At 45.9% G+C, this 135196-nt stretch overlaps 2 protein-coding genes across 5 annotated transcripts; one reads left to right on the forward strand and one right to left on the reverse strand.

Annotated features, from left to right (window-relative positions):
• The first annotated feature begins 3114 nt into the window (after window positions 1-3114).
• PDE7A (phosphodiesterase 7A) lies at window positions 3115-89786 on the forward strand. 4 transcript variants are annotated; one of them, XM_029069905.2, is made up of 13 exons: window positions 3115-3385; window positions 47838-47898; window positions 55235-55318; window positions 72256-72407; window positions 73592-73655; window positions 78685-78780; window positions 81051-81151; window positions 84631-84762; window positions 84984-85075; window positions 85860-86004; window positions 87728-87824; window positions 88747-88827; window positions 89202-89786. In XM_029069905.2, the coding sequence occupies exons 1-13, from the start codon at window positions 3248-3250 to the stop codon at window positions 89408-89410; spliced, it is 1452 nt and encodes a 483-aa protein (XP_028925738.1). In that variant the 5' UTR covers window positions 3115-3247; the 3' UTR covers window positions 89411-89786. The 4 variants fall into 4 exon arrangements, with proteins under 4 accessions (XP_028925738.1, XP_007665219.2, XP_028925740.1 ...); XM_029069907.2 differs by lacking the exon at window positions 3115-3385 and adding an exon at window positions 39278-39378; XM_007667029.3 differs by lacking the exon at window positions 55235-55318.
• Window positions 89787-94861: 5075 nt separating this feature from the next.
• On the reverse strand, window positions 94862-128593 carry MTFR1 (mitochondrial fission regulator 1). The gene is made up of 8 exons (XM_001512000.4): window positions 128506-128593; window positions 114818-114955; window positions 109078-109176; window positions 103630-103745; window positions 100810-101057; window positions 96859-97114; window positions 96384-96552; window positions 94862-96134 (listed from the first exon to the last, which is right to left on the reverse strand). The coding sequence occupies exons 2-8, from the start codon at window positions 114881-114883 to the stop codon at window positions 96066-96068; spliced, it is 1023 nt and encodes a 340-aa protein (XP_001512050.3). The 5' UTR covers window positions 114884-114955; window positions 128506-128593; the 3' UTR covers window positions 94862-96065.
• Window positions 128594-135196: the final 6603 nt, after the last annotated feature.

Raw genomic sequence — 135196 nt, forward strand, 5'->3', positions numbered from 1 at the left:
AGAGCACCGTCTTAAGCTCGTGGGAGAGTGCAGCGTAACAGAGTTGGTAGAAACGTTCCTGCCCACAATGAGCTTACAGCCTAGATGGGGAAACAGACGTTATTTATCAGTAAATAAATTACCGACATGGGTATAAGTCCTGTGGGCCGAGGGAGGGGAGAATAAAGGGTGCAGGGGCGATGCAGAAGGGAGTGTGCCAGGCAATCAGTTAATCGTATTTACTGAGCGCTTGCTGTGTGCATAACACTTTACTAAACTCTTGAGAGAGTACAGTATAACAGGCACAATCCTTTCCCACAGTGAACTTGCAGTCTAGGGATGGAGACAGACGTTAATATAAGTAAATTACAGATATGTACATAAGTGCTGTGGGGCTGGTAGAGGGGATGAATAAAGGGAGCAAGACAGGGTGACACAGAAGGGAGTGGAAGAAAAGGAAAAGAGGGCATAGTCAGGGAAGGCCTCTTGGAGGAGTGGGGCTTCCATAAGGCTTTGAAAGGGGGAAAGAGTAATCGTCTGTTGGATATGAAGAGGGAGCATTTTTTGAGCACTGGACTAATCCCTGGGGTAGATACAAGATAATCAGGATAGACACAACATTCAGAGTATTCAGAGATTCGTAGTTTCAGAGGTCAGAATAATCACGATCTTAGCATAACCATCCTTCATTCTTGACATGGGCACTATTCCAAGTGAGCCCGCTCTGGAGCTGAAAAGACTATTGTAAGATCAACAGGCCCTTTTGCACTGCCTGCAAGTAATTTTTGGGTTTCAGTGTTTTAACTGGTGTAGACTGTGGCATAGTTAGGTGCATGAGGAGGCCGGTGCATTGTACGGAGATACTTGTTTGTTAAAAACATCAAAGGGGTAGGTTAGGATGAGAGTTCTTAATCTTCACATTCCTGTAGGCACAATTTAATGGCAAAGGTTGTGATATCTTCACACCAGTTTTTGAGGAAGGTTGCAAATATCACATTTTAAGTATGTTCTAATGAGGAGATGTGACCCTAAAAATTTGACAGTAATAAATTTCATTGATCTGTTCGTCCAGTATTTGTCTTGAACCACGAGTCGTTGACCTTAATTCCTGACCAGGGAAAATATTTCAATATACTTTGATTCATTCAATCATATTTATTGAGCACTTAACTATGTGCAGAGTACTGTACTAAGGGCTTGGGAAAGTACACAGTGACATTTCTTCCCTGCCCACATTGAGCTTACAGTCTATCGTAGTATGTTTTGAAGAAGGGGCCATGTATTCACTCGCAGTGCACCATGAAAGGTATCCCCCATTTCAGCATATGAAATAGATCCCGAGATGAAAGTGAAACTTCCCCAGCGGAGATCTGGTTATGCTTCTGTTCCTTAATAATAATAATAATGCTGGTATTTTTCAAGCACTCTTCTAAGCACTGGGGTAGATACAAGGTTGTCCCAGGTGGGGCTCACAGTCTTAATCCCCATTTTACAGATGAGGGAACTGAAGTCCGGAGAAGTGAATTGACTTGTCCAAAGTCACACAGCTGACAAGCGGCAGAGCCGGGATTAGAACCCACGACCTGTGCCTCCCAAGCCCGGGCTCTTGCCACTAAACCACGCTGCTTCTCAACTTCTCAACTGTTTTTTCCCTTCTGTCGAAAGCCAGTGTCTTGGATCCCAAAGCCACCAGTCCAATTGGACCCGGAATAGGCTTAAAGCATGCATCACCCCCATTCCCAAGGTGGACAGCTTAGATGCGCATTGCACTCTGCCAACCGCTAGTTGTTGCCATTGAAGGGTGGAGCCCTGTTAAGGTTTTTTTCCACAGTGGGTTGGGCCGGCCCAAATCTGACACAACTGGGGCTGGTGGGTGTTGGGGGAAGGAGGAGGAACTGGGGAATTCCTAGGCCCGGCCTTTAAATGAGTAACATGCAAATCCCAAGGGAGTCAGGGTTTCTCTCTCGTTTTATTTATTAAAGCAACTGAGGCAGTGATGGCCTTAGGTTTCAGGGTATGGTTTTAGGGCTGGCTTCTCGAAATTCAGTAGGTTTTTCCCATCCTCTCATTTGCCTCCCTTTCTTGCTCTTTTCTCAGATTTCCTTTTTTGAGCGGCTCTCCCCCACCACACCCACTGGGCACTGAGGACCCCCCCCCCCCCCCCGTGCTCCTCCCCTCAGCCCAGTGCTCATTTGTCTATATTGAGTATTTATTTTGCTAATGAGGTGTGGCTCAATGGAAAGAGTCCAGGCTTGGGAGTCAGAGATCATGGGTTCGAATCCCGACTCTGCCATTTGTCAGCTGTGTGACGGTGGGCAAGTTACTTCACTTCTGTGCCTCAGTGACCTCATCTGTAAAATGGGGATCAACTGAGAGCCCCACGGGTGACAACCTGATTCCCCTGTATCTTCCCCAGCGCTTAGAACAGTGCTCTGCACATAGTAAGCGCTTAACAAATACCAACATTATTATTATTAATCTTGATGATGTCTCGTTTTTATTACTAATTTATTAATAATATTATTATTATTGTTTTCGTTTTGTTCTCTTTTGCTCTGCTGCCTGTCTCCCCCGTTTAGACGGTGAGCCCATTGTTGGGCAGGGATGGACTCTATCTGTTGCCGAATTGTCCATTCCAAGCGCTTAGTCCAGTGCTCTGCACATAGTCAGCGCTCAATAAATACTATTGAATGAATGAATGAATTCATTCATTCATGGGGCGACCGTCCTGCCCCTCCTCGGTGACGTCACTCCAGCGGTGGGCTCCCGCTTCGAGGCCGGCCTGTACCACCGCAGAACCCGGGGGGGGGGTGTCGCCGACATTCGATCCCGTCGGTCGTGGGGGTTTTAGCGGGGGGACACCGAGAGTCGAATAATGCTGCTAAGTCGAGGGGGGAGGGAGTGTCCCTCCGCTCTCAGGACACCAGCGTGGGAGGTGGAAGTTTGGGGTGTCCCCCATGTGGGGGGAAAGGAAGGGTCCCGCGCATGCGCCTGGGGCGGTGTGGAGACGGGAGGGGGGGGGTTGGCCGGGGCGTGGGGCCGGCGGCGTCGCGACGTCTGACGTCACGGCGGCGTCCACTGCACGGGGCTGGCGCCGGCGGCCCGGGGCAGGCGGGCGGGCGGGCGCGCGCGCGCGGAGAGCGGAGCGTGTCGCAGCCCCTTTGCGGTGCGGTCCGCCCCTTCCCGCCTCTGTCTCCTGCGGCCGGCGGATCCCGGGGTCCCCGTGTCGGCGGCGGGGGCGAAGGGGGCGAAGGGGCGGCCGTCTTCGATGGAAGTATGTTACCAGCTGCCCGTGCTGCCCCTGGACAGGCCGGTCCCGCAGCACGTCCTCAGCCGCCGCGGGGCCATCAGCTTCAGCTCCAGCTCGGCGCTCTTCGGATGCCCCAACCCCCGACAGCTCTCGCAGGTGACCCGCCCCCCCCACCCCCAATCCTCCCGCCCCCTCTTCGTTCAGTCGGGTTGATTGAGCTCGGACTCTGCACGGAGCGCCGGGGAGGTGCAGTTGGGCCCCAGGGACCAGCCCTGTCCGATCCATTCAATAGGATTGATTGAGCGCTGACTCTGTGCGGAGCCCTGCGCGAAGCGCTGGGGAGGTCCAGTTGGGCCCCAGAGAGACCCTCCCGGCTCAATTCGTTCATTCAGTCGAATTGATGGGGCGCTGACTCTGTGCAGAACACTGTTCTAAGCGCTGGGGAGGTCCAGTTCGGCCCCAGAAAGACCATCCCGGCCCAATTCACTCATCCGATCGACTTGATCGAGCGCTGACTCTGTGCGGAGCACTGCACGAAGCGCTGGGGAGGTGCAGTTGGGCCCCAGGGACCATCCCTGTCCGATTCATTCAATAGTATCGATTGAGCGCTGTGTGCGGAGCACTGCACAAAGCGCTGGGGAGTTCGACCACAGAGAGACCATCCCGGCTCAGTTCATTCAGTCGAATTGTTTGGGCGCTGACTCTGTGCGGAACACTGTTCTAAGCGCTGGGGAGGTCCAATTCGGCCCCAGAGAGACCATCCCGGCCCAATTCATTCATCCGATCGTATCGATTGAGCGCTGACTCTGTGCGGAGCACTGTTTTAAGCGCTTGGGAGGTCCAGTTCGGCCCCAGAGAGACCATCCCTGCCCAGTTCACTCACTCAATCATATTGAGCGCTGACTCTGTGCGGAGCACTGTTCTAAGCACTTGGGAGGTCCAGTTCGGCCCCAGAGAGACCATCCCGGCCCAATTCATTCATCCGTATTGATTGAGCGCTGACTCTGTGCGGAGCACTGCACGAAGCGCTGGGGAGGTACAGTTCGACCACAGAGAGAGACCATCCCGGCCCAATTTATTCATTCAGTACTACTTATTGAGCGCTATGGGCGGAGCACTGGACTGAGCGCTTGGGAGGTACAGTTCGACCACAGAGGGAGACCATCCCGGCCCATTTTATTCATTCAATACTACTTATTGAGCGCTGAGTGCGGAGCACTGGACTCTAAGCGCTTGGGAGGTACAATTCGGCAACAGGAATCATCCCTGTCCAATTCATTCAATAGTATTTATTGAGCACTGACTATGTGCAGAGCACTGGACTAAGCGCTTGACAGGTACAGTTGGGCAACAGAGGGAGACCACCCCAACCCAATACATTCATTCAATCGGATTGATTGAGCGCTGACTCTGCGCTGAGCACTGTGGGAGGTACAATTCGGCAACAGAGATCATCCCTGTCCAGTTCATTCAATAGTATTTATTGAGCGCTGACTCTGTGCGGAGCACTGGACTAAGCGCTTGGGAGGTACAGTTCGGTAAGAGAGGGAGACCATACCGGTCCAATGCATTCATTCAATACTATTGATTGAGCGCTATGTGCGGAGCACTGTGGGAGGTACAATTCGGCAACAGAGATCATCCCTGTCCAGTTCAGTCAATAGTATTTATTGAGCGCTGACTCTGTGCGGAGCACTGGACTAAGCGCTTGGGAGGTACAGTTCGGTAAGAGAGGGAGACCATCCCGGTCCAATTCATTCATTCAATACTATTGATTGAGCGCTATGTGCGGAGCACTGGACTAAGCGCTTGGGAGGTACAATTCGTTAACAGAGGGAGACCGTCCCAAACCATTCATTCAGTCGGATTGATTGAGCACTGACTCTGTGCGGAGCACTGGACTAAGCGCTTGGGAGGTACACTTCGGCAACAGAGACCACCCCGGCCCAATTCATTCATCCGATCGTATTGATGGAACGCTGACTATGTGCGGAGCGCTGGATTAAGCGCTTGGGAGGTATAATTCGGCAACAGAAAGAGACCATCCCGACCCGGTGACGTGCTCACAGTCCAAACGGGGGAGACAGACAGCAGAGCAAGACAGAACAAAACAAAACCAACATCATCAAGATAAATAGAATCAAGGGGATGTACACCTCATTAACAAAATAAATAGGGCAGTAAATAATATATGTAATAATGATGGCGTTTGTTAAGTGCTTACTTTATTTTGATGATGATGTCTTGTTTTTTGTTTCGTTTTGTCTTGCTTTGCTGTCTGCCTCCCCCGTTTAGACCGTGAGCCTGTTGTTGGGCTGGGATGGTTTCTATCTGTTGGCGAATTGTACATTCCAAACGCTTAGTACAGTGCTCTAGACAGAGTCAGCACTCAATAAATGCTATTGAATGAATGAATAAATACTATGTGCTGAGCGCTGGGGGAGATAGAAGGTAATCAGCATGGGGCTCGGGGTCTTAATCCCATTTCTCCAGTCCCTTTAATAATAATAATGGATAATAATTATGGTATTTGTTAAGCGCCTACTAGGTGTCAAGCACTGTTCTGAGCATGGGTGTTGGTAATAGGTAATCAGGTTGTCCCACGTGGGGCTCACAGTCTTAATCCCCATTTTACAGATGAGGGAACTGAGGCCCAGAGAAGTGAATTGACTTGCCCAAAGTCACACAGCTAAGTGGCAAAGCAAGGATTAGAACCCATGGCCTCTGACTTCCAAGCCCATGCTCTTTCCACTAAGCCCCTTACCACTGTTTAGACTGTGAGTCCGTCATTGGACAGGGATCGTCTCTGTCTGTTGCCAAATTGTACATTCCAATCGCTTAGTACAGTGCTCTACACATAGTAAGCGCTCAATAAATACTATTGAATGAACTAAACCATGCTGCTTCTCAACTGTGAACCTGTCATTTGGCAGGGATTTAGACTGGGGGCCCGTCACTGGGAAGGGATTGTCTCTAACTGTGGCCGAATTGTACCTCCCAAGTGCTTAGTATGGTGCTCTGCACATAGTCAGGGCTCGATAAATACGATGGAATGAATGAATGAATTTCTGGGGTGCTCCCTGGGGGTGGACCACCGGACCTAGCGCTTGGCATAGTACAGTAGAGCAGGAGTCTCCTCTCCTCCCGCCCCGGAGACCTCTCCTTCCTCTCCCGTCCATCAACCGGTGAATGGATTTAGCGAGGGTTGATGGTGGGCAGCGCCCTGTGCTGTGCGCCTCAGAGAGGACAGCACACCGGAATTCATCCATTTGTTCAGTCATTCATTCAGTCCTACATTTAGTCATGCCGAATTGTACATTCCAAGCGCGTAGTCCGGTGCTCTTGCACGTAGTAAGCGCTCGATAAATTCGATTGAATGAATGAATTTATTGAGGGCTTACTGGGTGTTGAGTACTGGACTAAGCGCTTGGAAAGTACAATTGGCAACAGAGAGACAATCCTCACCCAACAACTGGCTCCCAGTCTGGAGGAATGAGCAGTCACGTTCCCTGCCCCTGGTGACCTTAGTGTCTACAGTCTTTAGCGCCCTTCTTAATCGCCCAAAGCCGGGGGAACCCCCCCCTTACATACACAGACCCCGCTTTTTCCTTCCCTGTCACTCCATTATTTCCAGTGAGGTACATCATTTTCCCTAAATTCCCTTTTATCTTCCTCCCATTCCCTTTCTCCACCTCCATCCTCCTTTCTCTTCTCTGTCCCTGACCCTCCGTGTTACTGGAGGAATTCCTTGATCTCTTCTCAAGCCTCCCTTTAATAATAGTAATAATTATGGTATTTGCTAAGTACTGTACATACTAAGCGCCGGGGTAGAGAAGCAGCTCGGCTCAGTGGAAAAAGCATGGGCTTGGGAGTCAAAGGTCTGGGTTCTAATGGTGGCTCTGCCTCTTGTCAGCTGTGTGACTTTGGGCAAGTCACTTTACTTCTCTGGGCCTCAGTTACCTCTTCTGTAAAATGGGGATTAAGACTGTGAGCCCCGTGGGACAACCTGATCACCTTGTATTCTCCCCAGCGCATAGAACAGTGCTTTACACATAGTAAGCGCTTAACAAGTAGTTATTGTTCCCTTGTTCCTTGGGGGTGAACTCTGGTCTGCCAGGGGAACTCCTCAAACTGCATTTATAGCATGTCCTTCTCTTTGCGACCCCTTCCTGACCCCCCTCCTAGTTCCCCTTCTGGCTCTCTCTCAGGATGAGGCCCATAATATTTGACTGTTTTCTTTCCTATTTACCTTTCTTTCCCTCCCTGGCTCACCCCTCACTTTCCTTTTGATCCTCACTGTCTCTACCAAGCTTCCCTTTTTGTGACAGTTGGTTGCAAAGTGTTGAGTTGAGGGTGGTGGAAGAGAAGAAAAGAAAAGTTACGGATTCCTAAATATATTTTGCCCCAGAGACCTAATTGCGTTATGGTCCGTTAACTTATATTGCAAATAGCCTGGCAGATTTCCATAAGATCTGATAGAAAAATACAAGCTTTGCTAGTGAAGCAAAGGAGAACTTTATTTCCTATTTTACATCTTATCTGAGTGGCCTCCTAGATGACCTTTTGTCCCCTAAAGGAGCAGTATACATGCTCAGAAAGTGGAACTTTAGAGCAGATTGTTGCTTTCTGTGGTCACTTTTCATTTGCTTCCTTTGGTCAAAGCATCTGCCGAAAGAGGACAATTTCAATTTTCCGCCCCATCTTTTAAAATGTAAATCATACTTTTTTTTAACCAGTGCAAATAGAGCCCCATTTGGACTAATTGGTAAAGGGCAAGCTCTAAAATAATTACTGTGCTATTGGATGCATTTTTCTCTGTGTGTTTCATTACAGCTTCATTCTTAACATTTAATACCTACAGAGAAATCAATGGTTTTACTTTCCTGTTTATTAAATTGAGTTGGTTTTAGAAGTATTCTCAGTTTTTCAGAATAAATGATGAAATCAGTTTGTGGGTGTGAAAAGTTTGGATGATGGGCATTAGTGGCCAGTGGCTTTGGTGTCCTCCTTTCTAAATGGAAGGTCGTCTCCAAAAACCCGTTGGCTCACTGCTTCAGCAGTAGGATCTTCTGAGCTCCAGAACAGCTGGAGAGACCAATTCTGAGACCTTGGAGCCACTATTCATCTCTTCTACAGGCAGTTTAAATGTGCCGTGGAATTGTGCCGTGGAATTCTTTGAACTGTTTTTGGATCGTCTCTGGGCAAAAAAACCCAAACAGGTTACACTTTTATGTTAATTTGCAGGACTGCATTTCCTATTTGAGGGAAATGGATCAGACCTTAAAAAAAATTAATTTTGGAAAGACTGTGGTACCTTTAATGTTGAATAAAATGGTGGAAATGGCTAATAATGCCACCTTTGCTAATGCTGTTTATTGTGCTACTTTGCATATAATGTTTTGTCTTCAATAGCAGACTGTAGTCAGATGTAAAAAAACTATGACAGAATAGATACTTTTCTGTATTTGCCTTGGGCTGCAGATTGTGAACTTGTATTGGCTAAACTGAATTAAGTACACCTCAGAATTTTCTGTTCAGTTTTGTAGATAATGTTGGCAAGAGAGCTTTTGAGTAGAATCCCCAGCAAATAGTTCAGAAGGTAGAGATAATTTAAAGGAACCCAATTATGATCAGGCTTCCTTCGAATATCAGAAAGTTTGGGGATACAAAACATTATAAGCGTACTGCATATCACAGCAGGGTTGTGTTCCCAGAAAATGTGGTTGTAATGTGAATAGCATTATTGTGGGGTACCCTTACCCAAAGCTTTTTACATGGTAACAATTAGGATCCAATCCAAAACTCAGCAGAAAGAGCAGGAAACATCACTAAGCTAATTAATATTTGTACAGGTAATTCAAAGCATAGTATTACAACATTGACACTTTAACCCAAACTCCAAAAAGAAATCCTCTGAAATAATAAAGTGTATAACACGTAATGCAGTGGAGCTTCAGTGCCCGAATCCTAGAGCTACGCAGTTACCCCACAGCCCTGGGACCTTACCTGTGCTGTTCTTCACCATGTGCTCTCATGGGTTCTAATCCCATCTCTGCCACTTGTCAGCTATGTGACTTTAGGCAAGGCACTTAACTTCTCGGTGCCTCAGTTACCTCATCTGTAAAATGGGGATTAAGACTGTGAGCCCCATGTGGGACAACCTGATCACCCTGTATTCCTCCAGCGCTTAAAACAGTGCTTTGCACTTAACAAATACCATTATTATGATTATTATTATTACTAGGTGAAGAGTACCGGCCTCCCCTCCTTCCTGCTGCTTTTCTGCCCCTCCCACCTCCTGTGATGCCTCTGTGCTGAAGTAGGGCTGTTGTTTCATTCTTCCACCTTCAATTTTAAACGTGGGAGCAGCCCCGAGAACTGATTCTGCCCCTTCTCCCCCAACCTGCCACTTGCCAATTCTCCAGCTTGCATCCATATATCCTCCCCCCCCCCCCACTAGGGTTGCCGGGAGCTAGGGGCAGGATAGTGGCTTAGGAGGTGGTTGCTGCTCCCTCTCATCCTGCCCCTCCCCATGTTGACTCTGTCCCTGCAGCCCAGGGACAGGACTGCAAGCTGGCCAGGGATGGGGGGCCGGGAGGAGGAGGCTAGGCCTTTGATGAGGGCTGTTAAGGTTAGAATGAATGGTGAAAGAACAAAAAAAACCCTTATCACCCAGCTCTTTTGGGTTCAAAGGGGAGAGAGGCAGGTGCAGAAAAGAGGCTGGGAATGGGGGAGGCTTTTGCAGGGGCAGGGAGAAGATCTTAACTGCAGGGATTGAATCCATAGATGGTATTTATTGAGTGCTTATCGCCTACAGAGCACTTTACCTGGAGAGTACAATACAATAGAGTTGATAGACGACACTATCCCTGCCCCCCAAGTTGCTTATCTAGTGGGAGAGGTGGACATAAAAATAAATTACAGAGGTGCTCTGTTGAAGTGTACTCTCCCAAGCGTTTAGTATAGTGCACTGACCATAGTAACTGCTCAGGAAGTACCATCGATTGAGATGTATTATATATTAAACAGTTATATGTAAATGTATATAATTCCTTCTACTCTGCCTCTTCCCCCCATCTGCAATTTATATTTATACAGATAATATGCTCTGGGTTTGGAGGTGAGGTACCAAGTGCTTAAGGGTTTCAGTCCCAAGTACATAGGTGAGCCAGAAGGGAGGGCAAATAAGGTGGAGAATACAGGTGGAGATGACATTCTGGGGGGCATCAGCGAAGGCTTCTGGGCTGGGACTGTGTCTATTGTTTATCGCACTCTCCCAAGTGCTTAGTACAGTGCTCCGCACACAGTAAGCGCTCAGTAAATATGATTGAATGAAAATGGCATAGCATATATCCTGGGGTTTTGCATACTGTGGGGTGATCAACCTAGGTAACCCTGTATTTTTCCTCAGAGGAACTGAAACGTTGCCTTGCGGTGTGTAACTCCCATCCGTTTTCTATCGTCATTCCATTTGGGGTGATGAATAAGATTTTGCTGTAAAGATGTCCCTGTCATCTGGGAACAACTTGTGCCTTTACAAAGGAACTAGGTTTTTATGAACCTGAGTCTTGTTTTTTCCAGATGATCTATCTTAACTCATTTGAGCAATAGGATCAATACGAAGAAGCACCTCCTTCAGAAGTAAATGCCTACTATTCAATCAGTCCCATAAATTGAAGGCTTACTGTGTGCAGAGCATTTTACTAGGAGCTTGGGGGAGTACACTGTAGCACTGTACACATTCCCTGCCCACAAGGAGATTACAGCCCGGAGGGGGAGGCAGACATTAATATAAATAAATTACAGGTGTGCACGTAAGTGCCGTGGGGCTGACAAAATCTAAGTGCGAGGGTGATGCAAAAGGGAGAGGGAGTGGAGGAAATGAAGGAGAGGGAGTATTGTGTTAAATGTGCCACTCTGGTGGAGGAAAAAGGTTAGGCAATTCTTAAGAGCTGAAAAGTTAGCCTTATTGTATAGGTGAGGCTTTCAAAAAAACCCAGCTAGTTTCAACAGAGATCTTTCTGGTGGGATCAGCGGTGGAACCTTTCAATTTATTTCTAAAAGATTTAGCTTAAGTTTAATATTTGAAAAATATTTATCCTACACTGGGGAACGGAGATGAGAACTTTGAAGGTGGAATAGGCAGGGACCATGAAGGTTTAAAGGAGAGAGACTGAGGGGAGGCTGGTTTTACCGGACTCCAGCTGCCCTGCTGTTTCTTGTTGAAGTTCCTCAGGCCAGTTTTTCCCCTTACCCCTCTTGTTCCTTGGGAAGCAGAACCAGGAGGAATACTGACTTGTCAGAAACTCTCGACAAGCGCATGGGATCCCAATGTCTAGGTTTCTGGCAGCTCTTATATTGAAGGTACAAATATTTATTTCCAAAATGCTGGGAAACTGAGCTGGCAAACTGGAAGTTAGACTACATGGTTTAGCACTCCTTGTAATTCAGGTCTTTTTTTCACCACACAACTTCCTGTGCGTTCATTCCTTCTGTTTGCACGGTGTCTCACACTGAGAATGTGAGTTGTTGGTTTCAGATTTGAATCAAGGCTTGAAGAGATTCTGTGGGGTTTTATTTTTAAATATTTTATTATGAAGTAATCAATAATAATATTAATTATGGTATTTGTTAAGCACTTACTATGTGCCAAGCACTGTTCTAAGTGCTGGGGTAGGTTATAAGGTAATCAGGTTGTCCCACATGGGGATCATAGTCTTAATCCCCATTTTACAGATGAGGTAACTGGGGCACAGAGAAGTTAAGTGGCTTGCCCAAGCCCACACAGCAGGCAAATGGCAGAGCTGAGTTTAGAACCCACGTCCTCTGACTCCCAAGCCTGTACTCTTTCCAATAAGCCATCCTGCTTCAATGTGATGGTGTGGGCAGAGCAGTTGATAAAAGGAGGTGAGAAACATGGAGTGGGTGCTCTCATCATCCCTCCTGAGTCCCTCTGACACCTCCCCTCCCCCCCCCCCCACCAACCGTCTGTCTTCCATCATTCTCCATACACACAACCCCCCAAATCCCAAGGTTTCAAAGGAAAATACTGATCATGTTTGGAAAATTACTTGAATTTGAAACAGCACTTTTCAGGAACCTGATTTTGAGCCAATTTCCATTTCTAAATTCCGGGTGACTAGACTTTCCATTACTCTTAAGTGTGAATTTATGGCTTAGATTGCAATTCTACTGTTTTTTCAATTCTTGAATTGTTTATGGGCTACTTGCCTAGTTACTGTCTTTTAAAAATCAACTAATAGAGGGAATCCAGGGGGTTTGGGAAGTGAGAAACACAGTGGTATTAATTGTATTTATCAAGCACTTAGCTGTGTGCAGGGCACAGTACTAAAAAGTGCTGGGAGAGAATACACAGGTAGAGATTAGACACATCCCTGTCTGATTTAATTGTACATACGATCACTCGTACATATTTCTCATCCTATTGTAAGATCATTGAGGGAAGCAGCCATCTAGGTTTGGTTTTTTTTTTTTTTTACATGAACCTGATTAAATACTTGTGAATTGGTTGCAGTGAAAGCTTTTGTACCCTTCAAATGGTTCAACAAGTACCTGGCCACATTGATGTTTTTATTCAATGATATTGGAGTGCTTTCTGTGTGCAGAGAACTGTTCTAAACACTTGGGAGAATACAGTAAAGTAGAGTTGATAGGTATGTTCCCTCCCCACTAGGAGCTCACAGTCTACAGGGAAATAATAGAGTATAAGGAAGGATGTGTATGTCAGTGCTGTGGGGCTGGGGTGAGTATCAGTGTTTAAAGAGTACAGAGCCATGTGCATAGTCAACACAGAGGGGAGGGTAGATAGGGGATATGAGTAGTTAGTGAGGGAAGGCCTCTTGGAGAAGATGTGATTTTTAGGAGGGTATTGAAGGTGGGGATGGGGGTGGACTAACAGATATTGAGGAGGGAGTTCCAGGCCCAAGGGAGGATGGGGGCAAGGGGTTGGCGGTGAGATAGACAAGGTTGAGGTATCAGAGAGTAGGTTGGTATCCCAGGAGCAGAAGGTGCAGATTGAGTTGTATTAGGAGATCAATGAGGTAAGGTAGAAGGGGGTGAGTGGATTTGAGTGCATTGAAGCCGATGGTGAGGAGTTTGTTTATTACAGAGGTGGATGAGAAACCATGGGAAGTTTAGAGGTGTTGAGATGTGGACTGAATGGATTTTTTTCAGAAAAATGATCCGGGCTGCAGAGTTAAGTATGGACCAGAGTCAGGAGGCAGGAAGGTCAATCATTTAATCATATTTATTGAGCACTTACTGTGTGCAGAGCACTGTAGTAAGCACTTGGGAGAGTACAATATAACAATGAGTAAACACATTCTCTGTCCACAATGAACTTACAGTCTAGAGGGTTAGCAAGGAGACTGATGCAGGAGTCAAGATGGAAAATAAGTGCTTGGGCCAGTTTTGTAGGAGTTTGGATGGAGAGGAAGGGGAGGACTCTAGAGGAGTAAGGTGGCAGGGGGTGAATAAAGGGAGCAAATCAGGGAGACACAGAAGGGAATGGGAGAAAAGGAAATGAGGGCTTAGGGAAAACCTCTTGAAGGAGATGTTCCTTCAGTGAGGCTTTGAAGTTGGGGAGAGTAATTGTCAGATATAAAGAGGGAGGGCATTCCAAGCCAGAGGCAGAACATGGGCGAGAAGTTGGCAGCAGTATAGAAGAGATTGAGGTACAGTGAGTAGGTTGCCATTAGAGGAGCAAAATGTGCCGGCTGGCTTGCAGGAGAGCAGCGAGGTGAGGTAGGAGGGGTCAAGGTGATTAAGTGCTTCAAAGCCAATGGTAGAGGCATTTCTTTGTGATGTGGAGGTGGATGGGCCACCACTGGAGACTTTTGAGGAGTGGGGAAACATGGACTGAATGGTTTTGTAGAAGGTTGATCTGGGCAGCAGAGCAAAGTATGGACCGGATGGGGGAGAGACGAGATACAGTGATCAAGGCAGGATAGTGTAAGTGACTGGATTGTGGTAGCAGTTTGGATGGAGAGGAAAGGGTGGATTTTAGTGATGTTGTGAAGATTGAACTGACAGGATTGAATGAAAGGTTGAATATGTGGGTTGAACGAGAGAGAGGAGTCAAGGATAATGCCAAGGTTATGGGCTTGTGAGACAGGAAGGATGGTGGTGCTGTCTACAGTCATGGGAGAGTCGGGGAGGGCAGGATTTGGGAGGGAAGATAAGGAGTTCGGTTTGGGACATTAAGCTTGAGGTAATGGCAAGACATCCAAGAAGAGATGGCTTGAAGGCAGGAAGAAATGCGAGGCTGCAGAGAGGGAGAGTGATAAAGGCTGGAGATAAAGATTTGGGAATCATCCGCATAGAGGTAAAAGTTGAAGCCATGGGGTTCTCCAAGAGAGTGGATGTAGATGGAGAATAGAGGGGGACCCATAACTGAACCTCCAGGGACTCCCAAACTTAGGGGGGTGGGAGGCAGAGGAAGATCCCATTCAAGTGACGTAGAGAGATAGGAGAAGAACCAAGAGAGGACAGGGTCAGCGAAGCTGAGGTTGGATAGTATTTCCAGGAGAAGGGAGTGGTCGACAGCAGCTGAACAGTCAAGGGGGAGTAGGGTAGAGTAGAAGCTGTTGGGTTTGGCGAGAAGGAGACATTTGTGATCCTTGAGAGGGCAGTTTCTATGGAATGAAGAGGACGGAAGTCAGTTTTGAGGAAGTCAAGCAGAGAATTGGATGAGAGGAACTTGAAACAGCGGATTTAGACTCCTCGCTCAAGTTCAGAGAGGAATGGTAGGAGGGAGGTGGGGTGATAACAGGAGGGTGTTTTTAGGAGAGAGGAGGCATGAGTGGGTTTGAAAGCATTGGGTAAGAAGCCATTGGAGAGCGAACGGTTGAAGATGGTAGCTGAGGAGGGAAGAAGGAAGGGGACAAGTGTAAGGTGCAAAGGGATGGGGTCAGATGTGCAGGTGAAGAGCGTGGATTTTGAGAGGACAGGAGATCTCTTGAGATACTGCTGGGGTAGATGGGAGAGTTGAGGGACTGGAGAGAAGCAGGGGAGATTTTAGGAAGATTACCCCCGATAATTTCAGTTTTCTCAATGAAATACATAGCCAGGTCATTAGGGGCAAGAGATAGGGGGACAGGGGCTTTGAAGAGGGAGTTAAATGTCTGGACCAGTGGACGTGGGTGTCAGTAAGGATGAAGAAATAATTTTGCTGGGCAGAGAAGAAGGCAGAGTTACAGCATGCAAGGATGAACTTGAGGTGGATGAGGTCAACCTGATATCTAGATTTCTGCCAGCAGCGCTTACCCAGGAGATAAGGAAGCTGACTGTGGAGGTGATCCAAGGCTGTGGCTTTAGTGGTAGGAGATCGATGAAGGGATTGGGGGTGAGAGAGTTGAGTTCAGTGGAGAGGATGGGGTTGATGGTGTCAGTTTGGTCATCAGGGAAGGTAATTTGGATATGGAGTCTAAATGGGGCATGATGCTGAGAAAATTGGATTGGGTCAAAAGATTGGAGGTTTCAGTGGGGGAACAGGACAGATTTGCAGGGAGGTGATGTGTGGGAAAGAAGGCTGGTGAGAAAATTATGGTCAGATAGGAGCATGTGGGACTTTTGGGCCATTGGTGAGGTAAATGATACTAAGGAAAACAACAAAGCCCCAAATATGTAGATGAGCAGACTTAAAATGTTCTGTGAAACGATCCCATGGAAAGCATAAGTAGACCACGAAGCAGCATGGTCTAGCAGATAGAGCACAGACTTGGGAGTCAGAAGGTCAAGGGTTCTAGCCCTGACTTCATCACTCGTCTGCTGTGTGACCTTGGGCAAGTCGCTTCACTTCTCTGGGCCTCAGTTACCTTATCTGTAAATGGGGATTAAGACTGTGAGCCCCACATGGGACAACCTGATACCTTTGTATCTACGTCAGTGCTTAGAACGGTGCTTGGCACAGAGTAAGCGCTTAACAAATACCATAATTGTGATTATGAGTTTGGGAAACAGGCATAGGGAATAACTTCATTTTAAAAAATTGTACTTATTAAGAACTGGAGAACTAAATACGCCATCGAAGCGGATAAGCAGCATTTTAGACACTTTCTCTCTGTCCCTGCATCATTTCCTTAGTCTCAGCTTATTGTTACCACAGGACATGAATAGAACTCAGTTTGGATTTGCCTTTTCCCAAGTTGGGGTAGTATTTTTGTCCAGAATCATTTGAGGTTTCACTCTAGAATTCTTGTGGTGGTTTTCAGAAGGAACTACTTTGTAATAGAGAATTTTTTTTAAGACTGGGTTCTCGAGTGGACTGGGATCAGCAGAACCATTGTGGCCCTGTGTGACTGACCCCTGACTTGATTCTGAGCTTTGAGAGTTACCTCCCCTCCACCCCTCTCCTCTTTCCTTAACCATTCATTCTAAGGAGCACAGGCCTGGTAATCAGAAGGCTTGGGTTCTAATTCCGGCTCTGCCACTTATCTGCTCTGTGACCGTGGGCAAGTCACTTAACTTCTCTGTGCCTGTTACCTCATCTGTAAAACGGGGGTTGAGACTGAGCCCCACGTGGGACAAGGGATGGTGCCCAGCCCGATGTGCTTGTGTACACTCCAGCGCTTAGTATAGTTCCCGGCACGTAGTAAGCGCTTAAATACCAAAATTAATATTATTATTATTGCTCACGCTTAAATACCAAAATTAATATTATTATTATTGCTCCCGTAACCCGGCCTGGCTTCACCCCAGGGAATTGTCCCTGGTGTTGAAGTATGAGCCCTGATTGTTCTGTAGCTGCTCTGTCACCTGTCCCCAAATGGATCTCTGCTTTGAATTTTATTCTGCTAGGTTTGCCTGGTGCTGCCTATGGCTTCCATCTAGTGGTGGGACTGGCTTCTGGCAGAGTTGGAAAGGACTCCCCCTGTGTGATCTCGCCTCATCTTGCTGCGTAGGGCTTCTTTTGTTTAAGGGGTGGATTTTCAGCCATCAGCCTAAATTTCTCTCTCTCCCTTCCCTCCTTATTCCCTTTGGCTTTCCTTACCAGTGACAGCCTGGACATTTGTTTTTGATAGCTTGCAGAATTACTCTTTAATATTGGATGCTTGATTAAATTAAAATGCCATCAGCGGCATAATATAAATTGTGATGGAGACAAACAGTAAAATTCAGAATTCAGTTAGGTTTGCTAATGCTGAAATTGAGAGTTGACTTTAAGGTTAAATGATGATGAATTGGGTGGCTTATGTATCTTAGAACAGATACAGTAGCTTTGGTAATTCAGTACCTTTTTGCTGATGGAGCATTTCCTTTGTTCAGTCGTCGCAATCCCTGGCTCCTTGTAATTTTTTTCTTAAATTGCATTTGACGATAACTTGCCAAATAAACAAAGCCTATTTTACCATTTTTTATAGATGACTATAGTACACACTCGTAAGAAGAGCCTTTTGTGTTTGTGTGATTCAAGAAAATGCTAGTTGGAACTAAGTATTGAATGGAAATTTTCTTTCTTTCAAAATGACCTTTGGATAAATTGCAAGTTTCTGGTTTTAAAGGTATTCCTCTGCTAACAGTCTTGAAGCTTGATCTGCGATGGTGACATCTGGAAAACACACAGCCTTAGTTTTCACATTCACAATACCTCAGACTGCTGTGGAGCATTGTTAATGATTATCGTCCATAGAGCTCTTAAACCGTATTGCGGCCCCAAATGCAGACACGATCCATTTTCACTCAGTCCCCTTTTATTCCCCAAAATGAAGGAAAATAAAAAATCGTAACTAAAGTTTCAAACTACAAACAAAGAGCGTAATGAAAATAATCCATCATGTTCTTCCAGCTACAAAGGTGCTGCTCACCATGTTAACGGTGTAAATCTGAGGTTGCAGCTGAAAAGACTCGTGTAACCAGCAATCTTTGGCACACAGCGTATGTGTGAACATTACTGCCCCTTAGATCGAGGTTGTGGTCACATTGGCAAGGCACAACCCTTTTCGAGGTCTTTTTTCGCAGGCTTCCTGAGGCTTTGGTTGAAGGGGTTCTCGCCATTTTTGACTACAGCATTTCAGGCTCGTTGGATCTCTGTCTTTCAGCTGCATTTTTTTTTTTAAGTTGCACTTTTGTGAGTTCCTAGGTTCCTTTTGCTTGTAATCATCTCACTTAGGCTCCCCGTTCAGCAGTTGCCCCAGTAATCTTTTCTGTGGGTATTGTTAGACCCCTAGGGTTTGGAGAGATGAGAGATGGGCTGCATCCTAGGGCCACGTGGTTGATAAATAAATGTTGCTTTTTAATGATTCCCTCATAGTTGACTGGGGAAGTGATACAAGTTGGCTGTGATGGATTTTGCCACCCTTCTAGAAGTTCTTGATTTGGGGTGGAGCTTTATGCTGTGATCTACAGTCAGTCATTCAGTGGCATTTATTGAGCGCTTACTTTGGGCAGGACACTGTACTAAGCTCTTAGGAAAATACAATAGAGTTGGTAGAAAAAGTTCTTACCCACAGTGAGTTTACAGTCCACAGGGGAGACAGACTTTAAAATAAATTACAGCTAGGTAAGCGGCAGCATGTAAGGAATTGTACACAAGTGCTTTGGGGTGTTGGGGGTGATGGTGAATATCAAGTGCTTAAGCGGTACGGATCAAGGCAGTGCAGAGGGAAGGGTGGGTGGAGGAATAAATGGTTGGCTTGGGAGTGTTGGGAGCCAAGTAATTAGCCTCAAGTGCATGTAAGCCTTCATGATTAGTGCATATTGTCAGTCTTTGGAACTAGCCTAGGCTGTAAACTCGTCGTGGGCAGGGAATATATTTACCAACTCTGTACTCGAAGTGCCGTTACTTCCCCAGAGGCACTCAGCAGACAAGTGGTGGAGCTGGGATTAGAACCCAGGTTTTCTGACTCCCAATCTCGGGCTCTTTCCATTGGACCATGCTGCTTTTTTTTCCAGGCAAGTTCCCCCTCTTCCCTTGTCTGTTTTCTGCCTCTTGAAAAAGGGGAAACTTATATCTATGAGTCAAAAATAAAATAAAAAAAATCGAAAGAGCCCTCCCAAAGTAAGGATATACCGAGAATCTGCATTAATAATGGTGGTATTTGTTAAGCGCTTACTATGTGCCAAGCAATGAATTGCTGCTCCGGTACAGGATGAGTGAATGAAGGAAACCCAGGAGGGGGCACCCTTAGCCTCTCACAGGCAAGGTAGATAAGGGCACCACTAGCACTGGTGGCTAGCCCCTTTCCAACCTGGCTAAGCCCAGAGGGCTCGTTGGCTTGGTGAAAGGTGTTTTTTGTTTTGTTTTTTTACATAGGTGAACGTTAAGTTGTGCAGTTCCTCGATGAATCTAATTTCATACACAGAGGCATAACTGTGGTGGTGGCTTTTCACTGTAGTAGGAAGCCTAGGGCAGAAACCACTTGAAAATATCTCGATTTCTTGTAACGACGGCAGGAATCGCAGAGGTCTTCTTTAGCCGGAGAGGACCATATTCTCATTTGAGGTGCTTGTTTTATTAACGGTGGATGGACGGTGGTTGCCTGTGCATTTGTCAGAGCTTTGTTTCCTTCAGCATCTATCCTGCTGCTCCCTTGGGGAGCAAACAGAAGTGTTACCGTGGTGAGTTTTGGAGAGGAGTGTTGGGTGTATTGGGGCAGTGAAAAAGAGTGTGAGGAAAAACCCAGCCGGAGAGTAACAGGTTGAGCTGGGCCCCTGGTGAAACAGGCCCCTCTCTGGCCTCCCTAGGTTTATCGTGAATACCTTGGCTTCGTTGACGGCCGGGTTTGTTTTCCCCTCATTTTATGTATTGTCTAAAAATCTATGAACTAGCATTCTGAATGGTAAATTCTTTTAGAAGCAGCTAAGTGGAGTGTAATGTGTGCCGAAATCTCTAGAGAAAGCTACTTAATCCTACCGGAAGGATGCTAATAAACTATCCACTAAATAGTTGAAGGAAGCACTGCGTTCCTGGAGTGCTGTGAAGTGATGCATTTGATTTGGCCAGGGTAGAAATGGCATCCTCTTGAGTTCCTCTTCAAGTGTTTATCCTGATGGTTAGAGGAATCTGATTAAAAGGGCATGTTTTGAGGGGTTAATTTTCCCTGGGCCTTGGGGCTCTTCTTCAGATTTTGTCCCAGAGGTAAAAGGGCAGGCCCAGGAGAGTACTGTAGGCATTTGTAGATCTTCACACTTACCTGTAAATAAAATTTCAAAGGAAGATGGGGGGAGACCAGAGTTTTTTTTAAAATCTAATTTTATTTGGTTACAGAAACCTGTGAAAGATCTGTCACTAGATTCTGAAAGAATATCAAGTTTAAGGGCAATCTTATCTTTGAAGCAGTTGCTTATAAAAATTTTCCCTAGAGCACTGCTTTCAAGACTGTGAGCCCATCATTGGGCAGGAATTGTCTCTGTCTGTTGCCGAATTGTACATTCCAAGCGCTTAGTACAGTGTTCTGCACATAGTAAGCACTGAGTAAATACTATTAAATCAGCATCAGCTACAGGTCAAACCAGAACCCCAATTTCTAGCCTACAGTGGTTGGATTACCCTCTCCCCCTCCCTCCACAATCAGATGAGTAATTACCCCATATTATCCACCTAGATTGGGTTTTGAGGTGTGAATGTCTTGTTTGGACTACACATGTAGAACAAGTCAACACTTCTCAATACCTTATTTAGAGTGCGCAGACCTAGCCGATTATGCATTTTTCAGTATCAACAGTGAATACAGCAGCCCAGTTTCCAAAATAATATTAAGAAGTGTACTTGAAGTATGGGGTGGAGCAAGATATCCTAGTTTTTTTACCGTTTTTTTTCCTTCCAGGAGAGAGTAGATTAATTAGAAGCAGTATTGCCTAGTGGATAGAGCATGGGACTGGGAGTGGAAGGACCTGGTTTCTAATCCTGGCTCCACCACTTGTCTGCTACGTGACCTTAGCCAAGTTACTTTTACCTCATCATTCAATTACTCATATTCATTGAACGCTTACTGTGTGCAAAACAGTGTACTAAGTGCTTGGGAGAGTACAATATAACATCAACAGATGCATTCTCTGCCCATAAGCTTACAGACTAGTGAGGGAGACAGACTTTAATATACATAAACAAATTACGAATATGAACATTAAGTGCTGTGGGGCTGGGAGTGAGGATGAATAAAGGGAGCAAATCAGGCCTGCGCAGAAGAGAGTGGAAGTAAAAGGATAAGAGGGTTTAGTTAAGGAAGCCCTCTTGGAGGAGATGACTTCAGTAAGACTTTGAAGATAGGGAGAGTAATTATCTGTTGGTTATGAAGAGGGAGGACATTGCAGGCCAGAGGCAGGAGGTGGGCGAGAAGTCAGCGGTGAGATAGATGAGATCGAGGTACAGTGAGTAGGTTATCATTAGAAGAGCGATGCGTGCAAGCTGGGTTGTAGTAGGAGAGAAATGTGGTGAGGTAGGAGGGGGCAAGGTGATTGAGTGCTATATATATATGTGTGTGTGTATATATATGTGTGTGTGTGTATATATATATACATATATATGTATGTAGTTGGTGGGAGGACAGTTATCAAGTGATGTATTCAAATGCCAGCTGAATTTTGTTGCCGCCACCTACAAATTAAATCAAATGCTAAAAATAACAGTATTCTCACTGAAAAAACAAATGTTCTTGTTCATTCTATCACAGTTGCATCTAAACTGCAAGGGCAAGCATTTCCCCGCTAAGATAAAGCTTTTCCTAGTTCTGTATTAAGGATCTGTTCACCTCAACTCACAATCTTGGCGCTAACCAAGCTAATGTTCTATTCGTGCCCTGCTCTCAACTCTCTTTTTGCCAACCTATTATGCGTTCCTTTCCCTCTACGTGGAACTCATGGCAATCAACTACACCAAACCATAATTCCTCCATCTTCAACACTCTCCGAAAAAGCTACCTTTTCCAAGAAGCATTCCCGACCAACCCCTCAGTAGGTGGTGAGGCTATCCCTGCAGTCATCTTTAGCACTCAAATAATAATAATATGGTATTTAAGTGCCAACTCTATGCTAAACACTGTACTAAGTGCTGGGACAGATACAAGATAATCAGGTCCCTGTTCCAAATGATGCTCACAGTTTAATTAGGAGGGAGAAAAGGGATTGAACTTTAATTTATAGCTCTCATTGTATTTACTGGCCTATTTAAAAAAAAATTGGTTCAATATTCTTCCTCATGTTGCCATTGCATTTGCCTTTCTTATCCTTTCGACTTTAAGCTCCTTGAAGGCAGGGACTTTGTCTGATAGTGTAGGTTCTTATTCAACAAATATTTATTATGATGCTTCAGAAAAAAACCCCTCTCTATCTCCGCTCTCGTCAGGCAGTGTCATAGCACTGATTTAGCATAGACAATATATGATCCCTGAATTGGAACATCTGCAAGTCTTTCTGGAATGTAGCTATAATAGAGCACCTAGAGGGCTGCTGTTTATATCTCAGTAATAGAGGTAGTCAGGGATTTGGGGTAGGAGATGAGCTAAAAATAGTATTGGTGCACAGAGAGCTGCTTGGGGCTGAGAGGACACCTGGATCCTTTTTGTGATGTTGCTGGGGTTTAAAACATTAAAGGAACTGTAGTTCCAATCTACAATCCAATCTAAAGAAGCAGCTTGGAGAAAGTGGATAGAGCATGGGCCCAGGAGTCAGAAGTTCACGCGTTCTGATACTGGCTCTGCCACTTGTCTTCTCGGTGACCTTGGGTAAGTCACTTCACTTTTCTCCGTGCCTATTACCTCATCTGTATAATGGGGATTGAAATGTGAGCCCCATGTGGGACAGAGACTCTGTCCAACCTGATAAACTTGTATCTACCCCCTGTGTTCAGTAGAGTGCCCGGCATGTGGTAAATGCCTAGCAAATACCACAATTATTATTATCTTGACCCCATGCAAAAAATGGTTTGGAGACATTTTGGCTGCTAACCAGGACATCTCAAAGCATGATTTTGAAGAGGGTGTATGGGTTGTGTGCAAGGATAAAAATTTGTCTTCTTATGGGATAGAATCCTATCAATGTCAGGAAGCCACGGAGTAAAGCTTGGGAATACATGTAAATCATGTATTTGCCTTCCTGGTGAGGCCTTGCTGTTTCTGGAGCCATTGACTCTCCTTTCCACTGATCAGCGCCTCTAGTTCCACGTGGACTTTCAGGAGTTTTCCACTCTTAATAATTGTGGTATTTGTCAAGCGCTGTACGAAGTGCCAGGGTGAGTGCAAGAGAATCACAGTGGACAATGTCCCTGTTCCACATGGTCCTCATTACTGACAGCTTACTGTATGCAGAGCACTGTACTAAGCATTTGGGAGTGTACAGTATAACAGAGTGGGTGGACACATTCCCTGCCTACAGGTATTGATTTTCCCTATCTTACAGTTGAGGAAACTGAGGCACAGAGAGGTTGTGACATGCCCAACCAGAGTCACACAGCAGGCGAGTGGCAGAGCCAGGATCAGAACCCAGATCTTCCGACTCCCAGTCCTGTTCCCTTCCCACGGGCCATGTTGTGCATGGACTTGGGAGTCCTAAGGATTTGCGGTTTTTAGTATGCTGTGTCCCGGCTGCAGGAACTGAGAGCGGGACGTGGAGTGCAGCCGACTTTGCTACATATCTCGAAAACATAGTATGGTGGCATTGAAACAACTGACAAATTGAACATTGCCTTTTTTCTAGACGTCAGTTATTTGTATTCTCATTCTTCCCAGTGGTCATAAAATAATATTGGCCATAGATTGCAAACCAACAAGTGTTCAGGGTATCCTTATGTAAATGGTACAGAGCCTTTACCTTTTTTTTTCTGATTGCCTCATTTAAGCACCGTAATGCAGGCTGGAGTGACTGTAGGGATGTTTTTAATAACTGTACCATTATATTTAGTGTTGATTACAAATGTACCTCTGATGAACAAGGAGGAATATGGTGTGCGTCAATGCAAATTTAGAAATTATTTTTATCTCCTCCCCCCTTTGTTTAAACAAAGCATCATAGTTACAGCTGTTGAAAACAAACTTCTTTGTACCCTGCCTTTTATTGAATGTACATAATATAAGAGGAGAGCTGCTTTTGTCTGCACAATGTCAAACTTTCTTAGTTGCTAACATCACCCAAAATAGTATTGCAGTCAGATCTAAGTTATGGTCAAATTCAGCTCACCATAGAACAACCTCACAGATAGCAGCTGACAATCTATTGAGCAATTGCCCATATTTACATCAGCTGTTCCCACCCATTTGAGCCTGTGAAACTACTGTTGCCTATGCAAAAAGTACATTAGTCAACTCTTTTCCTAAAATACCAAAATCCAAGCTTAGTCTCCAAGAATGTGTTAAAAAATGAGGCAGTTTTGGAATAACACTTTCAGACTAATAAACCCAATTCCAGGGGCTCCTGAGAGGTTTGTTAAAATTAGTTTTTTTTAGAATTGTGGGTTTATATTTTTCAGTTTTGAGATTCCTGCAAGCATTCTCATTTAGACTCGTTCTGAATTATTTTAAGATCTGGCCTGGTCTTCTGAAGTTGGTGAAATTCAAATATGTAATATTGGGGCTCCTCCCACCCCCATTTTATAATCAAGAGTAGACAGTAATGAAGAAATGAAGTATATAGAGGACAGATGGTTTGGTTTGTTATTGTGCTTGTGGGCAAGGACCATATCTGCCAACTTTACTGTATTTTACTCTCCCAAGCACTTAGTACAGTGCTCTGCACACAGTAAGCGCTCAAGGAATACCCTTGATTGATCTGCACACAGAAAGTGCTCAAATCCATTGTTTACATAAGATCACAAAAATGAGGTAAGTAGGAGGTATATGCTTATTAAAGTTGTGCTTTAATTCCAGTAGAGATGAGATTGTCGTTATTGTTGCACACTGTGCTAATAGATCTAATAAAAGAAAACTGTTGCCAAAGGCCACTTTCTGTGTAAACTATTTTGAATGAATCATATTTATTGAACACTTTGTGCAGTGTACTGTACTAAGCATTGGGGAAAATACAAAGTAACGGTTCTTAGACATGCTCCCTGCACACTAGAAGCTTACAGTCTAGAGGGAGTTTACAGTCTAGAAAGACTAATCTCTAGCCTCTAAATTTATCTTCAAGGTCGGGGTGGGGTTAGGGGTATGGAGAGGAGGAAGAAAGAGAGAAGCCCAAATGAACTAAACTACGAGTTAAAACTCAAAAGAATATTGGTTCTATTCGTTGAACTTTGCTAAAGTTAGAATCCCCACTCCTCCACTTGTCTGCTGTATGAGTGAACAAGTGTCTTGACTTTTCTGTGCCTCAGTTTCTTCATCTGTAAAACGGAGATTCAATCCCTGTCCTCTACTCAGATTGTGAGCCCCAGGTGCGGCATGTACTGTGACTGAGATGATGAGTGGTATCTACCCCAGTGCTTAGAACAGTGCTTGACACATAGTAAGTGCTTAACAGATACCACTGTCGTCATTATGGCTATTGTAGTCCCTCTCCTTAAGGAATGTTTTATACTTTCTAAAATAAAATGCTGGAAGAATAATAGGTCAGTTTTTCAGGTAAGACACGAGCAGCATAAGTAGATTTGTCCACATCTTGTTGAATTCTATTGAATTCTTCCCGAATGAAGGTAGCCGAAGCTTTTTCAGGAGAATGATCCCTCTGTTCTATGAAATGCCCAGTACAAAGCCACACATTAGTGTTTGTCAGTGTCATCTGCTGTGGTGATGGCCACCAATGTCGAAGTTGCCATCTGCACTGAGTGGAGTCCTGGAACCCAAGTGGATGGGGTTCTGGCTTGGCCTCGCTGAGTCCCAAGGATTCCCATATTCTGCTGTAATTATCATCCCTCACCTCCAGAGATGTTGCAAAATCCATGCTTGCTTGTGAAGCATTAAAACTTAAAGGGGATTGAAGTCAGTGACTTGAGAACTCAGGAGGAATGGAAGGATGGTACACATTCTTGCCCTCCCCCCTCCCAGCTACCTTCGAAGGGCAGTATGAGGGGACAGAGGTGGCAGACAGGATTAAAGGACTCGTGATGTTCCAGAGTCCGGAAGATGATCCACAATGTGGCAAAATCTGCTCATTAGTGGTGGAATGGGTGGGGAAATGTATCAGGCACCCATAGGCTCTCTACAGTTCATCGGAAGGGCCAGGTATGGGTGGTTTTCTCTCTTCGAAACATCACTCAGACGGGACCACCAAAGGACTCTTTGAATCCATCTCTATGTGGTCTCACAGGGTCTTGAAGATCTGAAGATTGCTATTATAATTGTGGAGTGCTTACTGTGTGCCAAGCACTGTACTATGTGCTCGGACAGATACAAGATAATCAGATAGGACGTAGTCTCTGGCCCGCAGGGGGCTCACAGACTAAGTAGGAGGGAGAACAGATATCGAATCCCCGTTTTGCAGATGAGGAAACAAACCCAGAGAAGTTAAGTGACTTGCCCAAGGTCCCAGAGCAGGCAGGTGTCAGAGCCTGACTGATGTGTAGTATGTACCCTGGCTGGTAGAACTACAAGTGATCTCTGCCTTAAACTGCCATTGAGTTAATCTGACAAAATGTGGTTCTCGCTTCTAACACTCAACTGCACTCTCCCAAGCACTTAGTACAGGGCTCCGCCCCCGGTAAGTGTTAAATAAATACCCTTGATTGATTGTTTGATTCACCAAACTCAAGATGTCATGCATCCTATTATGAGGCCAATAGACTCTCAAAGCTTTTGTATCCACAATGGCTCCTCTAATGCCAGGCCTGAGTCCTGATTGATACTGAATTTTTTTTAGGCTGTTAGAAACTTGCAGATCATGCCACCCCTCTAATCCATGTCTTTCTGTATTTAATCTTGGCAGAGGATCTAAATCCCTTGACAACTCCCGTTTCTTTCAACAGTGGTTTGCAACAGAAGGGTTGAGGCCCCCAGACATCTACTGTGCTAATAAAGGCACAAACCGATGCCGGTTTACTTCCCCACATCAGGCACCTGTCTGTTGAAGGAGCAGGGAAATGATAAAGGTTAAGAACAGGTCTGACCACAACCCATGAGTTAAATTTCATTTTTCTGGCCACTCTTTGTCTTGGTATTACTAGTTGGAAACGTGACGACTCCATAAAATAGGTCCTGTTAGAATGGACATTTTGCACGCGGTAGGGACAATAAATAAAAATGACAGCGAAGCGTGTGGGATTCTTTGATAATGACAACATTCACTTAACCGTGGCTACACACGCTCCATATCGTCTGTTCCGCACCCGCGCGCACCCACCCCCCCATGAAGGTGTCCTCATGCAGGCATGGGGTGGGATGGGGAAGCTGATGAAAAGCTCCTTGAGGGCAGAAATACTCTTCCAAGTGCTCAGCTGACCAGAGTAAGCACTCAACAGTTGAGATGTAGTTGTTCTAAACAAAGCCGTAAACTACCGAATAAGGTGACACAATCATGAAACAGAGCTGTTGAAGTTGGGGAGAAATAAAAATAATAAAACATTCAATAGTATTTATTGAGCGCTTACTATGTGCAGGGTACTGTACTAAGCGCTTGGAATGTACAAATCGGTAACAGAGACAGTCCCTGCCCATTGACGGGCTTACAGTCTAATTGGGGGAGATGGACAAAAGCGATAGCAATAAATAGAATCAAGGGGATGAACATCTCATTAAGACAATAGCAATAAGTAGAATCAAGGTGATGTACATCTCATTTACCAAATAAATATGGTAATAAAAATATATACAATAAAAATATATACAATATCTGTTATATCTATTTGTATAATAGATATATAAAATATCTATTTTAAAAAGGGTGACTGAGGTGGAGATAACTTCCTTTTCCCTGTGTGCACTCCCCTCCCCTCCCACCGGCCCCACCACACATCCCAGCCACACATCCCAGCCATAGTTGTACAAAGTATCTCCCTATCAGAATGAACATATGTTTATCAATAATGAACATAATTTCCCTTTACACACACATCAGGGAATGAGTCAAGGGGGCACACACAGGTTACCTAACTCTAAGTACTTCCCTGAAGCTGTGCTACAGTGAGACTTGGTTAGAGATGAGGAGCTGCCTCAATACAAATTTTGGGGAGGTTTCCCTGCTTTTCCAAAAAAAAAGAATCATGTTTATCAACCACCGCTGATGATAATGCCTGTTAAAGCACTTGCTAAGTGCCAAGCATTGTACTAAGCACTGGGGTTAGATACAAGATAATGAGGTCAGACACAGTTCCTGTCCCAGGTGGGGCTCACAGTCTAAAGAGGAAAGAGATTTTAGTGCCCATTTTACGGACGAGGAACCTGAGGCCCAGAGTCACATAGGTTAATGGCAGAGCTGGGATTAGAACCCAGGTCCTCTGAGTCCCAGGTCAGTGCTCTATCAGGTCACACTGCTTCCCATGCTGGTAAGGTTCAGAGAGGTAGAGCTCTTCAGTGACCTGCCAGGGTAGAAAGAAGAGGAGGATCAGAACAGACAAAATGCAGAAACAGGCTCATGCAGGGGAATTTCTTCACTGATGCGTGGGGACTCTGGAGTAGGAAGAGAAGCAAGGGTGGGTTAATTCATTCAATGCCTATTATATGCTGCACTTGGAAGAATGTACTGGAAATGGTACTCATAGTGTTAAGCATGTAACTCTGTGCAGAGCACTGTACTAAGTGCTGGAAGAGAAGCAGTGTGGTCTAGTAGGGAGAGCAGTGACCTGGGTGCTAATCCCGGCTCCGCCAGTTGCCTCCCAGGTGACTGTGGGCAAATCACTTCCCTTCTCTGTGCCTATCCCATCTGAAAAATGGAGACTAATATTGCAAGCCCCATGTGGGTTAGGGACTGTGTCCAACCTGATTATCTTGTATCTACCCCAGGGCTTAGAACAGTCCCTGGCACATAAGTGCCTAACAAATACCATTTTTTAAAAAAACAGGTGGGAATTAGAGTCTTGAGCATCAGGGAGATCACCATCTAAGAAGGCAGTCTCAAATACATTCTTCCTTTGTCCCTCCTTTCTTTGTTTCTTTTCTTTTTCATCCTACTTCCCTTATTGCTAAACTTATTCCCCATGCAATAGCCTATCCCTTGTTATTGGGTTATAGAACTTTTGCAAACAGTGGGGCACTTATGGGAGTAAATGAGGTATTTGTGGGCCCTGAAAAGGAAAAAAAAAAAAGCTCTCCACAGAGATTGAGATGCCTCCTTAAAGGATGGAGAACCGGAGGAAAAGACAAGGAGCTTCCTTTATAGCACTTGTCCTGTCTCCTATTGACCCTCCCAACATTTGAGCCTTTTGACCTGCCAGCGGGGCAGGGTGATAAAATGGCACAGCTCTTGCCCATCTTTGCGTATTCTAAGATTTCAACTTTACACCCTAACATTACAGATAATCCAAATGGTCTTCCATAAGTGGAAACTGTTGAGAGTCTTAGAGGAGTGTTTTTTCTCCCTTTTTGGAAGTGATCTATTGTATAATAGGGACTGGATATGGAAACTTGCTCTGTAGACGTCTTTTTGGGTTACGATAATAGCAGGATTCATTATTTGCTTACCATGTGCCAAGTTCTGAGTCCCATAGGGCTCCCAGTCTAAGGGGGATGAGGAAGAGGTGAAGAGGTATTTTATCCCCATTTTACCAGATGAGGAAACCACGGCTCGGAGAAGTGAATCGATTTGCCCAAGTTTACACAGCAAAGATGTGCAAAGCTGGACTGACTCCCTCCCCCCTCCCCCCCCCCATTGCTGTTTCCTCTAGGCCACGCTTTCTCCCCTCAAAATCTTAATGGGTAGACTTGAGGGAGATGATCACCTCTTTCTAATTCTAACTTCTAATTCCATTTCTGTACCGTAATTAATAGAAATTATTTCTTTAAGCTCTCTATCTCTTCATAAGGTTTATGTATTATGTGGTCTATTAAGCACATTGTGGGCAGGGAACGTGTCTACTAACTGTTATATTGTACTCTCCCAAGCGCTTAGTACAGTGCTCTGCACACAGTATACGCTTAGTAAATACCACTGATTGATCGATTGTGCTAAGTAGGGTGTAGGTACAATGTTATTGGAAGGGACATAGTTCCGTTGTGTCCCACCGTTACCTTTAGCTTGTCAGGAAGAAACTGTTTTGTAATGAATAAAAATAGAAGACTTCTTGACTTTGATCAAAGCTTGAAGTTGGTAAAATTGTAAGACCAAAAGAAGCAGCTTTAACTATGTGTAAAGCAGTCATAAGTTAAAATTGAGGGTAGAAAAGAGCCATTAGCATGAAACATATGATTTTAGAGCTAAGTTGAGAGGTCTAAAGTAGAATAACATTTCCTTCCAATGAAAGGTTAACTCCTGCACTCTAGTTTTAGACTTTAAAAACATTCGCAGAAGCCCTAATATGTTCTTTTTCTTAACTTTGCTCTGCCTTGACATTTTAATGTTTTCCATTAACACCGCTTTGAGAGAGGAGGTACACTCTAAACACCATCTTTAACAAAATCTGTTAGTATATTTTAAGCCTGCTTGGCTGAAGTTCAATGGCTTGTTAAAGATGTGATAATAATAATAAGAATGATAATAACTGTGGTATTTAAGTGCTTACTATGTGCCAATTACTGTACTAAGGATTGGGATAGGTACAAGATTATCGTGTCAGGCAACATCTCTGTCCCACTTGGGGCTTGCAGTCTAAGTGAGAGAGAGAACAGGCATTGAACCCCCATTTTATAGATGAAGGAAAGTGAGGCACAGTGAGCTGTGTCTTGTCCAAGGTCACCCGGCAGGCAAGTGGCAGAGCCAGGATCTTCTGACCCCCAGGCCCGTGCTCCTTCCACTCCAGGCTTCCTCACAAGCAAATGCCAGAAGAGCTATGCCAGAAGAACTCTGAGATGCCAGGTCTTTCTTGTGAATCAAGGATTCCCTGGGATTGGAAGTACAGCTCCCCATTGGGAACCTGGCCCCAAGGTTGTGCTGACAAAGGAACTTTGAGGGGTGCTGGAACCAGCCCCACATTCCTCAGGTTGTATACTGGGGATGACCCAAGATCCAGTAGCACTGATTGACATTTGTGGCAGGCCGTGTGCACGCCCCCCCCCCCCCCCCAAGTTGCTGCTTCTTTCACTGCAATGAAAGCAACCCTTGGGGGCTTTTGAGGGGGTCAACCCTTACTTGTGAGAATGCAGTTGGAGAATTTCTACTGTAGTATTTTGCATCACTGTTCCCTAAACTCAACACCATCCTCCACGGACATTTCATTTGTTGTTCTGGGTCCTGCGATGGGCTATTTCAGATGCTGGGGTTCCAAAATTATAGGCACTGATGTCAATGCAGATGAGGTTGGCCTAATTTGGTCAAGAGAGGGACATGCTATGTTAAGTCTTCTCTACATGGACAGATAGATAGAGGCCAGTGCCAAGACTGACAGGTGTCCTGTGGGTGGCATGGAGCCTCAGGGATAAAATTTACTGCTGGCATTGCTTCAGTTCTTGCTTCATTAAGAAACAGTATGACCAAGGGTAAAATCTTGCCCCCTCGCTCCCCCAGTTTTTGAATAAAATGAAGTACCATATTTAAATTAGATTTTTGAAATAAGCTTTATTAGGCAAAGTACTAATACTTAGTTCTTTTCAAAACCCCCTGCTGGCTCCCTGTGTCTCTTCACATCAAACAAAAGCTCCTCACAGTTGGCTTTAAGGCTCTCCACCATCTGGCTCCACCTTACCCATCTGCTCTCTTCTCCCGCTATTCCCCAACTCTTGGGCTTCATTCCTTCAAAGCCGACCTTCTAACTGTACCTCACTTTCGACTCTTCCACCTCTGTTCCCTTGCTTAAGCAGTCTGCCCAGAATTCCTTCCCTCCACACATCAGACTCCCAGCTCTCCTCAAATCCCACCTTCTCCAACAAGCTTTCCCCAATTAATATCAGCGTCCAGAGCCATATCACCTCTTCAGCCAACTCTGGCCCATATAAACTATTTCCCGCCCTCCATAATCCTCATATATACATGTCTGTCTTATTTTTGACTTTTCTAGTTTAAATGCTTTTATGCATATATCTGTCATTGAGTGTTAGCTCCTTATGGTAGGGAACATGCGACTTGGTTATTTTGTACTTCCCAGGTGCCTAGTGGAGAGCAGAGCACCAAGTGGATCGTCAATAAATTCGAATACTGCTGCTCAGTTTCAGATTCCGTCCTCCAAACTTGAAAAGAAAATCCTTCCAAAGCATATTTAAAGATGAATCTATTGTATTTGATAATGAACTTTTATTTTGGTTTTAAGTTTAAAAGTGATTATTTTAATGAACAGCTTCTTTGCTGGAATTCTGGAATACATGTTTAGGAAATCAGAAGCATAGTAAAGTGAATTTGCTTTCATTTCCGTGGAAAAATGAAAAACTAACAAGAAACTGGCTGAATGAAAAGCCTCTAAATGGGATAGCACCAATAAATTATTTTCGATTTTTTTTAAAAAGTCGTCTTTACAGACTAAATAATTTCTGTAAAATTTCTGTAGACAGTGTTAATGTAAAGAAGTTTCAAGCCTTTGGCCTGGATCCATATTTTAAAAAAGAAAGAAGCCCCAGCAGAGTCACATTTTTCCTTTTCAAGTGCTGTTCATCTTGTTTGTCTTGAGGTTTACACTTATTATTTGGAATTGTCTGTCGTTCCACAAACTTCTTCAGTTCATAAAGAGAAAGCTTCTCAGACTATTAGAAGATGATGCAGAGCTCAAATTAGAGGGAAACGAATATTATATGAAAGCTAGGGTTTAGTAAACAAGGCATCTTGATAACCAAGTTTGGGGAACTTCATGTCAACAAAAGAATCAGTCTTTGTTGGCCTTAACTTTATTACATTGGGACTGAAGTTGTCTTAATTGGATACTGACCAAATCAACTAAGGTGGGCTTGCCTTTTTACCCTTGCCAAAGCCTGCTATTAATGGGAGTGAAGACATTTTGCCAATTGAAATATTAGTTGATACAAATGACTATCATCCTTTCACAGTTTTGCACGCAAGAGTCCTTTCTATTCCAAGAGTGCAGTTAAAGCAGGCTTTATGGGACAAGTGAGCATTACTGGGGTACTAGTTAAGTGCTTACTTTGTGCCAAGCACTGTGCTCAGTGAATCAGAATAGACCCAAGCTCTGCCATATGGGGCCCATAGCCTATGAGGGGAGAATAATATCTATTCCCCATTTTGTAGATGAGGAAACTGAGGTACAGAGAACTTGTGACTTGTCTGAGAACACGCAACATACTAGTAGCGGAGCCAAGTTTAGAACCCACATCTCCTGACCTGTAGTCTGGTGATAACCCCGTGGCAAGGCAAAAACATCTGGGACCAATGAGCTTGGGGATTAAGGGTATTTGATCATTTTGAATACACTCAATGCCCCTGAAACCGCACTTGAAGGAACACTAGCACCTCAGGGCTGACCGCTTAGTGCAGTTCAATGGAAAGAGTGAGGTTCGTGATCCCAGTCCTGCCAAATGGCTTGATGGAAGTCACTTAGCCTCATCTGGAAAGTAAGGAGCTCCTCCTCACCTCACGGGGATGTTATGAGGACAGAATGAGATCATAGATGTCAAAGTGTTTTGGGCGGGGGGTGGGGAGGGAAGCACTTATACTATTATTATTAACAATGAGTCACCTGAGGAAATGGGAAAATATTACTCCAGTACAGGCACTTCTCTAGGAAAAAGGAGAATTGGCATCTTTCCCATTTAAGGAGCCTCACTCCCATTTTTAAAAAATATTTTACAAAATTATAGCCAGTTAAGTCCCCCAAATACTCAACAGCAAATAATAAAGCATTAGAAGGTAAAATAATATGGTCACAGCAACTGCCTTATCCAAAATAGGACAGGTAAGATTTTAGTCACCAAAGTGGGCTTGTGTGGGAAGAGAAGAAAAGAAAAAATTTTATCTAAAACCACTGTCACGGTAGTTTCCATACTTCTACAGGGTGTCTGCTTATGAAATGATTCCAATTTTCTGAATTTTTAAACCCATGGAACACGTCAATACTTTAGAGTTTCATTTGTTTGAATTACACTTTTTGGCTTCCTGGATTTTGGTGCTTTTTTGAAGCTAAGATGATGTGAGGTTTTTTTTCCCTGTGAGTATTGAATAAGGCCACATTAGAATGTCTGGGGACTGTACCCTCATGCCTCTCTGTTCTCAGTGAAATCAAGACAGCACTAAAATAGGAATGGTCCTGTATGCAAGCCCCCTTTCCCCTCCTTCATTCCCACAAGCTCCTGGCATGTGAAGTCTGCATGGTCACAGAACCTCCCTCTTGCTAGGTGGACTCCCAATCCAAACAGATTGCGAATCTAGGGGATGGCTCGCCAACCCCAAGTTACGATGTTGACTTCATCTAAGCCAGTGGCAGTAATGATGCATGTAATCCCTAAAAAGCATCTTGAACCTTTCAATACTTCATTTTTCTTCAAAGTCGAAAAGGAGTATGTTGGAAGATGCAAAATGCAGACGTCACTTTGATGCCTAACCTTTGAGAATCTCAAGATGGTGGTAAAATAATCCATCACTTACTTTTGAAGTTTAAAGTGATAATGGGTTGTTGAGGTAGTGTTTTAAATTTCATTTACTTTTGAATGGGGGAGCTTAATTTGGTTTAGAGAGTGCATTAATTGAACTAAACCAGATAGCTTATTTTTAAAGAGATGTGACAACATCTAAGAAGGATCGGGGGAAGCAAATACTGCCTTTATTAATTGTAATTATTTGCTTCGGCAATAAGTGAAAAACATATAGACCGGTGGATACTGTCTGTGGAACTAAAAGGATCTGAAGATGTAAGCTTAGGTCACTAGAATAGGTTTCCTGGGGTAAATGAGCCTAGGGATTTGGAGATAGGGAAAATGATTTGTTTTCTAGTTAAGATTAGTGCTGAGAGATGACTGAAAAGATCACTGCTCAGGCCTTTGATCATGATGACTCTCAAAGCTACTACGGCATGTGCAGGGCTGCACCATTAATCATTTTGAACCATCACCCGGTGGAAGAAAAATATGCATCAGAACTGATTGTGCTGTCAAGACTCTGTATTTGACATGGGACCTGAACACAAAATGAAGGAAAAAAAGCCTTTCACATGTCCAAAGTGCCACATCAAAGTCCAGGCTGAACCCTATCACAGGATCCCATGGCTAAAAATAGTCCCTGAAACTTGGAGCAAGGGACAGGGTAGAATTTGAGTGCCAGAGGAGAGTCCCTGGATGGGCATATAAATAAGCCAGTTATCGGAATTTATTGAGCACCTCCTGGGAGCAGACTACTGCACTAGGCATGTGGTAGCATCCATTATTCATTCAATATTCATTCAATAGTATTTATTGAGCGCTTACTATGTGCAGAGCACTGTACTAAGCGCTTGGGATGAACAAGTCGGCAACAGATAGAGACGGTCCCTGCCGTTTGACGGGCTTACGGTCTAATCGGGGGAGACGGACAGACGAGAACGATGGCGATAAACAGAGTCGAGGGGAAGAACATCTCGTAAAAACAATGGCGACTAAATAGAATCGAGGTGATGTACAATTCATTAACAAAATAAATAGGGTAACGAAAGTATATACAGTTGAGCGGACGAGTACAGTGCCGTGGGGATGGGAAGGGAGAGGTGGAGGAGCAGAGGGAAAAGGGGAAAATGAGGGTTTAGCTGCGGAGAGGTAAAGGGGGGATGGCAGAGGGAGTAGAGGGAGAAGAGGAGCTCAGTCTGGGAACGCCTCTTGGAGGAGGTGAGTTTTAAGTAGGGTTTTGAAGAGGGAAAGAGAATCAGTTTGGCGGAGGTGAGGAGGGAGGGCGTTCCAGGACCGCGGGAGGACGTGACCCGGGGGTCGACGGCGGGATAGGCGAGACCGAGGGACGGTGAGGAGGTGGGCGGCAGAGGAGCGGAGCGTGCAGGGTGGGCGGTAGAGAGAAGGGAGGAGAGTTAGGAAGGGGCAAGGTGATGGAGAGCCTCGAAGCCTAGAGTGAGGAGTTTTTGTTTGGAGCGGAGGTCGATAGGCAACCACTGGAGTTGTTTAAGAAGGGGAGTGACATGCCCAGATCGTTTCTGCGGGAAGATGAGCCGGGCAGCGGAGTGAAGAATAGACCGGAGCGGGGCGAGAGAGGAGGAAGGGAGGTCAGAGAGAAGGCTGACACAGTAGTCTAGCCGGGATATAACGAGAGCCCGTAATAGTAAGGTAGCCGTTTGGGTGGAGAGGAAAGGGCGGATCTTGGCGATATTGTAGAGGTGAAACCGGCAGGTCTCGGTAACGGATAGGATGTGTGGGGTGAACGCGAGAGACGAGTCAAGGATGACACCGAGATCGCGGGCCTGAGAGACGGGAAGGACGGTCGTGCCATCCACGGTGATAGAGAAGTCTGGGAGAGGACCGGGTTTGGGAGGGAAGATGAGGAGCTCAGTCTTGCTCACGTTGAGTTTTAGGTGGCGGGCCGACATCCAGGTGGAGACGTCCCGGAGGCAGGAGGAGATGCGAGCCTGAAGGGAGAGGGAGAGGACAGGGGCGGAGATGTAGATCTGCGTGTCATCTGCGTAGAGATGGTAGTCAAAGCCGTGAGAGCGGATGAGTTCACCGAGGGAGTGAGTGTAAATGGAGAACAGAAGAGGGCCAAGAACTGACCCTTGAGGAATTCCAACAGTTAAAGGATGGGAGGGGGAGGAGGCTCCAGCGAAGGAGACCGAGAATGACCGGCCAGAGAGGTAAGAGGAGAACCAGGAAAGGACAGAGTCCGTGAAGCCAAGGTGAGATAAGGTATGGAGGAGGAGGGGATGGTCGACAGTGTCAAAGGCAGCAGAGAGGTCGAGGAGGATCAGAATGGAGTAGGAGCCATTGGATTTGGCAAGAAGGAGGTCACGGGTGACCTTAGAGAGAGCAGTCTCGGTAGAGTGGAGGGGACGGAAGCCAGATTGGAGGGGGTCTAGGAGAGAATGGGAGTTAAGGAATTCTAAGCATCGATTGTAGACGACTCGTTCTAGGATTTTGGAAAGGAAGGGTAGTAGGGAGATAGGGCGATAACTGGAGGGGGAAGTGGGGTCAAGAGCGGGTTTTTTTTAGGATGGGGGAGACGTGGGCGTGTTTGAAGGCAGAGGGGAAGGAGCCCTTGGAGATTGAGTGGTTAAAAATAGAAGTTAAGGAAGGTAGGAGGGCAGGGGCGATGGTTTTAAGAAGGTGAGAGGGAATGGGGTCCGAGGCGCAGGTGGAGGGGGTGGCGCTTGCGAGGAGGGAGAAGATCTCCTCTGAGGATACTGCAGGGAAGGATGGGAAAGTAGGGGAGGGGGTTGGTGGGGGGGAGGGGAGAGGCGGAGGGGTGACTTTGGGGAGCTCAGACCTGATCGTGTTGATTTTCGTGAGGAAATAGGTGGCCAGATCATTGGGGGTGAGAGATGGGGGAGGTTAAAAGTCAAGGTCACCGCCTCTGCCCTTGGAGTTTACAATCTAACTGAGTAGATGGGCAGACCCTGATTGTGCCTATAGTGAGAATAAAAAGGAAGATGATTCAATTAAGAACAGTAAGCAAAAATGAATAAATATGTGGAAGAAAATGGATACACACTTAAATGCCAAGGATGGCTGGGGGAATAACTTGACTAATCAGCACAGAAAATATTGAAAAGCACAGGAACTTTTTACCACTTTAGTACTTCCCTGTCACCCAAGCACTTGGGTGTACTCTGCCCCTTCTCTCCCTAAGCATCTATCTATGTATCTTTTAAGCTCCGTTGCTTCCCTTACCTGTAATTTATTTTAATGTCTATCTCCCTTGCTAGAATGTAAAGTCCTTGAGGGCAGGGACCGTGTCATTAACTATTGTATTCTTCTGCTTAGTTTAGTGCTCTACATAGGGTAAATACTGTTGATTGTGGTGGTTATGCAAAATGGTTAGGATGCTGATGCAAAATATGAAGCAGCAGCCATAGCCTACTGGAAAGAACATAGGTATGGGAGCCAGAGGTACTTGGTTCTAATCCTGGCTCCGCTATTTGCCCACCTTGTGACCTTGGACAACTAACTTTTCCTAGCCTTAGTTTCCTCTTCTGTAAAATGGGAATTCAGTACTTCTTCTCCCCGTTATTTAGACTGTAAGCCCCATGAGGGAACGGTGACCATGGCCGATGTGATTATCATGTATCCATCCAAGTGGGATACATTGCTTGGCACTTAGTAAGCATTTAAATTCTATATGCTCCAAGTGGGGCTTTAGTATGGCTAGCAAATAGGGCTGTACCTGCTAGAATTAATTCAGCAGGAACAGTGGAGGACTTGCGGAGTAGTGATAGAAAATATGGGGGTTAGACAACTGGTGAAAAAATAAACCAAATGTGAGAGTTGGGAACGAATAAGTAATTGGTCAGATTTGGCGTGTAAGTCCATTTTTGTTTATGTGTTAATGCGGGCTGTTTGAAATTTTAGCCAAACAATGACAGACACAGTTTATGCAGTCCTCTAACTCAGCCGTACACATTAGCACAGATCCAGAATTTAAGAGCTTCAAAGAAATGATCCCATTCCTAAAGAAAACACCATTCATTTTACTGTACTTCAGACTACTGATTGAGTCTCTCGGCAACAACATCCCTCCACCCCATTCTCTGTATAGAAAGGTTCTGGGGAAAGTTTTCAAGTCTGTTGACATTTTTTGGAGGCACAGAGTTTTTCTGCGGTTGTTTAACAAGTTTTGTTGTTTGGGATTCTAAGCAGAAAGCCCATCAAGGGGTTTAAAAGTCTCCGTTGCTCGAGTAAACTGAGTGAGGTAGATGCTGTCTGTTATCTGGGATGCCTACAGTTGAGGTAGACCGTCTGTCCAGCTTCTTCCTAACACTGGTAAACTTAATCTTTTTCTCCCCCCACCCCCTACCCCGTCCAGTAATATGGTGGCTAGTAAGCACTGTGTAATGAGACCTCCAGGCAGGACATTCCTGGGCAGACTATGTTCCCAAAGAGGTCAGGTGATTGTTGTGTTAAGGCAGCTGCTTGAGGTTCAAGTCGGCCAGTGCCCCTCTGTCTTGTATCACAGGATTGCTGCTGGTTGTTTATCAAGCTCTTAAATACCCAGACAGCTTTCAGCACCGGCCGGGTTTAGGAAAGAAATTATGCTTCGGCCTTTTGGGTGATCCAATGGGAATTACACTGATTTGGTGTTTGGCCTTAGTTCTTATCAAGTGGATCACCTCTAAGGTAGGCTCATGGTTCATAAATATACACATAACTATATAGATACACATATTTGGCTTGAACTGTCACCAGTGGTGTGTAAACTGGTGGGATGCAATAGCTAAATGCATTGCAAGCTATTTCTTCTCTTTTTTATTTTAATAAATCAGGATTGATTTTAAACTAAAGGAAATAGAAATTTGAGTACTTTTTTACCTTTTTAATAGTTTTCTTAGGCTTGGCTAGGAGCTAACGCAAAGCGAACTCATTTTAAAAAATACTGTTGGATAAATTAGGTGTTTTCATACAGGTGAAATCCCACTATCATAATTTTGTAAAATTGTTAAAAGAAGTGTTCTTACATCCAAGGAGAATCATCTGGCCAAATATTCTAATAGCATCTTTGCTTTCCCTGAAGATCATACTTGCTGCAGAAATTGCACTACTAGATTCCGTGAAAGTCGACAGCTTGGCTGCAAGTGTTTTTACTTTGAGTTTTATGGGGGTTGGGGAGGGGATTTCAGCAATAAAGACCTAAATTTATTTTCATTATAAACAGGAGTGTTTAATATAAACAAAGGTAGTCTCCTTGAATTTTCTTTAAAAGGACATTTTTCATGTTGCTACCCCTCACCTCTCCCATGAATGCTTGTATTCTCTGAGTTGCTTTCTCCCAAATGTCAGTCTCTCTGCTGACTGTGAGACTCTGGCATGTTTGCCAATTGCTGTTAGACCTGTACAAGTTGTACAAGACAAACTACTTGTATAAATTGATGGTTTTGTTTAATCGTGAACTAACATTAGTGACCATAATACCAAACTAATACAATCTTCGAACAGGATTTCAGGCTTCTGCAATTAATGTCCCTTTTAGTTTTGGTTTTGTACTATCTTTGCTAAATCCCGGCCACATTCAGAATAAGAAATTTGATGAACTGCGAGGTCAGTATTCAGTAAAGTGAGTTTTTTTTTATTTGGACATTTAGGCCCAGATATTGCCATTTGGAGGCAGATCCCTATTTTAGTGATGAGGAAATAGATCTCAATAATTATGCTATTAAAATTATTGTGGTGAGTGACTCTTCCCAAAATGTTTCGTATGAGTCCTTTTCCCTTATGGTGTTGACTAATTAGGCTAAGAATGACAAAATTTGATCATGCAGTGAATACTTTTAGAATATCAGAAAATAAAATGCTGTTGTGAAAAGCAGCTCAGCCTGCAACCTTAAAAGTTAATGAGAAATAGCTTCAAGAATATCTATTTTAAAGGTAGATTTTATCACTGAAGGTAGATTTTATCACTGAAGTGTTTGCATTTAAGACAATAATCTTGTATCACCATGTTGTGAAAGAAAGTTAATGCATTAGAATGAAGGATATGCAGTTCTAAAATTTCATTTTGTTGGCTTGGTAGCTAATATTGCTTACTTTTCTGGAAGTACATTTTTTAAGGGACTTTCTAAGTGACCAGTGTATGAAGGTCAAGGTAATGTTAATAGAAAGTTAGTTGTCTAAATGGCAACTTGTAGAGTGTGTATGTATTTCCTTGTAGATAAAAGATGCTTGTGTGCGTATGTTTACTTAAAAAAATTAAGCGCTTAATTTGTGCCAGGCACTGTGTTAAGTACTGGGGTAGAAACAAGATAATCAGGTTGGGTACAAACCTGTCTCATAGGGGGCTCACAGTCATAATCCCCATTTTGCAGATGGGTATTCGAGGCGTGGAGTAGTGAAGTGACTTGCCCAAGGTCACACATCAGACAAGTGGCAGAGCCGGGATCAAAGCCTAGGTCCTTCTGGCTCCCCTCCTGCGCTCTATCCACTAGACGACGTGTGTATGCTTACCTTTATAGCTCACTTGCTTGGCCTCAAAAAGGGAAAAATTTCACCTCTGAGATTTAATTGGCAGGATTTCATTTATTTTTTAGAAACCATTTACTTTTATGTGGGGTGTTGTGAAAGATAAATTTTGTGTGTTTGTGTATGTGTGCTTAGCGATCAAGTTTTCTTTGTTAATTTAGGAAAGATTTTTACGTTTAAAATGTCTAGTTTGGTTTAAATTTTCAATCCGCTTTCATATGTGGCCCCATTTTTCAAGGAATTTTTTAATTGCGGTATTAATTTATTGCAGCGTGAATTTAATAAAGTGCAGCGGTGTCCGAACTTTGGCAAAGATCCCAGTTTTGCTGTGGTTAAACTTTGTTTCCATTTCAGTCCCACAGCCAGGACTTCTTTGTTCTTTCTTCAGACCTACAAACTGTATTTCCCTTTGTGCCCCCCTCCTTTCTTTTTTAATATTGTATCCCCACTCTCTGCACTCTTCCCTTTCAGCGTAGCTCATTTTACTACATTGCACCCTTAGATAGCATTCTCTGATCTTTAGCCCCCAGAATCCAAAATGAGCTCGAGAATCTGCTTAATGCTTCCTTGGACTGGGTTTTGGGGCCCTGCTTAAGTAAAACATTCATGTAAGACTACTTGAAGAAGCATATGTGAAATTACTTGAAGTAGCCTGGCTTCAAGAACAATCATTATTCACAATTTCTCTTTCAGTACTCCCAGGGACTTTATTTTAGCAGTGTCTGGAGTCTAGACGATTTGTTCCGTGGCTCAGGTCTTCGGTTTCTGGTGTTAGGTGAGGCGATTTGTATTTCCAGAGGAGCTCTTTGGACTGATTTCTGAAGTAAAATCTACTTAAGAAGAGGATGATTCATGTGGTTTCGAAGGGGCAGAGGAAAGCACCACTTCCACTTTGCCTGAAGTAGCTACTGTAGGGTTCAAGTCCTTGTTAAATTTGGGGCGGGGTCCTACGGGAACCTCTAGTTTAGTTTGTTCAGTAGCTGCAAGTAATTTTTGATTAGCTTATCCCTGCCTACATCTGACCTAGACTAATTTACTTTACGAGCTGTTCCTGGTATGGAAAGTCAGGGGTAAGGAAATCATTCAGTAGTGTGCCTTCATTGGAGAGCAGAGAATGTGGCTAAAACAACTAAGGGTGTGTTTTTTCACTGTAGCTGTGACTGAGAGTTTCATTAAAATCCTGCTTTGCCAACAAAAATAGAGATGACCAATTATTTTTCTTTATGTGTAGACCATTTAATAGCAATAGTTTTTTTTCCCCAAGTCAAGCATTTTTAAAAATCTGCCAATAGGTACATATATTATAGCCCACTATAATTTTGGAGCACTCTTTCTGCAATCTGGATTGTGATTTAAACAGAGACATCATTTCCACAGTTATTACAGTGAGGGATGGTCGTTTTTATAAAATGAGGGGCCTTTTGTGATTTTTCTGTCGAGACTGAACTTGAGGTGTGTTTTATATATCCATCTCAGTTTGATGTCATGCATGATTTACTGTTGTTTGGGGAGGTCCTAGTAGACAAGTTGAAATTAATTTATGAAGCCACTGTCAGGTTTTTAATTTCAGTACTAGTTGACTTGATAAAAATGTGGCTTTTTGCAATGAATAGACTCAAAGTGGAATAATATGCAACTGTAGTACTCCATTTAAAACAGGTCAGCCTTAATATTAATCATTCACTTTATAAATGTATTTCAGGGTAGAAAGTTGAACATTCTTACAGGATAGAACCAAAAGGAACTTTAAATATAGATTAACCGTATTTGGTTCAAAGGAATACTTTCCATACATGCTTTGTCTTGTAGTATTGGATCTTTCCTGTTATTAATAAGCATGAGGCTGAAACCTAATAATCTTGACCACATTGTGGTAGGGAATGGGAGCAGCAGATACAATTTATTGCTTTTAGCACCAACTGACAAAAGTGGTTTACCCCAGAATAACTGACACGTTTAAAATGAAGTCTGGCATTGGATTACCCGGTCCATTTTGTTTAGTTGAAGTTAATAATAATGATAATAATAATATTACTATGGTATTTGTTAAGCACTTACTCTGTGCCAGGCTCTGTACTAACCTCTGGAGTGGGTGCAACTAAATCAGTGTGGCCACTGTCCCTGTCCAACATAATAATAATAACAATACTTATTAGTATTAAGCACTTACAAGATGCACTGTTCTAAGCTCTGGGGTAGATACAAGATAATCAGGTTGTCCCACATGGGGTTTATGGTCTTAATCCCCATTTTACAGATGAGGTAACTAAGTCGCAAAGAAGTTAAGTAATTTGCTCAAGGTCACACAACAGGCAAGTGCAAGTGGCGGAGGTAGGATTAGAACCCAGGTCCTTCTGTCCTGTGCTCTATCCACTTAGTCCATGCTGCTTCTCAAAAAGTTTATTCATAAAAAGTTGAAACACTTGAAGCAAGATCACAGTATCACAATGTAATAGTATTTGGAATATTGTGTATTTCAGAAGTTGTCGTGGTGCCTTTCTCTTTGTATTTCTGTATCCTGACTTAATTTGACCTTGAAAGAATTCCATTGTTCACAGATGTGAAAATACAAGTCTAAGAAATTCACTTTTGTTTGGGATTTGGAATTGGATAGGTTAGTCATGGAAAGTTCAGGAAGCAAACAGTCTAAATCCTGTTGATACATAACATATCCCCAGACCTTTGGCCTTTATGTGTTTGTAATAAATAAGACCTTTAAACACAAATAAATGCAAGCACAGATGGGTAGATACATTGTAATGAAAGGAATGACTCTCACTTTCGAGTGAATTCTGTTATTGCCAAGCAAAGGAAGGTAACACTTCATAGCAGGTGGAAGGCAAATAATTTTGGTCATCTTCTGAGATAACCATCAAACACTCTTACTCGAGAAGCAGTGTGACCTAGTGCTTAGAGCACAGGCCTGCAAATCAGAAGGACCTGGGTTCTAATGGCAGCTCTGCCTCATGTCTGCTGTGTGACCCGGGGTAAGTCACTTAACTTCTCTGACCCTCAGTTGCCTCATCTGTGAAAGGGGGATTAAGAGTGTGAACTCCATGTGTGACGGGGCCATGTCCAATGCTTAACAGATACTGTAATTATTACACACAGATATATGCACACCAAGAATGGAGGCACAGAAAATAGATGGAACTCTTTCCCAAAAGACCCATTCTCCATTTGGTGTGAGTGGATGAAGAGGAGGAGACAGAGGAAAACAATCTAGGAGGCCCTGGGGCCCTGGGGAGTAGAACAGGCAACCTCTCAGGCATCCAGTGTCCCTTCACTGAGGTTGACGAACTTTTCCACGCAAGGCTTTCTGTGCGGAGTGGCCTGGAGCAGTAGTAGGTACAGAAAACAAATACAATAACAGCTTCCCAACCTCCCCCCGAGGGGTCCGGTAAGAACTGGCCTGCGGTGGGGAGGGGCAGCCACGTCTCGATTGCGGCTTCCCACCTCTGACTCTCTGGTTTTACTGGCACCTACACGATTGATGTCTGTATGATCGGGCCCGGTCAGGCCCTTGGGTTGGATCGCTGTCAAAGTGATAGGGCAGGCGAAGTCTGGAGAGCATGACATCTTCCAGCCTCTAAGTTGAAAGCTCCCTATCGTTATCTGCCAACCCTGTCGTACTCTCCTAAAGGCTTAGTACAGTGCTCTCTGTATCTGCAAGATACAGGTTGGACACAGTCCCTGCCCCCAGGGAGCTCACGGTCTAGGAGGAAGGGACAGCTGGTATTGTATCTCCATTTTAAAGATGAGGAAAACAAGGCACAACAAAGATAAGGTGGATTGCCCATAATCACATCATAGCATTTATTTACAAGTCCTTATGCTCTCCCATTCCCCTATCTGAAATTGACTTTAGTGTCTGCTTCCCTCCAGACTGAATAAGCCCCTTGCGGGCAGGGATCATATTTACCAACTCTGTTGTATTGAATTCTCCCAAGTGCTTAGTACAGAACTCTGCACACAGTAAGTGCTCAGTAAACATCAATGCTTGCTTCTAGACCTCTTGTTCTGGAGCCTAAGAACCACTGTGCCGCTGCACCTCATTAGACTCACTAGCTTTCTTCATATGATTTCCTGTTTTTGCATTTTTTTTAGTCATTGTGCTGCCCAAGACTATATGTAACGCAGTGCTGGCGATATAGATGTTTGGTTTTTCTTTAGACTCATCGCTGGCCTGTGAGGCCTGGCTGATTGGGGGAAGTGATTTACAATCCTATGGGCCTCTAGGGCGCAGTCATCTGCAAACAGTAATTCTTGGAATAGTCATTCAGTCATGAAAAGGCTTCAAGTTTATTGAGTTGAGGGGTAAAGGGGGCAAAGTGTATTCTGTCACCTGCATTCAGTTCTCCATGCAACTTGTAGCTCCCTTGAATTGAATTCCTGCCCAATTGAGGTGGGGGGGAGGGGGGGGATTGGAATGGCAAAGAACCCCCCAGCTCTGAAACAGCCAGCTGGGCCATTGTGAAGTAGTCTCCTATTTTTAATGACCTTTTAGGGCAGCTCAATGTATATATCAATGATTGATTTTTTAAATAACCATAATAATAGTAGTAGTAGTAACATAGCAATATTGGTATTGTTAAGTGCTTACAAGGTGCCAAGCATTGTACTTAATGCTGGGGTAGGTACGAGTTAATCGGTTTTCAGTTCTGGTAACGGTGTCGAGAGGTTTCTTCAGGGCCGATTGGAAGTCTTGGTTTGCTGCCCTGCACTTCTTCTGTATCTGAAATGCTGCAAAGATAATGTCCTCTCTGCCAAACTGTGATCTCAAATCACATTGTAATTCCTGGGTCATTCGATTGGCAACGTTCTCTAGTAGCCTTTCAGATGTGCTCTGAGATCTTGTTGACAGTTGGAAGCTATGAGATGCCTCTGCTGCAATCTAGTCCTTTGTATTTCTTTTTGAATAACAAAAATAAGTTTTGGTACTAAAGTGCTTTCTATGTGCTAAGCGCTGAACCAGGTGCTGGGGTAGATAGAAGGTATTTGGGCAAACACAGTCCCTGCCCCAGACAGAGTTCAAATTCTAAGGAGGAGAGAAACTAGGTCTTGAATCCTCATTTTATAGATGAGGAAACTGGGCACAGAAATGTGAAATGACTTGCCCAGGGTCACACAGCAGGTAAGTGGGAGAGCCAGGATTAAAATCCATGTCCTCTGACTCCCAGGCCAGTGCTCTTTCCACTAGGCCACACTTCTTTTGAAGATGGTAAAAGAGGGCGGTCTCTCTCAGAGCCTGCGGCATCTCCTCTGTGTTTATGTGGAGGAGGAGCTGGGGTTTCGGGAATGTGAGGATGAACATTACCATGGTCCTCTTGGTTTGTCGAGAAGATGCAAAATGAAAATAATTGAGAGCCATTGCTGTAGGAGATCAGCTGCCAATCCTTATTTTCTTGAATTTGAAAAAGGCTTGAGATTGAGTTAAACCTCAAAAGCGGGAGGCAGCGTGGCTTGGTAGAAATTGCTTGGGACTGGAAGTCTGGAGACTTCGAGTGAGTTCCATCTCTGCCACTGGCTTGATGTCTGCCTTTGTCACTTAACCTGTCTGGATCACAGTTTCCTTATTTGGCAAGATGGGGATAAGATGCCTCCTGTCACTCCTTCTAAGATTGTGAGTCCTGTGTGGGTCAGGGAGTATGTCTGATGTAAATCTCTTATATGACACATTTCTTGATAAATGCCATATACTTAACAAATGACATTAAAAACTTAACCTTGAAAACCTAGTCAAACGAAAGAGCACGGGCTTGGGAGTCAGAGGTCGTGGGTTCTAATCCTGGCTCCGCCACTTGTCAGCTGTGTGACTTTGGATAAGTCAGTTGACTTCTCTGTGCCTCGGTTGCCTCATCTGTTAAATGGGGATGAAGACTGTGAGCCCCACGTGGGAGGATTGGATTACCTTGTATCTACCCCAGCGTTTAGAACAGTACTTGGCACATAGTAAGTGCTTAACAAATACCAACATTATTATTCTTGATTCTATTTATCCTTGATTCTATTTTTCCTTGATTCTATTTATCGTGATTATGTTGTCTTGTTTTCTTGATTCTATTTATCGTGATTATGTTGTCTTGTTTTTGTCCATCTGTCTCCCCCGATTAGACTGTAAGCCCGTTATCGGGCAGGAATTGTCTCTGTTGCCAAATTGTACATTCCAAGCGCTGAGTACAGTGCTCTGCACATAGTAAGTGCTCAATAAATACTACTGAATGAAATTTCAAATCCTCCCAACGGCCGAAAAATGGCTCGTCGAGAGGAATGCGTCCGATGACCAAATTTCACTTTTCCTCTCAACAGAAAAGAAAGATGGCTCTACAACAGCCCTATTTTGGTTCATTTTCCTCTTTAGTGTATTGTCAGAATGTTTTGTTTCACATTATAGTAATCACATGTTACTGCACGGTTGTTAGCCTGAAAGAGGAAATGGGTATACTGAAGCTATTGAAGCAGTGGAAGAATTGAAAAACTACTCATTTGTCACTTTAGAGTTAATTGCTTCTCATTGCACAATGAGTAGTGCTCAGATTTTCAAAACTTGTTTTAAAGCATTAATATTGAAGCAGATGAAGTTCTGACCCGTTTGAATAAAATTTTTCTTCTTGTTTTGGCAGCGACGTGGGGCGATTTCTTATGACAGTTCGGATCAGACCGCGCTGTACATTCGTATGCTAGGTAAGCATCACAATTCTTGGTTCTTACTTCCTTAGTTCTTTGGTGGATATTTGCTGGGGTTTGGTTTGAAATTTGGAAACAACCCAACAACTTATTAAATGTATTCAACTATCATGTTATAAGGTCTGTTTTGATTGGGTTTGCTTTGTAAAGCTTTATTTCCAGAATGACTGTTTATTTAAGCAGGGAGAGAGGATGCCAGAGGTGAAGCCCTATATGAAATGATACAGATTTGTCCTTTTTGGGGAAAGTCATTTGTAAGAAATGTCCAGTCTTTCTTGAGTGCTTTTGTAGCATACAGCATGCGAAGTAAGAGGCAAAGAATTTCAGAACTACTAAAATCTGCTAGCTATCAACAAATTTTAGAGAAACTTATCTCAAGCTGTGAATTTCCCAGTTTGTGGTTCCTAACTGTCATTTGAGGAAGTTGTTTTGTGAACGGTAATTGTTATCACTTGGAACTTTAACGCCTTTTCTCCCAGCAATTCTAGAAATAAGTATGCAGGCTGAAGGCTATTATTAAGCATCATTGGCTCCAATCAGGGTGCTAGACAGGCTCAGAAGTAAGCGATTGCTTATAAAAACAGGAATATGTAGTAGCTTTTTTAAAGGAACCAAATAAATAAGAGACTTTTGTCATTGCTGAAGAGTTTTCAGCTGGAGAATGCTTGACTTTCTTCAAAACCTTTTGGTTTCCACCCCAGGATCATACTAGTGATTCAGGCACTTTGGGCAACTGAGTCAATCATGGGCCAGGAGGAACTGTGAAAGAATCAATGAGAGAAAGGAGAAGGAGGGAGAGGGTGACCAGAAGTGAGGTGGTTTACAGGAATAGGTTCCCTGTTCCTCCCTCAGTCCCCTATGGGCACAGTTTCTGTCTCCCTTGAGGGCCCAAGTATACACAGCTAGGTCCTGACAACAGAGATGGATGCCTCTCTTCCTTTTTTGCCTGGCCAAAGGCCCCCACGTCAATTTTCTGATTAGATCTGACTGCCTTGCAATTCTGTCAGCATCTGTAATGTATACTTAAAACAGTAAACTTCACCTGCCCCCTTGAGACTGGTCCAGAGAATATCACTGATATAGGGTGGAGGCCTGCAGTGGCCGGAAACTGTTGGGAGCCTGGTTTGATCTGGTCCATCCTGTGCTCAGAGCGTGGCTCTCTACCCTCCGAGCCTAAGCCCAGGAAGCAAGCCTGGGCTAATTCCCAGCGGCTAGTTGGACATCTGTCTGTATGCAGGAGCCTGGCCCATGTGCTCTAAGAACCACCGCGATGTGCTAGGACTGCCCTCTCATCTGAAGCCCCCAAAGGTAGGGGGGAAATGGGTGAAGGAGAAATCTGACCCGTAATCAAGCCTTGGAACTGCGACAGTCAGACGTAGCCTTCAGCCTCACAGGTCAAACCTTACGGTCTAAACCTCTGCGGAAGGTTGGGGTGAAGGGGCCTCCAGCCACAAGGCTCAAACATTTCCTTGTTGAGGACCCTGAGTGGGCCAGGGTAGGAAGAGTATTCATTGGGTAATTAACTGTGAGTGTGTTTAGGTAGCAGTTTTACTTTCTCAATATTTTTTGATAACTGGTGATCAAACTCTTCCAGGGTTTAAGGTGATTAACAGAACCCTTGCTCAAGAGTCTGGGCTTCTAAAAATGATCAGATTCCAAGATGAAAGATCCTTGCCTTAAACTTCACCTGCCCTGGTCACCAAACTTGATTGTTACATACCCTTATTGACAAGATAATTTTTTTGCTTTCTTTTAGTGGTATTTGTAAAGTGTTTACTATGTGCCAGGCACTGTACTAAACACTGGGGTAGATGCAAGCTAATCAGGTTGGACACAGGCCCTTTCCCATATAGGGCTCACAGACTTAATCCCCGTTTTACAAGTAAGGTAACTGAGGCACAGAGAAGTGAAGTGACTAGCCCAAGGTCACACAGCAGACATGCGCAGAGCCGGGATTAGAACCCGGTCCTTCTTCCTCCCAGGTCCATGCTCTATCCACTAGGCCATACTGCTTCTTGAATTCATGGCAACCTTTTATGAGCATCTAGTTCTAATGAGAGAGTGTAGAAATGCCAAGATCAAATTTTCTGGCAATAAAATTGATTGCCCTTCATGTTTTAAAGCAAATCAGATTTATTAAGTTTTGTTAGACAATGTAATGCTTTTTTCATAAGTAATAGGTCAGAAATGCAGTCACTTATTCTGACTTTGCAAAAAGTCATCTTTTCATTCCTGTAGTAAAGAGAGCCTTCCTCACCAAGTGGAATCAATTATTACATTTCTTTCAATGCCTTCCTTAGAATATGATCCCCACATGGGACAGGGACTGTCTTACCTGATTATTGTGTATCTTCCCCAGTGCTTAGTTCATTGCTTGGCATAGTAAACAGTGTGGCCTAGTGGAAGAAGTATGGGACTAGGGAGTCAGAGGACCTGGGTTCTAATCTCAGCTCCACCACTTTCCTGCTCTGTGCCCTCGGGCAAATCACTTAACTTTTCTGTGCCTCAGTTCCCTCATCTGCAAAACGGGGATTCAGTGCCTCTTTGCCGTCTGACTTGAGTCCCATTTGGAACCTGATTATCTTGACTATACCCCAGCACATATAGTATAGTGCTTGGCACAAGGAAAGTGTTTAATAAATACTGCAATTACTAAGTGCTTAAAAATATCATCATCATCATCACCCTATGGCTGTGTGAAAATAAAGGAGCTTCTGCCTTCCTTCAGCTGTCACAAAAGTGAAAAACATGATTTTTTTCTAACTGAAGAAAACCAATCTCTTGAGAAGGGGTAAAATGCCAGTTAAATTTAGAATTTGAACTTCTAAGGAATTCGGTTCTAATTTTGCACCGGGAGATGTCAGTTTTTGATTGCATTGTCTGCTTGATGAGTGAGTGTGGGTTTTATATTCTTCATCAGAAATAAAGGTCAGTTTGTCTCCTCCCTCTTTTTGAAGGGCTACGTAATGGCCGAAGTCTGTAAGGACCAAAGACCTGGGGGCTGGGTGGGAGATGGTGGGGAATGGAGGATGACCATTGGGGTGCCATTTTCCTGCTAAGTGTACCCCCACAATCCTGTGGGAGACCAAGAGACCCGAACTGGAGGGGTTTTGAGAAGCCCCATGTGTTCAGAAATTTCAGGGCTCACATGATTTCCAGGGCCCACAGTATGTAGTTCTGGTCCCCCGGAGTAGCAGAGTTTATATTCCCGGGATCCAGTTCATCACTGTGTTGTTCTGGGCATTTACCTACCTCTGAAAAAAAGAAATGCAAGAGTAGTATGAGCTTAGTGCACACAGTATGTGCTCAGTAACTATATTTGATTGCAGTACACTGAGGTGTTTACAATTAAGAGGCTGTACAGGTTTAAGGGGAAGGTCAAGAAGTCTTTGCTTGAGCCAGAAATTTAAGTGTTTCAGATGGGCCTTGGTGTGCAGGAGGTGAGGAGGTGGGTGGGAAAGGAGGCTTCTGGGACATGTTGGCCAACAAGAACGCAGTATTACTGACTTGGGTTTCCATCCTGCAGGTTCTTGACCTGAGGCTTCATAGCTGCACAGACCCAAGTGGCCATGCAGTAGTGGGTAAATTGATTGCAGCAGCAGCAGGTCCCGGGCCTGGGTCAAAGGAATTGGTTAAAGTGTTTTTACAGTGGCCGCACCACCAAGATTTAATACAGAAAAGGTGAAAGTAGATACACGCCCCGAAGGCTGGGAGGAGCTGTTTGAGAGAGATGAGCAATGGATCCCCAGTCAGAAGGCTCTAGAAGATTGTCAAGTTTCCAAGCCACGGTGGCATTTGAATAAAAGGAAGAGGGAGAAAGGTCATGAAACTGGAGGTTATCACACTCCTGCAGGAAGCAGTGGGAAGTCCCATGCAGGAAGAGGTGGTTGGTGGGTTTTGATACATTTATTTGGTGAGCCAAGTGAAAGCGGAACAAAGAGGCAAAACCACGATTATTTTGCAGGACCTTCACTGAGGGAGGAAAATTCTGGCAGTGTTTTAGATGGCTAATTACTAAAGCTAATTGGGACTGAGAAAAGTCAAATAAATGATATTTGACTAGGTAAAACCAATTTTATCCAGCTTTGTCTCTTAAGGTGTCCGTCTGATTTTATGTTTATCCATCAGAACCTTTGCTCCGCTGGCCAACTGAAATAGCTGATAGTCAGTTGACATACTAGATGGTTGGTTGCTTGCTTAATTAGCTTGCTATCTTAATCAGAGAAGCAGTATGGTCTCGTGGATAGAGCACAGGCCTGGGAGTCAGGAGGACCTGGGCTCTAATCCTGGCTATGTCTCTTGTCAGCAGTGTGACTTTGGGCAAGTCACTTAACTTGTCTCTGCCTCAATTACCTCATCTGTCAAATGGGAATTAAAACTGTGAGCCCCATGTGGGGCAGGGACTGTGTCCAACCTGATCAGCTTGTATCTATCTACCCCAGTGTTTAGGACAGTGCCTGGCTTACTGTAAGTGCTTAACAGATACCATAAAAAAAAAACTTGGGCCAATCAGTGGTATTCAATGGTATTTATTGAGTGTCCCGCCTCCTGTGTGCAAAGCACTGAACTAAACCCTGGGAAAGAATACAGAAAAGGATAAATGAGGCTCAGTTCCTCACACTTAGAGGGCTTACAGTCCGAAGAGGTCACTAGGAGGGTGCCTGCAGCACACGAAGACAAAATAGCATAAGACGAGAACAATGATAAACACAATAAGAGCTCCAGAACACTGAGATGAAAAGAGTTGTTTTCAGATTCCTTTCTGGTTAGGGGGCTGAGTGCTCTGTTGACTACAAGTACCCACCCTAACAGTGTGCAGTCGGACTATTCTTTTAACATCTCCAACACCACCTCCCTTCTGTTCTGGAGACCTTCAAGGCCATGTCTTCCTATAACATCCCAAATTATTGCATGCTAATGTCAACATTAACCTTTTTCATCCACCCATGTCACAGTTATCTCTTGCCTGGATTGTGTGGTGTGAATTTCAAGTTGGTCTGTTGGTACTTTAAACAAGTGCCAATCAGAACTGCAGTTTGAGATCCAATTGAAATCACTGAGTCTTTTGCAGATAATCCCAGGATGTGTGTAAACAGTTCTTCCCAAGCAGTCTCATGGTTTGTCCTAGGAGAGCTTAAAGCATGATGTACTTTTTGGTTTCTTTACCTTAATTCCTTATGGCGGTGGATCAGTGTGTGGTGCTTTCTGGAGACCTGGCTGCACACAGAGTAACTGCATTCTAGCAGAATCACTCTGCAGAGTGTCCTAGCCTATGTCCCACAAGTAAGGGGTGAAGGAGGCTTCTTGGAGATCACAGATGACCTTGGGCCAGGACTTGGGTGGGACTCAGGGAAGCTGCTCTGGCTGGAGCCTCTTGGGATGGGCCTGAAGGCCCTGAACAGTGGAGGTGCCTAACCCGCCTGTGGATGTTTCATGTGGCTCGCCAACTGATGGCCCACTGACAATTAAAGAAGGAGACTGGCCACCCTGGGGAGGGGCTGGTAATTCATCTTCCCAGCCTTGGTTTACTCTGGTTCTGGTCTTCCAGAGTTGTTTCCTAGTTTACTCTGTTTTATTACTTTTATGTTCTATTGCATATGGATAATCACAGTTCTGCTAGAACGCGTCTTTACATGACACATTTTGGATAGAAGGCAGCGGCAGAATTGGGGGATGTTCTCACAACATGAGCCCGTCTAGACGTGGTGAGATGTGATGTTAGAAGAAGAAAGTCTGTGAGTGTGTAGCATCAGATGTGGATTGAGCACGACAAAATGACTCGTCCTTTATGTGGGGCTCTGCAAGCACTTAACCCCCATGGAGTAGGAAGGCCTAGGCTCATTTTTCATTCTTGGATTAATCTTAGAATTGCTTTGTGGGGAGATTCTATTAAATGGAGGGTTAAGCAACTAACAGCTGATGGATCTTGGATCAGGTAACAGGAGGAGAAGCGTGTCCTTCTATTTGAGTTCAGGTTTTGTAATTAGACCAGCGTTTTAAGTCGCATCATTCAGCTGATTTCTTCCCAGGACAATATTTCGCATTTTAGCAGCTATGATAATAGTTGACACCTGTTTGCTTTGGAGGAGAATATCATATTTTTATTTCACTTTCTTCTTTTAACTGTCACTGTTAATTTCTAACAGTTGACTGAATGCATAGTGAGATTTAGCACATTTTGTGACTATTGGAACTCATCTTTATACCATTCTGAAAGTTTGCAGTAGGTCATTTAACATGTAACTTAGCAGTAGTCTTATTTTTTAAATAGAAATTGGAGAGTCCTGAAATGTATTTCTCTAACCTACTGAAAATAAGTTCCCTGTTCTTACAGGGCACAAATGATGTTCTTTTCTGTGGCTTGTACCATATTTTATCAGTAAGTGTTTAATCTGCTTTAAAAAAAATAGTTACACTTTTTCTCTCTGACACAAATCACAAATGGGGCAGTATTTCTTAATAATGCATACCTCTTCTGAATATTGGAAATCAAATAAAGAAATTTAGTCTCTTAAGAATTTTTCAGTCATTTATCAGGTTTTGGAGTAGCTGCGGTTCTATACCCTGAAGTTACTTATTACATTTTTGTGTGTTACGCTCATTAAAATGCCAAGTGATAAAAAAAACAGGCAGAATTGGGTGAAATACTGTTTATTGCAAAGTTACAGCTAGTTTAAGCTTCAAGCCAGAATATTTTGAAAATGAATTTTCTATGCTATTCACTGTTTTATAACTTGTTCAAAGAAAATTTGATTGAATTTTTTTGGTTTTCTGACAGAACGCATGTAGAAATAGATAAATGGTGTCAGCTTCACTTTCGGGTGTTGACTATGATTCTGTTAATGTCCTCATTTTCTTAACATACCAGATATAAATTAGTCATGTGAGTCTTAACTCTTCCAACTTGCAGGTTTAATGTTAGTTTCAGACAAGGAGTAGTAGATTGAGTAAGTTCAAAAAGATTCCCCCATACAGCCTTACAATAAGTAGAAAACATTTTTCCAGTCACAACAGTTTTCATTTCTCTTGACTTTCTCTCATGGGCATCTAGCTAGTGAATTAATTGAAATACACATTTGCTTGACAATAATCGGTCTTTGGATCTTATGGCAACTGATCAAATGATAAACTAAAATTAATTCATTTGAAAACATTTCACTGTGGGAGGTTCCTTAACACTTGATTGCCACCTGCCTGGGCAAATGGACAGGTGGAGATTTTCAAAGCTTTAGTGGCATGGTAGGCATTTACACCTTAAAGCAGTTTCTTTTCAATTGCATTTTATCTCTGCAGCTCTTCCAAGCTTGTATTTCATTCTTGACCCTATTTCTAGGAGATGTACGAGTAAGAAGTCGGGCAGGATTTGAATCAGAAAGAAGAGGTTCTCACCCATACATTGATTTTCGTATTTTTCACTGTAAGTATTTCTTAGCAGAAGGAAACACAGATACTTCTGTTTTAGCTTTTGAATTCTTAAATCACTGATATTTTGCCACTCGATAATTCAGTTCAACAAATTGTAAGTTCATTCTTTAAGCATATTTTTACCTTTATGTTTGGGGATTTTTTTTTATAAACTCTGTCAGTAAGCCTGATTTTGTTGGAAAGACATCCACTTCTTAGATCTGGGAATATGAGGACCAATTGTTTTTATTAAATGCACATGATCCACCTTTGTATTGTCATCTGCCATCTTGCCCTATACAACACCCTGGATCTGATCTAAACCCAACAAAATAAGGGGGAATTGAGCTTAATCAGACCTTGGGTTAAAAGCAGCAGTTGACCTCTTCTGATGGCGGTAAAGAGTTCAGAGGGGTTGATTCCAGGCAACGACAAGCATAATTTAGTAAGGGGGTCGGGGGACTTCATTATTTCAGCACAAAGCAGCCAGGATTCAAACTTTTGTAATATAATTGGAAAAGAAGCCCTCAGACGTCTTCAGTTGGCCAAACAAATTATTTGGGGACAAACATATGTTTGAAAACATAAGCGGGGTTTTCCCCTTTTTACCTGTGTGAAAACCTGACTGTTTCAAACGTTTTAAGACCCACAACCCCACTTTCCTTCCTTCTCCCTCCCCCTCCCCAAACCAAACAAGCAGTTAATGTTGTTGGGAATATGAGTGGGGAAAAGAAAAGGCTCTTGAATTTGAGAGATTGCTGCTAGACACCAAAACAAATCTAGCTTTAGAATTTTCGAACCATATCTTCTCAATGGCCATAGCGAAGCAACGTGGCCTAGTGGGTAGAGCACAGGCCTGGGCATCAGAAGGATCTGGATTCTAATCCTAGCTCCTCTGCTTGTCTGCTGAATGACCCCAAGGTCATTTCGCTTCTCTGTGTCTCAGTTTCCTAATCTGTCAAATGGGGATTAAGACTGTGAGCCCCATGTGGGATGTGGACTGTGTCCAACCTGATTACTTTGAATCTACCCAAGGGCTTAGAACAGTGTCTGGCACATAGTAAGCGCTTAACAAATACCCTCAAAAAAGCAATTAAGCTGGCATTTGCAAAGTAAAACTTTGAGAGAATGGGGTGGATGTTAGGCTAAATAATTGCCTTGTACTGTCTTTTATTTAGCTCAAAATGGCAGTGTATCCAATAGTCAAGGCATTTTGAATTCTAAGAGGTAAGGTGATGCAGTCATGTGAAGGGACTGGCAGTTTAATGGCCTTCACTCTTTCCAGATTCACTGGGGAATCCAAGAATATGGTAGTGTAGGCCACTTTTCCATAGATTCACACTTATTTGTAGTTGTATGTGAGATGGCTATGTTGATATGGCCAAATCATTCAAACCAAAGAGACCTATCTTCACACAGTGGAATTTGTTACCCCAGGAAGAGGTGCAATCAGAAAATGGTAGGTTCAGAATGAGTTGGGAGAAATTCATGTTTGAGTGTCCCATTATGGGTTACTCTAAAGAAAGTTTGGGATATTAGGAGTTTTGTCTCCAGACATTAAAGTGGATGTCACCACAGTGTTGCCCTTGTCTTCCTCGGAGGCAGAATATTGGCTCAGTGATCTGACCCCATAATAGCATTCTTATCCTCTTTATATCTTGCCAAGAATGATTTCAACTCTCCCCCCAGTCAGTTCCAACTGAGGGCAACCATTTTGCTTAGGGTTAAAATGAAGTGTGTTGTTTTGAAGTTACTCTTTTGTCAAAATGATCTTCTGCTATCTCTGGTGTTGACATGGGAGGTGTGTGTTGAAGAGCCAGAACCAAAAGTGAGAAGTTATTGCACCATTCGCTCTTCTAGGGGAGTGTGTGTATGAGTGTGTGGGGCGGGGGGAGGCGATTGGGCCTGGTGGTCAGGCTGCCAATAAGGAGGGGCAACTTTTGCGGCCTCATCCTTTCAGGATCTACCGGTGAGGGGAGTAGAGTTGGAGGAGGACATTCCTGGAACCACACTATATTGCACTGGCTTAAATTAGGTGGAAATTAAAAAATAAAAGGAGTTGAGGTAAAAACACATTAAAGCAAAACAAAAAAATTGAAATCTTAACCCAAGTGACTCAACGCCTTCACTCAAGCACATCCAAGTCCTACTCACTTATACCTAGGAAATGGCCAAGCAGTTTTCAGGCTTCCATTCCATACCCAGTACTACTGGGAAAGGTCCGGCCACTGTTTAAGCTCTTGCCTTAAGAGAATGCCAACAGAAATCCCCATTCATTCATTCATTCATTCATTCATTCATTCATTCATTCATTCATTCGTATTTATTGAGCGCTTACTGTGTGCAGAACACTGTACTAAGCGGTTGGAAGGTACAATTCAACAATGAAGAGAGACAATCCCTGCCCACATCAGGCTTACAGTCTAGGTGGACAGGATACTCTTTCTTAATCCCTTCCCTTTGGTTTCCCCTTCCTCCCTCTCCCTCTTCTGGCCCTGTAACGCTGCTGTGTGCAAGGTCACTCACTGTCTGCTTGGCTGCCTCTTTGTGAGTGTTTTTCTACCCCTAAGGGGAACAGAGAGCAGATAAAAAACTTCAGCTCCCCTCTGCCCAGCCCGGCCATCCAGGCCAGAGTTCTGGTCGTAATATGGAGGCTGTGGCTAGCTGTGGCACGGGAGTGGGGCTTCACACACCAAAGCAAAACTAATCAAAGCAGGCAGGGGGTGAGTGGGGAATATTTGGAGGCCTCAGACCTGACTTGCGTCGTCCAATTTTGGTGTCTGGAGGCCCTGCTTGCTCCCACTTCCAGTACAGAGTGGGGGCTCCAGAACCCCTAAGTCAGATGACAGGAAAGCTCTCTCACCTCTCCTGGCAGGATGGGTCATTTGCTGGGGGTCTCGGTCTTTTCTTTCAGGTAGCAGCGTGGCCTAGTGGAAAGAACATGGGCTTGGGAATCAGAGCACCTAGGTTCTAATCCTAGCTCAGCCACTTGTCTTCTGTGTGACTGTGGGCAAGCCACTTGACTTCTCCATGCCTCAGATCCCTCAGCTGCAAAATGGGGACTCAGTTCCTGTTCTCCCTCCTATTAGGACTGGGAGCTCCACTTGAGGCCTGATTATCTCGTATCAACCCCAGTGTTTAGTACAGTGCTTGGCACATAGTAAGCGCTTAACAAATATCATTATTATTATTATTTCCTGGTTGAAAGGCTTTATGGGAGGTGGTTGACCCACAGCTCAGCTCTGAGACGAGGGGCTGTGGACTTGAATTTTGGTCTCATGCCATCTAAGCATCATTCATTCACTCATTCAGTTTTATTTATTGAGAGCTTACTGTGTGCAGAGCTCTGTACTAAACATTTGGAAGAGAACAGTATAACAATAGACATATTCCCTGTCCACAGCGAGCTTGCAGATCTATGCGAGACCTATGTTTATCAGAGCACAAGGCTTTTTCTCTCCCCATTGCTGTTCCCCACCATCCCAGTGTCACAACTGAGAAATTGAAGTTCCCTGGGTTTTGTGGAGTCATCTTACACAACTTTGCTTTAGTTCCCTTTCATCACATTCCCTGTCCTCCCCTTTCTACAATTTCCTTCTGCTTCCCCCCAGCCCTGGCAGACTTCTTTCTAATCCCCTCTTTAGAGACCTACTGCTAATGGGGCACACTCAGCTCTCCTAAAGCATGGGAGTTGGGTGCTTGCAAAACACTACGTTAAGGAAAACTCAGGCTGTAATACTCACCCCACATCCAATTTCGCAAGAACAGCCATTTCTTTCGTTCCTGTGGCATCCTGGCCCAAAACAGGCTCGTGACGTCAGATTCCCAAACAGCGCTTCGTCCGAAGTGTCTAGCGAAAACATGCCCTGTGGTAGAGCTGAGTGTGCTTTGGTCAGGCTCTTGCTGACTCCTATTTTTAAATCTTTTGTTAGGGTATTTGTTAAGTACTTACTGTGTGCCAGGCACTGTTCTAAGTGTTGGGGATAGATACAGAGCAATCAGGTCGGAATGGTCCATGTCCCCCATCGGGCTCACAGTCTTAATCCCCATTTTACAGATGAGGTAACTGAGGCACTGAGAAGTGAAGTGAGTTGGCCCAAGGTTACACACCGACAAACGATGGAGCTGGGATTAGAACTCAGATCCTCTGACTCCCAGGCCTGTGCTCTATCCACTAGGCCACTCTGCTCTTTGGCTCCTTGCTGCACAGTAGAAATTCGCAGATGAGGAAAATCCCAATTTTGAAAATATTCCGTCATCTGTAACTGGCTTTTTAAGCTGTAAAACATGTAAGGTTTATAATGGAAACAGCTTGTAGCAACTCTCAGTAGCCTTTATTATATACCCGATTTTGGACAAAAAAGTATTGTGATCTGTTTACTCTCAACCCATCCCCAAATCTCTAGAGGGCTTGTCTCTAGCTGTTTTCATCTTGATGTGATTCTAAAAAAGATAGTTGTGTTGAATAGTTCCCACTGAGTACTCATGTAGTTCACCATCCCTTTTTTGTTATCCTCACTCAATCTGACGTAAGTAAAAGGAGGTTTGGTTTGTTTACGGGTAGCTCTTCCTGTCATCCTTTTATGTCCCCCAAAAGATTAGTACTGGAGTTTGGCACAGTTATTTCCTTCACACATTTTCACCTTTTATAATGATCTCTAGCTTGTAGTCTCTTTTCTTTTTGCAGCCAAAGATTTTGTGGTACAGAATAATTAGTCCACCATTTTATCACGCCAGGGAAACAGAGTTGCAATTCAGGAGGTGATGAAGCAATCTAAAATTCAGTCCGGGGTTGAGAACATACTTCCTTGATATCCACACCCTCTTTCTAGGCAGAAAGTCATAACTTTTCTCTGAGGAGCACACATAACTTAAGCATCAAAAAGCAGATGGGATCACAAAATTCCATTCCAGGTGACAGGAGGACGTCACTTTCCAGCAATTGAATGGTCCATTTGTCTGTTGGCTTTTATCCTACGGAGTGGCAGCCGGCTCTAGATTCTGCGTGCTAAGGACAGTAGAAAAATAAGTTCCACAAAAGAATCTCTGCCTAATTGCTCTCAGGCTAGGGGCTCCTCCCATTTCTTTATAAAAAAGAAAGCAAACAAAAAAATCTAACGGGCCGGACTTCTGAGCTTTCACTGTAAGCCATAAGGGAGCTTATAGTGCATGACTTCTATTTGGGGCTCTTCCCAAAGCACCCTATCTCCACTTTGTGAGTGTGCTCTCCTGTGTTCTTTCTCTCTCCTTTCCTCTCTTCCTTCCACCCTCTCATCCCCCCTCCCCAATTCTCTCTCTCCCCAACTCTCTCCCTCTCTCTGACCCCTTCAATTCCCCACCCACCTACACTTAAAAGATTTGGGGGTGAGGCTACTGGCTCTGACCTACCAGGAGATTTGGCCTGCTTCAACCAATGACCTGGCTTACGTTGATGGTTTTTACCTAAGTGCTCTGCCTGCTGTGTGCTGTGCGTTGTTCTTTGCATTTTCCATCTCTGAACAACCCCTGTTCAATCTCAGTTCTACCTCTTTCCCTCTCTTCTCAATGCTTCTTTCTCCACATCCTGGGTTTGGAGCGGTAGGATCCAAGCATTGGGAAGTTGCTAGAATGATAAAGGGAACACTAAAGCAATGAGCTGAAACACCTCCCATAGCTCCCCCTCTGCCTGTCCCACTGTTTGGGACACCCATGTGGTGCCACTTGGCTCCTCTTGCTGAAAGACTGCCAGTTTCCCGGGGATTAGCCACCCACCAGGTTAAATGTCCCAGGGTTCAGCAAGTGTCCTAACTGGTATAACTCCCACATCTGATTCCCTTCTGGGAGAGGTTCACAGCTTTTTCTTTTAAGAGGTAGGGTTAAACTAAGAGCAGAACTTGTAGCAATCTCTTGGTGGGCCAGAGATCAAGAACATGTTTCTCCTGCCTTTCAGCTCTCCAGCACCTGTTTTCCTTACTCTTAAGGTGAATCACAATAGGCTGCTCTGGAAACCTACCACCCAAACGTTGAAAACAACTGTTTCTTCCTGGGTTCAGTAATTGGTGATTCTCTTTCTGTGGTGAGGTTCAGAACTACATTTATTCTTAATACTAAGTCATTTCTAACTTTGTGAGACAACCTCAGATTCTGGGATCAGGCAGAATTGTAGCTCAGGAGGGCAGAATTAAAATATAGTCACAATACACAGGTCGTATTCCATGTACATGCGCTTATTTGGTGAAAGGTTGAATTGTATGGCACGTTTTGCCATTCACTTACATACAGTTAGTTAGGATTCTTTCCAAAATTAGCCCCGAGGTGATGGACCGAACACGACAGAGTAGTGTTACACTGTAACCCCCTTCCCTAAACACCCACACACACTCTCCCTCCCCACTTTGTAATAATAATGTTGGTATTTGTTAAGCGCTTACTATGTGCCGAGCACTGTTCTAAGCGCTGGGGTAGACATAGGGGAATCAGGTTGTCCCACATGGGGCTCACAGTCTTAATCCCCATTTTACAGATGAGGGAACTGAGGCACAGAGAAGTTAAGTGACTTGCCCACAGTCACACAGCCGACAAGTGGCAGAGCTGGGATTCGAACTCATGAGCCCTGACTCCAAAGCCCATGCTCTTTCCACTGAGCCACGCTGCTTTGTCCCACTCACCCCAACTTGCTCCGTCCTCTGCAGTTTTCTTGCCCCACTCATCCTAATCTCCTGTGTCCACTCCTATTTGTGTTCCTATTCCCAGTTTTTTTCTTTTTCAGTTCTTAAAATGTGGGCCTTTGTGAATCAATTATGTCAGGCCACTAGTGTAAAATATAACACGTCCATAAAAGCTGCTTCAGGCAGAAGCAGCACAGAACAGCAGGTATCTATCTAAAAATGTTTAGTTAGAAGGGCCTTCTGCCGTGTCTTTACTTGTTTTTCACTTAGGGTTTTACAGTTCTCCAAGTAAGGTTTCAGCCACTCATAAAACTACAAAGTTAATCTTGCTCCAGCAGCTGAACCCCTCTGGTTTTAGTTACAGTGCAGAAATCAGGTTGAGAAGTCGGAAGTTGTGTGGTCGGTTTCTCTCCTGAAAGTGAGGTGACAAATCGTTCGATACTATTGAAATATTTGGGAGAGTACGATACCGTAGAAATAGTAGATATTCTCTGCCCTCATGGAGCTTAGAATCCAGATGGGGCGACAAAACCCTAAAATGCAAGAAGAGGAAAGCAACAGTGTTTAAAGAATGTACTTAAGTGCTCTGGTCCTCCAAGTGCTTAAGTGATGTGGAAGTTAGTGGGGGGAAGAAAGATTAATTAGAGATTAATCACGGAAGAGGACATGCGGGAGGTACAATTTCAGAAAGATTTTGAAGTTGGGAGTGGGCAGTGGTCTGCTGGATGAGAAGTGGGAGGGAGTTTCCAGCAGAAGGGAGGACTGAGAAGTCATTCATCATTCAGTTGTATTTAGTGAGCGCTTACTGTGTGCAGAGCACTGTACTAAGCGTTAGCGAAAGTACAACACAACAATAAACGGTGATATTCCCTGCCCACAACGAGCTTGCAGTCAAGAGGGAATCCTTGGTGAGAGAGGTGAGAAAGAGGCACAGAAAACCAGCCAACGGGTTAGAGGGTAGTAAATTGGTTTCCCAGGGCTGGGTCCTACTGTGTGATGTTTCCGTGGTTGGCAGGTGCACTTCTTTTTACACCATCTTTGAACTGTTTTTATTATAAGGTTGAAGGAAATGAGGGTAAATAGAATCCTGTCATGGATCATGGTTGTAGCGGGTGTAGAGCGCCCTCTGACGGCCGATAGTGGAACTACTTAATGACCGAAATCCTTAGGAAGTTCCCGGAGATTCTTTGTATCAATCAGTCAGTCAATTGTACTTATTGAGCCCTTACTCTGCGCAGAGCACTGTACTAAGCGCTTGGGAGAGTACCACAGGACAGTAAGCGTTGTAATAGTTAAATAGTAATATTAATCAACTTTAATGTTTAATATAACGTTAAACGTTTTAACATTAAAAAAGCTTCTCTCTCAATCCTTGATTTAAGATGAGAGTTGAAGGACTCCCGCTTGGCACATAACTTGTCTTTATAGAATTCTCATTAAGGGTTTCCCATTCTGTGTACTCTATTATGGCCTATATCGTAAGGCCTCGGGGCTCTGTTCAGCAGGTGGGTTGAAGCCGCTTACTTGGGAGACAGTGGATACAGCCCACACTTCCGCACGCAGCAGTCACCAAGCAAGCTGGGACCTGGTCCCTCCCTGCCCGGGCACCTGTTCCAGCTCCGGGAGCCAAACCGTAGGTAGCGTTACCAGTGGATCCCCAAATAGCCCATCGAAGAGAAGAGAACCCAGAAGCAACTTAAGGAAGAGTATTTGGATGGGGCCGAGGTTTCCTGATGCGAGGTAAACAAGGAGACGGGGGAGTGAGGGAGTGGAGGTGAGTTGGTCGTGGATTTATACTTGGAGAGAGGAGGTTGGATAGTGGATCCTAATGGCACATGTTAGCCTGGGCTAGGTGGAGGTTATTTAGAGATAGGTGGTCTCTGCAGGGACCCCCGACTCCCCCATTTTTATTTCTTCTTCCCATTCTATTTTTCCTGAGTTGTCAGGGCTGTGGATTTGGGGGAACCCCTCTTCTTCCTTGTTCTTTGTCCTCAACTGAAAGACTGAAGAGTCGGAAGAAACCTTGCTGTGGTCTAGTGATTGCTTGTGGTCCTGAGGCAAAGTGGTCACCCATGGGAGTGGTCCCATATGTCACCAGTGGATTAACTGACCTGTTCCTTGCTGAACATATGAATGGTGGTATCAAATGTGTCCTTGGGCAACTACAGCTCTATTACTCTTTGTATTTGCATAGCAAGTGCCGCCTAGATTCAGTTTAATTGGTTTTCCCCACTAATGTAATGAAATTGACAGTTGTTAAATTTGGCTTGAGTGATGTGATCTGAGAAGTCGTTCCAAGCCAGGAGGAGGAGATGGCAGCTGATCGGTGGCAAGGAAGATGGAACTGAAGCACAGTGAGAAGGTTGGTGTTAGAGGAGTGAAGTGTGTGGGTTGGGTTGTAGTAGGAGATCTTGTGAGGAGAGTAGGAGATCTTGTGAGGAGAACCTATTGAGTGCATTAAAGCCGATGGTGAGGAATTTCTGTTTGCTGAGGAGATGGATGGGCAACCATTGGAGGATTCTGAGGAATGGGGAGGCATGAACTGCACATTTTTTTAGAAAAAGAATTCAAGCAGCAGAAGCAATTATGACCTGCAGAGGGGCGAGATGGAAGGCAGGGAGGTCAGCGAGGTTACAGGTGTACTAGTCAAGATGGGGTATGATAAGTGCTTGGATCAGCGTGGTGACAGTTTGAACAGAGAGGAAAGAATGGATTCTAGGGATATTGTGATAAGCTGTAAGAGAGAGAATGTGCAAAACCTTAGTGTGTAAGCTACAACCATTTCCATACTACATATGGACATGGTTGCCCTTAATCCGTGGCTAGAGCCAGTTTCTGCAAGGCCTGTTGCTACTTTTGGCTCTACCTCTTTGCCACGCAGACAGCCCAGTGCCTTTGCTGAAATTGAATCCCATCAGAAGAGCAACCAAAAGGTCTCACGTTTCTCAGTTCTGTGGTCGGAGGTTGTGCTTCACTGTAGCCTTACGACACGTTTGGCCTGCATTGTCTGCAGCCCACGTTCAGCAGTTGATGAAGAGTCCTGAGCTGCTTTATTTTTACGGAGCGTGTGGTCGCTCACGTGGAACTGCATGGCAGCGAGTGTGGCTCACTTCTCTTCTGGGGCCTCCTGGTGACTAGCCACTAAATGGCAAGTGTGGCTCAGAAGAACGATGTTTGCGGGAAGCGGGTTGTGGTGTCTGGGGTAGGTTTCAGCCAGAGCTCAATGCCATCGCGGCGCCATATCCTGCCAGCTCCCTCAAGGATACGTTGATCTTTCTCGTTTGCTCTGCTACTTAATTGATTTTCTGCTCCTTTCCCTTTATAGATTTTTTAGCAGTGTGCTATAGAATTAGCTGAGTTTGGGGACAGCTTTTAGCCTCTTATTGTCAATAAAAATCTCGTTCTGAATTTGAATGCCCATAGAGTGCAGGATTGGATCTGACCTTGCTGTCTTCAGGAGTGATTCCCTAATCTGTTCCACATCGCTTTGCATATGCATTTGAAGAAGGAAGGCATCAGCTTTGAAAGCTTTTAAAGAATTGCTCTAGAACTTCTGATGACCCTTGAGTGTTTCCCAGAGCTCTGAAACTGGACAACACTAGTTTTCAGATACTGTGTTCCATCCAGGAGCACTATTGAGCAAAGCGTTTTTATTAAAAGGGGATCAAATCTATAACTGTGCCTGACTTCACTTGTGGATCATTATGGGGCTCTGTAGTGATCCACAAGTGGAGTTTGGATCTCATCAGCCTCGCACCCAAACGATGTTCTCCCTGCAACTTTCCTATTGCTGTAGAAAACACCACCATCCCTCCTCATCTCACAAACCCTAAGCCTTGGCATGATCCTTAACTCATCTCTCTCATTCCACCACATATTCAATCTGTCAGGAAATCTGGTCGGTTCCACCATCATAACATCTGTAGGATCCACCATCTCCTCTCCATCTAAACTCTGCTACCCTGCTGATCCAAACACTTATATCCCTCCTTGACTACTGTCTCAGTCTCCTCACTCGCCTCCCTGCCTTCTGTCTCTCCCCTCTCCAATACTTCCCTCTGCTGCCTGGATCATTTTTCCAGTGCTTCGAACAGTGTTTGGCACATAGCGCTTAAGAAATACCATCATCATCATCATTCTTAAAAAAAAAAAACACCCAAAAAACCCAACTCAGACCTGACCAGTCTCCTGAGGTTGCCCTGGAATCTTGATAAATTTGGGGTTGCCAAACTCATATAGTAACTGCCACAGCCCAAGTTCACTGATGGTGTCAGGTGTTTTTTTCACTTTGATGAGTGATCTAAATCTTGATCCTTGTGTGTGGCGAGGCTTATTGGTAGGACACAAGTGGCAATGCTGTATATTAACTGGTCCCAAAAGAACATGGCTTCGGTTTTGCCAAGAGTGGTGAGTTGAGAGATGCCCCAATAGTTGCCACAGTCTTTCTTCAACTCTTCTTGAAATGGATGGTGACTTTATGTCTTATTAGTACTCTGTGATGTTAAGGAGCTCACAGTTCAGCAGCACATGGCTGAAGAGGCTAAGTCAGGAATATGCAGACACATCATTTTAGCATTAGCTTGCTTCCTGGCTTGACTTCTGATTGACCCTGGAGACTAGCTGACTGCGAGTTGGATCCACAGAGCCTTTTGGCATGACATTCCCTCCAACCATGATGCCCATGTCCCTGGACCTTATAGGACACATGCCCCTGCTAGAGTAGCAACATGTGGGGCAGGGTTGCGTTGTGAGGGTGGAAAAGCAAGTTATGTGTGTGGCAGGTGCATTGATGAGGTCCTTGGGATGGGGTGAAAACCAGAACTAGCTTGTGTCTGGCTCCAAAATTGTTACTCTCGTCTGTAAGACATTGTTCCCATTAATATTGACTTGGCATTTATCATTAGGCGTCTATTCTGTGAGCCCATTGTTGGGTAGGGATTGTCTCTACTTGTTGCCGGATTGTACTTTCCAAGCGCTCAGTCCAGTGGTCTGCACACAGTAAGTGCTCAATAAATACCATTGAATGAATGAATCTGTAGATTCAGGTAAAAAACCAAAATGATTCTAGTAGTGATTTTCCAAAATGCCTTGTGCCTTTTCAGACACATTCTTTAACAGCGAGGTTGGCCAGCAAAACTTTGCATGAGCTTATAAAGTCGTGTTTAAGGGCTTCAGGGATATTTGAAGTCTGTGTGTCCATTGCCGTCTAGACTGTAAACTCATTGGGCGTGGGGAACGTGTTTACCAACTCTGTTATATTGTACTCTCCCAAGCATTCAGTCTAGGGCTCCGCACACCCAGTAAGTGCTCGATGAATTTGAGCGCTAGGTCAATTCAACAAGCCTTCAAATATTGTAAAGGAGAAGGTAGACCTCCATCTGGAAATCCCCAGGAGTAGAACAAGTACATTATTTTGAGAGTCTTATTTAGATCTCAGAAGTCACCATCAGGAGATTGCAACATCTAGTAAGTAAGTAACCTTTTAATAGCTCCTTTCCTGGAAGACTACAGCGCTCAGTGTTCTTTAAGCACACACACAGACCTCTCACCTACTAAAGGCTTCAACTTCCCCTCCACTCAGTTCTCTTCTTGATGTGGTCCTCAGTTATAAAAATTAAGGACAGGGACCATGTCGTCTGCCTCTTTTGTACTCTCCCAAGTACTTAGTCCAGTGCACCGTACATATTAGGCGCTCAGTAAGTACTACCGATTGATTACTTGCCTAGGTACTCCTTACAGTAGTGTTCATTTTAGCCCATCTCGAGAAAAGCTAGTCCTTGGACTTCGAAAGACTTAACAAATTCCTTTCAGTAAGAAATAATCATGGTAGTATTTGTTAAGCACTGTGCTAAGTGCTGGGGTAATCAGGTTCGATAGCATCCTTATCCCACATGGACCTCCCGATCTAAGCGGGAGGAAGGACAGATTTTCACTTCCATTTTGTAGAAGAGGGAACTGAGTCACTGAGAAGTTAAGTGATTTACCCACGGTCATATAGCAGGCATGTGGAAGAACTGGGTTAGAACCCAAACCCTCTGATATAATTCGTATATTTGACTGGATTGAGTACATTTTAACGTCCCACAGATTTATGCAAGATTACTCATTTTTCATTTGGAAATTCCCTCTCCTACAAGGATGTGAAGATAACCGAATCCTCACTACTGCCACGTGCCAAGGAAAGATTCTGTGTGTATTTAGAGAAAGCATTTGCCTCCCTAGCTGTGAACTTTATCCAGGGGTTTAAATGTGACTGAAAAAACCCTTGCCCAAATAGTACTTTCTTCACTGTTCATATTGTCCTGACAATTGCCATTTCCAGGGTTAACACAGATTTCAATGATTCTTTCTGGGGAGAAGCCTCTTCTGATTGTTATACTTCCAAAGGTCTTCTGCAGTGTCACACTTGAAATGTTGTTCTTCAAATGTGTTCTTTTTCTGTCGTCCCTGATTGTCACCTTGTCTGAGCTTAACGTGAGGAAGCTGCTCGAGTGCACTGCTGTCATCCATTCTCAACACCCGTCTTGTTTAGGGGAATTGTATTACCATGGCCATTGCTTCCTTGGTTTGATTGTCTGTCTTAAGATTGTGGTGCTGGTGATTCTGGCGTGTCATTAGATAAGTATAGCTTATGGGGAACTCTGGTGAAATGATTGAGAAAGCGGAGGGCAATTGAGAGGGTAGGTCTGATTTTTGTCACCGTGCAGAAAGGCAGACTGCCACGAAACTCAATCCCGTTTTGCAAGACTGAGGCAGTGTGTTGACGAAGGATGTGCTGGTCTTCTTAACTTTGTTTTCTTCTCCTTTGTCTAGCCACATGTTGTCGGACAGAATACGCTGACTTTTTGCTTTGTGTTATGTAAATCTTCAGGTGGATGGAAGGGTTTTCTGCTCTATCAGATCGTGGTCACCCAGAGCTCAGCACCGATGTCGTGACCCAGGGCATACTGAAGGGTGACAGTGGCACTTCTGGAGGCCCCAATCTCAAGGACGTTGGATAGCGATTGTAGCCTGTAGGGGTAGAATATTTTTTCTGATCTTCCAGGAAACTTTTCCAACAGCAACTTTCCAGATCTCTTGTCTTCTCAAGCATGACCCCATAGAATAGGGTTAATTGAATGTAGTATAATACTAATAATGGTACTTGTTAAACACTTTCTGTGTGCCAAGTACTGTTCTAAGCACTGGGGTAGATACAAGGTAATCAGGTTGGACACCGTCTCTGTGCCAAATAGGCTCACATTTTACATCCCCATTTTACAGATGAGGTAACTGAGGCCCAGAGGAAATGAAGTGACTTGCCCAAGGTCACACAGCAGACAAGTGGCAGAGCCGGGATTAGAATCCCTGACCTTCTGACTCCCAGGCCCATACTCTATCCACTAGACGATACTGCTTTTTCTTTCTAAAGGATCAGATGATGCATTTCAACTCAGACACAGCCAGCTACACCATTACTGAATAGGTGGCCTTAGATTCTCAGTTGATTTTGCCCAGTAGCCACCCCAGATGTTGTTTAAAGTGTGTTTTTGTCATGCGTACATTTGTGTAGAAGTCTTGATGTTCTTTCCACTTTTCATTGTAGCTGTCAGTAAAACTCATGTCTGCTGTGCTTTGTCCAAAGCCATATTTAGATTTCCGTGTTCTTCTGCAGCCTGTCCAAAATGATTCCAGTCAGCGAAGGATTGATTGATTTGCCAGCCCCTCTCTGTGGAGGGAGGGAATGGCCTCCATCTGAGGTCAGGCATGAAGATGATCAGAGCCCACTAGAGAGGCTCTGCCCGAGCTCCTGTTTATTCTGCATCCCTTCCTCTCCTTGTCAGTTCCTGCTCTTTTAGGTTGAATTTCTTTTGAATTAAGGGGAAAATTGGCAAGGTGGAATTCTTACATGGAAATTCCATGTGAGGATCGAGTTGGCTCTTCCTACTAACCTGATAAATGGTTTCCTAACAGTTTCTCAAGGATCATCGCCCAACGGGTTAGGGACAGACTGAGGATTTGGTACGGGGCTTTATATTGTACTCTCCCAAGTACTTAGTACTGTGTACTGAGAGTGCACAAAAAATACCATTTTTTTAAATGGTACTTAAGTGCTCACTATGTGCCTAGCACTGTACTAAGCACTGGGGTAAATGCAAGATAATCAGGTTGGACACAGTCCATTTCCCATGTAGGGTTCACAGTCTAAGTAGGATTGAATCCCCTCTTTACAGATGAGATAACTGAGGCACTGAGAAGTTAGTGGTTTGCTCTGCTCACACAAGTGGCAGATCTGGGTTTAGTACTCAGGTCCTTCGATTGATTGATTTGATTGGTGTTTGAGTCGGGGAGTCTTCGAGTCCCAAGTCCAAGGGGAGTTGATTTTGCTCATTGGAGGAAGCCAGCTCTGAGAGCTTGTGGTATGGGATTGGGGTGGGAGGCAGGGTGGGGGGTCCAGTCTAGTGCTCCGGAGAGCTATTTGTGTTGTTGTCATAACAGGAGCAGAGCAGGCCCATGCCCTCCACAACTCCCCCACCACCCCACACACCCCCTTCTGACAACATCAGCAGTCTTTGCAACATGATGCCCACATGCACTGGTTGACAAATCCAGCTTTGAAACATGAAGCTTCTTGTCTGAAGCAGTTGAGTCAGACCAAGAGCCTAGTTGTGTTCGGAGAACTGTGAATCTCAAGCCGTGTTGTTTTTCCAGCTTCGGGGAAGTAGTCCTCAAACTTCTAGGGAGACATTATGTGTTGAAGAGCTGATTCCTAGTACTAGCCCATGTTTTTATACCCGTCCTCCACTCTTACTTACACATAGATGTTCAGTTGAATATTCATTTAATTATTCAGTGATTGTTCTTGTTCTTTCTCCTGCTCCCCTCCTCTCTGTATATAATTTGTCAGCCTACCCCCCTCTATTCGTTTGTAAATCTCTAGAGGGCAAAGTAGTATACCGGTAAAGTTGCCAGATCCTAAACTAATGTTTTGCCAATCACTTTTCTTGACACGATTTTTAAATTTCCCAACAGTCTGCCTTGGTTGGTTAGCTGGACAGAGAAACATGGATTAGATGACACCTAGACAAGTCACTCTCTGGTTCTTGACTTCTGTACAGAGTTACCATAGTAGCCTTTTCAAAAGTTTTGCTTTATCACGTTGGCTAAGCTAAAGAAACTTTCCCTTGTAAATTGGCTGGGTCAGTCTATTGAAGGAAATGTGGGGCATCTTCCTTTTGGAAAGATAAATCTTGAACCAGGGAACAGGTCTTAGACAAATTGATTTTTTTTAATGGTATTGGTTAAGTGCTTACTGTGTTCCAGACAATGTACTAAGTTTTGGAGTAGGCACAGGTTAATCAGGTGGGACGCAGTCCCTGTCCCACATAGGGCTCACAGTCTAAATCCCCATTTTACAGATGAGGTAAGTGAGACACAGAGAAGTTGTCAATCAATCATTTTTTGAGCGCTTACTGTGTGCAGAGCGCTGTATTAAGCCCTTGGTAGAGTACAATATAACAGACTCATTCCCTGCCCACAGCAAGCACACACTCTAGAGGGGGAAACAGAAATTAAGATAAGTTACAGGTATGTTAATAAAGGCTGTGGAACTGGGAGTGGGATGAATAAAGGGAGCAAATCAGGGCAATGTGGAAAGGAGTGGAAGAAAAGGAAATAAGGCCTTATTAGCTTGGAGATGTGCCTTCAATAAGGCTTTGAAGGTTGAGAGAGTTATTGTCACTCAGAAATGAAGAGAAAGTGACTTCTCCAAGGTCACCCACCAGACAAGTGGAAGAGCCAGAACTAGAACCCAGGTCCTTCTGACTTCCAGCCACGCTGCTTTCCTAATGTTGAGGGGAAACGCTGCTGCTGTTCTGGTAATGTAATTTAGCATGTTTTTTTGGAGGGTGTTCAATAGGATGCATTTGAGATATTTATATTCATTGGCTGAAGGAGACACCTAATATGCTTAACAAATCTCATTTTCTTTTGTGTCCCTGAAAGGTAAATAAATGGGAAGTAGTGCTGTTGATATTGGAATTGGAAAGTTGTGGTTCACTTGTGCTCCAATGGAAAATAACTTATGGAGCAAGGAGTACGCACAGTCTCTTGGCTAGTTGGAAACTTAAACTATTAGTGGAGGTAGCCCTGGTAAAAAGTCAAGTAGCAACTCTGGCGTACAAATAGAATTAATTAGAGAGTTAGAGTAAAGAATGGCCCCTAGAATATAAAGTACTGGTAGAAGTAGAGAGTGAGCATGGTTTTCCCCTGGAAACCTTGTTTTGAGTTTGAATATTGACTCATTTTTTTATTTATTCTCCAGCACATTCTGAAATTGAAGTCTCCGTGTCTGCAAGGAATATCAGAAGGCTATTAAGTTTCCAGCGGTACTTTAGATCCTCTCGCTTTTTCCGCGGTATTGCAGTTTCAAGTTCTTTAAACATTTTAGATGACGATTATAATGGACAAGCCAAGGTAGGTAAAACTTCTGTTGGAACTGAGGGAAAATTTTAGAACAAATTCAATCAGAATATTTTTTCCTCTGTGCTTTGCTCTATTGGGTGCCTCTAACACATGTATTTTTTTTTTTAAATCTACCCCACCCTGGGAAATTGCTTTCAGTAGAGCGTCTTATAAAGGTGGAATTGCCAAGAGCCATAGTAGTCGTCTTCTTAATATCCCTAAGTTAAATGTTCTCAATTTAAGCAGAAACTGAGGGTGTGAGTGCTTTAATACCCAAGAGTTAGTGAAAATATCTGTTGCTGTTGTTGGTAAGCATAGTACTTGTCCTTATCATAAGGTACCCAAATGAGAGAGCTAGGAGGACACAGATATTCAGTATTTTGTCTTAACTCTAAATTAGTCCGATAAAATCACCTGGAAAGATTTTGGCAAAAATTACTTCCTCCTCCTATTAACTCCCATTGGATGAATTGACAGACCCTCTAAGGCTTGGGCTGTATTTATGGGGCTAGAAACCACGTTCGTTGAGTAGTTTCACTTTACAAGTATTTATTAACCCGGCCGAAATGACTGCAAATACATTACATTCTAAATTTACACTGGTCTTAACACAGGCTGTAAAACAGATCAATCTGTTATCTTGAAGATAAAATGAAAAAGGGGTTCAAGGCCATCTAAATATTGTCTTTGAATCCCAGTTTTGGAGGACAGATACAATGTGGCCCGAAACCTTTTGCTGTTGTCTTTGCAGTTGTTTTCTGTAGTTAGATGTCATCGCAGTGGTAACTGTTCCAAGCTGTAAATGACTATTAATCATTTGATCAGAATTATCAGAGAAGCTAAAAATGAGAATCCCAATTGGAAGAGGGGTATTATATTAATATTTTATGCCTGTTCATTCAAATGCCTAGAATTTGACTGCATTCGTATAATTCCATGGCTTTAAGCTGCATGTAGAGCTAACCCTAATGAAAGAAAATTAAGTGATGAGTTTTTAAACTGAGTCATTTTGATTCTTTTTTTTTTCTCTGAACTGCCTAGACCAAATGATGGCCGAAAGAGAACACGGAGTTTAGTACCCTATTTTAGTGCCAATCAATCATTTTTCAATTCTCCCTTTGCTATGGAAGGTGTGCAAATGCCTGAGAATGTTGTTTGAATTAATTTTCAATGGGAATGTTTGGTTTTGATTTCAGTGTATGCTGGAAAAAGTTGGAAACTGGAATTTTGATATCTTTCTCTTTGATAGATTAACAAATGGTAAGTGGATTCTTTTTTTTTAACCGACTCTTAAAAACTTTGTTCAAGCTTTCAGTAGTTGACCATATTAGTGGATTTGCCTCTTGGAGGTGCCGGGACTGGTATTCCGGGGGATCTTGAATTGTTCCAAATTCGGTCTACCTCCCAGTAAAGATGTCAGGGCAAGAGTTCAGCCTCAGAGAGCGTCTAGCAGATTTTTTGTTTTTCCTTTGCGCCCCCTCATTTAAAAGTCTTGATCAAGGTAGCAGACAGCAAGACATCGTGAGGCTTCAGATTTTCTGTTGGCTTGAGGGGAGGTGTCAGGAACATGTTTAAGAAGCCAGGTAAACTGGGAGACTAATTCCTTCATAGTCAGAAGAATGCCATTTCACCCCAAGATGGCTTTTTTGGCAAAGGCAGGGAAGTTTGGCGGTCCATCCTCTGCTCAACAAGTGATAGGCCCCATTTCACTCTTTAGACTGTAAGCTTATGAGTAGGGAGCTTTTCTGTCAACTCTGTTGTATTAAAAAAGGATGGTATTTGTTAAACGTTTATGAGCCCAACACTATTATAAGCACTGATTGTAGTGTATTCTCCAGAGCACTAAGTAACCTGTATGCACACAGTAAGCGCTCAATAAATACTATTGATCTGATTGATTGATCAAGCTTATGACTGCAGCATGGACTGAGTTCCCCTGGTTACTTGGTCCTCTAAACGGATAGAATTTCCAGATACTCTGGCAATCTACAAGTACTTTTTTGTGGGGATATAACAAATATCCTCTCGTCTTATCAACACAATATTTGAGTCTGGCCTGTAAGCTGAGCACTTAACAGGGTGTTTGGAGAACAAGGGAGTGAAAGCCATGATCCCTGACCTCCAAGGATCTTACATCCTAACTGAAGAGTCAATAGGCAGAAATAGTTGAATGTACAATAGTTGAGCCCGAAAGTAAATAGAATTAAGTGACTGAGGTTGTTTTCTAACCCAGTTTTTGCTTCCCTTGTTGATGGATAGATGCCCAATATGTGACAGTTATGGGAATGGAATATTTTTATTCAGTCTCTGTTGGAGGAGTGAGCTTGGTCTGTGGTTACCAATATGGTAATATGTGGTTACCATATTACTAGATGGAGTAATGCTTGGATTCCCATTTCCATAAAATTGAGTGTCCTGTAAACATTTCTGGGAATTGTACCTGAAGGCTCTTTTGGGGATGTTGATTTCTTAATCTGTGCCCGTTAGGCCTTTCAGATGGTCCTTCTTTGAATGCTCAGAGTTTTATCTGTCTCCATTTTTACGTTTTCCTAGGTAATCATAGAGTTTTGCAGTTACTGAGGGAAACATTTAAACTTGCAACCTTAATTTTCCAAGGATGAATTTTTACCGGTGGGTGATCAGTCTGCCCTCCTACCTGCAGATTCAAGGATTGAATTTGTTGTTCTTTCCCTGGTCTTGCAGTTCTCGTTATTATTAAAAGAAATCTTTTCCTTTCCTTCAAAGAGTGTACTCTCAAAAGCACTTGAAAAGTAACTTGGTTGTTTCTGTAGCTCAGTTTCCATGATGTGCAGCTGTAGTTTGTCAAAGGAGTGAGCCACCCACAGCCTCACCTGTTAGAAAATCGATGTTACAATTAATCAGTCAGTTGTATTTATTGAGCACTTACTGTGTGCAGAGCACTGTACTAAGAGCTTGGGAGAGTACAATGTAATAGAAGTAACTATTTTCTATAAAATATGTGTGGGTGATAGGTGTTTTAAAGGGCCTCATTTCTCATTATCGTTACATTCCAGCGCTTAGAATAGTGCTCGATACATAGTGCTTAACAGATACCGTAATTATTATTATTATTATGAGCAATATGATCATGGCTTTGTCAGTAAGCACACACTGCGGAGCCCAGCCCACTCCAGTTTCCCGGAAGTGGAATAGTATGGCCGGATATGAATATAGGAATGTCTTCTGATCTGCCCACTGCCAGGCAGTGGGTTCTTGAAGAACCGCTGGGAAAGTGAATTTCCTGTGTTGGCTGAGGATTCCCTTTTTAACTCCTAGGAAAATGTAGCCTTGTCCCTGGCTTTGTAACCCGGTTACTTTTAGCCTGCTTTTTGGAGAGGTATGCTAACAAGAGGATGGATAATCACTACAATTTTCCTCCGGTCACACACAAAAGAATTTGTTCAAAAAGCCTAATTGCCATCCAAGCACCTTCCATTTCATGTACCTGGCTTGTCATCATGGCACTGTTCAGTGTCAGCCAAGGTGAGCTCCCTAATACCCTGATGCCTCTGCCCTAAATGGAGGCTGTTGGGAACACCGCTGGAAACCAGTGGGGAGCCCGGAAAAGAAGCCCGGTACTGGCCGAGTCTCTGACGACATCTCCGTCGGTCAGTTATATTTATTGAGCGCTTACTGTGTGCAGAGCACTAGACTGAGGGCTTGGGAGAGTACAGTAGAGCAACCCTGTCCACAACAAGCCTACAGTCTAGAGAGGGTTTTGATCACTCTTTGGGTTGATTGGCCAGACACTTTTGAGGCATCTGCAGGAGTTTTAGAAAACCAGACATCTCTGATGAGTCAAGTTTAGTATAAAAAGTTGAAGTCGCTACAGCCAACGTGCATGAATTCAAAGATCCAGCCCTTTACTGCAGCCGACACTATTTACCTTCGTCACCTTGTGAAAAGCATCGTTGGGTCTTACACTGGGTACTCTACCTAGATTAAAGACAGTCCATTTTGAAACATTTCATTATCACCAAGTTTATGGTGGGAAAATGAGAAAATTTAGTATACTCTCGAGATTTCAGCCCAGTTCGTGTATGCCGTCATTTCTGCATATATTTTGAGAAAGTCAGCTTCTCTCTTATATACGCGAAGGAAGGGTTGCTGTAAATAAACTCCTTATTTTGATTTGTGTTGTGTAGTTAAATAGAACACCCCTTTCAGAGGAACACAGTCTTGGGCTCTTGAATACATATCAAAATACGTGTCTTGGAAAAAACTATAGCAACTCCTTCAAGAGGTTATTGAGGGGTTTTTTTGCCTCGAATCTGGGTGACATCATTCTGGGTGCCTTTTTACCATTGGCAGTACCTCTGCCATGCAGACCAAGCCAACCTGCTGAAGCCACCTGCCACATTCCCCAAGCCAGTCCTGGGAAAGCAGCCCTCCCCATCTCTGTCTTTCTGCCGAGGCCACTTCTGGAAGCAAGTTACCTCTCTGTTTGGGCAAGAGAACCTCCCTCTTGCAGTTGCTGCCTTCCTGTGGGCAGGAGATGTTCTCCTATTTCCACCAGGGCCTTCTTCTGTGACACTTCTGCCCTTTTGGCTGACAGTCTTCACTCCCCATACTGTAAACAGCGTGGCCTGGTAGAAAGAGCAACGACCTGGGAATCAGAGGACCTGGGTCCTAATCCCGCTGCTGTGTGACCGTGGGCAAATCACATGACTTCAGTGCCTCAGTTTCCTCATATGTAAACTAGAGATGAAATTCCGGTTTTCCTTCTCCTCGGACTGTGAACCCCGTGGGGGATTGGTCCTCTATTCAGTCTGATCATCTCATATCTGCCACTGCACTCAGTACAGTGCTTGGCACAGAGTAACTCTTAAAATAAATGTATTATTATCATCAGCATTCTATTAGTCCGTAATGCCACCCCAAGCAGTGTATCGCAGTCGCTTCCAACGTTTTCCTTATTTGCTTGAGCCTCAGCTAGCATTTTCCAACCCCTTCAGGCTCAATTGCGCAAAGCGTTCCAAATACCGTGGCCTCATTTATTAACGAGAGAACGGGTCAGGCCATGTTTGATCTGATAAGAAACGGGCAGATTCTATTAAAAAAACAAGACACAACCTTCCCAGGCTGGTGCCATGGTCACCTGGTGTAGACATGTGCTTAGAGTTGGCATAAAAGCACCACCTTGGCCCCTCAGCACTTCTGTAGTATCCTTAAATTGTACAGTTTTCTCTCTCTGTAACTGATTGTAAAGTCTCTTTCTCCTGTACACTGTTAGGTCCTTGTGGGCAGGGCTTGTGTCTACCAACTGTATTGTATGAGACCTTTCCCAGTGCTTAGCGCAGTACTCTGCACACAGTAAGCACTCAATAAATGCCACTGAGTAATTGATGCCCTCTGGAGGTCTCTCTTTCTGCCTCCGCACTCTACTCTTCCTGGTCCAGCCAACCCATTTATTCTCAGGCCACGCCTCACCGGCCTTTAGATTCTTGCTCCAGCTTTCGTCCAGTTAAACACTTTAAACTCAGAATGGGAAATAATAAATGCATTCATTTGAGTGTACTTCCTGATCTCATTTGGGCTGCATTTTATCAATAATAGTAATAATGATGATGGTATTTGTTAAGTGCCTAAAAATGTGCTACTCACTGTTCTAAGGGTGGATACAAGCAAATAGGGTTGGACACTATCCCTGTCCCATGTGGAGCTCACAGTCTCAATCCCCATTTTACAGAGGAGGAAACTGATGAGACACCGAGAAATCAGGTGACTTGCCCAAGGAAACACAGCAGACAAGTGAAAGAGCTGGAATTAGAATCCAGGTCCCTCTGACTCCGAGGCCTGTGCTCTATCCACTTTGCCATGCTGCTTTTGATTAATTAAGTGTGCCACTTAAAATAATTTAGAATAACTCTTTGCCCTGAATTCATATCCTCAATTTGGGATAATGATAAAAAGTTACTTTGTTGGAGCCCACCTGTCTCATTGCTGCTTTCTCATTCTGAAAATGAAACCATGTGTTGAAAAAGAATTGCCTCCACCTCTCTTCATTTGAAGAAAATTACAACTCCAAGTTGGTTTTTCCTTGAAATTGAGATTTAAGGATACAAGTTTTCCACCCAAATTTGCACCTGGAAAAAAAAATGAGGTGGAAAAACTTAAAAGTAGCCCATCCTTATAGGTTTCAGTTATGGAAATGCCTGTTTATTTGCTGGATTAAATATAAATGAGAACATTAATTTATAAATGTAAGCTATTCATTTTTGTTCTGTTTCATCTGTATCCGACATCTCTCTCTTTTTTTTTTTTTTAGGAAACAGTCTAGTGAGCTTAACCTTCCACTTGTTCAGTCTTCATGGACTAATAGAATACTTCCACTTAGATATGATGAAACTTCGTAGATTTTTAGGTGAGCAACCCTGTTTGGTGTGGGGGTGATTACCAGATATGCACGGAGACTTGTTTGGTTTTGATATCCAGTGTGTTTGACTAGCAGAGGTTTCGATTCAGCCGCGACTCGTCGGCAACCTGGAATTTAACACGGTCCCGAGATTCTGCTAAGTTGGCACAGCACCGTCCCATCGTGGATGGTCAGAAGAAAAAAAAAGCCAGTCGAGTGGCGTGTACCATTTGGGAAATTAATAGACAAAGTTGGATAAAAAGGAAGTATCCAGCCTTCTGTTTGGCTCCGAGGCCTATCCCCTAGGTGTACCTCTGGCAATTTGAGCGGTGTCATCAGGTGGCAAGATAGGTTCCCCAGCAAGGCGGCCCCGGCCAGCTGCCCGGTCCCTGGCATTGAGGCAGTGTCTGTGGAAACACAGCCTTTCTGGGCTGAATGGGTGCTGAGGTTGGAAGTTAAGATGATTCCCCGGGAGGCAGTTGCTGCGTGAAGACCCGAACTGAGGCATGTGAAAAAGGGGAGGCAGGCGAGGGTTTTAAGGTGGTAGGAGAGCAGTGCGTGCTGGGAGACGGGCGCAGCAGCCGTTGCAGCCTGAGCCTGCGTGGCGGCGATCGGGAGGACGACTGCTGTTTTTGAAGAGTATTTGGTGCCTAAAGGCTGTCTTGAAATCAGCCACGAATACAAGCACAGCAGCCCTAGCCAAATGTAGTCTTTTCATATCCCAGAGAGCTTTGCAGCTCGTCCCTACCAGTGAGTACAAGCATCTTGGAAAAATAGTATCCTGTAAATCATACTCTGGAGCAGAGAAACGTTTCTCTGAAGGTAATGCCTTTCATTGTAGTGTTAACTGCTGTCCTCCTAGGTAGGAGCTCTTCATTTTAAGTGTGGGATCATAAGGAGAGCGGGGATTTTAGGGGGAACGTGGACTGGAAGAGGACAGGCTTTGAAGAGCTAAAAGGCTTTTGGGTCTTTGCAGCCGTGATTGGCAACTCCAGGAGGTGTCAGGAACTTGGGATGAATGAGGCTAGAAGCCCACTGCAAAAGGCTTTGGGGGCTATCACCCCCACAGAGTGGTCAACTCTGGCTGCCTCCACCCCACCCACACCACCCCTCTCTTATAAGATCAGCCCAGACAAGATTATGAAGAGAGTAACAGTGGGAATTTTGGGTCCCCAAGTGATATTAGTATCAAGCCACTGAAATGAGAATGGAAATATATCCTAATCCTGTGTGTGGAAATGCATTCAAAACTAGGAAAGAAAAAGTACTTTTTAGTTGTGCTCAAGCCTTTTATTCTTCCCCTCTTAGGTTTAAATTCCCGTATAAAGTGTGGGAACGAGATGTTTGAACATAGGAAGAGCAGGAACTTAGATCTTGAGCTGTGGTTCACATGGAGCTCGTCCAATCACCCGTGGTGACTCCCAGCCCCCCTTTTTGTCTGTCAGTTTTGGGGACAGGCCTCTTCCCTGTTCCATTTTCAGAAGGTTCCAGCCTCAATTTCTGGATCGGGGCAGTTGTAATGAGGGCGCACCACAGGCCGTGCAGGGCTGAGGTGCAGGTGGTTACTCTTGGGTCCTCGCCCAGAGTATCCTGGTGGAAAAGTGAATGCTCCTGTGCCTGACGGTGCAGGAGCCATTCTAAACTTAGTCCTGGGGAGCTTAGCCGGGGACTTGTGTCCCTGGCCCTGGCCTGCATGCTGATGCCAGCTCTGGGGAACTGGAGACAGAGGAAGAACAGTATTGTCCTGGCCCATTCACAATGCGGGTGGCGGTCGTTGAGCCCTTCGCCGCTCGTAACTCCGGAAACTGGCATAGGGCCGAAGTGGCAAGGGCGTACAGAGGAGAAAGAGGATGGAGAGGGCAAAATAAGAGAGTCTTTCCTCTTTTTCCCCTCCTTTACACCCTTCTCCCCTCCCACTTTTCCATCTCTTCTGCCTTCCTTCTCCTCGCCGATTAGTCCCCTTCCCCGGTAAACGCAAAGGGCAGAAATGCTCCCGAGATCACACCAGCAAACCGGAATGGAAGTGGTTTTATTTATTCCATGCTTCTTCAGCAGAGTGGTTGGGAATATGGGCATTTGTTTTCCTCTATTCTTTTCTCCCGTGGATTGTGTTTAACCTTAGTAAATATAAACTGATTTTTGTATTTCTGAGTTTTAAAATGTCCGCTGTCCGCCTGTCATCATTTGAAATGCATAAATTGGTCAGACGTCTACGATTGTCACTCTGTATTCCCTTCTAAACCTATTCACTGTTTCTTTTTGTTTGTTTTTTTTTGAAGTAATGATTCAAGAAGACTACCACAGTCAAAATCCGTATCACAATGCAGTTCACGCTGCGGACGTGACTCAGGCCATGCACTGTTATTTAAAAGAACCTAAGGTAAGGTTCTTTTATGTTGTTCCGTTACTTTTGAGTACTGACCTTACCGAGTTTCTTCTCAGGATCTTTGACACCTAAGGTTTGTCTTCAGTTAGTAGAACTGTGACAGTGTGGGACTTAAGCTATGCACCCTGTATTTTAGAAATCGACAGTCAAATTCGGACTGGCCGTCACTTATGAGGTCACGTGTTTGTTCATTCATTCAGTGGTATTTACCGAGCTCCTGACATATACAACGCACTGTACACATTCACATTTATCATTTTAAATACTATTTTTCACTCAAGTAACATTTCCAAAGTGAATGCGAACATTCAGTATACCCTGTCCACCTAAATTGATTTTCCTTGATTAGAAGAGATGGATGAAATAAAAAACAAACAAACCCACAATTGATTAAAAAATGAATTTTTCACCACTGATTTCTTCCTGTCGGACTTCAGCCAGATCTTTCCCTTCCTGGGCTTATTCTGCAGCAGCAGTAGAACAATTAGACAGCAGGAGAGGATTGTGGTGGAGAAGCCAGATATGAGAAGAATCTAAAAACTAGATGAAAGGCCCTTGTGGCACTGGGGCATTCTCAGTCAGTAGGAGAGTTTGGACACCCATTGCAGGTCCGTGAGGCCCAAAGCTCTCTAGTTTTTCCATTCTAGGAATGGATGCAGATAGGGGACTTGAGCCAGTCAATCCCTAGTCTCCACTCCGTAGGCCAGGCTGTCAGGGAAGCTCCCCCAAACAGCAAGAGGGTCATTTGGAGGCCAGCCAGCCACCCTCTGTCCGGAGGCCAGCTGCAGGAAACTTGGAGAAATACCCGTTCTCCCTCCTACTTAGACTGGGAGCCCAGTATGGGATGGAGACTGTGTCCGACCTGATCATCCTGTCTCTGCCCCAGTGCCTGGCCCATTGTAAGCGCGCAGCAAAAACCACAATTAGTCTCACCGTAGTCTTCTCACAACCGCAGCTTCCCAGGCAAACACATCTCTCCGACAACCAAGAAACCCTTTCCGAATTCAGACACCGAGGTTAGAACTCTAATTGGCTTTGAGTGGAAAATCGAAATCATCTTAACAACAAATAACTATCAAGGACAGACCTAGGATCCAGGATGTCCTTCCCTGTCTCTACACTCTCCCCTCTGGGATCCTTTCTACTTTCCTGCTGTACTTCTTCAACCTCGCTTGATAAATTCCAGCTTTCTGGTTCACTCCTTCTGGATCCTTTTCTTAGGCTTTTGGGCTGCCAGGGTGAAACTACTGTTGATCTTTAGATGTCCTGTCCCAGGGTGACTCAGTATGACCTCTAACTTAAAAATAGGCCATAGGGCTTCTTTCTCCCTCAATTTATCCAAATCCTCCTCTGTGGTCAGCTGCGTACCTGGTATTTAAACAGATTAATTTTCCCTCAGGGGTAGCCTCCTCAGGAATATGTTTCTACCTGTTCTAGCAATTTCTGGGTTTTTTTCCCCTCCCCCCTGCACCTTTAGGTGAGGAGCTGACGTCAATGACCAATCCAGCCAAGCAGTCATATTGAGCACTTGCTATGTGCTGATCATTGTACTGAGTACAGGGTAGCAGAGTTGGTCTCCCTGCCCACAAGGAGCTTATATCTGGATCATCACCCCCCCCCCCCCCCCACCCCACTCCCCACCCCATAACTGAATCAGCAACACTTGTTTTTGAGAATCTTGGATGTGTCCTAAATCTCAGGCAGTTTGCTCAACAGTATGTTAGTGGTATTTACTGAGCGCTTACTATGAGCGGAGCACTTGGAAGAGTATAATATGAGAGAATTAGCAGACTTATTCTCTGCCCTTAGCGAGCTCATGTCTAGAGTCCATTGTTGATGCGAAGCATTGTGCTCGGGACTGGGATTGTTACTCTTATTATTATAGATGTTAAATTATAGTAATGCAATCCAGTTTTCAAAATTGTAGAAGAATAGACAGCTGTCCTTCTTGCACCTGTACTGGCCGTTACGAACAGATGTGACCAATGTCCTGATTTTTCTCTCGAGTAACCTGTTACACCTGACTTTTCTTTTTAATAACCCATTTTGGACCCAACATTGGGAATTTATCTAAACGCTATGTGAATCGACGGATGATTTCTTCCTTCCCACCTTCCCGAGGTGATGACGGTTATAAACTGACCACCCCCTGTTAATCTCCTTATATTTTCATTCATTCATTCATTCAATAGTATTTATTGAGCGCTTAGTATGTGCAGAGCACTGTACTAAGCGCTTGGGATGAACAAGTTGGCAACAGATAGAGACAGTCCCTGCCGTTTGACGGGCTTACAGTCTAATCGGGGGAGACGGACAGACGAGAACGATGGCAATAAATAGAGTCGAGGGGAAGAACATCTCGTAAAAACAATGGCAACTAAATAGAATCAAGGCGATGTACAATTCATTAACAAAATAAATAGGGTAACGAAAATATATACAGTTGAGCGGAGGAGTACAGTGCTGTGGGGATGGGAAGGGAGAGGTGGAGGAGCAGAGGGAAAAGGGGAAACAGAGGGTTTAGCTGCGGAGAGGTAAAGGGGGGATGGCAGAGGGAGTAGAGGGAGAAGAGGAGCTCAGTCTGGGAACGCCTCTTGGAGGAGGTGAGTTTTAAGTAGGGTTTTAAATATTTGTCTCGACCTGCTGGTCAACTTGCTTTTCCTGGTACTGTGGATTTGGTGAACAGTCATGTCTAAACCCTTCAGAATTCATCAACCCACCGTTTACCGTTTTTACCCCTATGGGTTTCTTTCGGACACCGACACCATATATGATCTCAGGGAATAGTTATTAAATTTTTTTTCCCCAAGAAATCTATCTTATGCCCTTGGTCATCGCTAATATGAAAGAACTGTGAAACTTATTTGAAAGATGTAATGATCCTTGTCAAAAGTTCTGAAAGCCATTTTGATTCTAGCTGGTAATGGATCAAAACTAAACATATTGAGTAGTCATTGTTGTGATTATGAGGTTTTTGTTTCAAGAAAACCACTTGTAAATCAGGAAATTGGGCATATAAATCGTTCCTTGATTATGCGAATTTTTAAGTTATTGGTTTATATAAATATCTCTCCCCCTCTTGACTGTTAGTTTGTTGTGGGCAGGGAACATGTCTGCCAACTCTGTTGTATTTCACTCACCCAGGTGTTTAGTAGAGTACTCTGCACACGAAGTGCTCAGTAAATACTATTGATGATGATGACGATGATGTGAAAAATCGTGTCTCTTAGGCCTGCTTTGCCCCCGATTCCTAGGTGGCAGCTCAGTACCGAGGGGGCTACATTTTTCCTGTTAGTTTGGCTGATCCAAAACGAACCTTTGTAGTTACTGTTCTCTAGGAGTATTATCTGACTGTGCCTCTCAACTGTGGTTTGAAAAGATAGCCGTCATTAGCCGACATGTAGCTAGGGTAGCGATTCCATTTTCCGGTCTTTAATCCCAGCGACTGATCCTGCGTGTTTGTCAAATTACAGCTTGCCAAGTCTGTAACTCCGTGGGATGTCCTGCTCAGTTTAATCGCAGCTGCCACTCACGATCTGGATCACCCAGGGGTTAACCAGCCTTTCCTTATTAAAACGAACCATTACCTAGCAACTTTATACAAGGTGAGCGCTGCCGTTCCTCAGCCAAATCGAACGTTGATCCGCCTTCGCGAGCCAGGGCCGTTGTGTTTTGAATGACTACCACTATGACTGTGAGCCATCGACTGACAGCATTCTTATTCCTGAGAGCGTGACCTGGGCGCGCTCTCTGCTGAGCATGAGATTGGTTTGGAAATGACTCCCAAGTTCTACCCAGTAACTCAGTGATCTGATTTTGCTTGTAGAATACCTCAGTATTAGAAAATCACCACTGGAGATCAGCGGTGGGGTTATTGCGAGAATCTGGTTTATTTGCACATCTGCCAGTAGAAAACAGGTACGTTGCAGGGCCACTGTAGGGACTGTTACGTTTTATGTCAAAACTATTGCCTGACGATTACTTGATAGAAGCAGCGTGGCACAGTGGAAAGAGCACGGGCTTTGGAGTCAGGGCTCATGAGTTCGAATCCCAGCTCTGCCCCTTGTCAGCTGTGTGACTGTGGGCAAGTCACTTAACTTCTCTGTGCCTCAGTTCCCTCATCTGTAAAATGGGGATTAAGACTGTGAACCCCACGTGGGACAACCTGATTCCCCTGTGTTTACCCCAGCACTTAGAACAGTGCTCTGCACATAGTAAGCGCTTAACAAATACCAACATTATTAAGTGGTTTGGTACATTTGAAGTTTGGATGCATAGTTTTAACCTGGCGACTGGTACTGATCTCACACAGATAGGTGCGTGCTCGCTCACGCACCCACACGTACCTTATGCCGTCTCGTGCTGTTCGTTACGTAGCCAAGGGACGTGAGCATGCATTTTATGATCAAGATTTGAAGTCTTTCTTGGCTTGGGAAACTTTTATTATTTTCTTGAATGGGCTCCAGAAATTGATCATAGTAGCCTCAAGTCCCAAGCGAGATGATTTTCATGTACATTTTAAATGAACCGTTTTCAAACGTGGACTCCTCCCCGCCCATCACCACTACTTAAGTAAAAATTAAAATAGTCTGATCTTCAGACTTTCCAAAGCTTTGTAAGTTTGAAAAATGTGGAACTGTGTTGGCTTTTCTAAACCCTTTTGGAATTCAGGGATTGTGTTTTTTCGGCCTCTTAACTTCAGGCAGCAAATGGAGAACCAGATAGGTGCTTTGATTCTCGCCACAGACATCAGTCGCCAGAACGAGTACCTCTCCTTGTTCCGGTCCCATCTGGACAGAGGAGATTTGTGTTTAGAAGATCCTCGCCACCGTCATTTCGTTTTACAGGTAAGGTTTTGGACAATTTCTAAGACAATCGGCTTAGCGAGAATTAACGAGAAAAAGAAGTGACGTGTTCCCTGCCCGCGGAGAGCCCACACAGGGGAGACAGATATAAAAAATACACCAAATATATACAAGTAGTTAATCAGAATGAGTGCTTGAAGGCGCAGTTGAATAAACGTATACAAAATGAAGTGCTGAGGTTGGTTGGACGTAAATACGCATGTTGTAGGGTTGGCAGATAGCCTGTACTAACTGGGGTGCTAGCGGAAGGCTTTTGGGAGATATTAGGATTTTCAGAGGGATTTGAAAATGGGGAGGGTTGACAGGTTTGGGGAAGGGAAAGCAGTTCTAAAGCAAGGAAGAAACGGGAACAAGGGGACAGAGATGAGAGAGTCGAAGGAGAGTCACAGTTAGAAGGTGAGCTTGGGCGATGCACCCCTTTCTTCCTATCTCCTCAGGGGAAAAAGTGCTATTTAGGAAGCATGGAATGTGGAATAACCCCATCTCTTCCTCTTGTCTTTTTTCGTCGTTATTAATATTCATAGAGCATCTGCTAGGGACAGGGCGTTCTGCTTGGTGTGTGGAGAATATTCAGAACAGAATCAGTCCTATTTGCGATTTGAGTTGGAAAAGGCAAAGCATTGCAGGAGACGAAATGGTTATCTGAAGTTAAATGCCGCCTAACTGGAGGCTTGTACATCTCAGAGAATCGAAGAGACTGGCAGTTGTGGCATTCATCTTGTTACGGTCTGTGGGATTCCTGAAAGGCCGACAGTCTGAAATGTTGAGCCCAACTTCAGAAGAAGCCAAAAGCCAAGACCCCTGGGATTAGAGTTTTGCCAGTTTGACATCAGCAACTAGAAAATAAATAATCCGACAGTCAATTTGTAACCACCTAGAAGGTCATACGAGACCAGGAAGCGTCAGAAATGGTCGTGTGAAGAACAGGCTCTCTCCTTCCGATGATGACCAGCCCTTTAGATAAGGGGGAAGCGTGCAACCTAGAGTTGTCAGCTGTCTTTAAACGTCTGCTGGGTTTCTGGGACCGGTTCCCAGAGTCCATGGCAAAAGGGAGTGGGTTTAAATTGGGACGGAAGTGAGTTCGCTCAGATCTTCCCTCCCCGCCAGCAGCCTTGGAAGCGTAGTGGGTTTTGGCACTGCTGAGAGGAGAGTGGCTCCGCTTTCTACCCCCGCTGAGTGGCGTGGAGGCCAGGGCCCCCACTGGCTTCTTACAGCGAGAGTGGCGGGGGAAGCAAGGGGCTGCTGCTCCTCGGTTTCCCTCCTCCACGGCTCCTGGGCCACATCCTCAGCCTCCCAGACCCACCGTGGGGTGGCAGCTGTGTTTGACTCGGCTCCTCCTGCGTGTGTTTTGTGTTACCCCTCATTGAGTTGCCCAGAACCCTTAGGGTGGTCTCCTGGGCTGGATGGCCACCCTTAAACTCTAGCTGGAGAGGTTAGGTGTGGTCAGAGAGGCCGAAAGGGAATATGTGTGCAGTAGGTTAGGTTAAAGGTTTCAAAAGTGAGATCTGAGATGGCTAACCCCGGGGCACGGAGTGAAAAAAACATCTCAACTGTAGAGATGAATGCATTTGAGGAGTGGGGCTGGCTCCCCTGCTCCGAGCAAGGTCACCGGGCCGGCTCGGCGTCCAACCCCTTGTGGCGGCTGGGCGGAAGATGCCTTTGGGCTTTGCCTAGTGATTTTAATGTTGTACGCTGGCTTTCCTAGATGGCTCTGAAATGTGCCGATATCTGTAATCCTTGCCGGACCTGGGAACTGAGCAAACAATGGAGTGAAAAAGTAACGGAGGAATTCTTCCATCAAGGTAAATTAAGGCGGAAGCGGGGATTTGTGTTTTCTTGGATGGAGGGGCGTGTGCGAGGTAGGGAGGGTCTTGGTAAATCCTCAGGCCTGAGAAGTCAGGTTGCGTGGTTCCCAGCGGTCAAAGACAGACTTGGAGTGAAACAAGAAGTTTTATTTTGGAAGTGGAGAAGCAGAGTGGCCTAGTGGGTAGAACAGGGGCCTGGGAGTCAGAAGGACTTGAGTTCTAACCCTGTCTCCTCCACTTGTCTGATTTGTGACTTCTGGCAAGTCACTTCACTTTTCTGGGCCTCAATTAGCTCATCTTTGAAATGGGGATTAAGACTGTGAGCTCCATGGGGGACACGGACTGTGTCCAACCTGATTACCTTGTATCTTCCTATGCTTAGAACAGTGCCTGGTACTTACTAAGCCCTTAAAAAAAATACCAGTATTATTATTATTTTTAAAAAGCCATGAGCTCCAAGGTGGCTTTGTTCGGAACAAACAAGCTTAGACCACATCTACACAGCGGTCCTTGGCTTTCCAAGGTGAGGCCACAATCAGTAGGATTGACGCTACCGGTGGGGTTGGGCTTGCAGAGGCTGACGTGGGACCGGCAGTCCCCGGAAGCCCCCAGATCCCATCCTGTCCATCTTGGAGAGAAGTGGTGGAGCTCTTCCTTTACCCCCAGCCATTTTCTATTGAATTTTTTTTTTTTTTTTAAAAAAAGACTTGAGGCAATTTTGGGACACTGTTGCCTGTGTTTTCTGCCTGCTGAATCGTCTCCTTGGGAGACGGGTCTCTGGGCAGGAAGCCACAGATTGAGCTGCAGTGGGGATCAGTGGAGCTGTTTGCCCTTTCTGATGACCAGGCTTGCGCAAGTATGAGTCCACGAGGTAAATTCACACCCCTAACTTGCTTCTTTTATTCTGTTTCCTCCGAAGGGGACATTGAAAAAAGATACCATTTGGGGGTGAGCCCGCTCTGTGACCGGCAGACTGAATCCATAGCCAACATCCAGATTGGTAAGTGTGGTGTGGGCACGCGACTGGGGAGAAGTCTCTCGCCGCTCCTTTCCGCGTCCGAGCTTTCTAGGGGCCAGAGGGTCTCCGGGAGGCGAGTATGACGCGTCCAGTTCCACTCGTGCACACGACCCTCCCGTTGACCAGGTTCGGGGCCCGTTGTGGCCAGGAAGGCCAAGCCGGGCGGCAGGGGCCGGGAGGGCGGGCCCTCCCTGGACCGTCCGTCCGGGCGAGCCGTTCTTGGGAGAAGGCGTGGCCGGACCTCGACGTGTCACTGGTCCCCAAGGCGGGCTCGTCGGCGCCCGCGACCCGATCCCCTCGGGCCTGACGGTTCCCTCTCTTCCTGTCTCCTCCCTCCCCCCTCTCCCCTCCGGCAGGGTTCATGACCTACCTAGTGGAGCCCCTGTTCGCCGAGTGGGCCCGCTTTTCCAACACGCGACTCTCGCAGACGATGCTCGGCCACGTGGGCCTGAACAAGGCCAGCTGGAAGGGGATGCAGCGGGAGCAGTCGGGCAGCGACGACCCCGACGCCGCCGCGGAGGAGATGGACTCTGACTTATTACCTCAGGAAAACCGGCTGTCGTGACCGCACGGGCGGCGGGGGCGGCGGCCTCCCGGGGGCCCGGCGGCCACCGGAGGCGAGAGGGCGCGCCCTCGGCGGCCGGCCGAGAGTCCTTCCCAACCACGCCGGCGCCCGCCCTTCAGTTCCCGGCCCCGACCGCGGAGCAATATCTGGCTGCGGGGGAAGCCCGGGGCGGGGCGGAGCAGTGAAGACGCCGGGAGGGGGGCCGGGCGGGCTGCTGAGGCGGGAGGGCCGGAGGGGGGCGGCCGGGCCCGGGCCCCTCCCGGCTGCCCAATGTGAAACGCCCCCTTCCCCGCTGCCCCCGGTGAGACTTGATGTTTACAAATTGACTTGGAAACTGTCGTTTCTGACTTTGCCTGGGAGCACGATGGTGAAGGAACCACTAGCGTCGGGTTTTTTTTTTTAATCTCCGAGATCCGGTCTGAGACTGCAGCTTTTGTCCTGTTTGGGGGATTCCTTCCCCCCTACCACCTCCCCCACCCCGCCCCACCCCGCCCCCCTTTTCTTTGGATGCCACAGAAGCCTCCCATTCGCCATAGCTTTGTTGCTCACGTCGGGACCCGAGCCGTCACCAGGGCCCGGCCAAGCTCCTGCCCCGGGGCGAGAGGGAGGGATGCCCGCTTGGAAGCGGGGGGAGGGGGTCGGGTGGGGGGGAAGGGGTGGCGGGAGGAAGCCCCGGGCTCTGGCCGAGTGGCCGTTCCGCGGTGGAGACGTCGCACGCTGCCTCCACGCGCGAGGGAGAGAAGAAACGTGTCCAAACACCATCAGCTCAGGGTAATGCCAAACCGCAATCGCGTGGGGTGGGAGACTGTGTTCTTCCCAACAAGGGTACAAACCAATGCCCCTTTCGCTGCAGTGAGAGAGGGAGGTGTGTGTGCGTGTGTGTGTGTTGGGGGGCCGGGGGGGGCGGGGAATGCGTGTGTGCGTGCGTGTACGCGTGTTGCGGGGATTTGGGGGGCGGGGTGGGAGGGAGGGGAAGGCGAGTTTAAACAGCAACTTTTATTTATTCTTTTAGAATGTGACAATTTCATGAGCAGCCACACCTTGGGGCGAGTGAGCGGGTAGGGAGGGAGGGCAGGCGGGAGCTGTAACAAAACGCTACAGATGCCTTAAACTATGCACAAAGCTAAGTGACCAAACTCGTTGTTTTGATTTGAAAGTGCATCGTTTTCTTGTCCCTCCCGTGGTGAAACGTGACCCGTCGCTGGGCCTTTCGATGTGAAAAGGAGACGTTTTTGTAGGTCAAAATTTAAAGACTAATTTTAAACTGAAAACATTCCATTTTTGTAATTTGTTTTCGATCGTTTTCTGTACAGTAAGCACAACTGTAAATCTAGTTTGAGAGAAATTGGTGCTTCTTTTAGTTCATTCGTATTTCCCCGGTTACTTACTGTAAGACTGTTTTTAATTCTGTTTACAGTTTGTCGCAACGGCCGTTTGAGGGAGGAAGCTTCACGGTGTAAAGCCATTTGTAACGGCTTTGCCACACTCATTTTAATATGTGCCTGTTGCTGTTAACTTTTGATGAATAAAAACCTATCTTTTCACTCCGACGCCGAGTGTTTGTCGGAGCAGACCGGGGTGGCTCCGCCCTGTGGGGAGCACCGGCGACCACGGTCGGCGGGGGGTCTTGGCACGCGAAAGGTAAGAGGTTCAGAGCCGGTTGTTCTAGGGGGTGCCGGCTCCCCTGGGGTAGGGCACCTCTCCTGCCTGGGGCAGACATTCTGTGGGGCGAGAGAGAAGAGAAACATCGGAGGCGGGTTGGCCGGGGGGAGAGTGAGAATACATTTTGAATAGAGGGGAAGAGACAGCCAGAGAGAGGAGCGATGGATGCGTCTTGCAGTGGCGTGACTGGGGGGGATCAGACATCCTTGCTAGAGGTTTTCTTTAAAGTCGTGGTTGTAGAAAATGTTCGGTGCCAGCCCGATTAAGCAAAGCAGTGTAGAGGATGAGGGGTTTCGCCTCGTTCCGGGGTGCCCGGAAATTGGGGACTCTTCTTAAAAGGAAGTCCTAGCCTTTGGGTAGGGTCCCCCAGCTGGCTCATGTAACGGGGGCCCTTAATATTGCCGTGATTTGGTGTTTCTCCCTTCTGAGCGGGGCGGGGAGAGAAGCCGTAGGAGTTGGATGTTTTCCCACATCCATTAATAACCTCATCGAGTGGGGTATTCTTTGCGAACGTGAGCGGCGTGTTTGTGTCCGAAGCCAGAGGCGCCAACACTGACAACCTCGGGAGCCCACATGACACCTCTTTCCTAATTGCTTTACGGTTAACAACTCCTGCAACGGGCCTCCGGGAGAAACCGGTGAGAGACACGTCCCTCCCGCTGCCAAGTGGGCACAGGCGTCATCTATTGTGAAATTCTACCAGCGCTGCTTAGTTTGCACTAACTTGGCCTCCCCTCTACATCTGGTAAAGTTTCGTGTCAGCCGTACAGAGGGTTGGTAATAAACTGGGGTGGGGGTGCCGGTAGGAAAGGGTTATCGAGCTGCTCGAGTCAGACCACAGTCAGGACCCCTCCCTTGCCATCGCCGGGTCGAGGACGAGGTTGAAATGCCTTGCCCGTCGGAGGATAAAGAGGCTTAATGTTTTGGAAAACCCGCACAGACCTGTCGAGGGTTCTATTTTTGGCGTTCGGGGCCCAGGCGGTCGGCATCGTGACGGTGATGATGTTCTCGAGTGCCCGTGAGGCTCGAGGCCGGAGGAGAAGAGCGTGCCGCGGAGGAGGACCGGGCTACAGAGAGGAAGCGAGGAGGCGGAGGGGCCGGTGGCAGCGAGAAACGTGGTAAGGAGGATTGTAATAATAATGTTGGTATTGGTTAAGCGCTTACTACGTGCAGAACACTGTTCTAAGCGCTGAGGTAGATACAGGGGAATGAGGTTGTCCCACGTGAGGCTCACAGTCCTCACCCCCATTTTACAGATGAGGGAACTGAGGCAGAGAAGCGGAATGACTTGCCCACAGTCACACAGCCGACGGGGCAGAGTTGGGATTCGAACCCATGACCTCTGACTCCCAAGCCCGGGCTCTTTCCACTGAGCCACGCTGCTTCTGGAAGGGCTTGGCAGGTTATGGTTTTCAAGATGGAAAGGTGGGAGACGGGGGGGATGAGCGGGGGAGGTCGGGTGACATCCTTTAGTGGAGCCAATGGATCTGGGCTTGAAACGTTAGTAGGAACAATGCAATCTAAATAGGTAGATGGGCAGGAGGCCTAGAGTAAATGATCGGAGGGAAATTGAGGGAGGCCGCTCGTCTCCTGCCACGTGGTCGGACGTCGAGGAAGCCACTGCTGTCGCTCCCTGGCGCCGAGTATTAGGCTGGCAGGACCCAACGCCTCGTCTCGGGAGCGGCATCCCCGTCCTTTCCGAACGGTCGGTCGTTCGGTGGGCTCGGCGACTTGCGGGCCGCGAAAGTGACATTAGATACCTCGATTGGCCGTTACCCTAACTGTAATCACCGTCCTTTAAATGAGGAACGGCAGTGGCTCCCGAAGACGGCGCTAGAAAATTCCGACCGGTTAGTGGTGGCACAATGGGAAACGAGAGGCTGGGAAGTTTGGATTTCTCCTCGGCGGTAGTGGCAGGATGGATGTGGTCGTTGTGGACCATAATAGTGGCATCCGTTAAGCGCTTTACTCCGTGCCAAGCACTGTTTTAAGCACCGGAGTAGATAATTAGGTCGGACGTTGGCCCTGTCCCACATAGAGTTCAAACCCTTAATCCCCATTTTACAGATGAGGTAACCGAGGCACAGAAAAGTTAAGTCACTCGCCCGAGGTCACAGAACAGATGTATGGCGGAGCTGGAATTCGAACCCAGATCTTTGTGACTGTTCTGTTATTGATTCTTTTAAATCATTTGGCCCCTTAATCACTCAGCAAAACTAAGGAAAACTGAGAATACTCTGTCAGAAGTGGAGTAGGATTATCTATGAGATGGATGCTGAAATTCTCCTCGGCATAAAGATTCTATTCTTAATTCAGCCGAAGATGCCGAAACACCTGTCTCTCTGTTTCAGGTCGGGTCGTGAGATGAGACCGCCAGGAACGTGAGGGGCGATACTGCCCGATTCGTTCTCTTAATTCAGAGAAGCAGCATGGCCTAGTGGATAGAGCACGGGCCTGGGAGTCGGAAGGACCTGAGTTGTAGTCCTGGCTTCACCATTTGTCTGCTGTGTGACCTTGGGCAAGTCACTGGACTTCAGGGCCTCAGATACCTCATATGTGCAACGGGGATTAAAACTGAGTTTCCCAGGTGGGGCACGTACCGTGTCCAACCCGATTACCTTGTGTCTACCCCAGCACTTCAGTGTCTGGTACGTAGTGAGCGTTTAGCAGGTGCTATTTTTTTTTGAAATTCGGGAATAAAACTCATTTCGTGGTTTAATCACAGTGTGGCCTAGTGGAAAGCGTACGGGTTTGGGACACAGGAGGACCTGAGTTCTAATTCCAGCTCTGCCTCTTGTCGGTGTGACCTTAGACAAGTCACTTAATTTCTCTGGGCCTCATCCTCTAAAGTGGGGATTGAAGCCATGAGCCCCATGTGGGCTAATGGACTGTCTTGTATCCTACCCTGGGGTTTAGTGCAGTGCCCGGTACCTGGTTAGTACTGAAATACCATAAAAAAAGAATGGATGAAAATGGTGGCACTCAAACTAGTCTTCAGTTCTGAGCTCGGGCAGCCCGTCATTCCTGGGGAAAGAGCCCTCTCTAGGGCGGAGGCGGGGTGGTGCTGACGGAGTGCAAAATTGGAAGTCCTGGCCCAACCCTACTGTAAATCCAGACAGTTCAGGGCTCCGAGGTAGATCGACGATCATGGTACCTGGCACAGTAAGTAGGGAGGAGTGGAATGACGGACTTTTTGCCTTGAAGGTCTGGGGGCCGTTCTGGAAAAAAGCCCCCCTCCCCCCCCCCAACTCTGCTCCCAGTTCTCTTTTATCCCTGACCTTCTCCAGAAGCAATCCTCAGATCTTTGCTCCAAAGACACTTGGGTAGGAGTTTTAAAAATACTCATCAGTTACTGACAGGACACCTAATCAATTTTAAAGGGCAAGCAAGACTTATTTTGACAGCCTGTTCCCCCCACCCAACCCCGACGTCACGTCCCACTGTAGGAGAGATTAGAGCGTCACTATTTTCCATCGTGTCGGTGGGGGCGGTCGGTTATACGGGATGTAATTTTAGAAATGTCTCGTTTTAGCTCTGGCTCTGGATGTTACCTGAGCCGCCCATCAGAGGGGCCCTTGGGGAAGGTCAAGAAGTCCATTTTACTTCAGTCAGCTAGCCTATCGTGTACGGACTCCCCGGTAAGCGGCCGAGTGAAAAGAGGATCTGTTTTTAAACCAACTAAAGGCAGCTCGTGAGGCAGGTCTGAGGATGGCCTGTAGTAGAGGATCTTAGGGAAAAGTGAAACCCGGTTCGAAGACGTCTGTTCCGCTAGAATCGCACAGGATGAAATACTTCCGGGGAGTACGGCGGCCCCCAAAATGAGTCTGCTTTATTTTAAAACATCCCTCTGTCTTTATGGCAGGAAGCAGTTATAGCCCTAAATTCACACCCGGTACAGATACGAAATTTTCAACTTCAGAATATTTTCGACGGTTAAAAGGGCTGAGTCTGAGAGAATAGAAAGGTACGGTTTTCAATGGAGTAAGAGAATAAACAGCCCCTGTAAAAATAAGCCCTACTCCAAAGTCCTTCTGTATCATTTTATCCATAAATTAGCTCAATGTATACATTATCAATAACTTAAAATGAATCGGATTTTCCAAAGTGCAGAATCTTCTCCCGGAGATAAGAATGACAAGCTCAGAGCGCAAACCCCCATATACCCGATCGGCCGGCTCGAACAATCAGCTTTTTGGGCCTAAAGCTGAATCTACTGGGCCGGCAGCACGTACAAGCTGAAAAATGGGCCGGGCCTGCCTGGGCTGGAGGTTGATTTCAAAAGCATCCCAGCCCGACCCAACGTGGATTCCACGTTGAGCTGCTAATAGGCTTTTACACCTTGTGGAGACTGCCCACCGTGGACACAAAGGCCCTTTGAAATGAAAAGATGGGAAGTTGGTTATCACTCCTGTCCCGTCTCTGCCCAGAAGGTGCTGAGGTGAGAGAAGTGCATTATAGGTCAGCTCCGAAGGTCCCCGGTTCAGCCATAAAGTGCCTTCCGGCCAGCCCCTTTTACCAAGTGTGGGATAAATGTGATTCTTCTAAACCGGGAGGTTAGAAGCTCTTGCTCGACGTTTTGCCGCAACAAGTCTGCCGGCTGCTCTCAGAAAGGATGAAGATAACGGTAGTACTTCACTGCTGTCTCTCCCCAAACTTCAGGTCACACACATAGAGTTATCCAGAAGTAGTGTTTGGGAAATAAAAGCCTCACGGCACCGGTGGCAAAATTCTCTTTAAGGCCCCCAGACGCAGCCCAGTAGAGCGGAGCGCCGAAACCGTAACCACCGCATCCTGGCTCTGGAATGATCCCTATTTTTATAACAAAAACCATCTGTTTAGTGCTTTTGCCTTTGTTTAATTCTCTACTTAGCTTTGTACGAGACCCCGGAGATCTAAAGTCAAGTATTTCCTAAATAGTGTTGATTTCTACCAGCCGTTCTTCGCCCTGACCAGCCCGTGTCTGAACGGTCTTTTTCCTCCAGCGTCGATCCACTTAAGAATGGGAGACGTCTTCGATCAAAGCCTTCATTTTTCCTGTAGACTTTAGCATGTGTGGCCCGAACTGGGGACAGAACGCAAAAGCGGACCATTAATAGCTGGTGGTTTGGGACCGGCTCCCAGCCCGGAGAGACATTACACACCACCACCCACGAAGGCACTCAGACTTAGGTTTCACTCTTCAATCTGCCCGAGACTCGTAAACCCCAGCGTCGCAGATAAGCTGTCCCAGTTTTTCCCCAAGCCCACCGCGAATATGGGTTTGGGCAAAAAAAAATCTTGTCAGAGAGCAAAACTGCCAGCCGACACTCACCAATACTGTTTCTGACGCGGTCGTCGCTTGAGCCTTCGGACAGAGTTTCTCTGTTTCGCTTTGGCCATCGCTTCGATAGCGATACGCAAATTTCTTTTTCAGGGCCTCTGCGATTAAGGCGGCGGGGTCGGCGGGGTCGGCGGGCTTGGGCTTTATGTCTTGCTCTGACCTTCAAGGAGGCAAAGGGAGCCCACAGTCAAATCTGCCAGAGGTCAAACCTACCCCCTAGGACTGCATGCTCGATACCTGGGAGAGCGGTACTAACTCCAGGGGCCTGCCGGCAGAAAAAAGAGCTCTGGGAAAGACCGAAAATAAACCTGAGGTGGCCGAGCAGGAGACGCCACCGTGGGGTTACACTGGGCTCCTCGTCCCGGGAAGACGGACTTACAACACTGCCACAGGGACACACATACGGGCACCAAAGCTCTGGCGGCCTAGTGGAGGGGGCGACGCGGCAAGCTTGTTTGGGGCTCACCTTTTGACCGCCCGGAGCTTGACGGTGTTCATGTCTTTGAGGATTTCCAGCATACTTGGCACATCTGGCTTCTTTGGGGTGTTCTCAGTGGGGCTGGGACTCGGGCTGGCTTTCTTCTCTCGACGCTCTTTGATCAGGTCGATGGCAGACATGCTCCGGCTCAGCCCGGGGGGAGGAGGAGGAGGAGGAGGAGGAGGAGGCGGAGGAGGCGGAGGAGGCGGAGGTGGGGGTCCAGGCCCAGGTGCACTGAAGCTTCCTGCAGAAAGGAGAGATCTAGAGTGAGTCCCTCCAAGCAAATGAAAGTGTGGATTCCTATGAATGACAGATTTATAGTTTGGAAGTAAAGGTTTCCTGGCATTATATACAAAGACCCCAAACTACAAGCCCTTTGCTTGCAGCGTTTCCACGAGAGAGAAACAATGCACCGTTTGACTTCTGTGTTTGGCTCGGCTCAAATTGTAGAAATGGGTTTGTGTTTTTGACAACTGAGCTCGCTCCAAAATCCCAGTAGTTTCCCTCGTTGCCTTTACATGATATCCCGTATCTGAAAACTAGGCCCGTGGATCTCTAGGGTGACAGCTTAATATCTACAGTGATGATAATCCTAAGTACCCACACTTTGTAATTTGCCTAAATACCACTGACGGTTAAATTATTGAACGACGTGATGGGGTTTGGCTATTCAGTAGTTTACTAAAAGGACCATCTCCCCATAGCAAATGAATCTTCAATTCTATTCTGATGCAAAAAAAAAAAATGAATTTGGAATTCACAAACACCTTTTACTGAAGGAAAAAAGCTTTTCAGACCTCTCATTTCAGTTAAAATGTTCTCAATGTTTCTCTAGAAATTCAGTGTACTTGGAGACAATTCCTTAAAAAAAACACCTCTTGTGATCATATAAATGCCTGGTTCCTACTACAGAGAAAGCCAGTCAGTCCTTTTCAAAATATACTTTAAAATATTTCTACACACACACACAATTTATTGCTTGCTCATGCATTTCCTTGGCAGAGTACTCTGTGCCAGGCTAAAAATGCCCTGAAGGATGAAATGCTGCTGAAGTAGAGGGGAAAAAACAAAACCCAATGAATGCTGTTTTGCTAGCTGATTGCATAACTTACCGTGAGTTACGGTGTGTGCGTTAAAGTGAAGACCAATTTTTAAATCAAGGAAAAACATCTAATTCCCAAATACCTCAGCAAGCAAATATTTCAAAATCATAAAGAAGGAAAAGAATTTCTCTGAGAGGAAATAGTGGTGCCTGAGAGGCACCACCTCCTGATTCGATGTCTGCCTTGAGCAGGCCTTCCTCCCGCCCCGGAACTGGATGGCATTTGGGGGTAGGGATGATTTAGACTAAGATCTCGGGAGGGAGGGAGAATGTCTTCTCTCTGCTTTTGGTCGATACCGATTTTTTTGGGAACAGTTTAGACCTTGAGGGTCCCTGCTCAGCTGCCTGACCATGAGGGTTCCAGAACACTATTTGGGGTTGGAAAGGACTTTTCCCCTGCCGAGTTCCATCTCCTGCTTCTTTTGCCCAAGCTTGATTTCTGCCGCCTGTCTCTGAGCTGTGATTGCTTTGGCCCTTCTGTCATCAGCTGGAAAAGACGAGGGCAGAGTTTTAATTTCCCCCGGCTGCTCGGACACTAGAAAGCTGGAAGGGAATTCAGTGGGACTGAATTTCCTCCAATCTGTGAAAACTATCTGGGGCAGTGCACGTCCACCCAGGGCCAAAAGTCGAATCCACTCGGAAGTGAGGCCGGCCAGGTCGGGGACAACTCGGTTCTGGTGGCTGAAATCTGCCCGAGGGTGGTTTGGGACCTGCCGCTCGGACCCTTCTTAGAGTCACGGGTCCACTGCTGGTCACTGCATTTATAAAGGACGGGAAGCCGGTGGCGGCGGTCTGGAGAGGACCGATCCAAGCGAGTCGAGGGACGGAAGGGTTTCTCTGGGGAAAGAGGAAAGGATTTGGGGGTGTCTACCCAAGTAAAGAGAAGGCCAGAGGGAGATTCATCATCGTGGGTGGAGAATGCGTCGACCCGCGTACTCTCCAGAGCGCTTACCGTATCCAGGGCACTGTAGTGAGCGCTCGGTAGGGCTAACGGAACGGCCTTCAGTTACTGGCAGCGTGGGCGACGGAGGCTCCGCGCCTGAAGCTCCTTGCAGCGTGAGGAGCCCTACCTGAGAAAACCCTGGAAGGGCCTCTTGTGGGGGGAAGCGAAGGGGGGAAGAGACACCATCTCGGTTTCAACGTGCCCGGTCCCTGGCCATTCTAGCCTGCTGGGATTTTGAGGGACCAGGACCCGGATGACGGTCTGCGGAAGAAAACTTCTCTCCCTTTACCTGGGTTCATTCACTAAGCTGTATGTCAAGAGGAGGGAGTGGGCCTTTCTACCCATGGCTCAGTGGAAAGAGCCCGGGCTTGGAAGTCAGAGGTCATGAGTTCGAATCCTGGCTCCGCCGCTTGCCAGCTGTGTGACTTTGGGCAAGTCACTTCACTTCTCTGTGCCTCAGTGACCTCATCTGTAAAATGGGGATTAAAACGGTGAGGCCCACGTGGGACAACCTGATTACCCTGTATCTACCCTAGCGCTCAGAACAGTGCTCTGCACATAGTAAGCGCTTAACAAATACCAACATTAAGCAGCGTCGCTCAGTGGCAAGAACCCGGGCTTGGGAGTCAGAGGTCATGAGTTCGAATCCTGGCTCCGCCGCTTGCCAGCTGTGTGACTTTGGGCAAGTCACTTCACTTCTCTGTGCCTCAGTGACCTCATCTGTAAAATGGGGATTAAAACGGTGAGGCCCACGTGGGACAACCTGATTACCCTGTATCTACCCTAGCGCTCAGAACAGTGCTCTGCACATAGTAAGCGCTTAACAAATACCGACATTATCACCTCTAGCGGACCGGGCTAGGTGCTCAGTAAAGCCTCCAGGGTGACCGCGGTAGTGTTCCGCTTGCCACAGTTTCGCCCGTCTGCCAAAAGAGGGCGACAGAGCAGAAGGGATGGCTGCCGCAAAGGAGAAAGAAGCCGCCGGGCCACTCCTTCTCCCGCCCCCAAAGCACATCTTTGGGCAACTCTCGCTGCACAGGCCCCTCTCCGGGGTGATCTGTCCAAAGTAATGTCGGTGTTTGGTTTTTGTTAAGCGCTTACTCCGTGCAGAGCACCGTTCCAAGCGCTGGGGGAGATACAGGGTCATCGGGTGGTCCCACGCGAGGCTCCCGCTCTTCATCCCCATTTTACGGATGAGGTGGCTGAGGCCCCGAGAAGTGAAGTGACTTGCCCACGGTCACACGGCTGACGAGCGGCGGAGCCGGGATTCGGACCCGTGACTTCTGACTCCCGAACCCGGGCTTCTCCCACTGAGCCACGCCGCTTCCCCGGATCGACGGACGGGGGCTGGAGTCGCCGCTGTGGATTCTACGCCCGCGGGACCCAGACGCCGAGCGTGGGCGGTCTGCGAAGGTGAGGAAGGGCGGTGCCGGCGGCTCGCGGCGTGGCCCGACCCGGCGCCGGGAAACCGGGGGCGCCCTCCCCGGCCCGACTCACCGGACGGCCTCGGGAAGTAATGGGACTCATCCGCCCCCGGCAAGCCCTAACCAGGGCTTCAGGGGGGAGGTGGCTCTGCTCCGGGCCGAGAAATCCCTGCCCTGCTGCCAATCTCCCTCTTCCCTCACCCCAAGAATGACCAGGGCTCCCAAAGCCTCGTTGGCCACGCTGCTCCCCGCTTGCCGGGCGGTGCCCACGCAAGGTTTCTCGGGCCTCGGCCTCCGTGAAGCCACAGCGAGGAACCCGCTCTGAGAGCCTGACTATTCTCCCCCTCCACTGGCATAACCGAGACTAGGCTCCGTCGGCCACCCTCAAGCTCACAGCTGTCACTGAGATCAAGGTTTCCTCCCCTCCTCGACCCCCACTTCTAAGTGTCTGTTAGGCGCAAACCAAATACCTGCACCAAGAGACTGCTGTTCCTGCAAAGTGACGATTTTGGCGATCTGAGCTCGGAGCGTAGCGAGTTCATTTTCCAGAGCGCTGATCTTCTGCAGGGCTTCGTCGTTGGCTAGCGCGGTGGGCGTCTTGGGCTCGGGTTCTGCCCGGGGCAGGTTGGGAAGGGATGACTGCCTACTCGGAGGCTGCCCAAAGAACGGCAGATTCTGGGGGCCGGGGGAAGGGGTCTCTTGGGACCAGACCTCCGTTCTGGAAGAGAGACACAAAGGTAAGCGGTGTCGGCGGCAGGAGAGCAGTCATCACGACTTAAGTAGCAGGAACGAAAGGAAAATCCGGGTCGTGACGGGGCTTGGGTCGTTCACCTTTCACGTTTACGAAGAGACGACCCCCAACCCCTCCGACATCCCACACCCACCCTGACGCTCTGGGAGCAGACAGACAAAAAATGCCATCTTACACAAATGAGTTGCCACATGGTAGGTTTAACTAAGGTAAGTTTGCCGACGGGTAGGATGGGTGGGAGAATTAACCCGGTGTGCTCCCCTCCCTAAATGGTATATTGGGACGGGTCCTCCAGTCTCCGTAGAGGGCTACCCAGAAGTCCATCATTTCCACCCCGTCGGTAAACCCGGGCACACATACGACAACCCCTAAATCAAACAGTCTCCTTGCAGAGATGGCACGAGAGGCTCCTACCAGCCCCCCAAGGTCTCTTGGAATAAAGAGCAGCGAGGCCCTGCTTCATGCCGCTACAGACACGGCTGACCCAGATGGCAATGGAGTCCCAGAAGGGCAAAGTCAAAGGTCCAACTGGTCGGGCTGTTCTCCTAACTTCAAAGCACACGACTCAGGCATGCTTTCCCTCCGTTTCAGCCTCGGTAAGGCCAGTTGCAAAACAGCCACACGTTATCAGGTCCTAAGGGAGGGGGGAAAATGAGCGGCAGCAGGGAGCGACTCCCATTGGAGGGGAGGAAGGAGGTGCAAAGGAACCTGACCCCTCCCAGTTTTCCCAGCTTTTGACCCCCGCGCTGGCCTGCGAGGCCCAGATGGGTTGGCCAAGGACACCTGCCCCCCAGCCCACTTTCAAAGCTCCGTTTCTCCTCTTCGTGTTCCGCACCCAGTGTGCCCCGCCTCCGTCCCTCACCCTCCCTCTTCCAAGGTGCCCGACACAACCAAGTTTCCAAGGACCACTCCGCACAGGCCAGGCGGAACCTAAGGTTCGGGAGGGAGGTGCCGATCCCCAGCTGCACACGACTAGGCTCAGCCACAGTTCCGGGCAGGGGTAGAGCCGAACGTGTTCAGATGTCAGGGCCTGTTACAACTCGGGGGGGCATTTTTATCTCATCTCTTCTTGTCCGTTAAGACACCACTGAGACCATATTCTCCAAGGACGCCAGTGACTTCCGCACGATCAACCAATGGCATTTACCGAGCACTTACTACGTGCGGAGCGCTGAACTCGGCCCTCGGAAGAGTACAACACACTTTTCAGGCACAATCACTGCCCTCCGTGAGTTTACCATCTAGCCAAGTTCAATGGGCGGTAGTCTGTCCTAATCCTACTTTTGACACTGTTGACCACTTGCCTCTCTTTGGAACACTGTCAAATGTTCGTTTGGCCGACCCAGAACTCATCCTACAGGCCCTCCCCCTCTTCTCTAATGGCTCCACTTCCATCCCTCATCCCCTAACTAAGAAGTCTGCGTGGCTCTGTTCTGTATTTCCTTCATCTTCTCACCTCCACTCAGTCACTTCAGTGGCTTCAGCAGCACCTTTATTAATGTAAAACCTGCCTCCTCCTTTCTCCCACTATTCAATCTCGCACCCCTTCTTGCCCCCAAGGGTACTCCCACATGGATCGGCTTTCGCCACCCGGAGCTCCCTCCCCTCTCCCCGCCTTCAGCCATCACTGACACCCTCCTCAAGTCCCACCTCCACCAGCAAACCTTCCCCAATTTATTTTCAATACTCAACAGCCACCTCATCTGTACCCATCCTCAGCATTTAGGCATATTCCCTTATACATCCCCTAAGTTTCTCTGATGGCACATCTGCTCTTCTTCCTGCTCCCACTATTTGTAAATATTTCCTATATCTGCATTCCCTATTAGTAGAGGGAACGTGCCTTTTGCTTCTCTGAACTTTCCCTAAGCTTTGGTACCCTGGATTGCGCTCAGCAGGCCCTCGGTAAGTAGAAGTATTTATTGAGCACCCATTTGAGAAATAAGAGTAAAGTCAATCAGTTGTTTTCACTGAGCGCTTACCGGGTGCGGATCACTGTACTAAGTCCTTGGGAGAGTACGACACAACAATATAACGGACACGTTCCTTGCCCCCAAGGACCTTACAGTCTAACAGGTGAGACAAACATGCAAAACTGTTTACGATTAGAGTTGTCGAAATAAATAACTGAACACTACAGACTGAAGGGCCCTCGTGGGCAGGAAATGTGTCTACCAAATCTACTGTACTGAACTCCGGGTGCTCTGCAGACAGGAAGCACTCAATAAATACCACTGATTGATATGTAGCCAAATGTGCTGAGTAGGCGTATACATAAGCTCGTAAGAGCTCCATACCCTTGCTCTAGCAAATGCCTCTGCTATTATTTAGCCGGCCTTTCTCCGCCCAGGCTCTTCCAAATACTCCAAGCAACAAGTACGCCCACTGTCGTGTCAATTACTAATGCCAAGGAACGCAAACAAAACATAGATTTAACTGTTCCAGTGCAACCAACACGAAAAGTGTGGGGTGGATGCTGTTACCGGCCACTTTCGAGACCAGTGAATAGGTCAACCTTCCTTCGGCAAGCGGAACCAACCTGAGTCTTGTAGAGACTTCTCCTTCTTCTCTGGCAACCCATCCTACGTCAGCAAATGAAGCCACGGCATCCTCCCTGGGGTGATTTGGACTGCACTCCGTAGAGTGAGAGGTAAGCTAGAAACGAGAAAAGAGGAAGAGAGTCCTTAATCTGGAGCTGCAGTTAATCGGTGAAAAGTTCCCACTTGATCGGAAGAATGGGCTAAGTGTTCTAGACCTGTGCTTTACAGTTCCACACTTTCTTCTGGAGAAAGCCTAGCTTGGCCCTGATCGCGACCTAGGCGGGGCCCTCCAGAAGGTGCAATTTAACAGTTAACAGCCCACTTGGCATTAGGGAATCAGATTACTCTGTTCCTCCAAAGGTAAACCTCTCTGTCACTTCGTTACTGGAGGCTTAGGTCAGCACCTGCTAATAGGCAGTGAAACATCACCGGTAAAAAACACTGACCTAGGGCATGATACCAGGTAGCAGCAGGCCCTGGACAGAGGGCAGAGGAGCCTTCTCAAAGGTCTTCGGCAATTAATGCTGTCTTGCTTCTAAATAGAATTTACTGAACATCAGCTCCAAAGTTTCTATCCGGTTATACATTTGGGTCTATATATTAAATGAAATATCCGCCCTGACATGCCAAGGTAATACAAATAACTGAATACCCACTGTTCAGAATTAATTTCCTTAGGGTTTCCATAAGGAGCTGGTGACCAACACACAACTTGGGTAACTTAAAAAAAATTTACACATGAGATGAAATACAAAGGAAAAGAATAGCCTACTTATAAGCATCAGGTAAGGGTTTAAAATTCAGCAGGGGGTTAACACACTGATACGCAGAAGACAGTGGCCAACAAACTGGTCTTTAATAAAAAGCAGCAGGCAGACCTGGAACGTGCATCTGTCCTTGGTACCTGTAATCTAACACCAGTTCAGACCTCTAAGTCTACTTGACCTTGGAATTAGTGGCTCTTGCTGCTCAGTGGTTCCACAGATCTGGGGAAGCTGAGGAGCCACAGAGCAACTGGCAAGGTGAAAACGGAAAAACTTGGATACTAACTCAAAATTACAGGTAGACAAGGACCTCAAAATGTCCCTCGGTAAAACCGGATTTAATATGTATACTCTTCCTGAGTGTAGGAAGATTTTCTCAAGGATCCAAGAGGGGGAACTAAGGCTCAGATGCGGGAAGAACTGGGGGATCCTTTTGGTCAGATCACGACACATGCAGATTCTCTAAACAGCAAACCCAGATGTTTGTGGGAGTGAAGAAGGAAAAATACACAACAGCCTCATATTTAGAAAATAACTGCTATTACAAGTTCTACTCCAATCCACCCCATACCATTAAATTTCTCTTTATATCTCTCAGAGGAAAAGCGTGGGAGGAGAATGCGGGGGGGAGGGGATTAAACTGGAGGTGCTGAAGTGTGAAACATCACAGGAAACTGAAATTCTCTAAAATGCAGATGAGAAATAAATCCACTTTAGGATCCTTCCCCACTCCTATCATCACTGCTTACCTAGAGGGGTGATGGCTTAGCTTTGACCTCTGCTCCTCTAAATAATCTTTGGACATGGTGGCATTGCAACAAAAGGGCTCCCCAAAACAAACCTCTTTTGAAATTTCCTTCTGAGGGAAGAGCAGACAGTAAGAGACAGATGTAAAGCAGCTATCAGGTGGGCTCAGGAGTCAACTAGAACCCATATTTAAAGAAGCCCTCCTAAGCCCAAACAACCCGTGGTCGTCAAAACATCAAGACAAAAAGAACCCGACTGAAAATCCCCCAGTTATATGATTGGAGGTGAGGGGTGAGAGGGTCACAGGACTATGAGAAGACTCTGCTGGTAAAATTCAAAAGTCCTCGTAGCAATTACAGCAAGTGGGATAGCAAAGATTGTTGGTGATCATGCAATATATGACAAGAAGGCAATCATGCACCTTAAATCTAAAAACACCTTAAAACATTACCCTATCGAAAGGGACAGAGATACTAATTGACTAGTGGCGGATAAGAACTCATCCATGCCCAGTTTTCACCAAAAAGCCAATAAAAATGACATTGGCATTAATGAAAATGAATTACTATGTGCATCATTTCCAACTATGACATTTATAATAATTGTGGTAGAGTTAAGCACTTTTTTGTGGAGTACCAGACTAGGGGCTGGGGTAGTTACAAGATCATCAGCTCCGACAGAGTCCTCATCCCACCCGGGGCTCACGGTCTAAGGGGGAGATGGGGGAAGAACACGTATTTCATCTCCATTTTACAGATATGGAAACCTGAGGCCCAGAGACATTAAGTGACTTGGCCGTGGTCACACAGCAGGCAAGTGACAGAGCTGGGATTAGAATGCAGATCCTCTGACTCCCAGGCTTGGCGAGAAGGGCAGCATCAGTCTCCCCACACCCAGACTCGCCTACAACACAAGCCAGCCGGGCTTCCTGCTATCAGCCCCAGAGGCGCGAGGCATCGGTGCCAAGGCCCTGTCTGTGTTCTTGGGCCTGAATTCTGTTCCGGGTCCAGTTTTAGGACAGGAGCACACGGCAGTGGAACATGTATAGTGAAGAGACCTTGAAAATCCACCTAGAATTGCCCCCAAGCACTTTTCCTGAGCCAATCTACATAGATTTGAAATGTGTGAATAAGTAGGGTTAGGCGACAGAAGAGTAGTTGAAACCCACTTGAAAGTAATTATAGAATTTTAAGCCCAACAATCTTTTGGAAAGCCATGAATAATAGTAACCCCCCAAAAGATGAATGTGAAATTAATACTAATGATAATAATAGTTTTTGTATTTGTTAAGTGCTTACTATGTGCCAAGCTCTGCACTAAACCTTGGGACAAAGTCGAGATAATCATGTCAGACACAGCCCTGTTCCTGTCACAATCTAAATAGGAGGGAGAACACTCTTCGAACCCCCATTTTACAGATGAGAAAACTGATGCACAGATGTGAAGTAATTTGCCTAAGGTCATATGGCAGGCAAGAAGCAGAGCTGGGATTAGAACCCAGGTCCTTTGACTCCCAAGCTCATGTTCTTCCCACTAGGCCACAATGCTTTGAAAACTGTGATTGCGTGGAAAATGATATAAATAACTGTTACAAATCTGCTTCCTCCTTGAGTACGTACAGGATACTGTATAGGAAACACACGTTTTCATTTGGTGTCCCAAACTGAACTCTCTAGTCAAAAAGAAAAATGCTTGGTGTGACCCTAAACCAGTCCCTTCATGGAGACAATAAAATCATAATAATGGATTTTTTTCAGTGCTGCTTATGTGCTTCAGGTGGTGGAGAGAAACAAGGTAAATTGAGACGACAAGGTAACGTAAGGGTCACTTGCTTGAGATTGCAACTGTGGTTTTAGATCGAATCCTGAGGTACAAAAGAAATGTTGCTAGAAAGTGTGGAATGCCTCTAAACTATGTCCCCATTACCAAGGTTATTAAAAGTATACCCGTTTTTGCCTCCAACATTTGTTGAAAGTAGAAAACTGTCCCTTGAATTTTTCAGAAAATATTTTCCAAGCACTACAAATATTCATTCCCTTTAAGATAACGAGACAAACGTTCTCACTGATTCTATGAATTCTGATCCTGAATGGGAGTTAAAGGTAAAAAAAAATCCACAGTGAGAGTTCAATTGGATTGTTTTGCACAATGGTGGAATGGAGTTTGTTTATGCAGATGGGACCAACATTGGCCGGACAACAGCACTGTGATAAAGACTACAAGCACGATAATTCCACAACTATAACCAAAGTTTAAGGTGACCACCTGTACGTATGAACAGCAATAAAGCAGCAGTCATGCAAGTGTACCAATAACTGGCAAGTTTTAAAATCGACAAAACAGACTTACAGTTGGGTCACTGCACCGTCCTTCCCTACCATAGCTAGAGCTAGCAGGAAAGAGAGAAGGGAAAAACAGTAAAGAGAATTTTCGAGAAGAATGACATTATAGAAGATCAGTACGTACAAGAAGATCGGTGACTACTAACTAAACAAACTGGAAATATTTCCATTAAAGAAAAGTTCTCTCATACTGTGCTTTAAATATATAAATATATATTTAAAGATATATATAAAGATATACTTCAAAGCAAAAGGAGAGGGCTTCATTAAGAGGACTGCACTGTGTTTAAAAGAGCGGTAGGACATTCTAAATGTTCTTTTGAACCCGTTCCTAAAACCGGGGATCTTAACATCCTGGTTGCCTCATTTCTGCCTCCTCCCAACCCCTTAGTCTGTTAAAATGGTTGTGGTCAGGGAACTTGTCTACCAATTCTGTTACATGATACTCTCCCAAGCAATTGATACGGAACTCTACACACACTAAGCACTTAATAAATACGATTAATACATTAGCCTCTGCTGGACTCAAAGGAAAGGCTACTGGTTCTCTCTATTCAACAGCCTGAAGCATGAACAATGCTGCTTCCTTCATTCAATCGTATTTATTGAGCGCTTACTGTGTGCAGAGCACTGTACTAAGCGCTTGGAATGTACAATTCGGCAACAGATGGAGACAATCCCTGCCCAACAACAGACTCACAGTTTAGAAGGTGGGGAGACAGAGCTCTTGGCCCGGCACAGCACTGAGGGCTTACCAAAAGCAGCGTGTTTGGAAATCAATCCCAAGCCACCGAAAATCTCTCTTACTCGGGGCTTGTTCAGATGGATTCCTGAGATTCATGGTTACTTTTCTATGCTCCCGTCATCGGGTTCCCTAGAGGGTCTCAGCTGCTGGAGGATTTGGAGGCAGCGAGGAGAACAGAGAAAGGGAGGGAGAGGAACCGCAGGAGCCGGGAACACGGTGGACCTTCGTTCGGCAAAGCTGGGAGCAGCAAAACCCGTAAGAGCTAGAGCTGCAAATAGCTGTGACATCCAGAGACGGTCTGGGCGTAAGGGCAGGAGATGGGGATACAGAGTGCCATCTGGGAATGAGGACCCTTGGCATACGGGGTGCTCAGTAAGTACCACTGATTGGAGGGGCACGTAAGACTCTATGGAGAGGAGCATGAGGGCATTCGCCGCTAGTGTTCTTTTAAATTTCCTCCCCTTGCTGTGACTTGAGCCCTCGGCGGGTCCCAGAGCCGCCTTGGGAACAGACGACCAGGTTTCCCTTTCCAAGACGAAGGAGCTCATTCTCGTCGGTCAGCACTGCCCTGCAGTGGACCTTCAGGGTGACTGGTCGGATCTCTCCAAGGGATGCCAGGTCGTCGCCTGAGAAGGGAACTACAAACTGACTTTTGGGAGAGGGAAGTGCAGGGTTCTTATTGGGGTCTCCCTTCCCCTTTGATTCATTTGGGTCACCCGCAAAAAACACTGAATAATTATCTGCCCATTGAATAAGGGAAAAACTCTTTTTAAAATAACACAGATGAAATAATCTATAAATGCAATGCCCGCACTGATTTTACATTGATAAAATATGTAAAACACGTACCTGAAAGTGAACCCTTGGACACTGGATAAGAGATAAATTAGTACCAATTTTCCTTACAATACTTCGTGATGAGCCATATGACTTTCCTGACCAAAGTACCTGTGGAGTAGGAAAAAAGATTTTTGGTTCCATTAAGATACTGTTGTTTTTTTTCAGACGATTAGACCATGTGACTGTAAAATACCCAGCAAGCTTTAATTTGAGGAGACAAATCGTTTCCTTCTAATTACAAATTAAAAACAAGGAACAGAAATTCCTAATATATTATGCAACATAAATTACAGGTTGGTACATGAACATACGATGCCAAAACGAATACCTGTTATAAGGTCATTCTTATCGGCATGGCCACAACAGTAAACTTTCACTGGGGTGTTTTTTGGTAACCCATTCTAAAAGGGGGACTTTTTAGCAATTAATTTTTTTTCTATTTGAAAATATAAGAGCAAGATTCAAATTTGAATTTGGGCTACCATTCTAGTTGGACTTTTTAAAGAACAAAACCAAGTTCCCACACAAATGTGTTGTGCTAGAAATCCCTTGCTGTGGGAACAGACTTTCTATTTGATCAGAATCACAGCGCAAACACTGCAGTGTGCCAGAACCCACAAAAACAAACAAACCCAAACAAAAGAAAACAAAAACAGACACACATGTTGAATGTGCCAAGTCATTTACTAGTTCCATGGCATCTCCACTGTGACTTCTGGAAGCACCTTAATTTCAGAGCGTTGTTTCCGATTAACAGTTTTAAAGGGCATTTAAGGACCCCGTGGTTTCGGGGTGATGGATGTGAAAGCAGGGGGTAGAACTTTTCTCAGGCAGCCAGGAATGAGAGAGGAAGGAAAAGGCGAGGACAAGCTTTCCCTGGGAGGTTTTAAAGGTCACCAGATGGTGTCCAGCTGGGTGGTCTGCTGGAAAATCCTGGAGGAGGTCACTGCCAGAGAAGGGAGTGGGATGGGCAGACATGGGTCAGCGGCCCCTCCCTCAACAGGTTGCTGAATGGGGGGCTTCAAAGGTGGCACCTTGTGCTAGGATTTGGAAGACAAGGCAGAAGAGGGAAATGATTCAGCTGAAAGACAATAAATGGACCAGAGTCACTAGGTGAACCCCTAAAAGCAGTTCAGAAAAACAGAAAAGATGAGAGTGAGCTGCAGTCTCTATTCATTCCCCCACCTCTGGAATCTCTGCCACAGTTCAGCCAACTGCCCAGCACACCTAATTTCAAGTATTTCATATGTGGTGCCAGAGTCTGAGGCCTTACTTGACACCCTAGGAAAAGTGTTGGTCTAAAGTCACCAACCCCTCTTTGGCTGAGCCAACGTGGGGCTGTTGCAGAGCTGGCTCAGAGAAGTAGGCTGGGATCAGAGGATGAGGGCTTTTTCCCCATGATTTTCATTTCATTTGGAGGCTTCCAAGTGTTTCTCACCTAAACAGATTCACACAACTCCCTTGAGCACTGATGGATTTCTCCAGTCCCAGGTAGGCATGGTACAGACAATCTCCCTGCATGGCTGACACACATCCACACATACCCACTCACACAAGTCTCCCCTCTCCCCCAGCCCCCTCTTCCCATTTCTTCTACTCTGGACTCAGAGACTCAAGATGGCTAATTCAGACACAGTTCACTATTCTTTGGACAAGGAGGCAAGAGAGAGAAGCAGGAAAATATCCACTTGGGCTATTACAGTATAACAGCTTCTTTCTGGAGGTTCTATAATTCAAACTAGAAACCGCGTTGCCAAGAAAGGAGCAGAGAGACTTTGCACAGGAAGGTTCCAATTCCTGTTCCAATTCCTACAAGGAATTGGTAGCGTGGCATGATATTTGACAGAACAAAATACAATTTTATTAAGCGCAGTGTGATGCTTTATATCCAGTAACTGACAAGCCAAGAAACAATCAGAACAGAGATATTCAGGTGGTAAGGGGATAATTATGCCAGACAAAGTCCTGGCCTTGATCTTTTAAAAAAATATAACCTTACATTAAGTCAAAAACAACTTCTTGCTCTCCAACAGTGAGCCCAACCCAATCACCCCGGATGGTGTCAGATGGGGCTGCAGCAGAATGCTCACCGTGACGGAAATGAGGAGCGGCAAGGGACGGCCATATCTCCCCCAAATCAGAAGAAACATTTGAAAAGGAAATGGGGAGAGAGGGAGCCAAGGACATATAAGGATGTACTGAGGTCTGAGTTTCTCAGCCCCGGATTAACTACGAGCCATAAATCAAGGGTATTTATTGAGAGCTTACTGTGTGCAGAGCACTGTACTAAGCCCTTAGAATACCACAGAGTTGGTAGACATATTTCCAGCCCACCAGGAGCTTGCAGTCTACAGGGAGCATTCAATACCTAAATGTACATTCAAATACGAGATTACCTCTGAGTGGAAAACGGACAATGTAGCAGCCCTGTATTAAGCTCTTAGATATGATCAGAGTCCTCAAAGAGCTTGTAATTCAGCAGCGGAGACAGACACTAAAATAAATTCCAGTTAGGAGGAAGTAATAAACTATAAAGATACGTATATAAGTGTTGGGGGCAGTGAGGGGAATGAGATTGACACATAGATTACTATCTGATTAATACTTGGGAAATATCCAGGCTGGCTAAATTCTTAGCAAACCAAAGGCACAAACGCTTCTGCTCTTCTGCTACATGTTTTCATTTTTTAATGTCTGCCTCCCTCTCTGGGCTGTAAGTTCCTTCTAGGCAGGCATCATGCCTATCAACTCCACTGTACTGTATCAATCAATGGTATTTATTGAGCCCTTACTGTGTGCAGAGCATCGTACTTTCCAAAGCACGTAGTACAGTGCTCTCCACCCAGTAGGCACTCAATCTGTACCACAGATTGATCGGTTAATGAATTCTACATCGACATCAGTGCAAAACTAATGTTTTTCACCTAAGACTTGGGGAAAGGGGCTTTACAAATTGCTGCCGGGCCTCCAAAAGGCAGAAACTAGCAGTGAAGCAGCTTGGCCCTGGGAGTCAGGGGACCTGGGTTCTAATCCTGGCCTTGTCACTTGCCTTCTGTGTGATCTTGGGCAAGTCACTTAACTTTTCTATGCCTCGGTTTCTTCTTTCATAAAACAACTGTTCTTCCTCAGACTATCTTGTCTCTAGCCCAGTCTTAATGCAGTGCTTGGTACAGAGTAAACACTCAATAAATACAGTAATTAGCTAGCGGGATGGCAAAGACAAGGAAGGAAAAGCAGAATTCACCTCCAGAACGGAGAATTAGGCCTGCCTTTAATTTCTCCACCCAGCCCTCGAAGATATGCAAATCGCTCGCAAAGATTCAGGAACAGATGGTGCTTAAAAGCCACCATCTGTATATTGGGGTGCTATCTGAACCAAGTAGGTCTCCATCCCTCAACTTCTGGAAAAACCGGGCTTTAAGCACGCCCACCTGTGCAGCGAGATCTTTCTTCCTGCGTGGAGCAGCCGAATATACAGTGAACCATTTGTCTGTGCTCCATTATCATCGAATCCAGGTAGTAGGGAAGAAAAAGGATGCAATTATGCTAATCGCTAATTCTCCAGTCAGTCGCACTAGGTTCTATGGCTGCGCTTGGTCTTAGCCATTACTTATAAATGCTGGCCTTTTTTTTCAGGAAATGAAAATGACACATCAGCTACCTGTTCTTCCTCCAGAACATTTCCCCGATCCGCCCCCTTCTCTCCGCTCATGCTGCTATTGCCTTGCATCACGCTCTTGGCTCATCGTGGTTAAGCTACCCTCTCAGCCTCCTCACTGGTCTCCCCAACTCCAGCTCCTCCCTACTTCAGTCCACATTCCCTGCTGGTGCACCAATCAACTTTTGGCAGCACTGCACAGCAGATCTCTCTTCACTCCTCCAAAAGCTTCAATGTGTTCCCTGTGCAGCCAACAGGAACTCCTTAATAATGGTTTTCAGGCTCTCGATCTTACATACTGGCTCTTTTCAGCCGCTATACTCTGGCTTGCAATCTTCCCTCCTGCCAACAGACTCCCTGCCCCTAATGTTCCGCCAAGTCCGGAACTTGTTTCCTCCTTCAAATCTGCTACACCACAGCTCTTCCCATCATTAAAATGCTGCCAAACCCTATCTCCTCCAGGAAGCCTTCCCTGATTACTTCGCAACACCTTATTCTCATCAGCTCAACATCGGCCCCAACTTAACACGAGTTAAAGTACTCGTGTACTTTATTCCTATCCTCAACACTCGTATACAGACGCATAGCTTTGTTCACTTATATATATTGCTTCTACACTCATCTGTACCCTCAGTTAGTAGTTCAGATGATTTATCCTGATGTGTTTCCACAGCTTCCACCTTTATCTTTGTCCTTGCTCCTGCTTTCACTCTCGCTAAATATATTTTGTCTGCCGACCCCATTAAACTGTAAGCTCCTTGAGGATAGGGAAATATGTATCTTACCACGGTCGGTACTCTCTCAAGAGTTTAGCGCCTGGTGTTCTGTAGGTGCTCAATCAATGCCATCAACTGATTTTTATATCTAACATTAAATTAATGTCAAGAAATCCAATGTGGAGATTTGAGAAGCAGGGAGGATTTGTGCCTGCCTGTATAGATCTAGTACTGACCATAGCATTTAGCAAAGGTGTCAGTCAACGATGACAATAAAATGAGGAGAATCCGGTGACATTCAGAATGCAGCTTGTTCTGTTTACTATTGTGAAATGGTGTTACAGAGGTGTTGAATTGGGAGACGTGAGAGTGAAGGAGACTTCTGTAAGAATCACACTGGCTGCATGACCTGAACTCTAAGTTTCTTATGGGCAGGGACCATGTCAACCAACTCCGTTATATTGTACTTTACACCCAGGAAACGTTAAATAAATACCACTGGTTGACTGACCGGGGAAGAGAGGCAGCTCTTTTAACTTTTGGCTTGACTTATTAATTCTGCTGCCTACTGGGGCAGAGAGAGGGATTTATTTGAATTTGTTTGCCTGCCTTTTCCAGGTTAGAGTTAGAAGGAGCCCAAAGACAAGATTCCCCGGGAGGTGAAACAAGTTCAGAGTGACTCTGAGCTCTCTGAATAGGACCAAATGCAGTGTGTAATTCCTTAAATAATAATCTTGCATTTCCTCTTATCCTCAGGACATCTAGACCTGGTTGTAAGCTCAATTGTAAGACTCTTTAGGACAGGTGTCTAACAACTCTTCTGTATTCTCCCGAACGCTTAGTATAGTAGTCTGCACATAATAAGTGTTCAATAAATACCACTGTTGGACTAAATGATGTCCCAGTGGCACCTCAAACTCAACAGGTCCACAACTAAACTTTTTTTGGGGGGGGAGGGTGTCGTGTTGTATCAGAGTGATCCAAGTGCACTCTGAAAGGGGAGGTATGAAAATACAAAAGTGAATTCCTTCAGTCAAAAACGTTCAGGACCAGTGATCCAAAGTTTGAGGAATAATTTGGCACATTCATCTCTGCTACCTTAAACATTTATTAGTCCCCAGCTTCATCATCAGCACAACTTCCTGAAAACTGCAATTTTTTTTTTGTTTCATGAAAAACATTCTATTAACATGCTGTTTTTTAGCATTAAAAATTAAAAATGCTGTTTTCAATCAAGCAAAAGGACTTCATTAAGGATTGTATGAAGGACAACCTGGCAGTTCAGACACACTTTTCCTCTAGAACTTCAAAACTGAAGATATCACAGATGCATTGTCTATTCAGAAAGGGCTTTCAAGAAGTTAGAAGCACTCACTGAGTCCATGGTAAATCCACCTCGTTCAAGGACCATCCTAATTAGGCGCTTAATCCAGGAGAACATCTAGATATCGACCTCAGAAGTTGGTATTGAAACTTTACAAGCACATCTGGCGCCACGGGGTCCATAGTCACACTGTAACAAAAAAAAAAGAGGAACATATTTAAAAACTTCAGAGTTCAGAGAAAATAATCAGCCAAGATGCCTTATTAATGTGGGTCCCCACCGATGGTGCCAATCTTAAAAGTGTAAGTTTTCCAGACAACTGGACTTCCACATCCTGCCGGACATGTGGTTCAAATTAGTCTCGAGTCCATGACCCATATTGCTGGGAAATGCCCATTTCTTACTCTAGACTTCAAGATCGATCAATCAATTCTATTTATTGAACGACTGCAATGTGCAGAGCACTGAACTAAGCGCTTGGGAGAGTACAGTATAACAATGTAACAGACACGTTCCCTGTCCACAACGAGCTTACAGTCTAGAGGATGAAAGAATGGGGCAAGTACCACTACAGGTTTGCTTTTCTTCCCCTCTCGATATCTGCAGAAGCGAGAACTTAACTAAAGTCCCAAATGTCAGCAAAAATGACATGGCCAACCTACTCTGAAGTGTCCTGGGAGCGCATCAATTCTTTTACAGATTTATGTTTCTGTGTAAAGTGCATATGACAAGATGATTTCAATCCAGACAACATATTTATTATTTATCAAGCACACACCAAGTGCTGGGTTCTACAAAATATTCATACTATACATCCCTTCCAATTAGGGGCTTAAATTTTGAAGTGGCAAAATACTGCACACTCGATGTGGGCAGGGACCATGACTACCAACTCTGTTGTAGTGTACTCTCCAAACGCCAACTTAGTTCAGCATTCTGCACAGTTAGCACTCAATAAATACCATCGATGATGATACATGCATTATTCAGTACAGATATCAATCTTTGTCATTTTAACTTTAATCTGTTTCTTCTCTTTTTCCATTTTTCTCATTTAATAGGCTTAACAGCTAGAATTTATAAAATATAATTTATAGATATGGACATAATGCTGTCGCTGTACCTATCTGAATTTATTTCAATACTGTTGTACATTCCACTCATCAGCCTTATTTTACTTGCTACTGACATATAGAGAATTGTAACTACCAAATTCAAAAAGTGATTTTAGAAAGTACACAATAAAAGCATACAAAAGGCATTTAAGTATCTCCTACAGAAAGACACATGCATGCCGAGGTGTTGTGGGTCTAATGTAGGCCGGTTTCATAGATTGGGGGGTGGCTAGCACTCTGAAGGAAAAAAGGGCATAGTTTGGCAAAGAATTGTGAAAAAGACATAGCCAAAGGTGTAAAGGCAGCAAGGTCAAGTACAGGTCAAGTGAGCTGGCCTGGAATGGAGTGTGAAATCAGTCACTGACTTTTGGTGCTTAGCTGTCAACCACTTGAACTAGAAAAATAATATTTCATGTTTTCTCTGGGACATCATGGTAAACAGTCAAGAAAATGACTGTCCTATCAACAACTCTCTAATCTTCTCCATGACATAAAGATTTGGGGAGTTATTCTGAAGGAGTTTTGGGCAGTAAGTGGATTGTAAAAAAATACATTTAGGTTATTTCATTTGACTGAAAAAGAACATATTATTTAGTCAAAGGATTCCCTAGAACGATAGCTTCATCTGAAATCTTAAAGTAACACAAATGGCTGAATCAGTTGTATTTAGTATTCCCATTAGTCAGTTATGATTTTTTAAAGTGTAAATTATCTTCTTAGATTTAAAAACAAAACAAAAACACCAAAAGGCTAGTAAAAGTCTAAGTAAGCAACAGAGGTAAAACCTCAGTACACAAGGAGAAAACTGGTCGAGGCAGGCAGGCTTATGATCACGACCACAAGCCCCGCCGTGCAAGTGTTTCCATTACCAGTCGGCTTTTTCGACAGCTTTGGATTCTGTTGTAATAATACGGTCCATCTGGCCCTCTATTCCAGGCACCATTTATCTTTTAAATGTTTGGGGTTTCAGTAGGAGCAAATTACACAAAAAATCCTATCTGTCTAGCCAAGCAAATGGCCAAAATGTAGCAGAATATCCCAAAAGGTGGCCACAAAATGGGGCTTATTTGAAGATAGCGTATAGACCAATTCTTCATGTTACTCTCTGTTCTGCTGTCCTCTCCCAAGTGCTTAGTACAGTGCTCAATACCACTGATTTATCTACATGCATCCTCAGCACAAATGTGTAAATGTAAATTCAAATACATTTTCAATTAATTATCCTGATTTTTCTATTTACTCATATTTATGCTTGCAGAAGCCCCATGTTAGGGTTGGGAGCCCATCTCTAGTTTCTGAGAAGCAGTGTGGTTTAGTGGAAATAGCTAAACCACATTGGCAGTCAGAGGACATGAGTTCTAATCCCGGCTCTGCAACTCATCTGCTGTGTGACCTTGGGCAAGCCACTTAACTTCTCAGTGTCTCAGTTGCCTCATCCTGAAATGGGAATTAAGACTGTGAGCCCCATGTGGGGCAACCTAATGACTTTGTACCTACCCCAGTGCTTAGAAGAGTGCTTAGTACACAATAAACGCTTAACAAATACCATAATTTTAATTACTGCTTCTGTTGTATTTTCCAAATTTCTTGGTACAGGCCATTGCATGGGGGAGGGGAGGGGACAGAGACTCAGTAAATACCATTACAGCTACTCTTACCTGAGGGCTATTTACTGGGTACCTCCCTGTTTTTTTCTCTTCTCATAACAGGGACGTCAGTACTTTCTTCAGATTAGTCTTTACAGTAAAAAAACAGAGCACTGATTGAAACTCTTAGCAACCGATGATGCTCCACAGGGAGACAGGTCACAGTCATTTTCCAGGATCACTCCTAAGGACATCCTCCACCCAGCAAATGCTCAATAAATACGACTGGTTGACACTGATCTTAAGCATACTTTTTCCCTTTGGAGAGGCAGCAGAACCTCATAAAATAGATACAAAACCGGTAGTCTAATATTGAGTTTACCACAAACAAGCCACCCGAACTCCCTCTAAGCAATCTCTTCCACCAGAGAGGTGGGAAGACGATGTATGACAACTACAGTACACAACAATTTCTTGGAAAATGTTAGAGTTTCTTCAGCCAGAACTATATGAATGTAAAGTCACAGTCTTTATTACCAGAGCTAAACATGTGCTACTGGGGTGAGTAAACCACATGACTTGAGAGCACAGGATTATGATTCATGGTCCAGTGAAACAAGATTACCTCGTTTAAGGTTCAGAAATTATAAGACAGGGAGGTATATAAAAAATGCCACAGAGAAGCAGTGTGGCTTAGTGGAAAGAGCATGGGTTTGGGGGTCAGAGGTTGTGGGTTCTAATCCCGACTTGGCCACTTGTCTGCTATGTGATCTTGGACAATTCACTTAACTTCTCTGTGCCTCCATTTCCTCATCTGTAAAATGAGGATTAAGACTGTGAGCTCCACTTGGGACAACCTGATTACTTTGGATCTATCGTGGTGCTTAGAAGAGTCCTTGGCACATAGTAAGCGCTTAACAAAAACCATCATTTATTCTTCAGGTATCAGCAGACAAAGGTGTTCGCTCTCAGCTCTCTCACGGCCATACCAAATGACATTAACCAATGGTACTGTTAGCTACTAGCACGGAGAAGGAGGAGAGGAAGAGGATGGTTAGAAGAGTGAGTACTTAACTACTTTATCTCTGTGCTGGCCCTGCAGTGGCTGGGAGGAAGCACCCATGTGGGAGGGAGTCCAGTTGCTGGGAAGCGGGGGGGTGGTTAGACTCATGTGGCGTCTACTAGAAGTACGTCCAACCCCATCCCTCTCACCTTCTAAAACTACCTGTGCCCATTACTCCTCCTCCTTGATCACCATCTTCAACTGCCCACTCTGATGACTCCTTCTCCTCTGCCTTCAACATGGCCACATCTGCTCTCTCCTAAAATAATCCCAAACCCACTTTCTTTGGATAACACAGCATCATCCAGCTCTCTCCTCATCTCCCTCTTCCCATTCCTGTCCAACTCTTCTAACAGATCGTATACAACCTCTGTTTCCACCTCCTTTCTTCCACTGTCCTTCTTGACCCAAGCTAGAGAGTTGGTTCCTAGGAACAACGGGAAAGATTCTGATATACAAGGGGCTCATGAAAAGCTTTAGACCTAATTATGGCAATCTGCACTCAGGTGGAGGAAGAGGGCATCACAGAGATCAGTCTAGATGAAGGGACGGATTGAGGAAAGCCCATTCTTCATTCATTCGATCGTATTTATTGAGCGCTTACTGTGTGTAGAGTAAACACTTGGAAAGTATAATTCAGCAATAAAGAGAGACAATCCCTGGCCACAGCGGGCTTGCTGCAGGCCACTCTCCTCAGGACCAGGAGATCACGGTGATCCTCAGAACAACAAAGCAAGGATGAATAACACACATCTAGCTAACAGTTTTAGTAACCAAAGCTGGGCATCTCATTGCCAAAAAACTGGTTAACTTCAATCTTCAATATACACACTAGGTCACTGACATAATCCCCAAAGTTAGTTAAAAGCAGAGACCAACAAAAAGAACATTCAAATGATCCATCTCTACGAACAAATGACTGCGTTACATTTACCCAAATCCAGTGAGCCGAGAGGGTTTGGAAGGTAGGGAGGAGGAAGAATACATAAAGAGAGCTCTCCCAAGAAATATTCAAGCTTCCTTGAAGTACCTGGCAGCACCTAAACCTCAAAACTAGGCCCTCCAGCAGGCCTGAGCCCTTACCTCCAAGGTATGAGGACCAAAGATGTGTCAGTTTAGGTACCACACCTTGGCCTGGAAGCAAGCATTCATCAAGCCTCAAATCTCATCTCCCCTTTCACCGACTTTTGCACTTTCCCTACCCCTGCCCGAAACTCCCTCCCACTTCATATTCAAAAGACTGTAGCTCGCTCCATCTTCAAAGCCCTCCTGAAAAGACACCTCCTCCAGGGGGCTTCCCCTATTACTTCCTAATCTCCCTACTTTATATCCCCCAACTCCCATATCAGCCCTTTCACACCACCTAAGCATTTGAGTAGTCTAGACTCTAAGCTGTCGTTTAGACGATAAGCTCATTGTGGGCAGAGAACGTGTCTGTTATATTGCACTCATCCAAGCGCTGAGTACAGTGATCTGCACGCAGTAAGTGCTCAATACATACAACTGACCGGTACTACCACCCCTCTTGCACTTAGGTACATGTATGTTGGGTACCCTATGACTTCCTCCTGGCTGTACTTTATTTTAGTATCCATCTGTCCCACTAGAAGTTCCCTGAAAGGCAGGGATCATGTCTATTAACTCTACTGCACTTTCCCAAGTGCTTAGTACAGGGCCCCACACACCATAGGCATTCTCATCTCTGCTCCGTTACCCAGTTGCGTAGATTCTTCCCCAGAGACTCTAAACAAAGGCTCTTCGGGCAAGCATGTCCCCACCACTTCTACCAAACTGCTGTCATCACTTAAAATCTGAGAATTATTAGGAAGCCGGTGAGGCCTCGAAGGGGATCATCCGTCAACTGGCAGGCTACCTGCGGCCCCTGTGCTCGAGGTTGGTCCATACGATATTTCAAATACAAATTCTTGAATTTCATCAGTACATTCAAGAGCCAATATCAGGCTACATTTGGGCATTCAAGAAGCAGGATGTTCACTGTCGATGACCGTGCCAACTGATGAGATTGATTAGTCAGGGCACAGACTGAGCCACTCTTGGGAATTTACAAATCGACTTCTATGACATAGGAATAAGTGACATTTTGTTTATAAATACCCAGCCGTTGGAAAAAAAGGATCTATTTAGGATACTTGTTTTCTCTAAAAAACTGTGGCATGAAACTGTTCAGGCTTTATGGCCTCCTTGCCACACATAATCCCGCGATGACATATCAAGCCCGAAACCAAAGCAAATCCCCAAAGCCTTAAATTAAATTGATCCTGAAGCCCAGCCAAAGTCTATATACCTACGCAGAATCTGGCTGTGAGAAAACGAGACACCTTAAAGATCAGGTTTAACCACCGGCTGAGCAGGAAGTAAAAGAAAAACATTATGGACCATTAAAAGTCATAACCTAATCAGCTATTCTAAGAACACTTTAGTAGTTTACCTGAAATTTGGAGAACTAGAAATCATTATAGAAAATCCTTCTCTCAACCACATGGTTGACAAAGGAAAAACCCCATGAGAATTTGCTGGCATAACAGCAACTCAACACAATGGCCAAAATGGAATAGCATATAGCTGACCTGAAGACTCTTGGAAACAATGTAGATCCGGTGTGACAGGCAAGAGCCAATGGAGCAAAAGATACCCTGGCCAATACTGAAGCCGAATCAGACGGCATAATTAATATCTTCCAAAGAAGCCAGAGGCTAAGTTATTCGATTCCAATAGTTACAGCTGAGAACATAAGAATAGCAAAGGGAAAAAATGCCAACTGGCAAGAGACAAGTTTTAACTGCGTTCTGAAGTCAATCGTTAAGCAATCATCATCTCTTTGCGGATGATTTCCAAATCTACATCTCCAGCCTTCATCTCTCTCCTTTTATGCAGTCTCCCATTTTCTCCTGCCTTCAGGACATCTCTCCTTGGAGGCCCGCCCTCACCTCCAATTTAACCCTCACCTCCAATTTAACGTGTCAAAAACAGAACTCTTTATCGTCCCTCCCAAACCCTGTCTCTCCCCAGGCCACTCCCCGACTTTCTGTCACTGTAGACTGCACCGCCATCCTCCCTGTCTCCCAAGCCCGTAACTTTGGTGTTATCCTCAACTGTTCTTATTCAACCCACATATTCTGTCACCAAATCCTGTAGGTTCTACCTTCACAACATCGTTAAAATCCCCCTTTCCTTTCCATCCAAACTGTTCCATATTCAATCAGGCACTTATCTTATCCCGCCTTGACTACTGCATCACTCTCCTTGCTGACCTCCCTGCCCCGTGTCTGGCCCCATTTCTGTCCTTATATCACTTTGCTGACTGGATGATTATTCTAAAAAAAACACGTTCCCAGTCCTATCTCCCATTTCTCAAAAGCCTCCAGGGGTGGCTGCCTTTCCACCTCCACATCAAACTCCTTACCACTGACTTTAAAGCACTCAAGACCTCATCCCTTCCTACCTCACCTCCTCAATAATAATAATTGTGGTATTTCTTAAGCCCTTACTGTGTCAAGCACTGTACTAAGCACTGGGGTAGATACATGCTAATCAGGTTGGACACAGTCCCATATAGGGTTCACAGTCTTAATCCCCATTTTAATAATAATAATAATGATGTTGGTATTTAAGCGCTTACTATGTGCAAAGCACTGTTCTAAGCATTGGGGTAGATACAGGGTAATCAGGTTGTCCCACGTGGGGCTCATAGTCTTCATCCCCATTTTCCAGATGAGGTAACTGAGGCACAGAGAAGTGAAGTGACTTGCCCACAGTCACAGAGCTGACAGGTGGCAGAGCAGGGATTTGAACCCTTGACCTCTGACTCCCAAGCCCGTGCTCTTTCCACTGAGCCACGCTGCTTCTCATTTTACAGATGAACTGACTGAGGCCCAGAGAAGTGAAGTGACTTGCCCAAGGTCACACAGCAGACAAGGGACAGACCAGACATTAGAACCCAGGTCCTTCTGAGTTCTGGGCCCAGGCTCTATCCACTAGGCAAAATCTTGGGGGGTGGGGGAAAGTGCAAACAGCCTATTTAGAAGTAGGAAAGATTTAAATTTAAAAAAGCAAGATAGGACCGAATTTAGCATGGGGAAAAAATTGTAATCTCAGCTGTTCAAAAATACGCGGAATCCCATTGCTGATCCAATTACACACTGCCTGTATGGATGCTGAATAGGACAGGCAGAATATTCCATCCTGGCAAGGAAATGGTAATAGCCATTATTTGTTCCTTATTTATTCACTGTATTCTTTATTGATTGACTGAATCAGATCTGAATTGAAGCAAAGTTGGAAAAGAGCAATCAGATTGAGTGTTATTTTTCCCAAGAGACATAAAGACTAAAACTACAGTAGTGAATATTGAACTGACAAGGCCCAAGCCTCTGAACGACAATCCACTGACTTCCTACTCCAATTTGGCGGATTCTTACTTTCCGACATCTCCGCTTCCCCTTTATGGTATTTGTTAAGCGCTTACTATGTGCCACACACTGTCCTAAGCACTGAAATAGGCAGATAATTAAGTCAGCCAGCCCCTGTCCCACATGAGGCTCAGTCTCTCTCTCTTCTAGCTCTGTTTCTCAAACCCACCTCATATAAATCCCTCTTCTCCACTCTCTTTTCCCCACTTCTCAGGCTGGGTTCATTTCTGAGAACAAATGGGAACTGCATGCTGATTTTGCTGCTAACAATACGATGTGATGCAATACCGTGGTAAATACACTGTGCTCTATTCACTGAAGTATTTCACCTTCCCACTTTGGAGGATTTAGATTCCTCAGGGTCATCTTGTCCATTCCCTTGCCTCTAGGCAAGGTTGTTCCAAAAGACCCAGGAAATAGCATTTATTCCACAAAATGTCTCATGAAAGTGTGGTGAGCCCCAACAAGCTGCCTTATTAGTGACTGCTTGTAACCCTGTGAACAACAGTAAGGAAGGCACTGATGAGCTCTACCTGAGGACAGGTGGTTGCTGACCTGTGGTGTGGGGGCGGGAAGGGCGGGACATGGAGGGAGGTGGGGCCTTTTCTCCCTGATCTACCCAGTAACGGGCCTGGACCAATCACTGACAGTCACGTAGAGCCTGAGGCAGATAAAAGGCGGTCCCTGCGATGGCGAGGGAGCACTCAGAGAGGTGTATGGAGAGAAACAAGGCAGGAGGGTGGCACTTGAAAGCAGCAGAAGGCACTTGGAAACAGAGAGTAAGCAGGGTTTGGGGAAAGCGGCGTGCAGATGAGGCTTGCAGCATCAGCGGTCCGTGGCATCAAGAACTTCTTCCATTCTCCCGTCGTGAGATCGGCAGAAGGGGCTCCCTTGACCTACAGACTGGTATTGGACCCTTGGTGGAGTGAGTGAGTGAGTGTGTACGTGTCACTCCCTTGCACGTTGGTAAAAACTTTTCACAGTAACCTTGGTGATCAGTCGTGTGGTCTGACTCTAGTAGGTGTCACTGAGGCTCTCCGGGTCCAGTCCTGGTTGGTACGACCTGGGGGCTGGTGACCCACAAATGAAAACAAGGACGGGATTCAAACCCAAGCGGGGCAGTCATCGATTTGTTCAGGCCTGGTAGTGGGTAGAACAGGGAGAGGAGGCCATGCCCGCCTCCATGCTCCACCCCCCACAGGCTGGCAACACATGTCCTCAGGTAGAGCCCATCAGTGCCTTCATGAGTCTTTCATGTTGTTGTTTGTGGGAACACATCAGTCACTAATGAGGTAGCCTGCTATGGGCTCACCACAGAAAGTTATAATGAGGTCTTCCCAGTAACCAATCTCAGTCTTTCTTGCTGCACTTTAGAACCACATTTTGATTTACTCTGATATGGAAAAAAGCTGATCTCCAGGGTCTTTAACCCTCCTCAAACAAGAAGTTATTTTTCATATTCCACCTTGACTATTGCATCAGCTTCCTCACTGACCCTCTTGTCTCCTGCCTCTCCCGCCGCCCCCCCCCAACTCCAGTTCTTATTTCACTCTGCTCTCATAACTGTAAGTTCACTGTGGGCAGGGAACGTACCTGATCTTTCTGTTATTGTACTCTCCGAGCACTTAGTTCAGTGCTCTGCACACAGTAAGCACTCAGATACACTGATTGCTTCCCAGTACTCAAAAACACCCAATGGCTACCAATCCAGCTCTGCATCTAACAGAAGCTTCTGACCATAGGCTATAAAGCACTCGATCAGCTCACCAACTTCCATCGGACCTCACACGCTTCCTACAACCCAGCCCGCACACTTCGCTCTTCCGACACCAACCTACTCACTGTAACACGATTTCACGTATCCCACTGCCCATATCCTCCTTCTGGCCTGGAACTCCCTCTCCCTTCATACAATATAGACCATGCACCCCCCGACCAGACACATACACACTCTCCACATCTTTCGAGCCTTATTAAAACCACATCTCCTCCAAACCGGTTTCTCTAAGCCCTCGTTTCCCCTACTCCTTGCTTCTGCATCGACCTGGCATTTGGATTTGTACCTTTTAAGCATCTGATATTCACCCCACCCTCAGCCCTACAGCACTTACGCACATATCCGTAATGCATTTATCGTGTTTTTTCCCTTCGTAATGTATTTTAATGCATCTCTTCCCCTCTAGACTGCAAACTCCTGTGGGTGGCAAACATTTCTACTAACTCTGTTGTACTGGACTATTCCAAGTGCTTAGAGGGTTCTGCGTAGACCAAGTGCTCCATACCCACTGATTAAATGCCATTTACTCACTATACTTACATGAGTCCCTCAAGGAACAGAGACCATACTTTGGGTACTCTGCACACAGTAAGCACTTAATGCTATTACTATTTCTTTGCTTTCAACTCAGGACTCCAATCCCTAGCTCACGCTGTTCATCCACTCTGACACTCCTTTCCCTCCCTAAATCCAGCAGAACACAGCTCTCCCCCATCATTAAAATCCTCCTAAATTTCTCACCTCCTCCAGGAAGCCTTCACAAACACCTCAATTAAGTCTGATACCTTTAGCACTTGTGTACTTTAATCCCATCCACCGCAGTTATTTATCGAGTGCTTACTGTGTGTGAAGCACTGTACTGAGCACTTGGGAGAGTATGGAGTTGATAGGCATGTTTCCTGCCCACGAACTTCCAGTCTGGAAAACTGTATGGACATAGATGCTTTTTGTTACTCATGCACTTATTTGTTCAGCTGTTTTGATTAGACGTTGTTATAGTGCTCCCTGCTTTATGCTTGGTCGTCTTCTAGTATTCATTGTCTATAAGAAAGGATTCCCCTAAGTCCCTCGGGCCAGGGAAGATGCCTTCTATTTTGCCAAGGGCTTAGTACATGCCTTTCACTCAATAACTTGATTACCTCTAGTAAGCGCTTAACAAATACCAGCATTATTATTATTATTATTATTGTTAAATGCCTTTGGAGGTGGCTCAGGGTGAATTCGAACACATGCAAAATGGCATAATCCTTTCTTGTTGATTGGCACCGACTGTAGCTGTTCATACAGCGTGGCTCAGTGGAAAGAGCACGGGCTTTGGAGTCAGAGGTCATGGGTTCGAATCCTGACTCTGCCACTTGTCAGCTGTGTGACTGTGGGCAAGTCACTTCACTTCTCTGTGCCTCAGTTACCTCATCTGTAAAAGGGGGATTAAGACTGTGAGCCCCACGGGGGACAACCTGATTCCCCTGTGTCTACTCCAGCGCTTAGAACAGTGCTCTGCACCTAGTAAGCGCTTAACGAATACCAACATTATTATACAACCAGGACGAAAAATAACATATTTCAAGTATTAAATAATCTGGGGCAGTTTGATGACAAAGAGGCTAACTGGGGCTGTAAAGCCATGACTACACCCTCTTTTCTGGATGAACGCAACTCTAAAGTAATCACCGCTTGTCCCGATCTAAAGAAAGACAACTGCGAGTGTACAGTGTTTCCCCTGGGCCGGGAGCTCCGATATGGAGCAAAGGGCGAGATACTGCCCTTTGGGAAGCAGCATGCCGTAGTGGATAGAGCACCGGCCTGGGAGTCGGAAGGTCACGGGTCCTCAACCCGGCTCCACCTCCTATCTGCTGTGACCTCGGGCAGGTTGCTTCACTTCCCTGTGCCTCAGTTCCCTCATCTGCAAAATGGGGATTAAGACTGTGAGCCCCATGCGGGACAGGGGCTGTGTTCACCCTTTTTGCTTGATCCACCGTAGCCGCTTAGTACAGTGCCTGGTACGTAGTAAAGCCTTAATGAAATACCACAATAATAATAATACTGTGACCTTGCGACATGAAGTGTCATCCGCTCTTTTGGCTGCTCTTCTCCCTCCAGGGCAGCGAGGCGGGATGGAAGGTGGGGCTGTTCCCAGGGTGGAGAGGAAAAAATCCTGCAACACCCAAAGGGGAGGGATGGGCCGGGACCTCCCTCCCTCCCTCCCTTTCCCAGCCGTCCGGCTATGAAGGGTGAGTCCGGGGCGAGGGGTGTGGAGGTATCTCGCCTGTCCCTCCGCCGACCCCTGATCCACGTCCCACCTCTGGCTTGGAATCTCCTCCCTCCTCTAATCCAACAATGACTCTTCCCCCCTCACCCCTCTTCAAAGCCTTCCTGGAAGACCCATCTCCAAGAGGCCTTCCCATTCACTCAATCGTATTTACTGAGTGCTTACTGTGTGCAGAGCACTGTACTAAGCGCTTGGCATGGGCAATGCAGCAACAGAGACAATCCCTGCCCAACAGGCTCGCAGTTGCCGCCCTTTTCCTATCCCCCCCCTCCCTGACTTGCTCCCCTTGCTCTTCCCCCTTCTCCCCACCCCACTGCATTTGTCTATATCTGTCATTTTATTTCTAGTGCTGTACTTATTCACATGGATGTCTGCCTCTCCCTCTTCTAGATTGTGAGCTCGGTATGGCCGGGATGGTCTCTCTTTATTGCTGTAGTGTACTTTCCCAAGCGCTTGGTACAGTGCTCTGCACGCAGTAGGTGCTTAATAAGTACAACTAATTGTAGAGAAGCAGCGTGGCTTAGTGGTAAGAGCCCGGGCATGGGAGTCAGAAGGTCCTGGGTTCTAATCCCAGCTCCCTCACATGTCGGGCTGGGTGACTCTGGGGAAGTCACTTCACTTCTCGGGGCCTCAGTTCCCTCATCTGTGAAATGGGGATGAAGACTGGGAGTCCCACACGTGGGACAAGCTGGTGACCTTGTATCTCCCCCAGCGCTTAGAATAGTGCTTAGCACATAATAAGCGCTTAACAAATGCCGACATTATTATTATTCTCTGGGCCTCAGTTCCCTTGACTGTAAAATGGGGATGCAGACCGGGAGCCTCACGTGGGACAACCTGATGACCTTGTATCTCCCCCAGCGCTTAGAGTGTTTAGCACATAGAAAGCGCTTAACAAATACACACATTATTATTAGAGAAGTAGCGTGGCTCAGTGGAAAGAGCCCGGGCTTGGGAGCCAGAGGTCATGGGTTCGAATCCCGGATCTGCCACTTAGCTGTGTGACTGTGGGCAAGTCACTGCCCTTCTCTGGGCCTCAGTGACCTCATCTGGAAAACGGGGATGAAGACTGGGAGCCTCACGGGGGACAACCTCATGACCCTGTATCTCCCCCAGCGCTTAGAGCAGTGGTCTGCAAAGAGTAGGCGCTTAACAAATACTTTACAACTGAAGAAATGAATGAATGAGTAAAAGACGTGTGGGGGAGGAGGATTCTGGAGGGCGCATGCGTACAGATGGGGGGGGATTCTGGAGAGCGCATGCGCACAGATGGGGCTCGGGAGGAGCGCATGCGCACACGCGGGGGGGGAGAGACTTTTCTCGCGCCTCAGCCGCTCGAGGCCGCGGGTCCGACCCCACGGGGCCTCTGAGGCGCCGCTTTCCTTCCTCCTCCTCCTCGCTGACTCGTCCCTCCGGGACCCCGTAATGGCGCCGCGGCCCCGTCTCCCCCGCCCGGCAACGGCTTCTTCCCCCCGACCACCCCGGCCGAGGTGACTTACCGGCCCGGGTGCGCCGCCTCCGCCGCGGCCCCTCCGGCCGGCTCCGTTCTCCCCGCCGGCCGCGCCCGTGACGTCACACGCCAACCCGCCAATCGCCTCCAGGCGCCGGCCGCGTCAGCGCCCCGTCGGAGCCAATCGCCGGCGCCGCTCGGGGAGGAGGCGGGTTCTGGGAGCGCGAGGCCGCAATAGCGGAAGTGGGGGGGGCGGGGCCTCGTGCCTCCTCCGCCCCCTAGCGGAGAGGAGGGGAAGCAGCCCGAGGAGGGGAGCCGCTGAGGGAGTGGCTGGGGAACAATAATAATAATAACAATAATAAGAAGAAGAAAGTTGGTATTTGTTAAGCGCTTACTATGTGCAGAGCACTGTTCTAAGCGCTGGGAGAGATGCAGGGTCATCAGCTTGTCCCACGTGAGGCTCCCAGTCTTCATCCCCATTTTACAGATGAGGTCACTGAGGCCCAGAGAAGTGACTTGCCCACAGTCACCCAGCTGACAAGTGGCAGAGTCGGGATTCGAACCCATGACCTCTGACTCCCAAGCTCGGGCTCTTCCCACTGAGCCACACTGCTTCTCTATATAATAATAATGATGGGTTGTTAAGTGCTTACTATGTGCAAAGCACTGTTCTAAGCACTGGAAGGGATACAAGGTGATCAGATTGTCCCACATGGGCTCACAGCCTTCATCCCCATTTTACAGATGAGGGACTTCTCTGAGGCCCAGAGAAGTCAAGTGACTTGCCCAAAGTCACCCAGCTGACAAGTGTCAGAGTAGGAATTTGAACCCTTGACCTCTGACTCCCAAGCCCGGGCTCTTTCTGCTGAGCCACGCTGCTTCTCTAGTAATAATGATGATGGTATTTGTTAAGCACTTACTATGGGCCAAGCACTGTTTTAAGCGTCGGGGTAGATCCAGAGCAATCAGGTTGTCCCACATGAAGCTCCCCGTCTTCATCCCCATTTTACAGACGAGGTCACTGAGGCACCGAGAAGTTAAGTGACTCGTCCGAAGTCACACAGCTGACAGGTGGCAGAGCCAGGATTAGCACCCATGATCCGGGATTATAACGATGATGGTAGTTGTTAAGCGCTTACTATGTGCCAAGCACCGTTCTAAGCACGGGGTAGATCCAAGGTAATGAGGTTGTCCCACGTGAGGCTCCCAGTCTTCATCCCCATTTTACAGATGAGGTCACTGAGGCCCAGAGAAGTTAGGTGACTTGCCCAAAGTCACACAGCTGACAAGTGACGGATTAGAACCCATGACCTGTGACTCCCAAGCCCGGGCTCTTTCCACTGAGCCACGCTGCTTCCCCTGTTCAAGCTCCAGGGGGGAAGAGCTTGGTTCCCAAGACAAAGGCTCAGAAGGAGGCCATGGCGGGGAGGGTCACTGAGGCCTGGAGTGACTCAGTGGTGCCAAACTTGTTTTTCATTAAGTAGGGAGGGAGGTCGCACCATCTTGTAGGTCCTGAGCAGGGTTAACAAGCATTCGGCATGATTAGGCATTATTTTTCCTGTAGTGACTATTCCACCATTCTTGTTTTCTGCTGGCATTGACTATGGAGATTTTTTAAAATGGTCTCTGTTAATAATAATGTTGGTATTTGTTAAGCGCTTACTATGTATATATTTTCGTTACCCTATTTATTTTGTTAATGAATTGTACATCGCCTTGATTCTATTTAGTTGCCATTGTTTTTACGAGATGTTCTTCCCCTTGACGCTGTTTAGTGCCATTGTTCTTGTCTGTCCGTCTCCCCCGATTAGACTGTAAGCCCGTCAAACGGCAGGGACTGTCTCTATCTGTTGCCGACTTGTTCATCCCAAGCGCTTAGTACAGTGCTCTGCACATAGTAAGCGCTCAATAAATACTATTGAATGAATATGTGCAGAGCACTGTTCTGAGCACTGGGGTAGATACAGGGTCATCAGATTGTCCCACGTGAGCCTCACAGTGAATCCCCATTTGACAGACGAGGTCACTGAGGCACAGAGAAGTGAAGTGACTTGCCCACAGTCACACAGCTGCCAAGTGGCAGAGGCGGGATTCGAACCCATGACCCAAGCCCGGGCTATTTCAGCTGAGCCACGCTGCTTCTCCTAAGCACTTACTATCTGTCAAACACGGTTCTCAGGGCTGGGGCAGATAGAGCTCAAATCAGGTGGTGCACAGTCCTCGTCCCCCATGGAGCTCACAGTCCAGGTAGGAGGGAGAACAGATATACAATCCCCATTTTAATAATATTGTGGTATTTGTTAAGCGCTTCTATGTGCCAAGCACTGTGCTGAGTGCTGGGGTAGATACAGCATACTAGGTTGGACACAGTCCCTGTCCCACGTGGGGCTCACAGTCTCAATCCCCTTTTTATGGATGAGTTAATTGAGGCCCAGAGAAGGGAAGCGACTTGCCCAAGGTCACACAGCAGACAGGTGGCGGGGACGGGATTAGAGTGGCTCAGTGGAAAGAGCCCCGGTTTGGGAGCCAGAGGTCATGGGTTTGAATCCCAGATCTGCCCCTTGTCAGCTGTATGACTATGGGCAAGTCACTTAAATTCTCTGTGCCTCAGTTACCCCATCTGTAAAATGGGGATTTAACTGTGAGCCTCATCTGGAACAACCTGATTACCCTGTATCTCCCCCATTGCTTAGAACAGTGCTCTGCACACGGCAAGTGCTTAACAAACACCAACCTTATTATTATTCTACACTTCTCTGGGCCTCGGCTCCCTCACCTGTAAAATGGGGATGAACTGGGAGCCTCACGTGGGACCACCTGATGTCTCCCCAGCGCTTAGAACAGTGCTCGGCACATAGTAAGCGCTTAACAAATGGAGAAGCAGCGTGGCTCAGTGGAAAGAGCACGGGCTTTGGAGTCAGGGCTCATGAGTTCGAATCCCAGCTCTGCCACTTGTCGGCTGTGTGACTGTGGGCAAGTCACTTCACTTCTCGGTGCCTCAGTTCCCTCATCTGTAAAATGGGGATTAAGACTGTGAGCCCCACGGGGGACAACCTGATTCCCCTATGTCCACCCCAGCGCTTAGAACAGTGCTCGGCACATAGTAAGCGCTTAACAAATACCAACAAATACCGACGTTCTCCTTATTACTACTAAATGAATGAGGGAATGAATGAAAGGGAGCTCCCACCACGTGACTGATGACTTGATCTCACTGAATGTGTCCCAGGGATCGTCTCTGTGGCCCCAATCGTACTTTCCAAGGGCTCAGACGAGCGCTTCGCACAGTGTGAGCGCTCCCTAAACCCGCAGCCCTTCTCTTATTAGGAAGAGTCAGGTCCTGACCCCGTGGCCTGCCGGGAAATGTAGTCGTCGCCGCGGTGCACTCTGGGAACTGTAGTCCGCACCCCCCAGCCGTCAATCAAACATCGGTCGCCACGGCCGGGGGCGGACGGCGAGGGACGAGGGTCAATAGACCTCTGGGGGAGGGGGCTTTCGCTTTGGAAGCAGCCAATGGCGGGGGGGGAGGTTAAGAAGGAGGCCGGGGATTGGGGGAGCGGGGGGGAGGGCTCGGCCAATGAGGAGGCCGGGAGCGCCGGGGTGGCGGGGTCACCGGGTCACCGCGGGGGAGGCCGCGGCTGGGGCTCGGAGGGCCTGGCCGGAGCCGGAGGGAACGGGACCGGACGGCGGCAGCGCGGTAGGTCGGGCCGCAGGAGGAGGAGGAGGAGCCACAACAGAGTCTTATCATCATGGTGTCTGGTAAACCCACCCCAGCGCTTAGTACAGTGCTTGGCACACTGTGAGCAAATGCCGTTGTTATTAATAAAGCGCCTACTCTGGGCTAAGCGCTGAGGAGCAGCGAGGTTGAGGGGCAGAAGCCTGGCACAGGGTTAAGCGCCTAGCAAATTGCATTATTGTTATTAGTAAAGCACCTACTCTCTGCTAAGCGCTGAGAAGCAGCGAGGTTGAGGGGCAAGAGCCTGGCACAGGGTTAAGCGCTTAGCAAATTGCAGTATTGTTATTAATAAAGCGTCTACTCTGTGCCAAGCGTTGAGGAGCAGCGAGGTTGAGGGGCAAGAGCCTGGCACAGGGTTAAGCGCTTAGCAAATTGCAGTATTGTTATTAATAAAGCGTCTACTCTGTGCCAAGCGTTGAGGAGCAGCGAGGTTGAGGGGCAAGAGCCTGGCACAGGGTTAAGCGCTTAGCAAATTGCAGTATTGTTATTAATAAAGCGCCTACTCTGTGCCAAGCGTTGAGGAGCAGCGAGGTTGAGGGGCAAGAGCCTGGCACAGGGTTAAGCGCTTAGCAAATTGCAGTATTGTTATTAATAAAGCGCCTACTCTGTGCCAAGCGTTGAGGAGCAGCGAGGTTGAGGGGCAAGAGCCTGGCACAGGGTTAAGCGCTTAGCAAATTGCATTATTGTTGTTATTAAAGCACCTACTCTCTGCCAAGTGCTGAGAAGCAGTGAGGTTGAGGAGCAAGAGCCTGGCACATGGTTAAGCGCTTAGCAAATACCATTATTATGTCTACCCCAGCGCTTAGAACAGTGCTCTGCACCTAGTGCTTAACAATACCAACATTATTATTGACAAAGCGCCTACTCTGTGCCAAGCACTGAGGAGCATTGCGGTTGAGTGGCAAGAGCCTGGCACATACTTAAGCGCTTGACAAGTACCCTTATTCTTATTATTAATAAAGCGTGCACTTGGGCCAAGCACTGAGAAGCAGCGTGGATGAGTGGCAAGAGCCTGGCACATGGTTAAGCGCTTAATAAATATCATTGTTATTACTGATAAAGGGCCTACTCTGGGCCAAGCACTGAGAAGCAGCGTGGTTGAGTGGCAAGAGCCTGGCACATGGTTAAGCGCTTAACAAATACCCTTGTTATTATTGATAAAGCGCCTACTCTGGGCCAAGCACTGAGAAGCAGCGTGGTTGAGTGGCAAGAGCCTTGGACGTGGTTAAGCACTTAACAAATAACATTGTTATTATTGATAAAGCACCTACTCTGGGCCAAGCACTGAGCAGCATTGCGGTTGAGTGGCAAGAGCCTGGCACATACTTAAGCGCTTAAAAATACCATTATTATTATTATTAATATAGCACTTACTCTGTGCCAAGCGCTGAGAAGCGTTATGGTTTAGTGGCAAGAGCCTGCCACATGGTTAAGCGCTTAACAAATACCATTATTATTATTGTTAATAAATCGCTTACTGTGTGGCAAGCACTGAGCAGCATTGTGGTTTAGTGGCAGGAGCCCGGGCTTGGGGGGCAGAGGTCGTGAGTTCTAATCCCGCCTCCGCCCCTTGTCAACTGTGTGACACTTGGCAAGTCACTTGATAATAATAATAATGATGATGATGGTATTTGTTAAGCGCTTACTAGGGGCTGAGCACTGTTTTAAGCGCTGGAGGAGATACAGGGTGATCAGGTTGCTCCCCCCACCCCCATTGTTTGCCCCCGTCTTTGCCCCCTTGGCTTTCTGGTCCGGAGGCCTCCAAACCTCACCCATCCCAGATCCCTGCCGGTTCCGTGTGTACGAGCAGGGCTAAAATAATAATAATAATAATAAAAATGTATTTCTTACCTGCTTACTACGTGCCAAGCACTGTTCTAAACGCCGGGGTAGATACAAGGTAATCAGGTTGTCCCACGTGGGGCTCGCAGTCTTCATCCCCATTTTCCAGATGAAGTTACTGAGGCACAGAGAAGTTAGGCGACTTGCCCACAGTCAAACAGCTGACAAGCGGCAGAGCTGGGATTCGAACCCATGACCTCTGACTCCCCAGCCCGGGCTCTTTCCACTGAGCCACGCTGCTGCTCTAACCTTAAGCGGTGTCACCCTGCTCCCACTGAGGCTCTGGCTCTGGGTCGTTTCATCTGAGGGTGGGGAGGATGGAGGGTTAAGGATGATAATAATGATGGTATTTGCTAAGCGCTTACTATGTGCCAGGCACTGTTCTAAGCTCCGAATGCAGAGGGGCATCCAGAGAGAACTCTGCAGGCCTAATGTCACTCTTTCTTTTTCCCTCTCTTCCCACCCTCTCGTTTTCCTTTCCCCAGTGGTTTGGAGTCTCACCCTTTTCTTCTCTCCAGATGGAGAGAGCTAAAGTGTCCCGGCGAGGCCACTGCTCTGTCTGATCTGTTTGAGAAATAATATTCAATAGTATTTATTGAGCGCTTACTATGTCCAGAACACTGTACTAAGCTCTTGGAAGGTACAATTTGGCAACAGATAGACAATCAACAGTCTAAATAATATACCCAACAGCATCTGGGGGTAAAAGCAAGATGGTCAGTTCTCCAGGTGCAGCATTTCCCATTCCAATCATCAGTATCGATGGTATTTATTGAGTGCTTACTATATGCAGAGCACTGTACTAAGCGTTTGCGAGCGTACAGCGGAATTGGCGGGCACACTCTCCGCCCATAATGAGTGTACAATCTCAAGGCCTCTTTACTTTGACTTGTGTCCTTCCAAGCAAAAATGTGGTACTTCTGAGGTGGTGCAGGGATGACCAGGAGGCCATAGACCATTATTATTATTATTATCCCGGGACTCTTGGATGTAGGTCTGGTGGGATAATAAAGATACGACGATGGGGGAGAAGGGAGGGAGGGCGAAGGACGGAGGTGTGAAGGAAAGAAAGGTGGCACAGGTGCATTTTAATGGAAGTGGGGGAACAGTGGAAGGAAAAACGGAGAGGTTTGTCCTTACACGTCCATTGGAACAGTAAACA

The sequence above is a fragment of the Ornithorhynchus anatinus genome, chromosome 7 (genome assembly GCF_004115215.2).
Source record: "Ornithorhynchus anatinus isolate Pmale09 chromosome 7, mOrnAna1.pri.v4, whole genome shotgun sequence".
NCBI classification, from domain to species: Eukaryota; Metazoa; Chordata; class Mammalia; order Monotremata; family Ornithorhynchidae; genus Ornithorhynchus; species Ornithorhynchus anatinus.

Bases quoted from the DNA above. Each gene is read 5' to 3' on its own strand.
- PDE7A (XM_029069905.2), top strand. From the start codon at position 3,248: ATGGAAGTATGTTACCAGCTGCCCGTGCTGCCCCTGGACAGGCCGGTC. The intron at 84,763-84,983 runs GTGAGCGCTGCC...TTTTGCTTGTAG, and splicing joins ACCTAGCAACTTTATACAAG to AATACCTCAGTATTAGAAAA. The intron at 85,076-85,859 runs GTACGTTGCAGG...TCTTAACTTCAG, and splicing joins CATCTGCCAGTAGAAAACAG to GCAGCAAATGGAGAACCAGA.
- MTFR1 (XM_001512000.4), bottom strand. From the start codon at position 114,883: ATGTTCTCCTGGATTAAGCGCCTAATTAGGATGGTCCTTGAACGAGGT. The intron at 103,746-109,077 runs GTACGTGTTTTA...TCTCGTTTCTAG, and splicing joins GTCCAAGGGTTCACTTTCAG to CTTACCTCTCACTCTACGGA. The intron at 96,553-96,858 runs GTGAGCCCCAAA...GCCTCCTTGAAG, and splicing joins AAGCTCCGGGCGGTCAAAAG to GTCAGAGCAAGACATAAAGC.